We start from the raw sequence: 144,179 nt of genomic DNA, 5'->3' as shown, positions 1-144,179 counted from the left end.
AACCCTTGTTTTTAAATGCCGGGGAAAGAAGTCCGGTTTTAAGTAAATCTGGAATTAAACCTTTTTTGAAAATGTAGACTAGAATTTGATGAATTAAATCAATGAGGTTGTCGCCTGCATATATAAAATTTTCAACAGTTAAGTCAAATGAGTCTGAAGCTTTCCCTATATCTCATTGATTCCAAAGCTTTGTATATTTCACCTTTTTGTTGGTTCTTTACTATCTGAGTTGTTTGTTAATTCGGTAATAATGTCCATCCCATATTTAATTTTATCTTCATTTTTATAGTTAAAGTCTTCATCTCTGGTAGGAACTGCTAAATTGGCGAAATGTTTTCTAAAGCCTTCCATGGTATTGTCTTCATCAGTTAAGATTTCATCATCAACATGCAGGTCTTGAATACAACCACGTAGTGATTTTCTCTGTTTGTTTATGAGCATATGAAATATTTTGGTATCCTTAGTTCTAGTAGTCATTATTTTCTCTTTAAGTTGTGAATTTTTCATTGCTAATTCTGTGCGATAAACCCTTCGAAAATTGTGCTTATTCTCTTTTTTCTTAGATATTGTATTGTGATTGAATGAATCGATGCGATTTTCCGGCTTCATACCATTGTAAATTGGCCGTTTTCATTTCTTTATAAGCTATGGATATCTCCTGGTTCCAGATTTGTAAATTTCCCATCTTTCTTTTTTTCTGCCTCGTTGGTTGACATTTACGTGCACTTTTATCTTTTTAACATTAATGGGCGATGACACAAGTCATGTCAACGGTTAAACTTAACTGTACTTTTCATGTGAATCAAATATGTCAATCAAATAGTGGCGCTTTCTATAACAAAACTTCTCTTATTTTCAGAAAATGAACAAGGATTTGATTTTTTTTTGTAGGATTTGATTTAACGATAGATGCCCATGTGTAAAAATTGTTGCCGTGATACTTTCATCAAGGTTTACATGGTTTAAAGACCAGAGAGCGATTTGTATATTATTGAAGTGCCCCCCCCCCCCTTTCCGCCGGCGAAAATTATTGAGGGGATAGATGCAAAATCTTGTTAGATGTATATATACCGTACTGCCTGCTATAGGACGTGTACGTAGATTTAGAAGAGGTAATAGAAGGAAACATTTTTTGAAACTCATTGTGAAGGTATTCTGCCATTCCCAAAGATGGGCTGTTGATTGCGTAAGATCCAGAGATAAATTTAATTCAGGGTGATATACCGTTAAAAAATGGAGGCAATAAAACGATTTAAAAATCCAGTGACAATTTTTAGGAATATTTATTTTGACACGATAAAAACAAGAATTCACCAATTTATCAATATCGTCCCTTCGTTTATAGACCACGTTATTTCTTTTTCACGGTACATGCATGTAGCTCTCCTCGGGCATTCATTTGCTTCAAGCATTGAGAACCATTTTTAATTTAGGGTTAGGTTTACAAGTTTGGCTAGTGTTAAGGTAAGCCCCCTCCCCCTGTTATATATTGTTGTGTATGCATTTTGTTTAAATTTATTAGGACATTTTGTGGTCATTGATTTCATTGTCAAGTTACTAGGCCAAGGAGGCAGAGCTAGACAGTGAAATAACAACATCTGAGATGGAAGTTAGAGCACTGGTATAAACTCCTCCCATTCTTTGCTTTTCCTATGACAAATGACAAGAGACACATGGCGGGACTGGAGAGTGCAATAGCTAAAAAATCATTCAGTTAACGCACTCTTCTAAAAATAAGTTAACTGACTCGAAGGTCAAAGAGAAAAATTACCAATCATGTTGCAAATATAATTGTATTATTATATATGTCTCTGGTCCAGCAATGCTCTAATCTTTTTCAGGTGCACATGTTTGTCTGTACTCAGAGTGAAATTTGTGGTTCAAATACGGCCATATTTGCTAAAGACAGAGACATATATATATATGCATGTTTCTGGTTAAGATGACGTGACCATAATAATGTCTGCAAATGATGTTCAATCCTACAGTTTGATTACAATCAGTCTAATAATGATTCATTTTACCAAGACTAAATACTATGTTTATAAGAAACATTTAATTGTTCTGTAATCAATGTATTGATGGTATCATTCGTAATTTTAAAAAAAATCGTATTTAATTTATTGATAAAATGGTTCAAAATGTTGTTGTTCTGCTTGTAGATAAGCTTTATCATATTTTAGAAGTTGCTCTAACATGTTATTATGCCTTAAATTTTTGCATGTGTGCTATATTTTATTTGTGCTTAATTTTAGTTGTGCTTAATTTTTAGTTGTGCTTCAGCTTTGGCTTTAGATATGTATTTTAAAAGTGCTTTGCATGTATTTCGATATGACTGTGCTGTTATATATCCTGTCTGCATGTTGTGTTTGTGTTACCTTATATTCGGTAAAAAGCTCTTAAGAGCTTATGTTTGTATTGTTATATGTGAACCGAATCAAAATAAAACTTTCGTATTCGTATTCGTATGATAATCTTCTTTTTTTCATTATCTCCCTTTAGTTTGGGGTATTGATATAGTATCGATATTTGTGTTTTTAGATTAAAATTTTGCCGTAATTTTTATTTTTGAAATAATATGGGTATTAAATTTTATTACTTTCGAGATTATGATATCTAAATGAAAGATTTAATAGAATATTTTTGTAAATAAAAAAATCATTTTATACTTGCACGTTTTATGAAATAATATTAAGATATAGTAATATTTTGACCAGTTGTTCCTTGTTAAGTTTTTGTGATTAGGTATTTTTGAAAATAGCTTGCAGGGATCGCAAGCATTTCTAGGTGAAATTTAAGGTTAAGCCGCAGATAACCATCTCTTCTGAAACTGCCCTACTAACAATAAACCGTACGGGAGGAATTTTCATCATTTTGGAAGTTCGTACGCTGACCTTTAGTTACTTTTAATAAATAATCCAAATTTTATCACTGTTATACAATCTTATGACACAAAAAGATATTCCTTTTGAGAGATTTAGTCTAGCTATACACGTGTCAATAAATGTGGTAAAAACTTGTGGAACTATGTAAACGATGTTCAATTAATATTTTGCAAATGGTCATCTTTGTAATGACAAATGTATTGATAATACTACTTGCAAAGATACAAGCCTCTTTGATGATATTGTAGATTTTGAGGTAATTGAATTCAATCCAATGTTCTCTGATGTACATTGTCGATAACATTTTTCGATTAACAGTGCACCTCCATTGGCACTAAAGACAGAACAAAATAAAAACAAAGGTAATACTTACGTCACTGAATGGAATCCTCAAAAGGCACATGAATTTGAACGAGTGCTCAGGGATGACATTGTAATACCAGACCTATGTCAACCCTGACCACCCGTTCAAATTAAGGTGCCTTTTGAGGATTCCTTTTGATGTAAGTATATTACCTTTGTTTTTATTTTGGTTCGGGGAAAAAAGCAAGACAAACAACTTTAGTGATAATAAACCGTGGTCTAATACTGAATGTAAAGTAAAGCGTAATGTTTTTCACAAAACCAGGGATTATTACACAAAACTCAAAACAACTGCAAATAGTGACTCCATGAATAGGTTAGCAAAGGAGTACAGAAAGTTTTTGAATTCAAGTTTCAAAGCTTATTCTGAGAAATGTTCTAGTGAGGTCTTTATCTAGATCGGACACTAAAGCGTTCTGGAAAACATTACATAAATTTTCCAGAAGACGAAAAGAAAATCCTGATATAGATATAGAAACATTTTATGAATATTTCAAAAATACAAACGCCGGTGACAATGTCGGTGATGATGCTGAGTAGTACATTGATATAAGTGATGTTTGTAATTATCTAATTTGTGATGAAGTCTTGAACGGCGTCATAACTGAACTGGGAGTGAGTGAAGCTATATAACAGTTTTAAAAAATAATAAAGCACCTGGCTTGGAGAAAATACTGAACGAATATTTTAAATATTCGCCTCCTAGTCTATTATCTATTTATTGTAAACTGTTTAATTTCATTTTGAATACAGGTATTAAGCTTGCATGAATTGGACTTCTGGTTTTATTAAATCTATTTTAAAAATATGGGATGCCAAATTGATCCTGCCTAGTAATTATAGAGCAATTACTCTCATCAGATGTCTTGTGGAAACTTTTCACGTCCATTACAGATACTAGACTGCTTATTTTTGCAAACGAACTGAATATTATATATCTGAGAACCAGACTGGATTCCGTAAGGGACAGTCTACACCTAATATTTTTGTATTACACGCACTTATTGAACTTAACTCTTCTTTCGGGAAGAAACTATTTTGTACATTTTGTGGATTTTAGAAAGGCATTCGATACTGTTTGGAAAACTAACGGCCTGATGTATGTACAAAATAATGAAAGAAAAACAAATATGACATACAGCAACAAACGACAACCACTGAATTACAGGCTCCTGACTTGGGACAGGCACATACAGTATTTTGCGGGGTTAAACTAGTTTGAAGGCGCGCCAACCCTCCCCTAACCTTGGACAGTGGTGTAACAGTACAACATAAGAACAAACTATAAAAATCAGTTAAAAAGGGCTTAACTCACCAGATCGATACAGCAGAAATACATCTAACAAAAAACAGAGCAGACGTGGCAGGGTACTTATACATCCCCACAACAAAAAGACACTAAGTACAGACCTGTGAGTACTCGCAGTTACTGACAGCTAGTACAAAGCTATTAATGAATGTAATATATCGGCACATGCATATGTTGACGTAAATTAATGACATGTCAATACAAAACAGAGGGAGATATGTATACGGGATATCAATTTTGATACACATACAACGTATTTTCGATTGAAAAGAGTATTTAGCGATATCTATTTTTCACCTGATCAAAAACTGTTAAAAAAAACACTGCAATCGATATTCACAACAATGAATTAAAAAAACCCTCAGGGTAGCTGTCAAGATCCTGGTGCTTACATTACAATGCTGTAATATAACATGGGTGGCTGTCAAGATCCTGGTGCTTACATTGCAATGGTGTGGTATAAGATGGGTGGCTGTCAAGATCCTGGTGCTTGCATTACATTGTTGTGTTATAAGATGGGTGGCTGTCAAGATCCTGGTGCTTACATTACAATGTTGTGTTATAAGATGGGTGGCTGTCAAGATCCTGGTGCTTATATCACAATGTTGTGGTATAAGATGGGTGGCTGTCAAGATCCCGGTGCTTACATTACAATGTTGTGGTATAAGATGGGTGGCTGTCAAGATCCTGGTGCTTACATTACATTGTTATGGTATAAGATGGGTGACTGTCAAGATCCCAGAACTTACATTACAAAATAATGGTATAAAATGAGTGACAAAATCACTAGATCAAAGATTTTAAAATTTGTTTTTTCTTTTAACTTTTAACATGATTGATATACTTGTTTATTGTTATATTTTAGCTTCTAAGATGATATAATTATATTTTTCAGCAAATGAAGACCTTGCTATTTGTATGAACACAGCTGAGAGATTTATGACCAGAGAGATTATTACACTGACACAGTTGATACCGAAAAAATATCTGAAATAAACACTTCAAATTAACAATGAGTTTATAATAAATATATTTTCTTTATTTGATTTTTAGACTTTAATATATGTCACTGAGTAATGGTAACACATGAAAATCATGAAGATATAGGAAGGTTTTGAACATTGAGCACTTTGTGGTCCTATACGGTTTCGATGTTTATATATATATAGTTTTGCTGTTGTGGTATTTTAATGATATTATATTCCAGATGTATTTGTCAATCCTATGGAAGAGAAACAACAAAAAGTAGAATAACAGAAGAATGAAACATAAAAGTACAAAACGGATAGAAACACACACAAAGTAAATTGGTGGAACAAAAAACACAACACAAATTAAAATAACAGTCTAACAGTCGTGACTATTCACAGTAATCATGTTGACTAAACAACATGGTCACTTTCGACTATTTCAATAAGTCATATGGACTGCAATCAATTGTCAAACTGACAAATGTGCATAGTCAATTGAACAATCCAATTCGTCATAACGAGTATAACATATGGTCATTTTGACTTCCAAACATAGTCATAATTACCACCCTACTCAGTCAAATGTGACTACCCATCTAGTCAAACGACAAAGAGCATAGTCAAAATGATTAAAGTGCATTGTCATCTAGAGGACAGTCAAAATGACCAATTAAATTGGTCAAATTGACTAATTTATGTTTTCAGTGTAATAACAACTGATAAACAAAATTCAAGCAGTATACATTATTGTTTAGGGGCCAGCTGAAGCCCACCTCCGGGTGCAGGATTTTCTCGCTGTGTTGAAGACCCATTGGTGGCCTTGAGCTGTTTTCTGCTCTTTGGTCGGGTTGTTGTCTCTTTGACAATTTTATGTATGGTATTGTAAAAAAAAAAAGGGTCCTTGTGATTATAAAATTTCTGCCAAATGCAAATAAACGGGTTGGTTTACTTAAAACAGAGACATATAATAAATCACCATCGAGTCAAATAGCTTTAATTAGATATCAACAGGCAAAGACTCATTTCTTCTAATAAGTTTATATACACAAAACATTGCTATTTCTGTTTGTTCTACAAGTTTTTTCTTAGTCTCAATAAATGTACCATTATATTTGAAAATTACTCCTAGGTAAGGATATGTATCTATAATATCAAGAGACTTTGAGATGAAGAACAGCAATATTGTAAAAGCCGGCTGTTCCTTTGCTTTTTGTGTTTTTTTGTTGTGCATTTACTAATTTTGTGTCATTGATGGACAACCCATATCCTTTCTTTTCTATCAGAAAACACATTTTAGAAACTTAGTAAATGTCTTAACTTTATTTGCAAGAAAACACATTTTTGCTTTTGTGAACCGATGATACTCAGGCATGATTTATCTGACTATTTACAATTGTATTTGTAATTGTTTATTACAGCCCCAGACAAAACAGAATATTTTAATTCAATTTTCTTTATTTAAGGATCACTGTATTTGTCAATGTTAAAAATATATATAATTATACATTATTTTGTCATTTTCTTATTCTTTTCATTTCATTCTAATTTAATTCAAATACAATAGTGACCAAATCATTGTAATCATTGTAATCATCAAGTTGTACCAAATTTAACTTGATTATTCTGCCTGTAATGGGTGCCTTTAATTGACAATAAAATATTGAACCTGAACTTGATGCTTATTAATAATATCTGTAAAGGATATTCAATCCTACAGTTTTATTACGAGCAGTCTCCAATTAAAATTGATCCATTTTACCAAAACCAAATACTATCTTTTATAAGAAATATTACATTAAAATGAAATTTTTCTTAATATAATATAAGATAAGATAAGAATTTTATTAATCTAATCAAGAACCCATAAAGGGCATCATTTACAACAATATTAAGCACAATATGATTGGAAAAAAGAAAAACTATATCCTAATATAATACTATCATATATTGGACAGGATCAGAGCCTAACACATCATGTGTCTTACATAACATTAACAATAATTGCACAATAATTTTATATATTTTGTATCCACCTGGATCTTATTTCTAAACACTTAATTATATAATTGCCTAGGCACATAAGAGTTGGTAAATGCTCATTTGTGAACAGCCAGAAATATTTTTTATCCTTGGGTAATTCTTTAAAATTATTACAAAAACTGTTTACTTTATCCCATAATAATTTTCTCTGTTCGTTATATAAAGGACAACTTACTGTGAAATGGGTCTCATCTTCAATAGAATTTGATCCATGTAATAGGCAGTGATGACATAGACGCTGACTTCTCTCTATGTATTTTTTACTATACCTATCTTTCTCAATTTTAAGATCATGTGCACTTATTCTCAATTTACATATAGCTCTTCTTATATTAAAATCTTTAATTGATAAATAAGTCTCCTTTACGAAGTCAGTCTTGAGGTTGAAATAATTTTCTAATTTACTATTACCTTGTGATAAGGTATCAGATCTTTTGACCCCCCAAAATGTTTTAAAACTGTTACAAAGTTTACATTTTACAAATTTAATTAATCTATTGAGCTTTGTATTCAAATTTTGTATATCAAGTGATTGAAGGACATATCTCATAGATGAATACCAACAATTAATGTTTCCTGCATCTAAAATTTTATTACAAACATAAGCATCATAAAGTAACCCATCGTCCAATTTGTTAAGCCTGTGTACATATTTTACCATAGATATAATGACAGAAAAATAAAGAGGAAATCTTGCAACCTCTGATAACACTGCCAAATTTGAGGCTTTTTTATTTACACCAAGAATATATTTTAGATACCTGAAATGTGATTTTTCCAAATAATCATTTATGTAAATTAATTCAAATAGATAATCACTTTTTTTCTTGCAAGCAGCAGAGTTAATCTTAAAGGTACCCCAGATTTCACTACAATATAATAAAATTGGTTTTATTGTGTGATCATATAAATGGATTGCAGTATCAATACTTGGATTACAAGCTGACATGGATTTTTGTAGTTTAAATTTTGCCTTTAAGGACTTTTTGAATAGCTCTTCTTTCCCCTGCTGAAAAAGACCACTGGAAGTAAAGACTATCCCTAAATATTTATATCTGTTAACACATTCTATAGCCTCATTATCTAAACAAAGTGATTCCTTCAAAAATTTTCCAGGCTTGTTAAAAATTAAAACTTTTGTTTTGGACAAGTTAACATCTAGACACCAATCAATACAATAAGTTTGCAGGTTATCAAGTCGGGTTTGCAGACCCTGTTTAGTGTTTGATAATATAATAATGTCATCGGCGTACATAAGACAATCAATTCTACGCCCATTGATATATATAATGATTACCTTTTTATTCTACCCCATTATCTCCCTTCAGTTGGAGGTATTAATGTAAAATCCATAATTATGTTATTAAATAATGGATTTGCCGTAAAATTATATTAGAATTAATATTGGTATAAAATACCATTACTTCCGAGATTATAACTTCGAAATAAAAGATTTAATGGAATAGGTTTGCTAATAAATTTTTCATTTTATACTTGCATGTTTTATGAAATAAAATTGGTACAATAACTATTAATAAGCTGATGACACTTGTTAAGTTTTTTGTTTAAGTATTTTTAAATGAGGCTTGTAGAGATCGCAAGCATTGAATTTAAGCCGAAGAAGCCATATCATTTGTGAACACTCAACAAACAATTTCAAACCATACGGATTTAGGAAATTGTCTCATTGTCAATCATACCACATCTCATTGTATTTACCCCACGCAACAAATTTGCGTAGGGTATAAAATTTCAAGTCGACCCGTTCGTCATTCCTATTCTTGTCATCGCAACTCATCTGAAACCAAACAAACAGAATTTTATGAAACTTTGTAGATAATAAGGACATACTAGTACTATGTAGATGTGCATAATTGTAACGTTGGTAGCCTATATATATTAACTAAGAGACAAGCCATGTGTACTGATTAACATACTTTAATATAATGCTAGAGCTTAGTAATCAACACAAATACATAAAGCAATACGACGCGCCCTTATCTGCTATGTCCATCAACACAACACGTGCGTGAACTCTGAACTGTATAAATATTTATGAATGAATGAAAGTTACAATATTACAATAATGACAGGAATTTATGATTCAATTGCCACTTTGAACTTAGAAATTTTTGTCATATTAACATTCAACAGCAAATTTTGTCGGGCGCAACTCCTCTGAAATCACACTATGAAATTTCTTAAAACTTTTGTAGTTAATGAATACTTAATATGTAGATTTGCATATCCACAAGAAATTTTTATCAGTTGACTTTTGTAAGAGTTACACGAGTCTTTGAACTTAGTAATAAATGAGGGTCGTAATGGGGGTACCTTCATGACGAATAACGGTAAACTGAATTCTTGCCAAATGACGTTAACGGTAATTTTTGGTCCATGACGATAAAATGTACACTTTCTTTTAGACGATAAAACAATCGACTGATTTTGACGAATCACGTTAAATTTTGTCCAAAAATAACGGTAACGATAATTATTCGAGACCTCTGACGAATCACAATAAGGCCATGATATTTTGACGAATCACGGTAAAATTTTAACCAATTTGACGCTAACGGTAGCCGAAGATGACCGTTTGACGGTAAAGGGCATTACTACCCTCATAAATCTGGTGTTTTTCTAGTGACAATGTGGGGTAGTACATGTATTGTATGATATAAGTAAAAAATACATTTCCTTCCATGAAATGTATGTGTAACCTCAGTTACGGCTGGGACAATTATACTAGTATAATAGTCCCAGATTACGGACATAATTCAAATCTACGTAATTTTTTACAGCTACCATGTCACAATTTTTATACCGATTTCTTCACTAAACGATAACCTCTGCACGAGATAATCCCAAGTTTTCGATTTAGTTATCGCTTATTAACACCAAAAATTCAGTAACTGCATGTACTCTTAGATCGATACTTTATTTAACATCGTTTTTTTTCAATTACAATTAATTTTGTTTTGCAAAATTTCTGTCCCTATCCAATATATCCTCATTTCCAATGGCAGTTCAAATTTCCCCGACCTTCATCCCGGACGGCCTCAATTACAGGATCTAATTATTGAATTTATTGTTAATTTGTTTTCATCCTGAACATGCATGAAATATTTGCTGCAATTAATACTCTCCTAAAAGCTCCTTCACACTGCACCAAGTGACATGGTCACATAATAAGATCATCTGAAACATGGGTTCGTTTTTAATTCTTTAAAAAATACATTTTATAAAAGAGGCATACGATATGACGTCTCATTTGATGATGTCACCCGTCAGGTAAATGATTGCTCGTGGTAAGTACACATTCGGTAATAAGTTTCACTCAGTGATGTCACACATTTAACTGTGGCATAGGGATCGTCTTCTGGAAATGTTCAGACACTACAAAATGTATTTGCTTTCCAAATTATATAGAAAAGATTTTACACCAAAGTGAAACGAATTATTTTCTAGTGACTTATTTTACAATTTAGAGACAATTCAAGAGACATTTTGAAGAGAACAGTTATTGTGGCTACATGGAAAATGGAAAAACTGTATTAGTTACAAAAAAACATAATCTTTAAATATGGCAAACAATATTCACGCAAGTGCTTTCTTCCTGACCTATAAATAACACATTTATTTTTCACATTTCCAAAAAAAAAAGCCTTGGTAAGATGTAAGGTAAATTTATAATTTACTGCTCCCCTGCCATTTCCCACCATAAAGCAGTCCATGTTTTACAATATAGCAACCCCAAATTAATCAAATAAAAAATGAAGCAGGAGTTGAACAATACCCTGATGCATCAATGGATTGATTATTTGGTGATTAAAGTCCAGTGGCAAATATTATATATTTATATAATGACAACTTTAATGAGCTTTGTAAATGAACTATGCTTTGCACTTTTTGTTTTGGATTTTTAATGTTCTAGTTCATAGACTAACAGTCCATTAGAACACACCACACCCTATTAGGACACATTGTTCTGACTCTAAGCCAACCAGTCTGATCTAACTTCTATATGCTGCATGCTGAGTGGGAAAGCAGCAAACCACAATTTTTAGGGCTTTGGTTTGACAAGGCCTGAGATCAATCCTATACCATTCTGCACTCCTCAAATAATATAGTAGGAAACAAAAAAATGTAATTAGGAATTCAAGATTCTGTGCATGTGCCATTGAATGGAGAAAGTATAAAAGAGTCATTACTTGGTCTGTGAAATTGCAAAAATAATCAAATTCTTCACCTTTTGAAAATAAGGTAAAAAAGTGATAAATTAGAATACAAAACCTGGTAATCTTAGTGCAGAAATATCATTTGTGACGTCAGACACTATAGTGACATCCTAAACATTTCATTACTGATATGTTTGACAAAATTACCGGTACAAATTTTTCGCATAATTTAGGTCATATTAAATATGAGCAACATTCATACCTAGACAGATATTTCACATACAACATCCTTGTAAACATATTTTGTCGCTTTTTAGGAATGCTGTTGCTCATATTTCAACAGAAATATCAGAAAATGATTTTTTTACAAGTTTTTGCTGTTTTACTTTAAATCATAAAGTTTGAAAGCAAACAGCAAACATATATATAAGGCACATATCCTATATGTTATTAATGAATGACTTGTGTCATCTGTTATTTGAAACTCTAAAACAGGTCTTGCCACTTCTTTTCCTTTGAGAAGAGTTGCAGATACAATGTAAAGGCAGACAGACATGAAATATAACAAACAAAAAATCAACAGACATTACCAATCCCCAAATAAAAGAGGTACTTTGAATATCAGCAAAACAAGTGGAAAGTAACTATAAGACTTTATAACAATATCTTTATTATATTGTCAACAATAGCAAAATAAATGATTATAATATATACAATGATGAAGATGAAGAAATGTTTATCATACAATTTTAGTGTTGGGAATCAGCTCAATTCAAATTTTTCTTATGACAGGTTTTTAATTGATTTGCAAATAAAGTAAGAACTTGTTCCTCATGTAATACTGGTGCATGTCAAATATAATATTGAAGGAGAAGTATCCTAACATACAGATATGTAAACGTAGAATACACCAAAAGAGTGGGTATAAGTATAAAATAAATGTGTCATGGGTGTTTTACGGCATTGTTACATTTACAGGGATGGGGAAGAGGTTCCGTGAAAAACGATAATCGTAGAGATATTTTTACCTTTATCCAGTATTGATTGCTGAAATTATAATTGATTAATCTAAAATTTTCAACAATCACTACATTTACTATTATAATCAATGATTGGAACATCATTATGTAACAATATAATTATACATACATATATACATGTATAATTTAAAATAACAATAATAAAAACAGTTAACAATATATTCACTGAAATGTCCTTTATAAAACTAATGTCATCTTTGGTGAAAGTCTAACACTTACATGGTAACAAGGCATATTAGTTGTTTGTTCAAGTTACTTGTAAAATATTTCAGCATTACTGGTATTTAAATTTAATGAAAATGTAAACAAATATTTCTCATTTTCATTTTAAAAAATCAATTTGAAAAGGCTGATAGAAATACATTCAGAACTAAAACAATATAATCATCACTTTTCCAAATGACATAAATCTTATCTTTTTACTATTAATTGAAGGAACAAAAGACAATGCCATTTTATAGAATAGTTCCATATATTTTACTGTTGTAAAGAAAACTTCTATCAATCAATTTCAGGTACCATATCCAAGCTTGATTTGCTTTATTGAATCATTTTTATAAATAACCAAAATTTAAGATTTGATATTCTTGGACTGAAATAATTGTTGTTTTCATAACATTCTTGATAACAGAACATGCTACCATCAAGATTTATACAACCAGAGAGTAAACAAATGACTTTGTACTATTGTTATCTATCGAGTAGGTGCTCTTAGCTGATCTATTTTTGTGTTGGTCCTGCTGGCTGGGAAAGGTGTTGGAGCATTCGAAGCAAGATAAGAAGTTGATGTTGGCATGGTAGGAGAAAAAGCTGAGAAATATTCAGCACAAAACTGTACAACATCATCTGGTTTCCGTAATAACAGAAACTGTAAAAAGTCTGCTAGAATACTTTTAAGTTCTGGATGTGATCTAATATAGGAAGAGTGGTCAGCTTTTAGTTCCTCCTAAAAGATAGAAAAGAAATAATTTGGAAAGAATACTAAAATTAAGAAATATCTGTCTACTAAAAATAACATATAACAACATATATTCACTAAATATATCTAAATACAGTTTTATAATTTGTTGATGAAAATATCTCCAAACTTTATAAAATACAGTTTTTACAAATAGACATACACACATTAAACTTTCAATCAGGTGAATGTCTAATAAGAAATGTAATTTTAAAATTCTGCAATTATATCAACCAGATCAGAGAATAAAATTGATTTTATTAATAAACAGCTTCATACCAAATGTTATCTCAAAAACACTAGGAGGAAACACAATTGTAGTCAACTAACATTTATATGAAATTTTCAATGTGCAAATGACTTTATACTGTTAAATGTAAGAAGATCAACACAAAAAGTAAAAATAAGGTTGAATTAAACTCTACACATCAAATTTTATAATAGTACATTAACTACTAAAGGCATATTATTTTCATCCAATTCATGCAACAGGAGCTGATTTAATGTCCAAACTGTTATAGTGCAAAGTCTCTTGACATCAACCCTGTTACCATACAAAGCAATCTCTATATATACTTTAAATTTAACAGAAAATAACATTTAGAAAGGTCATAATTAAAATGTTTTCAAACTGCAAAAAATTATTCTCTAATTGCCAGATTACATCTACCAGTAGTTCTTTTCAGAGAGCATCCCTTGACATCATGCACATGGAAACCAATTTTAAAACTAGGATTAGAACGTTTCAAAGAATAAATATCTTAAACCATATACCTTTCTATCAAGAAATCTAGAATACAACTGCATGTCTTCCTCCCAGTTCAATGGTTTCTTCTCAAATACTGGCTTTGGTGGTTCTTCATCTACAAATGCAGACATGTACATCCATTGTGTTTTAATCATATTTTTTATATTCTAAATATTGACAACACAATGAATGTAGTCATTTCGGGTTACGACAATCTATGGAAGGCCTATCCAGCAAATATTTCAGACTTTTGTGTTATCACAACCAAAGAGGAACACATAATAGGACAGCTACTTATCTTATGAGGATTTATTACCTCCAAACATACCCCTGTAAACCTCATTTACTTACGACAACAATAATTCAATTGTGAAATGTGGTAACATCTTAGGGCTGTTCATTTATAACATATACATGTATGTTACACAGGAAAGATACTTTAAAATGGGATAACCACCTATAGTGGAAAACATATATGGTACCTAGGAAAGACACTTTAAAATGTGATAACCTCCTATAGAGGAAAACATATATGGTACCTAGGAAAGACACTTTAAAATGGAATAACCACCTCTTGAGGTAAACAAATATGGTACCCAGGAAAGACACTTTAAAATGGGATAACCTCCTATAGTGGAAAACATATATGGTACCCAGGAAAGACACTTTAAAATGGGATAACCACCTATAGTGGAAAACATATATGGTACCTAGGAAAGACACTTTAAAATGGAATAACCACCTCTTGAGGTAAACAAATATGGTACCCAGGAAAGACACTTTAAAATGGGATAACCACCTAAAGAGGAAAACATATATGGTACCAGGAAAGACACTTTAAAATGTGATAACCACCTATAGAGGAAAACATATATGGTACCCAGGAAAGACACTTAAAAATGGGATAACCACCTATAGAGGAAAACATATATGGTACCCAGGAAAGACACTTTAAAATGTGATAACCACCTAAAGAGGAAAACATATACAAAATGTATGGTACCCAGGAATAGAGGTAATTTAAAAATTACACTTACATTTTCATTGTACGAAAAATTATTGACACCTACTTATAGTTGAAATTCCAAAGTGCCTTCCCTGGGTCAAATATATGTTTTTATGCAGCAGCCCTTAACATAATGCCTCTTGTTTCTTACTTCAGCTTCTTCCTGGTCCATCACCTCATGAGTACTCCCTTTAATGCCCAAATCCCCTTTCTCCAAATTTGAACTACCGTAAGTTTAGCATTTTTTACTATCAGAAGCAAATGGGTTTGTTCTTATACAGTGAACACATGTGCTCATGTTCACCACAGTACTTAATAGTACCTAAATCATTATTGGCATAAAAATAAGTTACCTTAACAGTGTTAAGAGTTTAAAGTTCTTTGTATAAAAGCCACAGTAAAGGTTAACATTGACCATTTGAGGCTCAGTCTAAGTGGGCTTAAGATTCCCACCTACCCACCCTTAATGCATGTTTTGTATTCAAAATTGTAATAACTGTAACACATTACATTATCATCAGTTTTAATAAGAGTATTTAAATAGATTTTGATGTTGCATAATGTTTGAATGAATCCTTTTTCTGAATTTTTACATCTCGATATGTTCACATAACATGTATGCTGCAGCAGCTGAGAGTGTGTCATAAAGTGACATTGAGGACCGTTTTTATCTTTGTTACATTCATCTTGGCCAGCTGTTCCTATATATGTGTGATTTGGTATGTGCGGAAGTACTTTATTTGTGTTTATAAGAGCACAAATAAAAAATGATTATTATCTTAGACCCTCGACCTATTACTAAACATCTTTAAAACATTAAATCATTAGCTAATCAAAGAAAATTAAATAATACATTCAATTTGTTTTCAAAAACCAAACATTTTTTCTAGGTAACCCTTAGTTAACATTGAAGGGGAGAGGACCTAAATAAGTTGAAAAACTTGTGTCTAATCCATTTATCCTTTTGAACAATACATATTTTACTTTTATAAATTGTAACTTGGATGGAGAGTTGTCTCATTGGCACTCATACCACATCTTCCTATATCTATATGTTTACACTATTAAATAATTAACATTGAACAGATTGATTTATAGGGTTTTACCTCTCTCTATGAGTTGTGGTACTTTGATTAATTTCATGGTGACTGGTGATCCAACCTGTACTCTACTGGACAAATGCCTGTTTAAAATAGGATAGATAGATGTTTACATATTGATATATTTCACAACTCCTGTTTGTTGTCAAATCAAAATCAGATGTCATATATAGATGTATACTGTGGATTCATCATTATTCTTTGGATGATGGTAACCAATTTTTGTGGGTAGAGGTAAACAGTGAAGAGGTTCTACAAAGAACAAACTTTCTTTAGGTTTGTATGCAGACTTTGGCAAAACCATGTAATAAAATATCCTTGAAACTACAACTTTTCCTCCAGCCATGAATACTGTATCCATAATAATTAATGAATCTACAGAAGTAATATAGGTAAATGTGACACACCTAAGACTTTTGAGTTATTGTAAGTGATGAAGGTCACCAGAATCCTAATGTTCTCAGGGTTAAATCAGGATAAATATGTTCGACAAATACTGGATCTGGACCTGTGTGGCTGTGTATAATTGATTGAAATTTGAAAGTTATAAGACCAGGCCTAAATAATGTCTCTCAGTCAATACAGCACCGTCAGTAATATTCCACCTCAATTTTCTTCAATTTTTTGGTAATGATTAAACCTGCCGCATCAGATTAGCAAATGCGTCATAATAGTCTGAACAAATGCAAAATCAGTCAGAAACTAAATTATCATAATTCATCCCAAAAATAAACTCATGATGATTTAAGAAACGGCAAACAAACTAGATGTATCTGCACAACACATTTATTCTCCCATCTGCAGTAAAACAGATGGTTCAGTGGTGGATTCAGGGAGATGAGCATGAGGGGTATGCTTCCTCCTTCTTATCAGAAAATTAAATTTTTGGCATAAAATCATCCCAAAAATTTGGACAATTACGGAACAAAAGAAAATTTTCCATACTGTGTTTACATTAATCAGCACCAAGTGTCACTCTTTTTCACTATGCCTTCAGAAAATGAGCTGATTATGTTGTTGTGTAATGTTAGATAAGATATCAAGTTTGCACTTTGTTCTATTTGAGAGAATTACAGCTCTTGCTATTCTTCTGTTTTACTGCAGATGGGGGAATCAATGTGTTGTACGAGTAAATCTGGTTATGTTATGATACATGTGGATTTAAGTGGGGGTAAGCTGTAAAAGCAATAAATATTTACATCTGTGAGTCTGTGCTTAGTATAGATATATCGTGAAATTGCCCATAGACTTACCCATCTTGTACAAAATATGACTGCCATGTGGTAGGAAGATCTACAAAAGAGTTGATTGTTCTTTCTACACCATATACCCTGATTTCTGTACCATCAACTGTCTGTGTTCTGTCCTCTAAAGGTTTCTGAAATAAGGAAAAACTTTGTATATAAGTGTTCGAGTTTTTGAGGTAGGTATTGATTCATTTTTTGGATTCAATTGCATTATTGCATATTTATGGATCTCTGCAAGTCAACATGACAGCTCACTTTTTAGTTACGACATGTCAACTGTGGATTTGACTGTATAGCAAATTAAATAAAAGTAAATTAAAAATTGCAAATTTTTAGGTTAAGAATAATAAGGATTAGTTGTTATTTAATAAATTAATTCATGCAGGCCATATATATATTTGTTGGAACTTTTTATCATACAGAGGATAAAACAGAACAGACATACACTTGGAAAACTTATCTTCACTTCAGTTTTATTTGAATCAAAATAATCCATGCAGGCCCTAGATTTGTTGTCATTTTCACATGGTCAGGGTCTTTATATTTGTTTACTTTATCCCTCACTAACTCTTGGGATAAAATTTGAGTATACATGTAAAAGTCCAGGCCATGTGAAAATTTCCTACAAATCTATGGCTTGCATGAATTATTTCTTAATTATCCATTAGTTGTCTATTGATATTTGTCATTGAGTTGCTAGATTTACCATTCTTCAAAATTGCAATAATAAATGCACGCAATAATTTCTGAATTTACCATATTTTTAAAAATTAAAATGCGATATCATTAAATTTAAGTGTGAAAGTTTAAGATATCATACCAATTTTTTTACCCTGTTTCTTAATATAAACTTACATAAGAAGCAGCACATAGATTAGTTTCAGAATCAAATGACAACAATTGTAAATTTTCTGATACTCCTTTCTCAATTAACAGTCTGTGCAGCAGTAAATTTGATCCTTTAAAAAAAAATTACAAATAATTATTGGACAGTTTTTCATTAATGTTTATGGTGTAATATTTTTAGCTTGTATGACAAACTATTCAGAATTTACTGACCATTTACATGGTTAATCTCTGAGCACAATTAACTTGAAGATAATAATGCTCTTGCATTGTTTAATATTTCACCAAATAGTATACATGGGTCAAAGACTCAAACATTCAGGAAGCAATAAGGTTTGTAATTTGAAATGCCATATAAATAGTCCAATTTTTATTGTATATTAAACATTTTTGAAACTTTTATTCACGAATATAAAATAGGATGTTCCAAGCAATTATTTTCTAAGAAAAAGATATTTAATTTTTCATTTGGCCTTACTGTTTGCAAATTTATAACATAAACCAGCTAATAAGTTCTGCTATATATACTGGTGTTGTTGGGTTGCTACAATGTATCTAATTGACATATCTCCTTTTGTTCACAATATAAAGAAGTAATTGTTAAATAAAGAGTGACATTTTATATCATACATCACAGTTATTTTTGCTGGTGTGATACAATTTCATCTTGAATGTTATCAACACTAAAAATAAAAGCTATTTTTAATTTCAAGTCAGTATTAATCAATGTTTAAGTGGCAATGTCAAGTGTCTATTGAAATAAATTGTGATTTACTATTTACAACAAAATATTCTTACCTTCAGAGATAAATCCTTTCATCTGTTCCAATTCTAAAGTCTTTGATGATCGTTGTACATCCTAAATATATTCATACATATTTTTTACAACCATAAATGATCCCATTTAAAAAAAAAACATGCCTAAACAATATGTTTACTGTCTATAAATATCAGCTGTATTTGTACAAGGCTAAGAAACAAGTGAAATGCTAGCTTTTGTTGTCTTTATCAACTTGCAATTATTTGGTGTAATATAATTAATTTATTTTAATTATTTTTGATTAAAAAAATATCAATTTTGTCTAAATCCCCTGTAGAGAGGCACCCACATGTATTATGTTATACATGTATCTACAAAGTGAAATTGACACAATCAGCTGATGATTGATACTTGGGAAAGAATCATACATGTTCACTTTAAAATACATTGCTTCAAGCAAAAAATGATGTATTGATACATAACAATTTTTTGTTAACAATAAGTAACAACAATAAAGCATTTTTCAATCTTGTGCAGTTTTTCCCACCCCTTCAGAACTCTTGGCATCAAAATTTAATATGCAAAAGCATTTATAACCCTCCTTGGTCCTTTATACAAAAAATATTGTTTTTGATACAGAAAAAAGAGAAACTTGCAATCAAATAATTGTTTCACCTAACAGTTTGACATCTGCAGGAGATCTTATTAACTTTTAACAGTAGCTTTCCAGCACATACATCTTCAATAAAACTAAAAAGCAAAAATCTTTCAAAAATGTTTTAGTTAGGCTTTCCCTATAATCTTTTTGAACTGTCTTACTATTGCAACTTACCTCCCCTTGTGTTATAACTCTGTTTACAACATATCCTTCATCTTGTTGCACAATGAATGTTTTTCTATCAAGTGGACAGTTTTCAAGCTAAAATGTACAAAATGTCAGGCATTTTACAATCAAATTGAAACATATGGAAATCTATAAAGTAATTTATAATTTGGTTGTTTTAATATTAAGATGTTGTAAGTTTAATGATATGATGTCACAAATTGGCAATTTTTTGTTTGATTTTATAAAAAATACCACAAAAATGGTTTTCCAACTGCTTTGTTTAGAGGAGACTCTTATCTGACTTTGCTCTTATGATTTATGACATTAAATTAGGAATGGATTAAAGGATAAAAAATTAACAAGGAATTATTTGAATCTGGAATAATTTTGAACTCTGGAAAATTGAAAAGAAATGTACATGTATGATGAAAACTAAGCCATTAATTGAGCCATGCCTACATGGCTAAGGTTCAGATTGCTTTCACTGATATCTCAGTATGAACTAACTCACACATGGCTAAGGTTCAGTTTACTTTCACTAATATTTCTGTATGAACTAACTAACTCCTTTCTTTTCCAGAGTTAATAATTCCTTGTTTATTTGATGTTGATTTGAGACTGTGACATCAGATCAAACTTCAATATGAGAAACAGATGTCATTTACAGTCTGGATGTTGATCTGAGTCTAAAATATATACTTAACTTACACCTTGTAATCTTACCTTAACATATTCATGATGTTGTTGTTCAATTGTTTCTAGATTCTGACCAACATAAGCTGTGATAGATGTACCACATGGAACACCATCAATAGCACCATGACTATTAGCGTGGATGAGGAAACAGTCTTGTGATTTGTATCGAGTAGGTTCTACTGATACTGTAAACTCTCCCAGTTCTTTACCAGTATCTGATGTGGTGGCTAGATTGTCATCAAACATCAGGTATTTATAATCTTCCTCTGGAACTAAGAAAGAATGTAACCATCTTGAATTGACATGTTTATTTTGATGGAATTATATGCATTTCTTCATTTTCAAGGCTATTCCAGAAAACAGTCATGTGACCATTGGAATGCCATTTGAAAAATAGAAGATAATGACACGTAGTCTAGAGATTAATTTTTTATGTGATGTTAACATTCTTGGTTATTCCTGTTATCCTTTTAATGTATAAGTACATGTAGTATACAATGTTTCAAAGTTGGCATAAAATAATGCTCAGTTCCAAAAATAATGTTAGAAATAGGTATAAAATAGTCTGTTTTAAAAATATTGTTTGAACTGTTGGCTGTTTGTTTACTAAATATGTTAAAATGACCAATTTCTATACTGTGTCTTAAGTGTCACAAATGACAAAATATTGTACTCTTAAGACCATAATTTTCTGATGAAACAGGTAATTGATATATGGGATATTTTAATAGTTTTTTTAGCGCCATTTGTGAAATTGTCTTATAAATATGCAAAATACTTTTAACTTAGTCCATTTTCATTATCAATAAACGCTGAAATTTGTTTGTTTGGATCTTAAAGGCTACTAAATTTGTTCATAAGCTTCAGCATGGAGACAGACAGATGGAAACCAATTTTTGCTTTAAGAATTTTATTCCACTGAATAAAAATATTCTTTTGTAGTTTTAAGACATTTAAGTTTTCTTAATGATGATATTGATTGTTCACTGCTAATACCACATGATGATCACATGTACACAATAGTTTTTGTTACTGTATTTTTTTGGATTGCTGTCTATATCTATTGTTATGAATAAAAACAGAAAATAAAACACTTGAGGACAATTGAGATCTCTATTTGGTAGTTACTAATTCTTATTTAAATACTCACTTATACTTTCAAGAAATCTAAGTCCTTCTTCGCTTGCTATTGGTAGTTCTTCTGGAATTTCTGGTTGATTTCCACCAGGTCCAACATTACTTGGTACTTCAGATGAACTCATACTACAAAGTAATCAATAATAAGAGATTGCATTCAAAAACTTCCCTATTCAATTCATGTATTCCTAAATGGAAAAGTCATAGTTTTTCACGTGGGGTGATTAAAAATGTATTTGTAATACAGGCAATTATTAATAACAAATTTAACAGTAATTTTAAATAATTTGTAATTGATATAAATAAGATGATTGAGCATATTTTCAATTGCATGTAATTGAAAGTAATAAATTGCATTGCCATTTTGCCATGTTAATAATTATGGATTACTTTCAATTACATTGAAGTATTTGCTTGGAACTTTAAAACATTACCTGTTTCTCTGATCAATGCACTCTCATAATGATATATGTAAACTGTATTTGTTTATTTCGTTTAGTATGTACTTCTCACATGTACTTTCTATTTCTTTATGTAGACTTAGATTGTAAATAATCATTATTTTAAAGGAAGTAATACCTATAATTGCTTAATATTGCAAAATAATGCAATTGTAATGTAATTAATTACATTTAAAAATCAATGTAACTGAAATGTAATTAAAAATATATTCTTGGAATATGTGGAATATTGGATATGTTGAAACAAACAAAAAATGAAATGTACATATCATACTCATATTTAGTGAGCATGATGAAAAGTGTACCAAGGTTTACCCATCATTGCAGTTAAAATTTTAAAGTCTCATTAGTAAAACAAATCACTTATAGAAAAGTATAAACAATTGCTTGTACTTTACATGTATGCTATCGAGCAAAACAAACAAATAATGTTTCCAAGTAGACGACTGACTAAAACCTAAGACTACTATAGCATGGTAGTCTCAGCTATAACCAAGACTCAATATTTGTTAATGCATTCCACACTCCCAGTCCAATAACCTCCGGTTTCCCCATGTCCGCAAATGTAGCACATCATGTCATCACTTTATTTTTAATGAGTAATGCTCATTGTCATCTGTCACAAGTAACATCTGCTTCATCTTATTAAGTCTTTAAAACTTCACATAAAACCAGTTGACTCATCACCATGATCACAGTAGAAAGAACGGGAAATGATGAACAACTATCGGAAATTGTCAGATACTGAATTATGGTCTATGGGAGGGTGGGGTCTGGGGGTGTAGGGCAGCCAATTCCAAATAGGTCGAACACATAGTATAACATCATAAATGTCAAATGCTTCCTGAGAGTATTATGCCCATACGTGCAAAGAACATTATGCATATATACTGCCAATACAGACGCGAGATGATATCTTTTACCTCTTAAAGTCATTTTTTTAGAACTATGTAACTAGACATATGACAATTGGCATTACATATACAGTGTGTGTTTAGATCGTAAACGGCTTTAGTCCGATTGTGATGAAACTGTGCATGAAGTGCTAATATTATTATAGATAAGGTGAATATTTAAATTTTATTAGATTTTATGATGTGAAATGAAAAGCTCAATGCGCAGAGTACAAATGATTTAAGTTTTTAGACAATATGAACGTTCTATTAGATTTTACGATGTGAAAACAAAGACAATAAGCTCAATGCGCAGAGGAATAATAAAAAAAAAAGAAAAGAAAACAAACTGTTTTTAGTTTTTAGACTCTTAGTCCTTTGTGAATGGACTACCCGTATACTGGACGGTAATAAGACCGATATGAAAGGCGAACTACTTTAGATTTTACTACTGTAAGGTTTTTTTTTGTTGTTTTTTTACCGAGTGCGAACCTGACTGATGTAATTATTTTACAACACTTTTTATGTATGAGCAATTTTACCACGTAAACATATATAATCCCCCTGTATATATGTCCGGTAACTAGCCTATGAATTATAAATGCAACTAAGAGTACATACAACAAGTTATGCGAGCAACTATAAAAGGTATCCGGTCGATCCGGCCCACGTTGATCCGTCCCTACGTCGATCCGGCCCCATAATAAAATATGAATTATAAGCTATATTGACTTTGGAGGATTTTGTGACAAATTTTAACAGTATAAATGGAATTTGTAAAAAGTATCGTTGATGGATGACAACAGGTAAGTGAAGTATTGGAGGGTTAACATCTCATCTAAAGAAAATATTTGTCAAAGGCCATTTTGTTTTACCGTACACCTATTACATTATAATAAAATTCATAAACATTTATCTATCTTTATTTTATTTTCATTCCTTATAAATATATTTTTTTATTGGGCAGGATCGACTTTAAATATGGGCCGGATCGACGTGGGACGGATCGACTTGGGCCGGATCGACGTGGGGCCGGATCGACATGAAAGCCTATAAAACAGTGATCCTGTATATATAGGTGGAGGATAGTATTATTCAAAATATAGTGTACATATATTCGTTCATTTATGGTGGTGGGTTTTGTTCTACATGCCGAACAGATAGTGTAGCGGTGTGGTTGTCCTACAAAAGATGTGAAGATTTGGAAAGAAAGAAAGAAAGAATTATAAAATTATCACTATCAGTGACCGTGTGCTGTTGAAACTAATTTCCTATTCCTACCTTGTAGCTGTTGTTACAGCGCTCATTTTGAATTTCTTAGGTGAAGCGTCAGTCTAACAACAAAACCATACGATCTCTGGAAGGAAAGACTATATAAATTCAATGATTTTTGGCTGAATCTGTCACATTCAATTTGGATGATCACTATGGCAATAGCGACACTAACACCACTTCCGGTTTCATAATTGTTAAAATACAAAATCTATGACGGAGATAGGCAATTCTTAACTGGCCACCCGCTGATTGATACTTCGACACAAACTTTTTTAGATAAGATTGAAACAACAGCAGGGGTCCAGTTTAAGGCAATTCTGGATACAAAATGTCAACAAGCCAAAAAAGGGGAGAACTAGAGAAACAGGTGTCACCGGAATTTTTTATGTTAATATTTCATTTTATTAATCAATAATGTTTAACAGTTTTACTGTTGTGTCTCAATGAGTCGTTAATGATTGTGATGAACAAAATATTTTGCCCTATGACATGTATGTAAGTAAGCTCTTTATAAGCCTCAGATATTGTGTACAGGAGGACATGTAGCACTCGGAAAAGAATAATTGGAGTATTTGCCTACCTAATTCCCGAGCCAGTCCTTACTACTAGAAAATTAACCCTCCCCAAAATATTGTTGCTTGATACACTGCAATAAAACAATTTAAGTATACCTGGGAACAGTATGTCAATATATATGTTCCTGAGTATACACACTCACAGGGAATCAGTTATCACAAGGATTTGTATAGCGAGTCTCACTTGTTAAAGGTTTTTTCCTGTCTATTTGTATAACATTATTAATGTATTTAACGTTGGCATCTATAGAAATATTCATGTCCGCTTTCCTTGTGTGAAATCGTTACTTAAGGTTCATGTGGACCCTTTGGCGTAAATGGCTACGTTTTCACCTCAAAATTTACTCTGTCAGTACAGACAAACCTGTGTATCTGGAAAAGTTTTAAGACATAGCATGCCCTAGATTAATAAACTTAAACTGTATGTTATGTTTTAGAAAATTAAAAACTTAACTGGATTTTGCTGTGCACTTTTTTTTGTCCCTGCATGCTGCAAAAGATGATAAAATTAACAAACAGTTGAGTTTCACTTAATATGGTCCTTCAATTATTACCTATGGGGAAGATCTCAGACCTATTTCCAAACTCTGTTTATTTTGGCACCTACTGTAGGAACGAAAAAAAGTGCACAGCAAAATCCAGTTTTAGTTTTTAAATTTCAAAATCATAAAATGCATTTGAATTTTATTTATTTAGGGCATGCTTTGCTGTAAAACTTTTCCTTCCGTGGCAGAGGGGGCATTAAGTTTTACCCTTGTCTGTCTGTACGTCCGTCGATATGTTTCGAAATTGGTTTCCCTTCTTTAACTTTAGTTTGCCTCAACCAAATATTATGAAACTTATACACACAACACACAGATCAATTTTGAATTTGGGTGGCATCACTTTTGCCTTTCTAGAGTTATGCCCCTTTATAAATAGAAAAATTGCTGAATTTTTCGTTTCCGTTCTGTAACTTTAGTTTGCCTCAACCAAATGTTATGAATCTTATACACAATGCTTATTACCACAAAACACAGATCAAGTTTTAATTTTGGTGGAGTCACTTTTGCTGTTCTAGAGTTATGCCCCTTTACAAAGGGAAACAATTGCTGAATTTTTCGTTTCTATTCTCTAACTTAAGTTTGCTTCAACCAACTGTAATGAAAATTATACACAATGCTTATTACTACAAAACTCAGATCAAGTACGAATTTGGGTAGCGTCACTTTTACCGTTCTTGAGTTATGTCCTTTTATAACATTATATGTGAGCGGCGGCATCATCTGTGTCCCACAGACACATTCCCCATTTATTCCTTTTGGTTTTTCTGATCTCAAACATTTTATAAATTTGACTATTAAAATTACAAATTTTTGTCCTCCAGCATAGCTCATTTAGGTTATTTCAGAAATATTATTTGTGTCAACTTGTGTGCATGAAAGTCATAAATTTAATAAAAGTGCAACATTTTGGGCCCAATTGGAATAAATATGTGAATAAAATGGGACAACAATCCAACAGCACAAAACACCAAATGACATATCCCTGCTTCAAAAATCTTAAAAGCCATAAGAAAAAAAAAATTGTGTTATTTTCCATTTGGCCAACCTGTAACATTTAAATGAACGGTTATCCTTATAATTCAAAACTGTAACCATATTCATTACACATTTGCATTCTGTTGATTCATTATATAAATTTGTTTTAGTGGATTTTGTGGTTAAAGATTAAACACAATTTTTAATGTTCAATGAGAAATAAATTTCCTATAGGCTTGTATGCAAACTTTGGCAAAACATTGAAATCAACTATCCATGAAATACCTAAACAAAATTTCTTTTAACCACGAAAATTAATGAATCTACTGCACCAGAAAATAGATAATTAGATAGAAAGGCTGACAATGGAGGGTAACAATAAACACACTATTATAATTTGAATCTTTTTTCTTTGTTAGATAAATGAAAAAAGAGTTCTGGAACATGAACTTAAACAGATGAAGAAAGGACAAGTAAGGTCTATATTAATAGAGAAAGCATAGTTAAAGCAGATAATTGCACATTTCTACACTGAAACTTTAAAGTGCATGAAATGTGTGTAATTAGACAGATGTCATGCAACTTATATAATGTATTAGAAAGGTTTTATCAATAAATATGAAATAAAAAGATATGAATGACTCAAAAGAGTATTACTACAATAGAAAAAACACTCACATGGCACAAAAGTGGTAAGAGTAGTATTCCCAATGAAGATTTACATGTGCAGAGAGTCCGTGATCTAATTGTATTAGATAACAGGTAGTACAAAATGTCTATCTGATAAAAAAGAAAACAATTCTTTTATTTAAGCATTTGAATAACTCATATAAGCTTATTTTTCTTGATTCAAGCAATCAGTTGAGATACTACATGTACATATCAAAAGTAATAAATGTTTTATGTTTCTTAACATCACAGCAATATAATCTGGTACCTGTTGTCTTTTCAGAGTGCATATAAACAACAAACAAATAGTCATATTTTCTTCAAAGAAGATGTAACAAAAGTATTTTCAGAATGTAAAAGTAAGTTAAAGAATTTTTTTATGGAGTCGGAACATTAACTTAAGCCCTAATTTGGCCCTTAATATGGTTCAAATATATATAGAAGTCATCACACAATATCACAAACCTGCTAACACAATATTAAAATATTACATTAAGTTGGCAAGGTTGTACTCAGAGAAAAGAAGAAAACTTTTACATTCCTTATGTTATCATTGCAACAAGGTGTTAGGGTCTGATTGGGGTTTACAGAATATAGAATAATGACAACAATGAAGAGGTACCTACATTGTGTAGCATGTCTCAAAGCCTTAATAATTTGTATTATATTATTAGAGAGTTTGGATGAACTAATTGAAGAATATAAGCAGTGTGAATTGGAAGAAGGGACAATAGAAGAAGGAAGTGATGCAGATACACTGAACTTTTAAGGAAATTTTTCCAATTGGAACTACCTTTGCTTATAAAGTTGATGCTGGCATCAAATTTATGAAATGTTATTTGTGTGTTGTTAAAAATGTATTTGAATGTAACTTTGTACTTTTTTTCTGAAATAAATAAGAACGTAAAAATTATTTTTGATAAAGGTTATTTAACTGAACTGTGTTAGAGCAAACAACAAATTCCTTTAAATTATTTGTAATTTGCTTAATATTTATTGACTGAGTTGTGAACATACAATTCAAATCCTTTAAAGAACATTCGTCTGGTAGTCTCGAGACCAAATGTCCTAACCCACAATTAATTTTAGTAACAAAACCAAAGGGCCTAAAATGCAGAACTAAAAACAGTCTAAAATGAATTATGACCATAAGCTGCTAACTTACTATTAAAAGTAATGACTTTTTGGTGTATGCCAGCTTTGTTGATTTATGGTTCATAAACTTGACATTAACAATTGGATCAGAATGTAAATCATGCTACTTCTGAAGTTGAATAACGATTTTGCAGCGAAAACACCATCACATTTATTTTGTTGTTTTTATCCTTTTTTCACACTATACAGCGAAGTTTAATTGAAGCTGATTGATTTCTTTTAAAAAAATTGGAATCTGGGGACAATATTTTCTTATCATTAAAACGAAAAATGTTTTATATTTTTAATTGTGTCGATAATTTCTGTGTATCCCTTTGCCACAAAGATTTGCTTGTATCAACCTGAAAAGTTCCCTGCAAGCAAAGACGTATTTGAAATGGCAGTTAAGTTATGTTAAATTTATATATATACTGATATATGTATATAAATAAGAAATAACAAAGAATTACAACGAAAGTTTCACAGTTTTTCATTTCGTAAATGAATACTAATGAAAAAGAAAATTTAGTTTAGAGAGTTGTAGACAGTCCTATCAATAACTTTCAGACTAGTCATGGTGGCATAACATCAACTTGTAGTTATGAATTTTCAAAAGATATCAGTCAGATACCTGCATATAGTTGAAGATGTGGATATCTTCCCAAATATTATTCAACAGTTGCTTTCTTTTGCCTGCAGGTCAAATTAAAGGAGGCATGATGGGTATAGGGGACAACTTGTCAATGGCTAGTGTTGACACTGGAACTTATATTTATAATTATTTCCTTACAAGAGTGCACACTCTGAAATGACTCTCCTGCTTTACTTATCATGATTGAATTTATGATAATAGTGTGTAATATGAAGGTTTTACTATAAGTTTCCAATAAAATTAACATTATAAATGATCAATTTAAATGAGGTCAAGGTCAGATGAACCAACGAGACAACATGTACACCTAACAATCATACCATACACCAAATATAGTTAACCTATTGCTCATGTATCAGAGAAACACACTTAATTATGAGAATTGAACATTGACCAATGAACCATAAAAATGAGGTCAAGGTCAGGTGAACCATGTCAGACATGTTCACCATACCATCACTACACACAATAAATAAAGTTGACCTATTGGTGAAAGTATCTGAGAAACAGACATAACCATGAAAACTTTACATTAACTTATGAACCATGAAAATGAGGTCAAGGTCAGATGAACCCTGCAAGACATGTACACCTTACAATCATTCCATAAACCAAATATCAACCTATTTCCTATAGTATTTGATAAGCACACAAAACCATGAAAATAAAGGTCAACATGTTCTACAATCTGTCAATAGTGTATTTTGACATTGCGCATTTCTCCAACTTAATGATGCCTTTACAATTAATCCATTGGATGTTGGATGTGTACTGATTGATATTTTAGTCTCCAAAGGGTCCAAATTTAAATTTGATTGATTACATCTAAAATTGAAATATTGGGGTTCTTTGATATGCCAAATCTAACTGTGTATTTATATTTTTTTAATTTTGGGCCTAAATTCGAAAATGGTCCACAGAGTGCAAAAGTAAACTTATTTGATTTCAACAAAAATTGATCATTTGGGGTTCTTTGATATGCTGAATCTAAACATGTATTTAGATTTTTGATTTAATGCCCCGTTTTCAAGTTGGTCCAAATCGGGGTCAAAAATTAAACTTTGTTTGATTTCAACAATAAATGGGGAATGTGTCCATGGGACACAGATGATGCCCCCGCTTGCATATCATATAAAGTTATAAAGGGACATAACTGAAAAACAGTAAAAGTGACGCTACCCAAATTTGTACTTGATCTGAGTTTTGTGGTAATAAGTATTGTGTATAAGTCTCATAACATTTGGTTGAGGCTAACTTAAGTTAGAGAACAGAATCGAAAAATTCAGCAATTTTTCCATTTGTAAACAGGCACAACTCTAGAACAGTAAAAGTGACACCACCAAAATTCAAACTTGATCTGTATTTTGTGGTAATTAGCATTGTGTATAAGTTTCATAACATTTGGTTGAGGCAAACTAAAGTTAGAGAACGGAAACGAAAAATTCAGCAATTTTTATGTTTATAAAGGGGCATAACTCAAGAAAGGTACAAGTGATGCCACCCAATTTCATACTTGATCAATAAGCATTGTGTATACGTTTCATAACATTTGGTTGAGTCAAACTAAAGTTCGAAAACGGAAACGAAAAATTCAGCAATTTTTCCATTTGTAAAGGGGCATAACTCTAGAACATTTATAGTGACGCCACCAAAATTCAAACTCGATCGGTGTTTTGTGGTAATAAGCATTGTGTATAAGTTTCATAACATTTGGTTGAGGCAAACTAAAGTTAGAGAACGGAAACCAACTTTGGGACGTACGGTCGTACAGACGGACAAGGGTAAAACTTAATGCCCCCGCCGTAGTGGCTGGGGCATAAAAATTGAATACATGGCGTTCTTTCACATACTGAATCTTACCGCGTATCTAGATTTTGGAATTGGGCTCCATTATATAATTGGTCCACATTGAGGTCCGAACAGTTCAAAATTAAACTTTGATTTCATCAAAAATTGAATTCTCAGGGTTCTTTGAAATGCTGAATCTAACCATGTCTTTAAATTTTGATATTGGACCATAATGGGTAAATGTCCAATTTCAAATTCTTAAGTTCTTAGAAACCTATGCTGTGTCAAATATTTATTCACAATCCAAACTCAAGAGCTTGGATGTTGTGTCCATGCTTGCCCCAACTGTTCATGGTTTAATCTCTGCGGTCATATTAAGCTGCACCCTGTGGAGCATGTTAAAGGGTTTAAACTAGCTGTCAGTAACTGAGTTCTCTCAGATCTGTACTTAGTGTCTTTTTGTTGTTGGGATGTATAAATACCCTGCCATATCTGATCTGTGGCTTTCTTCTTTGTATTGATCTGATGAGTTGAGCCCTTTTCAACTGATTTTTATAGTTTGTTCATATGTCATGCTGTTGCAACACTATCCCAGGTATGGGGAGGGTTGGGCACCCGCAAACAAGTAAAACCATGCCACACTCTGTATGTACCTGACCCATCAGGAGCCTGTAATTCAGTGGTTGAAGTTTATTGCTGAATATCATATTTGTTTTTCGTTTATTGTATTGTACAGATCTCAGGCCACTGGTTTTCTCATTAGAATTATTTTACATTTGTCATTTATGGGCCTTTACAGCTCACTATGGGGTATGAGTTTGCTCAATGTTGACATATTTTTACTTTTACGTCATTTGGTCTCTGGTGGAGAGTTGTCTCATTGGCAATCATACCACATTTTCTTTTTTTGACATGTGCACTTTACAATCTTTCTGTAAATCAAATATAGTTGACCTTTTGCTTATAGTACATGTATCTGACAAATAGACCAAAATCAGAAAAAACAAGCATTCTGTGAGTATTGCATGGCAATACATAGTCCCCTACCAGTTAAAAATTCATTGTAATGGAACAAAATTCTAACTTGATCTATAGCTTGTCATGGTGTAAACTACATAAAATAACAAACAAACCTACCACTAAATTCTTCAAACAATTTACTAAAGAAAAAGAAAAAAATCCAAAATGTAATTTATCATTGATACAATGTCTTTTAAAAAATGAGTTATTTCCCTTTGAACAGAAATCTAGTAATTAATAAGTATTTCATCAAAAAATTAATTCTAGGGAAAGGGCTTCCACTGAACAAGGAGAAAAGCTAAAATCGTGAAAATTGAACTTGACCTGTAACTTGTCATGATAAAACAATACACTAAATATCAAATCAATATCTTCAAGCATGAAGAAAAAAAGTCTGGAAAACTGATTTGCCAGACTGACAGATGGACAGAGTGCAAACCTAAAGTCCCCTTCGACTTCGTCGGTAGGGGACTAATAAAGAGCTGCGCCATGAGTACATAATACGCCCCTCACTTTTTAACGAATAAAGTTCCACAACTCCTCAATGTCATATCAGAAATTTATAACAAACTAAAGGGAGCTTATTTTTTATATACAGTTACCAGTCATCAAAGTTTCATGAAAACTGCTCAAAGCATTTATATAATAAAAACAAGCATTCTGAGAGTATTGCATGACAATACATGGTCCCCTACCAGTTAAAAATTAATTGTACTGGAACAAAATGCTAACTTGATCTATAACTTGTCATGGTGTAAACTATATAACAAATGTTAAGTCAATATCTTCAAGCAAGACAAAAAAAAGCGTGGAAAACTGATCATTTTATAAGTGAATTTTCTAAGTCCAAGGACCATAACTCTGCACAAAATCATCAGACTGGAACAAAATTCGAACTTGATCAGTAACTAGTCATGATAAAACAATGTACCAATTATTAAGTCAATATCTTCAAGCATGACGAAAAAAAGTGCAAAAAACTGAATATTTGAGTGAATTTTCTAAGTCCAAGGACCATAACTCTGCACAAAATTATTAGACCTGAACAAAATTCGAACTTGATCTGTAACTTGTCATGATAAAACAACATACCAAATATCAAATCAATATCTTTAAGCACGAAGAAAAAAAGTGTGGAAAACTGATTTGCCGGATTGACGGATGGACAGACGGTGTGCAAGCCTAAAGTCCCCTTCGACTTCGTCGGTAGGGGACTTATAATTGAATAATTGTCCGAAAACTAGAAAATCCCCTTTTTTATGAATAAAATCATGTAACTCAGAAACTGAAAATCTAAAATTTCTAAAAATCAAAAGTGAACTTATGTCAATAGATATAACAAATTCACCAAAGTTTCATGAAAAATGGTTAAAGCGTTTTTGAGTTATTGTCCGACATACAGACGGACAACAGTATACCATTATATGTCCCGTAAAGGGGCGTATAAAAACAACATTGACCAATGAACCATGAAAATGAGGTCAAGGATAGATGAAACCTGTCAGTTTACGCTGTCCCTGGATTGTAGTCCTGAGGTCCCCCGTTCTGCAACTTTCTTGGCAGGAGCGACAAAACTATATTTTTTTTCAGTGACCCAAAATGTGCATACCATGGCCAATTAGAATGTAGCTATGCCCCTGGCTTATGATAAGAATTTGCCCGAATTACATTCTTACTAAATAGGGAGAATCCAATTATGCTTGAATTGGCATTGCTACTAATAATGATTATCATCTTTGAAATCAAAAATATCATCAGCTGGCATCAAATACTTTATTAAAACTCAATATTCAACCATATGGTTTTAAAAACTTTAAAAACAATGATACTGATCGACAAAATACAACTGTTTATCAATGTGTAATCCAGACACACAGAGTTAATGATGTTTGAATGTACATGTTAAGAATCCATAAATAAATGTTTAAAAAATCCTAAAATGAGTATAATCAATCTTTGCTTTCTGACTCGATGTATGCTATAAGATGAGCTCGTTCTTGTGGTTTCTTCAAACCAGCAAATATCATCTTGGTTCCAGGGATGTATTTCTTTGGGTTTTCCAGGTAGATGAACAATGTGTCTTTTGCCCATGTTATTCCTGAAAAAGATTTTTTAAATTCATGAGCTCATAAAATTTCATTATTTAAAGGATATAAAAGGACAATTGCAATTAGATTATTATTTTAATTGTTCTTTAAGTATAAACATAAGAAGATGTGGTATGATTTCTAATGAAAAGTAAAATAACAAAATTACCGAACTCCAAGGAAAATTCAAAACAGAAAGTCCTTTAGCAAATGGCAAAATCAAAAGCTCAAACATATCAAATGAATGGAAAACAACTGTCATAATGAGACAACTCTCCACAAGAGACATAATGACATAGAAGTTAACAACTATAGGTCACTGTACGGCCTTCACCAATGAGCAAAACCCATACGCCAGTCAGCTATAAAAGGCCCCGAAATGACAAATGTAAAACAATTCAAAAGAGAAAAATAAGGTATTAATTTGCTCTTTGGTCCTTTTGTAAGTTGTTTTATGTGCTTTGTGTCAGTCTGATAATTCAAGACTTTTCAACTGATTTTTAAAGTGTTTTCTTATATTGTGCTGTGTTACACAACTGTCCTAGGTTAAGGGGTTGGTTGAGCACTCATAAACATGTTTAACCCTGCCACATTATGAATGTGCCCTCAAAAGTCAAGTGTTTGGAGTTTTATTTCATTGTTTTGTACATAAATTAGGCTGTTGGTTTTCAGGACTGAATTGTATTACATTTTGTCCTGTCAGGTCTTTTATATGTATGGGTTTGGCTCATTGTTGAAGGCTGTGTGATGACCTATAGTTTTTTTAAAGCAACAGGACTTTGCTTGTTGGATGCATACTCATTTTTATGAGCATATACAGTCTATGTCTACTTTTTTGCTAAATCTTATACTCTCCTGTCTGTGTGCTACATAAACTTTCTTCAAGGAATAATTGCTAATTTGGACAAAGTATCCTAACACAAATTTATTATGAAACTAAAAGTAAGTTATACCAATCCATGTCTGAACCACAACAGGTTTCACAAATTAAGTACCTTTTGATTTGTTGGCATCTGTGTAAGGGAATCCAGGTGCTTGTCCAGTTTTCCTGCCAATCAGACCATGTAAATTTGGTCCAACTTTGTGTTTTCCACCTTTTTCTATTGTATGGCACTGTTTACATTTCTGTACAAAGATTTTCTTTCCCTTTTCTGCATCTCCTGCTGGTATATCTGCCCTGAAAGTGAACAAGTCAAATATCTCAATTATAAAATAACTGGGGAATGTCTCCATCCGACACAGATGATGCCCCTGCTTGCATATAACGTTATATGGGACATAACTCAAGAATGGTGAAAGTGACGCTACCCAAATTCTTACTTGATCTATGTTTTGTGGTAGTTAGCATTGTGTATGATTCATAACATTTGGTTGAGGCAAACTAAAGTTAGAGAATAAAAAACCAACTTCGTGACGTACAAGGGTAAAACTTTATGCCCCCTCCGCTACTGTGCGGGCATATAAAACCACCACAGTACATTAATTCTATGAATAAGACAAATAAGTTCAATTAAGTCTTCTTTATCCAAATATTCCCCAAACACTTCTAATGTTTTAGATAGTACAGATTAAATAACTAAACTTTTAAAAATATGGGCCACAATGTAGAACAATTTACAAATGTATATGTACAAAATGTGCATTCTTTTCAAAAAGAAGTATGGCTTTCTTGATCTGACATGCCATTTTCTTACCTGGTCAAACCTAATATTTTGCTAAAATTTAGTTATGATGTCGGAACTGATATCAGACACAAGCTTGACTTGATGTGCCATGAACTATTAAGTCTTACAAGTTCATCAATTTGATCTTTAACGGGGGAACATGTTGTCATTAATATGAACAATCAACATTAGCTTCATGACACTGACAGCCATCATGATGAAATACAAAATTTATTTCATAAATTGAAACCAGATTTTGGGTATAATACCCATAAATTGGAATTGTACCTATTTATGATGATCTTCCCCAACTTGTTATAGGAGGGTCTGGATGGGGTTTACAAAATAGAGAATAATGGGTAAATATAGTGCTGTTTAAACAGGCAAAAAATATAAAGAATAAGAGAAATATAGGCAAAAAAATAACAAATGGAGAATAATGGAATATAAAGAAACGTAAAGGTGAAAGTAAATAAAGAAAAATGGTCCAAAAGTTAAAGAAAAAGGAAATGAAGGGACCCCTGCCCAGTCCCACTAAATTATAGGCTTGTCCATGTCATGACCATGATGACAGCGATGTTCAATTGAAATTCTATGGAACTTTAGTCACAGTTGTTTATTCATCCTTTAATATGTAAGCGGTAGTGTTTAATATTCCTTGAACAAAGGTAACTTGAGTCACATAAATGACTTCTAATGAACTTGCAATTTTATTTTTTTTTAAATCGCACAACATGTCCTTGAAATGTCATACTTCAAATTAAGTTTTTACAAATATATTGAATGGAAGAACTACTTGTGAGTACACAAATTAGATTCATGAATAATAGCAAGTTTCTGACGGGGTAGATAAACTGTATACTAAATATCGTAATGTTCAAACTTACATTTTCTTTGCTGTTGCTTTCGCCTAGGACTTCTGATTCAATGCCGGTTGTAAAAGGATGACCTTACGTCACAATATCAGCTGAAGGTCATGGGTGATTCCACCATTGAAGAGGGGGATAACTGTTAGAAATCTTTTAAAATTTAGATACTATTTGCCATATAAAGCCAAACTACAACCAAAGAAAATGGTCAAAATATTCTTATGAATTATATTTAAAATTTATATGGATGAGCTATAAAGCAAAATTAAAATCTTTATACATATATAGTGATTGCTATCCCCTACATCTGAAATAGACCAGCACAAAACTTTTCTCTCGCACAAACGAGATATTAAAATTTAACAAAAAAAATGTCTTATTGTTCTTCATGTTTATTTTAAACATAAAATAACAATGATGCTTTTAAAATAGTAAATGGCTATATCGTAATGGATAATATTTGAGTTCAGTTGTAACTTGTTTCGTAACATCTAAATACCGTTTCATAATGTCCGAATACGTAACATGCTATCAACGTATTTTAGCCTGTAGACATTAGTCTTTTATTGTTCAAACACCATAGTTGAAACTTACATTTAAACAAAGGGATCGAACAATTGGTGAATTCTATACAAATCCTTTCCAAAACGAGATGGTAGGCCTGTCAACGTATATTTGTTCCGCCTAACAGAATTCCGCTGGAAACTTTGTTATACTGAAACAATGTCATAATATCTGTTCCTGTTGGAACAAATATTCTATACAATTTATTCCGTTAGGAACATTTACTGTAATATTTATTCCAGTGGAAATAATATTCCAGAATATTGTTTCCATTTGGAACTTATATTATGAAGGTGACATGCCTAATATTAATTACAAATACAAATATTTCATAGGCACCAAGGACGTATATTAGTTATACGTCCTTGTTGGCACTAACTCGTCAAGTTTTAAGACAATAAAAGGTTAGACAAAGGATTTGCATAGTTAGACAAATCTTTGGTTAGACCTATTGCATTTATAATAATATTTACAGACATGATAGAATGCAGTAACATATTAATATGATCAGAAGTTATTACTGGCATTTTGCATATCAGATGTGTTATCAGCCCAAGAGCCGAAGGGTCGAGGGCTGATAATACATCTGATATGAAAAATGACATGTTAGGATCTTTTTATCATATGATTCAACATTGGAGAAAAATAACAGTTTAATATATTGATCATCCTTTTAAGTGGTTCTCAAGTAGAAGTTCAAAAGGTGAAAAGTTTACGGCGGACGACGGACGGCAAATGTAATACATCCGATATGAAATCTTTATATCATATGCCTCAACAGACGAGAAAACAACAGTATAATATATTTTTATATTGACGATAAAAAAAAAAAATCAACAAAACATAATGAACACTGTTTGGAAAAGTCAACATTTGTAAAGTAACTTGCTAAATTATGGTGGAAACTTTGAAAAATGCATTTATTGTATCATTTGTTTTGCATTTTACATGACATATTTTCCTGTTTCCTAATATTTGTTTTGTACTCTACTTTGTTATGCTTTTCACTGAAAACGTACCATTGAGGTGTATTTTCCGGAATTTGCCGAGTACCGCCGGAATGTCATGCGATAACGTTACGGAAAGGCATGCGATAATAGCCGGAAGCAGTTGATAATTTTTTCATATCAGCCCACTAAGCACCATTTAGGAAAATATGGAATTCCCGTAAATTTAATGCTATTACCATACTGTAAAAATTAAAAGTTATTTACTCTAAGTATATGATAAATCATATTATTTAACTATTCCTTATTAGCTCACCTGGTCCAAAGGTTGTAACAGTGGAAGATATTTTATATTATCTGATGTAATATGTAATTAGAGACATATAAGTATTATATGTCTCTGATATGTAATATAACTGTCAGTTCAAAATTTCATCTGGGACTAATACATTTATCTATTAGTCCCATATTTCGTCAGCTTATAATTTCTCATTGCAAATATGATAATCAAATGAACTAAATTTAAGGGCGTACAAGTTGACGTGATGTTCGCATTCACACGCAAACGTCTACACCCTTAAATTAAGTTCATTTGATTATCACATTTGCAATGAGAAGTACATACTGCAAAACTGGAAATTGTTAATTTGGACCTGATAGTGAAAGTAGACTATTTGAAAGGGGGATTTGAGTATATATACATGGGACAAAAGTTTAATGAAATCATAAGAAGCTTCTGTGAGGTCTTCAACACTGAAGTCAATAAAATATCATACATTGAGCAATCCCAAAATGACCTGACACCTCTGGTCTTAACACAGTTCATGCCGCTTAATATCATTATTATCATTCGCACAAGGGAACATGACCAAAATCGTCAATTGATTCCGTTTAGGAGTTATTGCCCTTGAAATATGTTTTTTATTTCAAAATTCGAGCAGGGTTGAATGACTATTTTTTTTTTTAATGTTTACCTTTTTTCTCTCAGAAACTATGAAAGATAAACAGAAAATTTGAATGGCAAAAATGTTCAGCAAAGTAAGAACTACAAATAAGTCAACATTTACGAAATTGTCAATTAAACCCTTATAGGAGTTATTACCCTTGAAAGACAATAATTTTATCTTCTATTTTTTCTTCTTTTTTTTGCAGAAACTATGATAGACGGTGAGAAACTTCAAACAGCAAAAATGATCAGCAAAGTACAATCTGATTAAAATTCAGATCTGTCGAACTCGCTTGCTCCTCATATAAAGGAGGGGATAGGAGGGCTTGTCATCTTATATTTTGATAAGTTTGAGCAAAGGAAGACCTTCTTAACAAGGCAAAAATATTCAGCAAAAGTAAGACCTACTATTAATTCATGATATAACACAATTGTCAAGTCTCTTATATTAAAGAGTTATTTCCCTTAAAAGACGAATTTTAGTTTTTTACAAAATATGTGATAGATAGAGAGAAACTTTAAATGGCATGTTTAAACACGCATTTATATACATTAAACAGCAATTACAGTCATTGATGAAAGATCTACACAAAAATTTCCAGGTGAGCGATTCAGGCTCTTAGGCGTCTTGTATCTTAACACTCTAATATGAAAGAGGAAGAAAGTCTAAGTATAAATGTTGAGCTGTTGTTTACAACTAGAAATATTTTTTCAACAGTGTTAATGTTACGCTGTATTTTAAATATGACATTAATTCTATTTTCTAATAATTCTCTTTTTGAGGCAAATCTATAACATTGTAATAAAACATGTTGTTCATCTACAATTTGCGCATTACTACCGATAGAACAGTACCTTCTTCTCATGGAATATTAAGATGTCTTCCCATTTCAATCATTAAAGAATGTGCACGCCTTTTTCGTATTTTGCATATTGCTGCTCTATCATTCTTTTTGTACAATACCTTTAGTTTTTTTAATCCAGGGGATTGAAAACCTTGTAGCACAAAACATTTTATTTACAAGTGTATTTTCTGATGAAAGTATATGTTCCAAAAATTTATGATTGATCATACAATCGTACTTTTCAGTGGAATTCGACCAAGCTCGGCACGACAAACATCATTAGAAGCCTTGCAATGTACACCAAGTACTTTTTTGATAAATTTATTGTGAAAGTTTTCAAAGGTTTTACAGTCCCTTAATGATAAATAAATACCCCAAATTTCACATCATTACATAATCATAGGTAACATAAAGGTATCAAACATTTTGTATGTTGTCTACATGGGTTATATATTCAGACCAACTGTTTCCTTTATTTTAAATAGGATTTTCTTACCTTTTCCATAAAAGTAATAATAGCTAAATTGAAATAACCATTATATTTTATTACAATACCTAAAGTGGAATAATGAGTAACAGTTTCAAAACAAGATTCATTATAAGTAAATACGTCCCAAAAAGATTTACCATTTGAGCTAAATACAATAACTTTGGACTTAACTGTATTAACTTGTAGTTTCCAACAAGTGCAATAAACATGTAAAGCATGTATGGAGTCGTTTTTATACGACCGCAAAAAAATTTTGCGGTCGTATATTGGTATGACGTTGGCGTGGTCGTCGTCGTCCGAAGACACATTGGTTTTCGCACTATAACTTTAGTTTAAGTGAATGGATCTCTATGAAATTTTACCATAAGGTTCAATACCACAAAAGGAAGGTGGGGATTGATTTTGGGGGTTATGGTACCAACAGTTAAGGAATTAGGGGCCAAAAAGGGGACAAAAATAAGCATTTTTGTAACTTCCAGACATAACTTGTGTGTAAGTGTATGGATCTCTCTGACATTGTACCACAAGGTTCTATTTCACAAAGGGAAAGCTGGAATTGAGTTTGGGGGTAATTGCCCAAAAGGTTCAGGAATAAGGGGCCAAAAGGGGCCAAAAATAAGCATTTTTCTAGTTTCAAGACAATCACTTGTGTTCAAGTGTATGGATCTCTCTGAAATTGTACTGCAAGGTACCATACCACAAAGGGAAGGCTGGGATTGATTTTGGGGGTAATTCCCTCAAAATTTTAGGAATTAGGGGCCAAAAAGGGGCAAAAAAACAAGCATTTTTCTAGTTTCATGACAATAACTTGTGTTAGTGTATGGATCTGTATGAAATTGTACTACAAGGTTCCATATCACAAAGGGAAAGCTGGAATTGAGTTTGGGGGTAATTGCCCAAAAGATTCAGGAATAAGGGGCCAAAAGGGGTAAAAAATAAGCATTTTTCTAGTTTCCAGACAATCACTTGTGTTCAAGTGTATGGATCTCTCTGAAATTGTACTGCAAGGTACCATACCACAAAGGGAAGGCTGGGATTGATTTTGTGGGTAATTCCCTCAAAATTTTAGGAATTAGGGGCCATAAAAGGGCAAAAAAACAAGCATTTTTCTAGTTTCAGGACAATAACTTGTGTGTAAGTGTATGGATCTTTATGAAATTGTACTGCAAGGTTCCATATCACAAAGGGAAGGCTGGGTTTGAGTTTGGGGGTAATTGCCCTAAACGTTTAGGAATTTTGGGCCAAAAAGGGGCAAAAAAAACCCAAGCATTTTTCTAGTTTCCAGACAATAACTTGTGTTCAAGTGTATGGATCTCTCTGAAATTGTACTGCAAGGTACCATACCACAAAGGGAAGGCTGGGATTGAGTTTGGGGGTGATGAATCATAAGGGGGTTCCATAAATTTGGGGGGGGGGATTTTTTTTTTCCTTTTTTTCTTTAAAATTTTTCATTTAAAATTTTTAAGTTCTAAGACCACTCTCATTCTGTGTCAGAAACCTGTGATGTGTCAAATATTTAATTAAAATCCAAATTCAGTGCTGTATCAAGCTTGAATGTTGTGTCCATACTTGCCCCAACTGTTCAGGGTTCGACCTCTGAGGTCGTATCAAGCTGCGCCCCAGCGGAGCATTTTATTAACTTTGAAACAATAAAACAATATCATTTGAAATAGTTGTCTTATAGTAATTAAGATTATAACACAATGTTGACTGCTGTACCCCAATTATTGACATTTTTACCTATTATGTCTGTTTGTTTTGCTCGCACATTGTTGTCAATATGATGGAATATCTATGAGACTGTCTTTCAAGTGAGAGGTTTAACTAGCTATTAAACCAGGTTTAATCCGCCATTTTCTAAACAAGGAAATGTCTGTACCAAGTCAGGCGTTACGATTGCACGAATTTGTCATACGTATGCGCGAGAAAATCCACGTTTGCGCGCGACAAAACGCATTAATTACGTTTGCGCGGATTGATTTAAAAAATATATAAAAAAGAAATCCTTCACTTTTTATAAACAAATTATGATTTTCGAAATTAAACAAATTTAAAAATAAAAAAGAAATGAATTTGAACTGTTGCATCGATGTTGTACTAGCAATTGTTGATGAGTTTACATATCTAGGTGTCTTATTCAGTAGAACAGGAAGTTTTCAAAGGACTGTACAAATAAAGGAAGTCCTTGATTTTTGAAGGATATACTTTCCGTATGGATAATAAGTTGAAAAATGAAGAAATCTTGTTGGAAATGCACAAAGCAATGTGCAAATAATTAATTAGGACTACACGAGAATATCGTAACAAAATAAATGAAAAATAAATATGATAATAAACAACCAACGATATAACTCATTACCCAAAAAAATCCTTAAAATTCGGGTAATTCTCAGGATTAAGTCACAGGTGAAATCTAAGGTAAAGTATAGGTAAATTCGCGCAAACGTAATGCTTGTCATATTCAAATTCGCGCAAATGTAGGTCGTCCAAGTCAGGAATATGTCAGTTGTTTTCCATTCGTTTGATTTTGCCATTTGATAAAAGGACTTCATTTTGAATTTTCTTTGGAGTTCGTTTTTTTTGTTATTTTACATTTTGTATATAGAAGAATAAAAAAGAAAATTCCTCAATAGCACTTTGGATCCGAATTACAACTGCTTAAAGCATTATAGAGTGAGTCCATTGATAAAGTGATTTATATGATTATTGCACTTGTGAGCTACTTGCATCACTTAGCGTCTGTCGTCGTCGCCCGTCTGCGTTGTCGTAAACTTTTTCAAAGATCTTCTCCTCTGAAACTAAGGAACCAATTTCAACCAAACTATAGGTGTATGATCTTTATTGTATCTGGAATAAAGTTTGTGTTTTTTTAAATTCTGGTTAGTCAACACACATGGCCGTCATGGCTAAAATAGAACATAGGGATAAAACCAATCTATATTAAAATATATATCTCTTGATTTCTATACTCATATGAAAAACTTATTACAACGAAATAGCGCATTCTTACTTTAACAATGATGTTGTTTTCTGAGCATGTAAACTTAGATACGACCCGGGTAAACTTATCGATCTTTTAAATACACTTAATATGAAAGGTAACCAATTTAACACTGTACTTGGATCTTTAAATATTGTTTTATCGGTAGAAATATAATTTTGTTATCAATAATCTACAACCCATCTAAATAGTATTGCTATACACATATGTACATTCACGGTCCTACATTCTGTCGATACCTATATTTTGGCATTGCACAAGTTCTTGTGTTTCTCTGACTGTTCAAGTTAAATTGATGTCTTTACGCTTAATCCATTGGATGTTTGATGTGTACTGATTGATATTTCAAACATGTTTAACCCCGCCACATTCTATATGTCTGTCCCAAGTCAGGAGCCTGTAATTCGGTGATTGTTGTTTGTTGCTGTATATCATATTCGTTTATTGATTTGTACATAAATCAGGCCGTTAGTTAGTCTCGTTTGAATTGTTTTACATATCATTTCGGTATGGGTTTTGCTCATTGCTAAAGGCCGTATGGTGACCTATTGTTACTAACTTTTTCGTCAGTTGGTCTCTGATGGAGAGTTGTCTCCTTGCCAATCATATCACATCTTCTTATTTTTTACATTAAACATTCAGAAACACTTACCTTGTTATGATATAGATATAAAGGATGACAGAAAGATAGCTAGCTACATTACGTGGTCTAATAAATTAGAATATTTCACTGGGATGAGGAAGTGTTGTTCTTTTGCATTGTGTTTTGTGCATGTACGAAATTGATGTAATGAACTATTAATACGAATAGTCCTTTCTTTACCATCATTTCGTATATGTTGAGAACATTAAGACAAACAAACCATTGTTTTTCCCCCTCAAAGTAATGTAATTATTAATCATAAGTTCAGTTAATCTTGTTATAAATTATGATCAATTCAAAAGGAAAACATTATTTCTGTTGTATTATAAGCTTAACTTTTATTGTTCACGGTTTTTGGTTAATACTATCTTAATTCCACGTTTGTGTTTTTTTCTTTAATTTCGGTTTTCCCTTCTCACTTGCACTGCAAGGTTGCCGAATTTTCTAACTAGAGGTGTCATGGCTAAGTTCATTGCATACTTAAAAAACTCTCGGTGAATTAGAGAACGGGAAGACAATAATTCAATAGCAGGACATTTCTGAAGATTCGGATAAAATAAAAAAAAATATTTTAAAATAAAATCTATGAACTGTTACGCGTCCACATGCTAGTAAGACTAGGATTCGGAATTAGAGCATGTTTATTTTGTCCAGTGAGTGATTTTCCCCAAGCGCTATTTGAAGACACTACTTTATGTCTATAGGTTTTTTGTTTTGTTGGGTTGCACTCTAAATGACGTGTACCACACATCACTTTATATTTCTTATATTCAAATATGGAAGAGTTTTATTAGCCTCCCATCAAAAGTTGGTCGCATTTGAACAGGCTGGACTCTGCTGTACAACGACTTGGATTGGATATAAGAGTTAATTTCTCAGTTATTGCATGCATGACCTTGTCAAATAACTTGTGCGGATTCATTTATATAGCGATGAAAAAAAGACTCCCAGCAAAAGAAGACCCGGCCAAATGAGACAGTTTCGTTACTTGTATGGTAAAATTTTAATTTCAAAACCTATATGTTGGCGTTTATAGAAAGAAAAGGGGGAACAACAGGCTAATTTTCAATTACTTGCCTTTTGTCATGATCTCATGACAATATCACTATCTTTTCAATTTCAATGGTTTTAACCGTTTGCTGTCCATATAAGTACAGGATATTGTCGAGGAAAAATACGTAATTTTACCAATTTTTATGATAATTCAAATTCGCTTTGAACGAAATAGATATAAGAAGATGTGGTATGAGTGCCAATGAGACAACTCTCCATCCAAGTCACAATTTGTAAAAGTAAACCATTATAGGTCAAAGTACGGCCTTCAACACGGAGCCTTGGCTCACACCGAACAGCAAGCTATAAAGGGCCCCAAAAATGACTAGTGTAAAACCATTCAAACAGGAAAACCAACGGTCTAATCTACATAAAATACGAGAAACCAGAAACACTTATGACCCACATCAACAAACGACAACCACTGAACATCAGGAAATAGTTTATACCGTGATACGTCGGTGTCATCAAAATCTAAAGATGACAGAATGATCTAATGATATGTCCGTTAGCTGAGTATACTCATATATAATCATCCATCTTTAAGTAATTCCAGCTTGCATATATCACTCTAGTACTAAAGTGATAAGTTAGCGCAAGCGTAGGCATATTTTCAAGGCACATAATAAACACAGGAACTACTCTCTTTACCTTATCATATGTATTATAAGGTATTTAAGTAATTTTTTTAGACAAGTGCCTGTGGCTGCAAATGATGACTTAGTCTGTACAATTAGAAACCCCTTTAAATTTTTTTTTCATCTAAACGACCTTTGTAAAACCACTGGATGTTTTACTGAAATAGCTGAAATTCTGTGGAAGCATAAATTCGGAACCCCTCAAGGTCATCCATGTAAAAAGTTCAATCTTATGATGTTTTACAAGATGAGTTAATAAAGGCTCGGAATTTATCTATGTGATTACCAATGGTAAAAAAACAGATTGATTGACGTGTTTAATAACAAAATCATAGAAAATAAGATAGATAACAAGTCCGAAAATTTACGACTTTTGCATACAGGATTATATACAGTTCACCATATGAAAGGAATAAGTTTCTTTGTATTCTTAATGTGTTGCAGATAATCTGGATTTGATCCATATCTTCTCATTGCTGATTTTTCCTGGAGAGGTATGCCACTAAGATTTGTCAGTAAAAAGGTAAGAAAGATAGGAGATACCACAGCCAAATGTTCCCATCCTTTGAGGACGGAGGTCGAGGTTAGATAAAGTCCAGACCACATCATTATCTCCCCAAGGTAATTTGGATACTGCACTATCTTCCACAGTCCTACGTTTATAAACTGACCCTACAAAATGAAATGGTGTTATGAAAACAGGTTTTTACAATTTAACGTATTATTTTTAGTTTTCGGGAATATAAATTTTTATATTATCAGAAGTCCATGACTGTGCAAATAACTACAAGATAATTATTATTGGCAGTAGTATTTAACTTTTAGGTTTTACCTGTTTTAAAATCTCTTGAGTGTTCGTGAAGTTTTATCATGTTTTAATGTAATGTTGTTCTCATGCATAGAAGGTCTATGTATTAATTCATTGTAAATTATATAAAACCAATGTTGCATCATTTTCCCAGTTAATAATTCTCTATCAAGGTAATTCTGACTATATCAATGGTTCTATTGGTCCCATATAGTGTCACCTTAATTTTAATTTTGTAATCAAATCCACATCTAAAAAAACACCATGACCTGTTAACCACGTTAGCTAAAAATAATGCTGAACTAAATATTCCTGCATACAAATGATTGATATGATAAAATATTAAGCCGGACGAACATATGAGAACAAACCCATATTTCTTATCCACATGAATGGCAGGTCAGACATTAAAAATAATCAGCTGACAAAAATGAAACATATCAAACAACTATGCAATGGTTATTACATAACTGACTTTACTATACCTCGTTATCAGGGTTACTTCTGAAGCTAGATTTCTGATAATCGGCGACAGTCTCCAATATGAATCCAGCAACCCATAACCCCCATCCGATATAGTCCTTCTTTGTTAAGGGTTGATCTTCTTTCTTACTGTTCACTAACAATGTTGGTAACAAAGTTAGTAACACCCATACACCTAAAAGCAAAAATATATAATGCTTCGGTAAGTCCAGAAGAATACTTCGGACGCAAAACATGTATCAAGTGTTATTTTTATATTTTATTCGTCAGTATTATTATAAAATACGGATTATTTCAAATATCTGTCCGACGTACTTCTATTTTAAAATACGGAATCGCTCTTTCTCAGTAAAACTATATAGGGTGTACACAGGCACTTGTCTCTGAAAAAAATACCTAGTATATACTTTAATATAACACAAATCTAAATTGAAAACAACGTTCAAACCTATGATTGTGTTGGATAAAAATCGCAATTTTTATACGTGTGCATGCAAAACAAATTTCTTGTTAGAGGGGTCTAAATACAGCACAAACAACAATTTCCAAAAGACCAAAAAAGTGAAAAAGTATATTTTAACAAAACGCATTTGACTAACAGGTCGAACAACAAATGTTCTTAAACCCTGCTGACTGCCATTGGCGATTGCCAAATAAACGGATCACCGATGTAATAAATGGATCTTAATTATAAATTTAATACTAAACAGAAAACAATGAACTTGCGGAAACGATGGTATACCGCAAACAAAAGGTGCAAAGGTTTTTGTACACCATATCCGGATTTCGACAATTAATGTCTCTTCAGTGATGTTAGGAATCGAAACGGTATTTGGAAAGCCATACAATTTACCTCAATTTAGGATAGACTCTTGAATTTTGAGGCAAATATAATACAAGCCCAAACGAAAAAATATAAACAAGTCTAAATTGAAAACAACGATCAAACCTATGATTGCATTGGATAAAAACCGCAATTTTTATACGTGTGCATGCAAAACAAATTTCTTGTTTGAGGGGTCTAAATACAACACAAACAACACTTTAATAGAACACTATATATAAGTCTAAATTGAAAACAACGTTCAAACCTATGATTGCGTTGGATAAAAACCGCAATTTTTATACGTGTGCATGCAAAACAAATTTTCTTGGTAGAGAGGTCTAAATACAGCACAAACAACATTTTCCAAAAGACCAAAAAAGTGAAAAAGTATATTTAAACAAAACGCATTTGACTAACAGGTCAAACAACAAATGTTCTTAAACCCTGCTGAATGCCATTGGCGATTGCCAAATAAACGGATCACAAGTTGTAACAAAATGGATCTTTATTATTAATCTAATACCAAATAGAAAACAATAAACTTGCGGAAAAGATGGTATACCGCAAACATGAGGTGCAAAAATTTGTACACCATAACCGGATTAATATAACACAATATAGGTAAGTTTTTTTCAGAGACTAATGCCTGTGATGGTGTACATATTTTAGAACTCCAAAACAAAAATCCATTTGTTAACTGGTTTAACTAAATTTGGGCACAATGCACAATGTGAGAACTTGACTTGGTATAAATAGTATTCTTGGTAATACATATATCTGGGACTTAACCACTTCTGAACTTGGTTTCTGGACTTTCTTTATTAAAAACTTAAAAGTTGTAAAGAGCAAAACATAAATTGTTTACTATAGGGAACACGCCTCCTGCTTTTTATACATCCCCAGTCATGCGAATCCTCACTCAGCCAAACTTTCACAATCAGGAATAGGGCACACTCGATTGTTTCTATATCAATACGATATTCGTGGAGGTCACAATCGATTGTTCCTATCCATACGATATTCGATATAAACACAGCATGGAATTTTTTTCTCTTAACTAGAATACATTTAACATTGTAAAATAATTGTTTGTGTTACCTTGTACGGTCCAGTAAAACCAAAATACGCGTGGGTTGTCCCTGACTTTATTAAACCGCTTATCCTGTCCTTCTTTTAAAATTCTGGTGAAAAGGAATGTCCCAAGTCTGAAAACAGATTATAAAAAAACATGAATATCTCGTGTAAGAAGTGTAGAAAATATGTGCAAATAGGTTCCTAGCTTGTAGTTAAGTGCCAAAGATGTCGTTAGTTCATGTCTGTCATATTTGTTTTCGTAAATGTTTAAATTAGGCTGTTTAAAAAACATTCATGTCTCGGTCTTCTATTCTGTTTCGTAACTATGTTGGATAGTACCCATATGTTTACTGTTTTAGATAATTTTTTAATTCCTTGAGCAAAGAGTTATGAATATCATTCAGGCAAGTGCACGAAGAATACATTAAAAATGGCGGATATTATGAAAAAAATGCCTTATAACTGAAAAACTCATAATTATGATCGAATTAAAAGGCATGCATATTTCTGTTTCTGTTTCATCCTTATGTACAATCGAAAGATAATATATATAAACTTGAATTACATAATTGGATATTGTAGTTAAGCTAAGTGTATAAGTTACCTTGCCGCCCATGCTAGGACCATGCCAGTTTGTACCTTTTGGCGTGTGAAATATGTCCGATTCCATCTCAAACTTTGTAGTGCAAGCAGGAAAAATGTACTTGAGCCTATAGAATAGCAATAAAAAAGTTACAAATCCTTTGCGATATTAAACTCAGTGGCGTAGCTACCATTGACGCAACGAAGCACTTGCGTGCACAAACAAAATGGCCCCCAAAAAAATCATAATTAAAAAATCATAGCAGTCAAAAAAAGAAAGAGTGCGATTGACTGTCACTTTGTATATATAGGTGTTTCAACTTGTCAGAAAGGTTTCCGTGTTTTCTATCAGTTCAGTTTTGTTGTGCGTTCATCGGTATATACAATTTTTAGACCATCTACTAATTTAAAACGAACTACGAGATCGTCTTGTCAATTCGGAAGAACGTTTTCTTGCCTAGATGCTTCTTCCAAACAATCTGAAAAGTTTGAATCGGGACCATCAAATTCGCATATTTCGCGCCTACGAGTCCGATCTTCAATCAGAAGATCAGTTTTTTCTCAAAATTAAAAGGTGGGTTGCGCGATGGGATATTTATCCATCTAAGAAACCAGACCATCTCTGTGCAACATTGAAGATGACGCCGAAAGAACTTTGCCCAAATATATTCTGTATTCTGCAAATACTTCTCACCATGCCACCCTCAACCTCTACTGCTGAACGCTCTTTCTGCGCTCTGAAACGTGTAAAAACGTATCTGAGATCGACCATGGGACAAGAAAGACTTTCTTCACTTGCACTGCTGCACGTTCATTCTGATTTTGACATTGACACTAAAGAAGTTATTGACACGTTTAACAATACTAGGCAAATGAAAATGTTACTCTCCTAAAGGACCTCGGTTGTTAACAGTCTTACATACGGTCTTACATACGAACGTCACATTCATATATGATCACCAAATTAAAAATTGATTGTTTGAATTGCTTTGTTTTCGTATGTTAACATATATGTCATGAGAGGATCCAGTTCTCTAGCCCTTTCTTTCTTTGAAGCATAATAAATTGGCGAGCATTGCAAAGTTTTTAGAATTTTTTAGTCAGTTTTAGGTCTTTGATTTGATATACTAGTATAGAAAAACACTCAACTGTGCATACTTCACTTCAAAATTAAACATTTTAGATCGAAAAAAGATTCATTTTCTGTAAAAAAGGTCCAAAATTTTTTTTTCGCCTCGCTCCGCTCGGCGAAATTTTTTGGCCTCCCTACGCTCGCCAACTTCTGCGTGCAGATCATTATAAGTCTAGCTACGCCACTGAAACTCATCAATTTTACCAAAAAGATTATAACTTCTCATACATTACAACATAACAACATTATTGGAAATGTATTATCCATACAATATATTAAAGTATTAGATCATATGCGTACAGTCTCGATCATATGAGTCCAAAAAAGTATCAACGTAAATTCAAAAAGAGTAAGTCCACAAAAACTGACAAAATCAAACGTAAGACTTTATCAACCAACGCAACGAATGGAAAACAACTGTCATATTTCTGACTTGGTATAGGCATTTTCCGAAGAAAATGTTGGGTTAAACGTGGTTTTAATATTGGATGAGCAACCAAAACGTACATGATAGGTTAATGTGACAATAATTGGGATCCAGCAGCCAAAACTATATATACATACATCAAAGACATACAACACAGATGACTAAAAAATTCAAACAAGCATACAAATAAAACTATATATATATATATATCAATGATTTACCACTGAACATAGAAAATTCATTAATAGATTTATATGCAGATGATTCTACATTACATAGTAAAGGTAATAATGTACTTCAGTTAACTGCTAACCTTCAAAATGATATTCATGTAATTGAAAACTGGTTTTCGCAAAATTGTATGAAACTAAATGCCAAAAAGTGTAAATCAATGATTATTGGTTCAAAACAGAGGCTTTATTCAACTGGGAACAGTTTAGATATCAAAATTTCAGATGAACAAATAGAGAATGTAGATTGTGAAAAACTTCTCGGTTTATATATCGACAAAAAACTAAATTAGAATGAGCAAATAGATAAAATGTCATGTACAATATCAAATAGAATCAATTTATTACAAAAGATAAGAAAATATTTACCTATGCATATACGTATTATTTATTTTAATGCTTATATTCTGCCATTGTTTGATTATTGTTGCAATATATGGGGAAGTTGCTATGAAAGTGGAATAAATAAACTTAATAAGTTATTAAAGAAATCTGCTAGGGTTATAGTAGAAGCTGACATAAAGACATCATCCAGTTTGTTGTTTAATAGTTTAAACTGGTTAAATGTGGAAAAACGCATTCAATATCAAAAGGCAATACTTGCATTTAAATCGTTAAATGATATGGTTCCTATTTACAAGAAAACTTTCATTTTATTGGTAATCAGAATTATAATTTACGTTCGGCTGATGAAAAACTATTAAATCTTCCCAAACCAAAAACAAACCTTTTAAAGAAAACATTTACATATTCAGGTTCTCAAATATGGAACAGTTTACCAAATGAAATAAAAATGAGTAATACACTTGTATCTTTTAAAACAAATTGTTACAAATTTTTCATCAATTGTGCAAATTAATATGCTTTTTCATTATTATCTAGATACAATTGTATATTGTGTATAATATATCATTATAATATTGTATGTACTTATAGATATGTTATTATTATTTTGAGGACTCTCAGGAAGATTAGTTTTAACTAATGAGATTATCCTCTTGAAATAAAGATAATTTATTTATTTATTTATTTATTTAAAACTCATTTTTAAAAGTTATTGCAGATGATAGTAGATTTGACAAAGACGCCAACAAAAAAGTTTGTGTAGTTGATAGTACCGTGGCCGTCTTGTCACTTTTCACTAGGGGTATAACTGTAACTGTAACTGTGCATTCAAATAAAGAAGTATACTTACTGAAAATTAATACCGAAATATAATAAAGTTTATACGCACATACTACTAATTGTTCATAAAAAATTGGTCTCCCAGGCTCATAAATTCTTTAACATTTCTAATCTATATACAGGGAGTAACTTCTTGAATAAGACGCAAGTCATAAGGAATGCTTAGTTTGCTCTCAGTAACTTATTTTTTCTGTGGATACAACCTTTTATAAAGATGACAAAATATTACAAATACCCCTTCCCAAACACATATCAAGCTATACACTAAATCCATACAACATATTGTAAATAAATTGTTATACAAAACGTGTAGTACCAGAGACATGTATACATGTACTTAAAAGTTTTAGTGACTACCTCGATACATACTATACAAGTATCGGACTTATATATGACTATTGAACCCCTCCCGTATAGCGCCAAAGAAATATCCGTGCAGTTTTAAAAACATTACTTATAAATTAAAATACTAACCAAACTGGTTCTACAAGATGTTTGATTATTGAAATAGAAAAGGGAAATTCGTAATGTAGCGGAATAGAAATTAAAAGAAAAAAATAAATGTAGATCGCGTAGTTATTCAATGCGCACTTGTAAAGGATTATTTTGTATGCTTAAAACTTAAAAACTTTAAAAATCATGACAGTTTTTGTGTTTGCTAAATTTCAGAAAATATAGTAGATCTATTTTGTTTCTTAAATAAAGACGCTTCTATCCATTTGTTATGACATTCTTCGCAGGTGGTATGATTTTAATCAAGTCTTAAATACTTTGTAATATGAGGGTGAACAATATATTTCGTTAAGCTAAATTAAATAGTTCCAAAATAATACCTAGCTATCAGCTGATCTGAATATTGACCCAAATATTGACCTATAAATAAACAGGTTAAACCTTACCTGCTAGGTCGTAGAATTTTTCTGTTTTCAAGGTAGCAGCAACAGCCCAGCATGCCCATTGGATTCCAAAATCAACAGCTGCAGCTTTTACTAAATTGCTTTTTGCCAAATTGCTACCCATCTCGAATATCATAGTCCAAGTTACATAAACAATCTGCTTCCGGGAAAACAAGAGAATGATAAAAGGAAACAGTCACGGTATCGATCAGGAAAAACTACGGCTTAAAATGAGAGAAAAAAAAACAGTAAAAAAGAAAACAGGTAAGTATACAGATTATATGGGCATCAAACTGGTTTAGGATAAATTCCTTATTCGACTTTCCAATTTCAAACCAAGGACTGATATACTAAAATATACGTGCTTGATCAAACCCATTCCTGCATTATTTCACATGATCACTTTTGGTTATGTATAAAGTGACCTCCTTCTTTAAACCGACAGCATTTCCTACGATTGAAAAAAGTTGACATGATAGCATGGACCGGGTGATCAAAATTATATGACAAGTTACAGAGTGATAAAGTAAGTCAAAGAAGGACAGATAAAATTATAATTGGAGCATGAGATTACAGACACGAGACGTTTTACTAAATATAGTCCATTAAAATTCAAGTTACAGAATTTGTATAGTTAGTCTAGTTATAAATCCTTGAGCAGAATCATAAGATCCGCCACTTAAAACACTCAAGTCAGATTTCCTTCTTTCATGAATGAACAGTAAGGGGACGCCCCCTAGATATTCAAGTTATATATGGTTTGCTACTGACCTCATACGGATCCATAGATGGTGAGTAAATTCCATAGGGGATGAGTCCTCACCTTCGCCTACATCACCCTGCTAAGTCGTTCCGTAATTCTCGTATCACTGCTTTGAGACGTGAGCAGGTATGTATCAGCGACATTACAATGTCCGAGAAGTTAAAATGGGGGTTGAGATATAAAAACTTAGTTAAACCCCGCAACATCGTCATGTATCTGTCCGAAGTCAAGAACATCGTCAGTAAAATGCTTTTGTGTTAAATCTTAACTATTTTATTTTGGCGTGTAGTTTGATTGGAGATTATATGCAGAAAATGACAACAAACTTCTGAAGGAAACTCTGTCGGCACTTTCGCTGTTTCAAAACCACTGGCAGCACTTCATCAAATTTTGGGAAAATATTATTTTCTTTTCAAAAATGTATTCAATGAACATCTGATGTTAAATTCATTGGTATGCAAATTAATGTTGTGTCTATGTTTAATTTCAAAATCTGCAGTATTCGATTTTAATAGTTTCTCCTTTACTAAATGAAAGTCTAATTGATATTCCTTTAGCCCTACATATTCAAAAAGATTTATCTATAATATACCAACAAAATATAATGGTTATTTATTTTTTCCACAAATGCAAATACATGTACGCAATTATAATTTCGGATAATAAATCCGCAATTTATGATTTTACCATATTCCTGACTTGGTACAGGCATTTCCTTATGTAGGAAATGGTGGATTACACATGGTTTTATAGCTAGCTAAACCTCTCACTTGTACTGCAATTACAAGATATTTCAAATTAATTTCTGGAATTGGTCCCTAAAATGAAAACTTGACCAAATGATCGAAGAGATTGTAATCTTGGAAGCCATATGAATGCGGTCAACCTAACCTTTTTCATATCATATTTTAACACTGATTACATTATGTGACATATTATCTTATGATATATTTATTTGTATAGCCACATGAATATATGATCAATGTACTCACGTGCTTTGAGACTTCATACAAAATGAAAAGAACAGTTATAATTTATGTGTATTTTAGTTTCTTAATTTGGAACTCAGTGCAAAGTAAAGACTCATGTAAAAAGACATCGTCATGTTCATGTAAATTTTCAAATGGAGCAGCTATTAATCTTATCCAGCTTTCAAATACTGACCAAACACCGAGGTAAGATGTGTTTTGACTAACCCGATCATAGCAAGTCATTGGTATCATTCTTAGGAAAAGACTTATAAACATAATGAAAAGAAAAAAGGCATTTTAATTTTTGGATAACCAGCCTTCTCAGATCATTAATATAATTTAACACAAATATACTAACAGTCATTACAAAAATTAATCTAAAACATGTTTTGGACAGCATTTTGTCTAAATCAAACCACAATGGAAAATCATGACGTTTCTTTGTGTTTATACAGTATCAAACATGGGTATTGTTAACACTAGAAGTGAGTACATGTACTACATTCAATTCTGATAAAAAGCTAATCGAGTGTCGATAATAGTTCTATTTTAATCTAGACATATGACATTTGTTAAAATATGACATAGACATTTTATTTAGTACACTTACAGCACCCAATTGAAACTATTACATTTCAGCCTTAAAAGCCTTACAAAGGAACCTTTTAATTTGATTTTATGAATAAAAATATATATACAATCAGAGACATATATACACATGTGTATATATGTCTCTGATACAATATATGTATATTGTCGGAAAATGTGAAATTTATTTAGCGTTAGAAATCAGACGAAATGCGATGCTCGCCGAGCTTTCCCCCTGTTTTGTAGCGAGTACAACTAAATTTTATATTTTCGACAATGTACATTTATTGTTTTATCCTGCAATTCTTATTACTTATAGGCTTAGCAGGGGCGGATCCAGGATTTTAGGTTAAATTTTTTTGAGGTAAATTATCAAAATATTCTTTATTAAGCTGAGGACAACCCTTGCTTTGAATCCGCCCCTACTTAGTTGTTTAAATCCAAATATTTGTTTCTGATTTCTCAAAGAAATCGACATAGTTTAAACGCAGACCGCGGAGAGGACCCCAAAATGAACTGTCATACAAAAAGAAATATTCACATTACTGTTTGCTTAACATAGAAGTTGAGTAACAGGAGACTTTATTTGCACAAGACTTTAAGTACAAATAATTACATTACATGCATATGTTTCATTATAATACGTTATTTTGATTGGCTAACAGCAATCTCGCGTCATTCTGAAATCAAGCTTCATTTCAAAATGAAATGTAACATTCATAATCACACGAGCATCCACAATAAAGTGCACAGGTAAATAAAACAACACCAGAGGGTGTGTCATAATGTATGTACAACTTCCTACATCAAAGGTCAAGGTCAAAAACTTTGGTTTCAGTTAACAACCCCATGTCCTATGCTAAAGATTGTGTCCGCTCTATATCTTGAGAACCGTTATGATTTCAAAGTTTATACTTGACATGTATATTAACCAACTCCAGAGGGTGTGTAATAATGTATGTACAACTTCTTAGGTCAAAGGCCAAGGTCAAAAACTTTGGTTTCAGTTGACAACCCCATGTCCTATGGTAAAGATCGTGTCCGCTCTATATCTTGAGAACCGTTATGATTTCAAAGTTTATACTTGACATGTATATTAACCCCATGTCCTATGGTAAAGATACAATTTTTTTACCACACGTTATTCACAGCGGGGCTCACAGAGATGGCTCCCATCTCAATGATATCTAGTTTGAACACTAGTTGGTCAATTGTAGGATAAATTTAATATAAAATCAGAAGTCAATAAATACATGAATAATAATAATGATAATAATAAAATACAAATACAAATATTAAAAACAAATTATGAGATTTAACAGACCGTGTATATTTACGCCAAACATATTTTATCCTGGTTTTCGAAATAGAAAATTTAGAATTGCTCATCAGTTTTAAGTTTTCGTATATGTTGAAAAAAAAATAACAATTGAAAATACTAAAGTTTTCTTATATCAATATTAACTGGAAGATTAAACAATCGAATTCGGAGCAGTTATATTTATTTTTATGGCTTGAGATTTCGAAGAGAAGTAAAATGGTTCTTGTTATAGACCAATTCCATTTCTTAACATTGATAAAAAAAATAAAAAAAGAACATTGAAAATTTTCCAGAACATAGTTTTTTTCTATAGAAAATACAAATACAAACAATGCACATTTATACGGCTTTTTCCGTTATTCTTTAAAGAAAGTAAAATTCAAATAAATTCCTCACCTTTATAACATTTTATTTTGTTTCATAAATTGAAACTTACTGTGCTAAACTTCGCATTAACTGCTTTAATTTTTTCAACTAAAAAAATAAGAAGATTCACGAGTACAGCAGTTTGTAAATTTCTCGATAAAAAGAGAAAATGTTACATTACTTTTCGTTCTTCATTATAACCCTGAGGGAGCAGTTTTTGTGCAAGGTGCACATCCCTGTTAATGAAGTCTATATTATGTGAACATGCACAAGCTTAATGTATCAATTGAGTTATGTAAACGCTATACGATAGGAAATATGGTATGTTCCTGCTGGGAATTACCATGGGAAGTTGACAATTGGAAACTTAAGATGAAATCATCACGCTTGACAAAGATTCTAATTTGAAGTTTTTCATCTATGTCAATATCAAGGAAAAGATCAAGATATTAAGCAGAACTTGTAGTTTCGGTAGTATCCGTATTTTCAAGTTCAGTGATATTTGAGATGCAATCACTCACTGAAATAAAGGTTATTGAGTGAATACATGCTGCTTCATATGAGTACAAAAAAACCTAGTCGACCGGAAGGGGTGAACGATTACTACCCATTGAAATGCCGACTGTCTGTTGAAGTATCAATCCAACAAACTTTATGAGCGTGAACCAGGAGGGGTTCACACAATAACTGGAAGGTGTTATTAATAGGTTCATATTTGCCCGCTAGGTTCATTTGTCGGGAAATATGGAATTTAAATAAATCTAATGGTATTATTATACTTTTAATATCATCAGTTATTTACTCTAATTCTATTATCTAGGAAATAATTCTCTACGCTCATTTTAACATGTATAGGGTATGTTTGCCAATATCTTTCTACCTAGCGTAAGGGAGGTGTTAAATGTTGACAAATATAATGCCTACCCTTATTAAAATAAGCATAGAGCATGGCATTATAAAATTATTTCGATTCTAAGTGAAAAATTCAGAACTTTTGAATTTCGAAGCAGACACAATTATTTCCTGCATTTTGCGTTGCAGAATAGCAATTTTCATCCTGTCTTTGGCAAGATTATTTATTTTCAGTTCTTACAAGGCCAGGATATTTATTTTTTAAAATCCTCATGTCCTTCAACCCAACCCCCCAAAAAAATGAAATGGTTGTTCCCTTACAAATTCGCTAAGTCACAAAAAATAAGATTGTTATTTTTTTCAGATTTGAAGACCAACCAGATCCAGATTCAAATGCTGATATGTATTCTTGGAATCCCTGCCAACCTTTCAATGAAGGGGACTGTCAGAGCGTGGCTGTAAGTTTTGAACGCAAAATTGAACTTCTTCAAGGCATGATAGTGCAACTCAACTAACGACAAACGAAATAACCATTGAGAATTCTTTGCATAAATTTCGTGACAACTCATAGTTTTTTTTACCATATCAAATTGGTAAATATATTTTGTCTCACAATAAATCTATATCAAATTTTCACCCTTATACATGCCAATTTTCGACCAATGTTAAACATCTTGTATTGCTATCTTGGCTATGGTACGTTCCGAAAGTCACCTACTACGAAAATAACACTCTGGTTTTCTGAAAATCTTTTTCATAATCGAACTTCATCGTCAGGGAGCAAGCAGACCTGAAGCAAAAATATCTCAAAGTACATCGCTTTTTGACTGATATTTTGTTGAGCATTTTACAGAGCTTTCGATATAACAATGCTTATATTTGTATAATTTAGGTATCCAGTTAAGTGGAGGAATCGTATTTTCTTCTTTCGGTTCTTTGTTTTATATTCACAAAAGGGACTTAAAACAGACTTATGATCGTCAAAGAATTCTTTTTTGTAAGTGTCTGTGGGGTATATTTTTTTATGTGTGCCTGATGAGAAAACAAAAATATTTGTGAAAGAGACAAAACTGGTGTCTAGCAACATTTGAGTCTTTGAGAATAGATGCAGAATGAGTCAATTTAGACCTATTAGACAGTCGAAGGAGGCGGTGGGAAAGGTCTACCTTATAAACAGTCGTAAATACATATAATCGATACTTTACAGAGGATAAAATCAATGTGACTTGATGTTACGTTAGATGGGACATATTCACCCTGCAGTCAGTATCACCTAACCACTCCGAGACATTGTTAGTCAGTCAATGTCATTTTTCTTTGACTCCTATGACGAAGTTACAGTTTTGGGATTTATTTGTTTTCTAATCAACTAAACATGATAATTTCACAGTACAATGAATGGAAAAAAGATTGTGTATCAATTCATGATTCAAAACTGCTTCAAGCACTTGATAAAACAAAAGGTAATGGTACAGAAAGTATGAGGATGTAATGAGCTATATGTCTGTATGTTGTTTGTCATATGCTTTAACTTTTTTCCCCTTCAGTAGTCGGATAATTTATATTCTTGGGAGGTCTTGGAATGATGGCTTTCTCTAAGTTTGCATTTCAGGTAAAAAAATAATTGAGTTTTTGGATTCTTAGTGTAAAGAACAAGTCCGTCTGATATTGGTATTAGTTTTTATAAGTCGCAAAGCAATGATACAGGAAAGGACAATACTATATTCGATATGAATAAAAGGAGAATATGATCATGGGAGAGCATCTTAATGTCACAATCGGTAAAATAACAGACGACTGGTATCAAGAGATCTAAGACCGTGAACACACATCACTAGTGAATTGACACAACAACACATCATATCGGCCAACAAGTTTTTGATGGTGTCCGTAAAACAAATGTAGTGTCGATTCCTGTCGTTCTACCTTATAATTATTGTATAAACGATTTTTTTATTTTCAGGTTTGTAATGTGCATAATAATATACCTAATGCGTCATATTTTCCACTTGGCGATCAGGATTCAGCTGTGTTCAGCACTTCAGGAAAAGTAACTAAATTAACATATATTTACACAGGAACGGGTGGTGCTCAAAGGTAAGCATATTAGTACTAAAAGAAGGGGAAATGTAATATAAATAAATCCTTTAGACATATTATACGCACAGCACAATAGCGGAACACTGAGCATTAATTAACACTAAACTGTTTTTAATAATGCATACAATAAATATAGTGTTGCAACTTAAACATCTACTTTGAGAAAAGACAAATGTATATAACGATCATTATTGTTTTATATTGAGACTGTACAGGGTTTTAAAACTTTCCAACGTGTTGATAAGCATTTTCTTGTCATATAAAAAACTCAGAGTGATAAACGTCAACGAGGCTTCAATCAACAACAATAAGCCTGCAGAGACATCTAGAGGTCAGCATACGGGTTTTGAAAATAAAGTGTCGATACAACATTTCAGTGTCTAAAATTCGTCTTAAAGGCTCAACTGTAGATTGAACAAAATGTTTTTATTAATTCTTATCCTAGATATAAAAATCAACTATAACGAATTCCAGAATTTTTTAAACAGTAATTTAAAGCATTATTTATAGTTCCTGGCCGTGTTTGGACGATTTGACTTTGAAAATATAGTAAAAGACGTGTTATATAGAGTACTGTTTATATTCCTTTATTTTGTTTAGATCAGCTGAAATCACATTGACTTGTGATAAAAATCAAGAAGGTTTTCTTGATGTTAAGGGAGAAATTCCACTAGGAAGCGGTGAATATGTTAGTTTAATATACCATATTAATCTATGTTACATGTATGTTTGGTAATCTAAATACATTTCTTATAAACAAAAGGAGATGTGGGGTATACTTTCGTCCACGTGCACCTGATCGCCAAACTAATACCACAATGTCAAAATCGTCCACGTGCACCTGATCGCCAAACTAATACCACAATGTCAAAATCGTCCACGTGCACCTGATCGCCAAACTAATACCACAATGTCAAAATCGTCCACGTGCAACTGATCGTCAAACTAATACCACAATGTCAAAATCGTCCACGTGCACCTGATCGCCAAACTAATACCACAATGCCAAAATCGTCCACGTGCACCTGATCGCCAAACTAATACCACAATGTCAAAATCGTCCACGTGCACCTGATCGCCAAACTAATACCACAATGTCAAAATCGTCCACGTGCACCTGATCGCCAAACTAATACAACAATGTCAAAATCGTCCACGTGCACCTGATCGCCAAACTAATACCACAATGTCAAAATCGTCCACGTGCACCTGATCGCCAAACTAATACCACAATGCCAAAATCGTCCACGTGCACCTGATCGCCAAACTAATACCACAATGTCAAAATCGTCCACGTGCACCTGATCGCCAAACTAATACCACAATGTCAAAATCGTCCACGTGCACCTGATCGCCAAACTAATACTACAATGCCAAAATCGTCCACGTGCACCTGATCGCCAAACTAATACCACAATGTCAAAATCGTCCACGTGCACCTGATCGCCAAACTAATACCACAATGCCAAAATCGTCCACGTGCACCTGATTGCCAAACTAATACCACAATGCCAAAATCAGTAAAAAGACAAGGGACAATCGTCAAGCTTTAGTCGAATGACAGTCAACACCGCGACATAAAAATTGACTAAAGGACTAACTAAAAATTTAAAGCTTGGGGAATCTCCACAAAAACCTCGGTGAACTCGATGTAAGTGCAAACTAATTTAATAACTTAAGATTATCTCTACATAGCAAACGGATTTTCAAAATAATTCATTGAGTACATTAAACACTATCCTTGAATCAAATATGAACTAGAACAATTCAAATATGCACAGTTGCTAGGTACTTTTGGATTTTAAAAAGTGAACATAATTCTCCATCCTGAAAATATGAGTATAGCGTTTATTTTGTTTTTCATCGTAAGGTGGTACACACCGTCTTGCCCTCTTTAAATTAACCGCGCTTTACATATATGAGATTAAAAAAAAGAACTTTTAACTCATATAAAAATATAATTTTTTAAAGTATTAATCCTATATTTGAAATTTTGTTTGTAGTTTTTTGAGTTGCAGACTAAATATGCATGTGTTGACTTAGGTGGAATATCAATAGGAACAATAATTCTCATAGTGTAAGTATAAGATGATCCTAGTCATAATTATATCAAGAGTGCTAAGGGGGCGACCATTTGATTTTCTGGGGGAGTGGGGCAAGATGATTTTGAAAATACGGAAAATTGATCAAATGTTTAATTACAATTACCGGTCACATTAATAAAATTTACCAAACTTACTTCGATATGACTGAAATGAGAAGCGACAGCAACAATTTAAAGCTCTAAAAGTCAACCCGATCTTGAACAATCGATAATTGTCAGTATAATTTGACAATCCCTACATAGTTCCGATTCAATGAAGCAACGTCAAAGTTCAAACATCAACACTAGTTTCCCCCAAAAAACTAAATACATTAAGATAACCACTGACAATGTGTTTTCAAAATCAACAAACACATGGTTTCCTTTCAACTCATTATTGTTGTAGACAAGTCCTTCTTAAATGTTGAAGTTGAAGTAATTGAGAAACTAAGGTTCCAACTAACTCGGGTAAAGATGACCCAAGTTAGATTTGGTTATTCTCTACATATAGCTCCTCAAGAATTCAAATATCTTATAAATTTATTGCTTTCACATTTTTGGGTAAACACAGAATAGCGCCTATGAACCACCGAAATTATAAAATGTTATTTTTATTTTTTACCCTCTACACTCACTTTGCAATATAAAACGCACGAATTGAGAATTTTAAATCGTTACTAATATTAATTTTGTAATTTTATACTGATAATATTAGCTTGTTTTCAGATTTTTATGTTTTATTGTTACATACCTGATATTAGGAATGACAATTCAAACTTTTGTAAGGAAAGCATCAGGAAAACAAAGAATACCAAATTATTCATTGTGGTCAGCAGTTCCAGGATTAGTTAAGGCAAGTATCATATATAAATATATAGATACCCATGCAAACATACATCTAGCTAGCACACTGTCTTCTAGGATTTGATAATAACTCCCCCTATTATAGGATTAAACACAGATTTGGGGTTTAACGTCGAGACAGATACATGGGTATGGGGTGAAATTTAACTAGCTAAGTCTGCGTTTGGGTGCAGTTTCGCTATCAAATTCTACGTCTCGTTTTTTTCAAAGGTTATATGTAATGATACTTTTATATGAATTTTGGATATTTCAACGTATTTTTCTAGTTTTGTCGATTTATATTCCAACAGACAGTCGGTATTCTAATGGTTAAATGCTTAATAATTATGCATTCTTACTGGCCTATTAAAAAAAAAGTTTGTACTATGAAACAGAATTCACACAGAACCTTCTCAAAGACAAACAAAAAAAGCATCTTGCAAAGTTCTGTAATTTCATTTTCGATATCTTGATGATGTTCTGTCACTCAATAATCCACATTTCAGTGAGTGCTTGCATCTCATAAATGCCAGTGAACTCGAGATAAAGGAGACTCCCGAACTAAAAGATCTGCATCCTTTATTGATACTATTCCTTGATATTGACACAGATAGACGATTTAAAACTAGAATACATGAAAAACGTGATGATTTCAACTTTCCAAATTGTCAGCTTTCCATTTATAAGCAGTAACATACCCTCTGTCCCATCTATGGCGTTTACTAATCTCAATTAAAACGCTACGCTCGATCGTGTATGTTCCCACTTTATGGGCTTTACTACCAGTGTTGTGCTCCTTACACAAAAAACTGTTTCAGCAAAGTTATGAGGTAGAACGACTGAAATCGACACTTACACAAGTTTTCATCATCAATAATTGGTTCACCGAAACTATGTGTCTGTCTCTGAATTCACTGGCGACACGTTTGCCGTCTTATATCCTTAGATAGCAGAATAGCCGTTTTTTCTGTAATCTCACCAATTACTTATTTTGTCCTATTCCCGATTATAACATTTTCCTCAGTGTGGCTTCGCATGGCGGGTGATACATATGTTGATGCACCTGGTATCGGAGTTCATGCGAATTCCTCAGTTTTTGTGTGTTATCTTGAGTTGTATCTTCTTAGTCGATTGATAGATATTTGAACATCTGTAAACTATGGAAGCCGGGAGCGACCAATTTTGCGTTTTCGCGTTGTCGCCTCTGTATTTGCAAAGGTAAAATCGCATAAACGCGAATTCAATTCGCGATTTCGCGTTTTCACTTTTGCGTTTTCGCAATTTTACCAGGATCTCATCAAATTGTTAATCACTATCCAATCATATTGAAGATACGAAATGATTCACAGCAGTGAGCAGTGATTGACTAACGTAAGCGCGAAATGAATTTGATTTCGCGTTTTTGCTTTCGCAATTTCTCGATTTTGCGTTTTTGCCTTTGAAAATGCGCAATTGACCGTATCCGGCTTCCATATTGAACTACTAATGCATAAATTCATGATACAAGTATGATACTATTTTCACTTGTGCATCCAGATGAATTATTGGCGATTGTTTCACTTTACTTGCATGTTTACAAGTAGTAAAATTGTAGACATGTATCCACTGTCAAAAATGTATTTACTTACATTCATTAAAGAAAACCTGATGTTAAAATGTTATATAACCTATTTCCGTCTTTACAGTTTTTCTATATACGCGTTTAAATTTTATATTTCAGGATGGTACAGTGTTTGTTGTCACACGCGGGAAAAGAACGTCATACTCGAACATTTAACGTAGCCAACATCATGATATGCAAACTTTTACATAAGTCATTGTGTCTTTTTTACCTGAATACTAAACAGCTTTTAAAGCTTTACATTTTAATTGTTGATACCAAGTTTCAAAGAGTTGTCATATACAAGAATTCAATAATAAGGTCCGTGGTAGTCCGTCTTATGTTCTTTCTTCTGCATGTGAAAGGTGTTGTGATTGAGTATCTTGTTGAGATCCCCTTTGCTGCAATCTTTGTCATTTATGTCTGGAATTTTTAACTTCAATAAAAAGACTTTTTTTCTCTGATTTGGTGTAATACGATTTGTAAAATATGTTCGTTGTTGTTTTATTTTAATTGAATATGTTACAAGAAGATTGCATCAAGTCCTATTTTTGTCTTTTTACAAACGAGGTTCCTCTCAATGATTTTCTCTCACTTGGTGGTAATATTCCATTGGATGCTTTATGTAGTCTTTACAGTTATCGTTTGGCGGCAAAACGGGAATAATTATTTTTCAGAATTTTTTGTTAATAGTAACGGACAAATTCCGGATTGTTATACTTGTTCAGCACAATGAGTTGGTTTATCAATGGCTTTGAGTACGTACATACAGTTGTGACAAGGACTGATTATAAAATGGAAAAAGTAGTGTTTAAATTCAGTGAAAATTTTTAATTTAATACATATCACCGTGTTAAGCTTTGCCTCTAAAATTCATCTTTCAAGATGACATGCATTTTATAAACACAAGGTAACTTGATTAAACATAGCTTAAAAGTTTATGGAAAATGTTGTGAAACATGGGAATTTTCTTTGATTTTTCATTTTGTGCGTTCCCGTGCAACAGCTTTAATCTTTAAACCGATGTTTTTCCTATGTCTATAATGAGATGAATATCAAGAGTTGCCTCTCGTACTGTACACAATGGATTTGATTATTTCAAGACCGAGTAACTTTCAGTATAGTCTCCCATTAAGAACAGTTTGTGTGGTGGTCCAATTTTTTTGTAAGCTATAATTTCATCGGATAACAGTAAAATAACCGAAAATAAAGTATATTCCACCCAATCATAGAATTACAAAACTGTTTATGCCAAAACAATGACTGAAATACAAAAAAATAGATGATACTTGGCTACACAAGTGTCTTTAATAATATGTATTTTTTCTCTTCAAACTTTTGGTATCGAACGAGAAGCATAACTGATTTTAAGATACCAACCAGATGAATTAAAAATCGGCAACATACATTAAAACTAAACATTTTCAAGCCGCTCCAAACCGATTAAAACACAGTTAAGACGGAGAGATGGTAGGCGGCGGAAGGACGAACGGAATGGCAAGGATAACGACATAATCTATAAATAGGTAGCACATACATTTCTATCTGGTGCGATTTGTCGAATGACGATTGTCCATTGGTTCATCCATAACTGCTAGGAAATTTAATTCAATTATTTGGAATATGTATAATTAGGATGGTAAGGACAATACAAATTTCTTTATAAAGTTAGAGCTTTTTTGTCAGTTTCAATAAAATCTAAATAGATTTGACATAAAACAAAACAATAATCTTCTTTACGAGGAAGACATTTTGTGAAAAGAGTAAGCGTATTGCTGCTCTACACGTATGCCGTACTATATTTGAAGATATCTTAAAGCATCATTATTTCTTAAGTATGTACAAAAACAATGAAGTCTAGATTGCTTGTTTGCTAGATGGACCATGAAATCAGTCTTTACCTTTGTTTACCTCTGTTCTCTTTGCTCCGTTTCTGTTTTTTGTTTTAGCTTTTTAAGGTAACTTTATGTTTAGGGTTCTTATATTTTGGCAAAGGATATCACTGAAAAGGTTTATTCGTCGTAATATTCATTAAATTTGCTATATATAGTATGTTGATAAAGGTTTTGATATGAAAATAATAATCTTACTGTTAGAGATCGAAAGTGTTTCATAGAAGCCTAGGATCAAATAAATACACAAAATTAAAAATGCATTTGTTTCACGTTTTTCATGTCGGGGCCTTTTACATGTATAGCCGACTATAACATATTGGATTTTCCTCATTGTTGAAGTGTTGTGACCTATTAAACATGCTTACACCAGGAGTCAAAGATTTGTCAGTCTTTTGCACATCGAAATTGTAACAAGAATAAGATAAATTATGTTACTGTGTAATGTTCAATTGAAATATTACGTGCATATAAGGACGAGAACATATTGATTGGATATTAAAATTAATCCTGCTTTTCAACAGATCGAACTAGTCCTATTACATATGACCTCAGGCGAAATAAGCCCGTTATTATTTGTTTTCTGGTATATTCTTTTTATTTGTTTTACTATTTTCTGTCCAATGAATTAAAATGTTAGCACGAAAATGTTAAAATATATGACTAGTTTTTGTGTGAGTGCTTGTTCACTAAGTGACTGTCCTAATGTAACACTACACAGACTTATTTTTCTGACAAATCTACTCTTACTCCAAAATCTTGCGAAGAAGCCGAAAATTCCAATTTTCTATTGTAGAAGACAATGAAATAACCATACAGATAAACTTTCAGGATGATATCCCAAGTTTTATAAATTAAATGCCTTCAATTTTGACGGTTAAAGTATCTTTTCTCTGGCAGAGCAACTCCGAGATATTCAAAATCTAAAGGGAGTTCACCCATCCATGTTTGAAGAACATACTTTATTTATTGACGATTAACACACCCCTATCCTTCGATTGAAGACTTTTGTATAGTTTTTATCTTTTATTGTAATATTCTATAAAACTATAACAGTCTGCCAATGTAATGAAAGTAATGTTCTACTGACATAAACAACACATTCTGATGAACACGCCATATGCTGGGGTTTAGCAGGTCTGGCTTCTGTTTATATATCTCGAACTTAATCATCATCTAAAATAAAGACGTACATAAAATATACCAAGTGCTAAGTTAGCATAAAAGGAAGACGACTACATTGAATAAAACATAATGTATTAAATGTTTTTCAAATAATCTAATAACATAATCTTTGAAGAAAAATAGGTTGATATTCATAAAAAAGAATATTGGACTGAAAAACAAAGCAGGTTGCAATGATATTTAATAACAGTAATCATCATCATAATAATTATATCTTTTGTCACGTGTGGGCATTTTTGAGCTTACTATATGGTATGGGTTTTTACTCATTGTCGAAGGCCGTATGACGACAAATAGTCACTTACATCCACGTCCTTTGATCTTGGGTGGACATTTGTCTTATTGGCACTCATACTTCATCTCCATATTTTTAATATAAAAATGTCATTTTGTTTGTTTACAACGTTATAACTTAAATCTATTTTATGGAGTCAATCAATTTTCAATGTACATTTGAGGTTTCCAGTATAGTTTTGAAGATGTTCTGTGATTGTATGTTTTCAATGTACATTTGAGGTTTCCAGTATAGTTTTGAAGGTGTTCTGTGATTGTATGTTTTCAATGTACATTTGAGGTTTCCAGTATAGTTTTGAAGATGTTCTCTGATTGTATGTTTTCAATGTACATTTGAGGTTTCCAGTATAGTTTTGAAGGTGTTCTGTGATTGTATGTTTTTAATGTACATTTGAGGTTTCCAGTATAGTTTTGAAGGTGTTCTGTGATTATATGTTTGTAATTTCTCTGATTATAACGTCCTTTTTCGAGTAACGAATTATATAATGTTCCACATGCCTTCACAAGTTTAAATGCAATTCATTGACAATTCAATGAGCCCATATATCCTTCAAATATATAATATATTATGTATGGTACAAACGGAAGTCAACGAGTATCATTTAAGAAAGTATTGTCGATATAGATTTACAAACTCTTATTCAAATGCAATTTATTTGCTTATATTTCTAAATTACGATATATGCACAGGCACTTGTCGCTGAACAAAAATTACCGATATACTTTAATATAACCCGTACATGTAATTTGTTTTCAGAGACAAGTGCCTGTGGATATATGCTCTGTTATCTGATGATAACAACATAGTTTTTTTTTTATAAAAACAGAACAATATTTCATATTTAAAAAAAGGGAGTTTTATTTAGTGAGGATATAATTCAGACCTTTAATTTTATTCATTTTGTTATGAAGCAAGTAAACGCGTATGGTGGCCTTTTTTTTTTATTACCACTACAATATTAATTTCAAATCAACGTTAGAGATTGCCTTGACTTTGATGCAAAGTATGAGTTGATCGTTTTGATCATTGCTGAAGATTAAGGAGTTATCAAGATGAAGATTTGCCATAAAAACATTTTAAGAGACTATGAAGTGTGTAACCAATAAATTGTTATCATGCTGGACATGCTGCTTACTACTAAATGGATATCACCGTACATTATATGTGAAAAAGTTGATTTTCTGAATACTTACATGTCTTAACCAATTGTGCCCAGAGAGTTTCCAGTTGCGTTGGTGAAGTCCAAAAGGAGCAAGAATCCAAACACTGAAATGAAAAATCGACATGTTAGATGAAAACATTTATTATGGTATTGTTAATGTTTTTTGTTAATATGATCTTGAAACGTGCAGAAAACAGTATTTCAAGGTCAATATTATCAACTTACCCTAGAGATGACAACGAAAAGAAAAAAGATAATGATTATGCATTAATTGATCATTATCTTTGCCAAACCATAACGCATAGCAAAATAATCAAAAAGCTCAAGACGCGTGTTTATAATGTACTTATACAAGTATGCTGACAATTCTAAATTGTAACTACGGTAAGTTATAACAAAAGTAGACTTACAGTAGTTAAGAAGTTTTGCTCCTTGGAGTTGAGCTGTGGCAGCGTTTCCATAGTTGTACAGTCCGGTCTGTTGTCTGTAGGCATTATATTGATTGTGGTAGTAAGCTGGGTATCCTGACTGGTATCCGGATTGGTATCCGTATTGCTGGGCCATGACGAAAGCAACAAGGCATGGGAGCAGGACAAGGATGATGGATTTGTTCATTTTAAAGCTGTAAATATAAAAAGATGTGGTATGATTGCCAATGAGACAACTCTTCACAAGAGACCAAATGACACAGAAATTAAAAACTATAGGTCACCGTACGGCCTTCAACAATGAGCAAAGCCCATACCGCAGTCAGCTATTAAATGCCCCGAAATAACAAATGTAAAACAATTCAAACGAGAAACTAACGGCCTAATTTATGTACAAAATAATGAACGAAAAACAAATATGTTACACAGCAACAAACGACAACCACTGAATTACAGGCTCCTGACTTGGGACAGGCACATACAGAATGTGGCGCCAACCCTCCCCCTAACCTGGGACCTGTAAGTATGAATTAATCAATGCAAAAAGTGAAACAGTAATATGTTCAGCTTATTATCGTTTAAAATGGTATATATTGAAAACTTAACGAGTACTTGCAATATTAACTTTTTTGAAAACAGTTTCATATTAAACAAAGTGTATTAAAACCGTCATATTGTCCGGAACGTATTGATTATAAATATAGAAAACGACCTTACCTTGTGAATCAAAATACAGAATAATCTATTGGAGGAAGGTTGGGTTTAAATATATGTACGACAAATAATCACTGAATTTTGTAATTTGACATCACCGTCTGTAAACTATGCAAGGAACGGTACACCGTCTGTAAACTATGCAAGTAACGGTAATACCGACATAATCAAAGAACAAGTTCCGTTTAAATCGGTGTCACGTTACATGTTGTCCGTCAGCGAGAAATTTATAAAAAAGAAAAAAAAATGAAAATAGTTTAGAAACTTATGAAAACAGAACATTCGATGATTCAAAGTTTTTATAGAGAAATCATATGTTGACCAGAGAAAAAAAAAAATAAATAAGCTTCGTTAGAATGGATTTTGTTTGGTATAACTAATGCCCTTAAAAAAAGCCCTTGAAATTTAGTTGATTACTAGCATCTAATACAGAAATTTAATAAGATCACTTTCAATTAATCCTGGAAAATGTTCTATCATATCTACTTTTAAAATATAAATACTACTTCGATTCTAATAATTTGTTATTTGAATAAAAAATGTTAAGTATGAAATTTATGCGAAATTTGGCGCTTGCTTCTTTTATGTACAAACGGTTTCATTTATTGATCTTTCAACTTATTATATTAGAGCAATTTTAAAAAAGGGGACTATTAAGGTCCTCAGTATAAAAAAACCATTATGGCCAAAACATCAGGAGCATTTAATTCTTGTCATTTCAGAAATTAGTACATCTATATTTTTGTTTCTGTAATGACTTATTATAATAGTTAGTATTATCGTAACATAACTTTTTTACGAGCCTTTGTGACTTTATGGTTTCCTAGATATGAATACCAGTCTTTTTTTTTAGATTTGCGCCAACATTCTACAAGCTTTATGAAAACGGAGTTTTAATATATGTACAGAACGTCTGTGTTACAGATACTCGTAGATATCTACAATTTGTCATAGTCTTTTCTCGTCTTTTTCCCTATTTCATGCACATCATGGAGAACGACGTATACATAAATTCATATATCACGTGATTAGTACAGGTAGTGAACAAAGAAATGTGTAGTCAATTTGTCTTACAGCTTTGTTTTCCGTAGTCCACTGGTATCTATAGACTGTGGACCTAATGAGTTTTGGTAGAATTGAGATAGAAGAGTAAAAACTAAGGAAGTATTCGGATTTTGTAAAAACAGAGGTTTTGAAAAAGCAAAGCAGGAACTTCGTTAAAAGATGTGCATTCAAAAAAACAAAATATTATGTTTCTAATAGTACACTAAAGTTTTATGAGGGAAGTCTATTTCTAACAGGACATCATTACCTTTATACTAGTATCACACAAATTATTTACTGAGACTGGATGTTCAAATTTGTCCTATTTAAGTGTCATAATTTCTACCATATTCGTACTACACATTTTAATTTCAGTTTTGTACTTTTATTGTGTAGTACCATTTATGTACATATTACTTTTTCATTTTAGTATTCGAAACTTACATTATGCAATGTATAATTTCACAATTTTTTTTATCGCACTTACCTTCATTTGTGATGCCTCAAGAAAAAGCCTTTAAACTGAGGAACATACACTTTGTGAAAATCCAAATGAAAACATCTGTCTGTTTGATAATTAGTTGTATTATTTTTAAGAATAGTATTGAAATATGAACAATTGTATTTTCATATTGTATACATGCGAAATTCAAAGTGAAAGTTAATCATGAAGGTATTTTGTCCTCTGTATATTTCTAGTGTGCTTATAAACATTTACTATGTATCAAAATTTCACGGCAAAATCAATGTACGATCAATTCTGTATCGTATGTTTTAAAGTTATACCATACCATAAATGTAAAATGTTTGGACAGAGATGACGGAAAATACCATGGTTTACATTACAACGATCCTTATATAAAGTATTTAAGAAAACAGTGATTTTCAGGTAATGACAAAGCCACGAGAGCTCTGCAAAACCACGTACAAATGAATATATCAGAAATAATGAAAGCAATGAAGGTATTCACAAAATGTTGCTAGTCTTAAGGAAGCGATTTAAATTTGTTTATCATTTTTACTATTCAATTCATGATTATTATATCAATTATAAAAGTAATCAAAGTACTGAACATCGGATGACCGCAAGTTCTTGTGGATGGTCAAAAGCACTTGTCACAGAAAAAAATCACATCTCTATGCCTGAAACTGAAGGTAATGTACAGAGATATTTTTTTTCTATGACAATTTCGTGCGTGGATGATGAATAAATGACGGGAAATTCAACCTCACCGTAATAACTATTATTTTGTAGTGATACAAATAAGTATACACTGGTTTGTTGTTATATATTATATTAATATAACAGTTACATCATACATCTATATATAATTTTCATCCATTTGTATATCATTCTATTCTACTATTCTAATAATAGTGCAGTGCAAGTACATGCTGGACACTCTTCTGTAAAAATTCGATTTTTCTAAAAGATTGGATATGAGTAGGCATTCATATTTTCCAACAAAAAAACAATCTTCCATGCAGAGTTACCGGTCCTTGCCGGATTGTCGCAAAACGTTCTTGAGATATTCTTCCGCATGCTTCAACACAATTTTTCGGTACGTGTGCATAGATATTATCAATGATTTTTTACTTATATATATATATATATCTAACGACAAAACATTTTCATATTATTAATTTATGTTCTAAACAAAAATATTTTTATCAGTATTCATTGAAGAGATATATTTATAACAAACGATAAGGAATGTTATTTTGCACTCGTTAATATCCGCGTATTTATCATGTTTATAGATCAGTTAAAAACCCAAAACGAATGTTACGCAATGGAAATCTAGGCGATAGCAATACATCGGAATGCCCTCAGTCATGGTCATCGCGATGTAAAAATTGACATATTCAACCAGAGACATATAATATATGTCTCTGATTCAACTGATGCCCTCGAGGTGTACTTCGTCTATATATTGGTTACTTTGTGTGAAGATTTATATATATATATATCAACAGGAATTAAATAAAAAGGAAATTGACAGACATTAAATTTGAAAGGAAAATTCTTTGAAATAGCTTATATTTAATGTTGAAGAATATATACTAAATTCGAAATTTTCATTCAATGCAACCCAGTGCAAATCCGCAAATACTTAGTTTCAGATTTGGTTTATCATTCAGCTCTAGGCCGGTAAGATTTTAACAATTGTGTTTAATGAATTTTGGTTATTCATCAACATATGTAAGGTGCCTCTTGAAGAAAACACGCAAAAGAATACATTTTACTAACTTTTATTTATTTTTTCATTAATTATAGTTAAAAAAAGACACGCTTTTAGCCTGGGCACATAATTCAACCCATATATAATGACCTGTACTGATTTTATATGAAACCTTATATTGTTAGCAAAATTTAAATTTGTTCAGCAAATTACTGAAATTGCTAATTCTCCCATTATCAAAGGGTATGGTCAATGAAAAAGAACTAATCATTGTGAAAACTGAAAAAAGAAACAGCCATGTACTGAATAAATAAAATTAGCCATGCCTAGGATATAAACTTGCGTTATCCACATAAACTCTTCTTCTTATCTCACCTGACCCAAAGGGCTAGTGTGAGCGTTTGCCATCACAGGGCGTCTGCTGTCCGTCGTCCGATAAATTGTACAAAATATGTTCCACTTAAACTACTTGGCCAGATAGAAACAAAATTTGGATACAGTCATCCTAATGACATTTAGTGTAAACAATATGTCCGTTGATCCCACCTGCCAACCAACATGGCTGCCAAGGCTATCAGATATGTTCTTATTGCATGGTACCGATTTTTAGCAAAAATACCAGATGAGCAATACCGGGTCCTTGTAGTCTCTAGTAATATGTCGCAAATATGTCTCCCCATTTCCTTCATCATATTTTTGTAACTTGTGTAATAAACCAGTTGAAGATAGACATTCTCAAGTCTGGCAAGTGAAATATTCAAAATAAAGAAAGAGTGGTAAATCTTGACGAAATGTCAAATGACGCGTTTTTCCTAAATGACCCAATTCAACCGGGGCATTCACAAAACGAAAATTGGATATACGATGGCTGATCAAAGTGGGTTATTATGCATTCTATAAAACTTTTATTATTCCATTAGTTCGAGCTTAAAAGCTGTTTTTTAAGGGGGAGTTGAGTGCTGAAAATTGAGTGTACTGCAGAGGTCAATTCAGCCGATTGCACTGTATTAATGCGTACTATGTAATACTAGAGGAAAAACCTCAAATTGAAAGAGATATAGTTTAGATTGTGCAGGTTGTTCATGCATTATCAAATGCGTTTATTTACAATTGCTAGGCGTATAGGACAAATATTCATACTAGTACTTAGTTGAAAATAAGTATCAGAGGTGTTTTACCGTTATTTATCCTGAAAACTACACCAATCCAGATCCTTTTGTATTTCGTATAATTCTCGGGGTGGGGAAAGAGGCAAGTCGATCCATTTGTGGAAGGTGTGAGCAGCTGAGACATCCAGTAACCCACCATGTTCGTATATTTTGAGTATCAATGAAATACCCCATTATATATATTTTGAATATCAATAATATACCCCATCATATATATATTTTATAACAAATATATATATTTATAATTATCTTGATTTTGCTATTTCACGCAGGGATGATGGGGTAAATAGGTTCGAGAAATGTCCGATCCATTTTCGACATGGTTTTAATCGAATCTGTGAAAAAAATCGACGTCTGATTACTTACATATACTTACATTTAATCAGCAACCTTGCATATATTTCATCATAATTTCTCGAATTAAAAAAAAAATCGACGTCTGATTACTTACATATACTTACATTTAATCAGAACATTGCATATATTTCACCATAATTTCTCGAATTAAACAATTATAGCCTTTGTATGATGTTGATACGAGGTTATATCGACCTAAGAGAAGCATATTGACTGAGGACAAAGTCCGAGGTCGATATAACATCGCATTGACCTCAACCAAAGGCTACAATTGTTATATTATTAATCAACAACTATTGCAAGAATAATGTAAAATTGGGGATTTCTACAATATATTTTTAGTAACATGCTGTATGTCCTGTGCAAAAAGCTGTTTTTGACTTACGAAAAGCTAAACACTAATGTTTTGGCGTGCAAACTAAGTAAATACAAATGTACATGTGATCAAGTTTTAGCGAATCACAATTCCTTAAAAATATTCGATTAATAATATTATCATATATCGTAAACATAAAAAGTAGTGATAAACTATTCCAGCGACTCGTTCCTATTACACACTACATAGTTATTTAATCGATAATAACTATCAATTAACAAATTCGTATGATAATGTTGTCTCCCTTTTTCATCTATCCAGTTTTACAAATAATAAAGTATAGCAGGAAAATTGAATTTCCATGGTATAATTTTTCAAAAGGTCTTTTGAAAATCGCGTTCGGTGGTTGTTTGAATCATAAGAATATTTTATATACTGGTAAATTCATTCAAACTAAAATCAAGAAAAAATAAAGAATGACTCAGCTGTATTCTAAATATCTTGCACGAGTGACCTTTTGGTATAATAAATATACACACGATATCATTCATTCACATTTTTATTATGGTATTTATAAACATATAGTGTACAAATTGTTAACATAAACTACTGCACATCGGTTTTGACACATTAAATATTCAGTAAAACAATTGTTCTTTACACTTGCGAAAACACAAAATTGGAACCGGGAAACGTCGTATTTTCCGGATATGCAGGTCGAGCTGGCAACTGAAGTTATTCTCAAGTAACATCTAAGCTTAAGCTGAATATGTAGTGATCATGATCTGAAATAAAAATGTTAATGAAAGTCAAACAATGTTTGAGTCCTCCGTATCTGAAAAAGTGGAAAAAATAGTGTACATGTTTTATGTTTTAACAAAACTATTACCCTTCCGTCCCCTAAAATCGGCCATTACCCAAAATCGGTCACATATTAGAATCACGCTTTCACTGGATATTTGTTGTCAATAATGCCATTTCGTTGTATTTCATTTTGCTTGTTGATAAATATAAATGAGATTTTAGCAGTAAAGTATGAATACTTAAATTTTGTGTGAAAATTGTGTTCTAACTTACTTTTGACAGTCAATTGTTTCACGATCAAAAACACTGATGAACAACAATATATACAATTTTCAACTAGAACGTGATTGAAAAAAAATCATTCTCTTGGACTGCAAGTACATCACATGATTATTTTCCTGTTGACCGGTTTAAGGTTAAGAGTTTCGGGTGCCATTGCAAAACACAAATGAACGAAAAAGCTCAACTTGTCGATATTTCACTGGGAAAATTAATGAAGTTTCCGTAGTTTATTGCTTTTTTGGTGTCTTAAAGAAACTATCTGCTAGTCACAGCTTGATGAATGTGCTCCTTATAAGCACAAGAATTCCGAAAATGCTTTATATGATCTATTTATGGATGAAAGTAAAACCCCAAAGAAGATGTATATAATGAAAAAGAAGAAACCGAAGATCTCATCTTGTTCTTATTCTTTGATTTTACCATTATTGAGAAGGAGATGTTGTTAAGGTGCAATGAGACACTGGTTTGGGACAGGCATTCAAACAGGCTTATAACATGTTACTTTAACTATTCTTCCCTTAGTTTATTTATTTTGTATTTACATTGTATCATAGATCAAATTTATTTGTTCAGTGTATGTTCACTGTGTTAATATGTCTTTTGATTGAGTTAAGCCATTTCAATTGATATCTTATAGTGTGTCTTTCTATGTTGTGATGTTACACTATTGTTTCAGATAAGGGTGAAGGTTTGGTACCATTAAAACGTTTAAACCCGCTGCAATTGTTTGCACCTGTTCTAAGTCAGAAATCTGATGTACAGTAGTTGTCGTTTGTTGATGTGGTTCATAAGTGTTTCTCGTTTCTCTTTTTATATATAGATTAGACCGTTGGTTTTCCCGTTTGAATGGTTTTACACTACTAATTTTTGGGGCCCTTTATAGCTTGCTGTTCGGTGTGAGCCAAGGCTCCGTGTTGAAGACCGTACTTTGACCTATAATGGTTTACTTTTATACATTTTGACTTGGATGGAGAGTTGTCTCATTGGCACTCATACCACATCTTCTTATATCTATTGGTCATAGTATTATAGACTTCGAGCTTGGAACGGGCATTAAACCACTGCAATACAGACAGCTAGTTTCGGATAGGTAGTCACTGAAACACATGTTCTGGTAGACTGACTATTACGGTCTATTAAATATGATGACCATATGAAGGTTAAATATTTGTTTAACTATGTTTACTTACATATTTTAACCTAAGTTGTTCAAAGAATTTCCTGTAGCGTTAGTGAGGTCCAGGAGAAGCAAGAATCCGAACACTAAAACAGATTATATAGTATTTGATGTTGTTGTTTTAACAAACTATAATAATATATATTAATATTGAATATATAAACCTATACTATCAATCTTTAGTTATCAAACGATTTTTATGTATACAAATACCATTGAGAATACAATGGGGGGAACACTAAAAAAATATATAATATTTGATGTTGTTGTTTTAACAAACTATAATAATATATATAAATATTGAATATATAAGTCTATACTATCAATCTTTAGTTATCAAACGATTTTTATGTATACAAATACAATTGAGAATACAATGTTCTTAAAATTATTTTTGTTATGAAACAAATTGACAGAAAGAGAGCATGTTTATGATAACTGAAGGAGACGTACTTCTATGGTAATTAACGTATTTTTGTTTAAAAAAATAGACTTACAATAGTTAAGAAGTTTTGCTCCTTGGAGTTGAGCTGTGGCAGCGTTTCCATAGTTGTACAGTCCGGTCTGTTGTCTGTAGGCATTATATTGATTGTGGTAGTAAGCTGGGTATCCTGATTGGTATCCGGATTGGTATCCGTATTGCTGGGCCATGACGAAAGCAACAAGGCATGGGAGCAGGACAAGGAGGATAGACTTGTTCATTTTGATGGTATTTGGTGACTATAATTTAAGAAATACTGTTTACGCTGAAATTAGGACCAATTTATGATTATGACAACATAATATGTGATGAAAAAGTTGTTCTTGTGAAAATAAAGTTTTGCTTGAACCCTTAAATAGTAACACAATGTAACAAAATCGAAAGAAAAACAAATAATTAAAAAAAACAAATAAATAAATTAGCAACGACCAAAAAACTGTGTTCGACATACAAACTCCTGTTTGCACCTAATATCTATTTTTTTTTATATCATTGCAAGGAATTTTTATTTGTAACGATTATGGTAGCCTACAATAAACCTTGAAAATAAGATTCCATAAAAAAATATATAAAAAAATGGGATATTTATAATAAAAAAATGTCCTAAATGATGATTCCGATAGACGTTTTATATTTTCAGTAAGAAGTTTTGCAACCTTAAAAAGAAGGCATTCAAAAATTTGGAGAATATTGTTTTTACTTAGTACCGTTGTGAATTTTATATGACGCACACATGAAATATTTTGTTTGATACGGATGGGACATAATTTAGTTTTAAGACTCACCTGAGATATCTGATTGAGAGTGATCTGTTGGAAATAATTCTGAGTGTCTTTATATACTATCAAGCATTAAAATTTTGCAAGTTTACATCATGTACACAGGAAACACATACATGTATTATATAGATCGACAGTATATGTAAGTCCATGTAATATATACATGTAGTTGTGCTCTAGACAAGGAACTGATACTGAAAACACGTAAATTTTATATTTATTATTAACTGTTATAGATTTAGCAAGTATTAGATTAAATTCAGTCGATGTGTAAAAGTGAATTATCTTAATAGAAGAGGGTCAAACAGGACATTTTTCAAGCAAACACAACATTTATTCAAACGTTTGATTTTCTAGCATTTAGGAAAATATAACAAATATTTACTTGATTACAGCCACTCGAAGCCATCCATTACAATCACATAAACAATTTGAAGGTTCTCGCAAAAAAAAAAAATTGCGAACTGTCTTTGATGAGCATATACCCTATATATAAATTAAAATACGATGCATTTGGAAAGTCTTGAATAATTCTCGTCTTGACAGGCGATTCCTTCCATGTGCTCTCAGCATGTGACAGGATATTTTTGTGGATATTTAAAACGAGTGAAGAGAATATTTTCTGCAAGCATATTGCATAAAATTCATAAATCGGGTTTCGAATAGCCAGTTTTAAGTCCTCTTGTATCTATAGACATTAGACCTAATGATTTTTGGTAGAATTGAGAAAGAAAAAGAAAAAACTAAAGAAGTCTTTGGATTTTGTAAAAACAAAGTTTTGACAAAGCAAAGCAGTAACTTAATGAAAAGATTGTCAGTTCCAACAAGTGCATTATTTTATAATAAATATTGTGTTTCAAATATTACACCAAAGTTTTATAAAGGAAGCCTATTTCTAACAGGACATAATTACTTTTTTGTCACACAAATTTACTGAGACCGGATGTTAAAAATTGTCCTATTTTATTACAACAGTTTTTACCATATTTCTACAACACATTTTAATTTCAGTTTTGTAATTTATCGTGTAGTTCCATTTATGTACCTTTTTTTTGCAATACGCACCAGTTTAGCACTTTAAAATAATTGCATATTCAATGGAATTTCTATTCAGATTATGGTATTATATAAAACTACAAGAATAGTACTACGTTATGAAGCACAAGACAGCCACCTCAAATTTGTAGTACAAATCAAGTATTGTAAAATAATGGTACTACACAGTTCAGTTGTATTTTTTAGGTACATTTTCCGCTCTTTTATATTTTTAGTATTAAAAAATTACAATAGGCAATGTAAGATTTCACTGAATTTTTTTCGTATTTTACCCTCATATTTTGATGACTAACGGAAAAGCCTTTAAACTAAAGAACACTATGCAAAAAACCGTATGATAATATCTCTTTCAGTTTTTTTTTTTATTCTTTGATTTTTTTTTTCGGAAAAGTATTGGAATATGAATTTTTGTATTTTCATATTGTATATATATGCGAAACCTAAAGTGAAAAATATATCAAAAAGTAAACCATGAAGGTAACTATATTTGTCTCTGTATATTTTTAGTGTGCTGATTGAGTTTTTCTCCCCGATGGTCTCAGCAGCCCAGTAGTCAGCAATCTGTGTTGACGTAAATTATCATTGATCAGGTCATAATGATAAATTAACTGTTAACAAAACTATGAATTTTTCGAAATAATTAGAATTCTCTACCCCAGGAATAGACTACCTTAGCTGTATTTGACAAAACTTTTAGAAATTTTGGGTCCTCAATGCTCTTCAACTTCGTACTTTATTTGGCCCTTTTAACTTTTTTGATTCAAGTGTCACTAATGAGTCTTTTGTAGACAAAACGCGCGTCTGGCGTACAAAATTTCAATCCTAGTATCTATGTTGAGTTTATTTATAAACACTGGGTCGATGCCACTGCTGGTAGAGTTTTTCTCCCCGTGTTTATCAATGGCTCAGTAGTCAGCATTTCTGTGCTGACATGAATTATCACTGATATGGTCATATTTATAAATCAACTGTTTACAAAACTATGAATTTTTCGAAATTAAAAGGATTTTCTGCCCCAGGAATAGATTACCTTAGCTGCATTGGGCAAAACGTTTAGAAATTTTGGGTCCTCACTGCTCTTCAACTTCGTACTTTATTTAGCCTTTTTAAATTTTTTGATTCGAACGTTAACTGATGAGTCTTTTGTAGACAAAACGCGCGTCTGGCGTACAGAATTTCAATCCTGGTATCTTTGATAAGTTTTTTTTATAAACATTGACTTTGTATCAATATTTCAAGGCAAAATCAATATATTGTGTGCCATTAAAGTTATACCTTACAATACATGTAAAATGTTTGAACAGAGATGACGGAAAATAACATGGTTTCTACATTAGGAAATGTCTGTACCAAGTCAAAAATATGACAGTTGTTTTTTATTCGTTTGATATGTTTGAGCTTTTGATTTTGCCATTTTATAAAGGACCTTTCGTTTTGAATTTCTTTGGAGTTCAGTATTTTTGTTATTTTACTTTTTACTTTAAAACTAACGATTTGCAGCTAATGACAAATCCATGAAAGCAAAACCACATACAAATTGAATATATCAAAAAAATATGAAAGCAATGAAGGTATTCACAATTTAACTTATCCTTAGTATATCAAATATAAAAGTAAAATTGACATATTCAACAGATGCCCTCGAGCTGTACTTCGTCTATATATTGGTTACTTTGTGAAGATTTACATGTATTTATCAACAGGAATTAAATAAAAGCAGGAAATTTACGAAATTGAATTTAAAAACAAATATTTTTTCAAGCAACTTGAATTTAATGTTCAAGAATAAAATACCATATTAAAAATTTTCATAAAATGTAACCCTGTTCAAATCCGCAAATACTTAGATTTAGATTGGTTTTAATGTTCAACTCGAGGCTGGTAAGAGTTTGAAAATTACATTTATTCAGAAAATTTATCATAAAACAATACATAAAACACTTGAGAAAAATATCTAGGATTCAGAAACAAGCAAAGTTGCTTTTACTGATATTTTCAGATTATTGGTTATTTATCAGTATATTTATGGCGCCTATTGAGAAGAAAACACGCAATAGAATAGATTTTACTAACTTTTGCCTAGGATACAAACTTGCGTGATTCACACGCAATATTCCACTTAGCTCACCTGGCCATCTGAGCTTTTTTTTGGCATCACTGGTCGTCCGCAGTCCGTTAACTCTCACAAAAAAAAACATTTCCCTCTTAAATCACTTCAGCCAGATAGAAACCAAACTTGGCTACAATCATCCTTAGAATATTAAGTTTCAAAAATATGTCCGGTCATCCCACCTGCAAACCAACATGGCTGCCAAGGCTAAATTAGAAATTATGCGTAAAACGCGAGTATTATTGTCTATTATCTTGTAAACTGTTACATATAAGAAAATCTGTTAGGACTTACTGTCTATTTTATTATATCAAAACTGTAAGACAGCTTTTTTACATCTTTTACAGCTTTGAATGTACCTTCGGTATCTTTCGCCTCTCTCTTTAGGAGTTGTTGTCTTTAAAGGACAATTTTTCACCAATTTTGTGATTACCATTAAAACTAGAATTACAGATAAAGTGAAACTGTAAATAGCAAAATGATAAGCGGGACGAGATCTACAAATCAGTCAACTTGATCGAAATTGTCAGTCGACTTGTAAGAGTAATTGCCCTTAAATGACGAATTTTTATTCATTTTAGTGTTTTATGCGGAAACTAGAGTAGACAAGAAGAAACTATAAACAGCAAAAATAAAAACCAGGACAAATCTACAAATAAGTCAACGTTGCATTTAGGAGTTATTGCCCTTGGAAAACGAATTTTACCCATTTTTGTGTTTTAAGGAACTATAGTAGATAGTAGATAGTAGATAGAGATAGACTGTAAAAAGCATCTGCTGGACAAGTCAAATGGCTGAAATCGATATTCGACTCCTTTTGGGACTTATCGCCCTTTAAAAACGACTTCCAATCTATGTTTTTTTGTTTTTTCAAAGAAATTATTTTCTATAGTAGACCGTGCGAGACCCTAATGGGTAGTCAAGGTCACTAGCAGGACAATATCTGCTCAGAAGTCAACATGACCGAAATCGTCAGGAGCTATAACTCTTGAACGATGAATTTTACCCACCTTTTTTTTATTTTTGCAAAAAACAATCAGAAATATTCTTATTGCATGGTACCGATTCTTAGCCAAAATTCCAGGTGAGCGATACCAAATCCTTGGAACCTCTAGTTTTTATAAGTAGCGAATATGTCTCCCCATTTCATTCGTTATAATTATTCTGGTTAGCTTACCTGCGTAATTAACCAGTTGAGGACAAGTCAAAATGGGAGTATCCTCAACCTCTGGCAAGTTTAAAGAATTTTCAAAACGAGAAATGGTAAATATTGACAAAAGATCGCAAATACGAGATCTTCTAAATTGAAATCATGAATTTAATGGAATAATTTGACAAAAGCAATCTTTCACAAATATAATGTACCATGACGAGTTTTTCCCCAAATGACCAATGTCACCCGCAGCATTCATAAAACGAAAATTTGATATACGATAGCTGACCAAAGTTGTTTCTTATGCATTTCACTAGTTCGAGCTTAAAAGCTGTGATTTTTAGGTGATGTTGAGAGTTGAAAACTGAGTGTACTGCCGAGGTCAATTCAGTCGTTTGAACTGTATTAATGAGTAACATATAATACTAGAGGAAAAACTCGTTCCTCAAACTGAAAGAGATATAGTTTAGAGTGTACAGGTTCGTGCATTATCAAATGTGTTTATTTACAAATGCTTGACGTTAAAAATATTCATACTAGGTACTTAGTTGAAAAGACATATCAGTTGTGTTTTATCGTTGTTTTTTCTGCAAACTTACCCATCTAGTACCTTTTGCATTTCGTATAATCCACGGGAATGGAGGGGCATGACGATCCTTTTGTGGTAGGGGTGGGCAGCTGAGACATTCATTAACCCATGTTTAAATTTCAAATATGAAAAGTATACCTTATCATATATATTTTAGAACAAAAATATAATATAATATAACAAATATATAAGTGCCTAAGAATGTAACTTTAACACACTAATGAGTGTTATAAAATTAGTTGTTATATTTTATATTATTCACGCAATATTTTGCTAAACAAATTAGCTTCATCAGGCGCGTGCAGCCATCCAGGTAAAAGTTAGAGGCTATATATATATATAGCTATCTTGATTACGCTTTTTCACGGAGAGATAAATAGATTTGAGAAATATGTAATACATTTTTGACAGCGGGTTTAATCAAATCTGTGAAAAAAATCAACGTCTGATAACTTTCATATACTTATGATTTATTCACCAACCTTGCATATATTTCATCATAGCATATATTTCATCATAATTTTTCGACCTTATCATTTGTCATAAACCTGAAAAATACTGATGACCTATTTTAGGGGTTCGTCCCTACCACACATTTCTAGTAAGCGCCCCTCTAATTGTAATCGATGATAACGGACAACTAACAAATTCGTAAGATTTTCGATACCTAATGTTATAATTAATGTTGAAAATCGCATTCGTTGGTTTATATACTGGTAAATTCATTCAAATTAAAATTAAGAAAAAATACAAATATGACTCAGCTGTAATCTTAAATACCTTGCGCGAGTTACATATATATACACACACGAAGTCTTTAATACATATTTTTATTTTAGTATTTATGAAAATAAATTGTACAAGATGTAAACATAAACTACTGCACATCGGTTTTGACACACTAAATATTCAATAAAACTATTGTTCTTCACACTTGCGAAAACACAAAATTAGAACCGGGTATCGTCGTATTTTCCGGATATGCAGGTCGAGCTGTCAACTGAAGTTATCCTCAAGTAACATCTACGCTTAAGCTGAATATGTATGGATCATCATCTGAAATAAAAACATTGATGAAGTTAAAACAATGCGTGATAGAAAAACAACATATGGGTCCTATCTGAAGACGATGAAAAATTGTGTATTATGTTGGAACAAAATTATTGTCCCTCCGTCCCCTAAAATCGATCATTCCTAAAAATCGGTCACCTATTAGAATCACGCTTTCACTGGATATTTCTTTGTCGATAATGCAATCTAGTCGTATTTCCCGGTACAGAAACAGAAGTCTTCTTTTCGATTGGCTTGTAGATAAATATTAAGGAGATTTAAGCAGTCAAGTATAAGTTCTTATTTGTTTGTAAAAATGTGATTTTGTTAGTTCCTTTTTAACTTACTTTTGAGAGCCAATTATTTCACGATAAAAAATACTGATGAACAACAATATAGATACAATTTCCAAATAAAACGTGGTCGGAAAAAAATCATTCTCTTGGACGACAAGTGCGTCACGTGGTCATTTTCCTGTTGACCGGTTTAAGGCTAAGTGTTTCGGGTGCCATTGCAAGACACAATTTCAAAGGAATGAAAAAGCGCAACGTGTCGATATTTCACTGTGAAAATTAAAGAAATTTCCGTGGTTTATTTCTTTTTGGGTGTCTTAAAGAAATTATCTGATAATCACGGCGGTGAATGTACTTACAATCACAAGAATTCCGAAAAAGCTTTATGTGACCGATTTATGAATAAGAGTAAAACCCCAAAGAAGATGTATATAATGAAAAAGAAGAAACCGAAGAAGAAGATGGTGTATACTTAGTAATTGCCAATAAGACAACTCTCCACCAGTGACCAAATGACGTAGAAGGTAACAACTATAGGTCATCGTACGGCCTTCAACAATGAGCAAAACCCATACCGCATAGTAAACTTTAAAAGGCCCCGAAATGACAAATATAAAACAATACAAAGTTATTTTAAGTTATGATTTTACAATTAATGAAAAGGAGATGTGTTTCAGGTACAAATGAGCCACTGATTTGGGACAGCCATTCAAACAGTGGCTTGGGAAAAGTATTACAGACTTCGAGCTTGGAACGGACATTAAACCACTGCAATACAGACACCTGGTTTCGGACAGGTTGTTAGTCACTGGAACATACATGTACTAGTAGACTGAACTTTAGCGTCTATTAAATATGAAGACACTATGAAAGGTAAATACTTGTTGAATTATGTTTACTTACAGATTTTAACCTAAGTTGTTCAATGAATTTCCTGTGGCGTTTGTGAAGTCCAGGAGAAGCAAGAATCCGAACACTGAAAAACAGATTATATACTATTTGATCATTGAATATAAATAATAATATATAACTATTGAATAAATAAGCCTTATACTACGGTACTAATCATTTGTTATCAGATTATTTAAGTATACAAAATTGAGAATACAATGTACTTCAATTGATTTTTTTGTAATGAAACAAAGTACGTTCACGAAGGGTTAAATTGGCCCTAAGAATTTGATGTTCTTTTGATTAGGCCAAAATACTACAAATTTCACATAGAAATAGTTGTGAAGCTATTAATCAATAAATGAAGTTTCCGTGGTTTATTTCTTTTTGGTTGTCTTAAAGAAATTATCTGATAATCACGGCGGTGAATGTGCTCCTTACAATCACAAGAATTCCGAAAAGCTTTATGTGACCGATTTATGAATAAGAGTAAAACCCCAAAGAATATGTATATAATGAAAAAGAAGAAACAAAAGAAGAAGATGTGGTATAATTGCCAATGAGACAATTCTCCACCAGAGACCAAATGACATAGAAGTTAACAACTATAGGTCATCGTACGGCCTTCAACAATGAGCAAAACCCATACCGCATAGTAATCTTTAAAAGGCCCCGAAATGACAAATGTAAAACAATTCAAAGTTATTTTAAGTTTTGATTTTACAATTAATCTATGATATTGGATCAATACAAAATAACTTCTTTTTGGCACATCACATTAAAAATGACGAAGAAATGACCCCTCAAGTATGCATTATTTGTGTTGTAGCGTCAGATTTGGTCGAATTTTCAATAATTTTTAACAGATTTTAACATAATTTATTTTGGCCGCCCCCCCTGATCCAGAAAGTTTTTGTGTCTAGGGATTCAATATTATCATTGGTAACTTTTGGCTACAGAACATTTTGGACCCTAGGTTGCGGCCAAGGGTTTCCTCAAGCTTATAGGTCTGAAAAATACACAAAATCATCGATTTTTTACAATATATCCAGATGTGCTGACTTTGAAGCATAGAATGCACTCAAATGAAGAGATTTCTTTAACCTAGTAGTAAGGCTTTTTGAAATAGATCCATTTAAGAACCAAATTATGGCCACTTTGATATTTCATAACAAAATTGAATTTCAAGGCCATATTTGTCCTAAAGATAACATAGAAAGAGAGAATGTTTTTGATAACTAAAGGAGATGCACGTTTTTTTTTACGAAAGTAGACTTACAGTAATTAAGAAGTTTTGCTCCTTGGAGTTGGGCTGTGGCAGCGTTTCCATAGTTGTACAGTCCGGTCTGTTGTCTGTAGGCATTATATTGATTCTGGTAGTAAGCTGGGTATCCTGATTGGTATCCAGATTGGTATCCGTATTGCTGGGCCATGACGAAAGCAACAAGGCATGGGAGCAGGACAAGGATGACGGATTTGTTCATTTTGATGGTATTTGGTTACTATAATTTAAGAAATATTTTTAACACTGGAATTTGACCAATTAATGTGAAGGTCAATTACGGTTGGTTTTAAACGACTTGTTTTGTCAAAATATCTATAAAATTTATATGACAATATAATGTGTGTTGAGAAAGTGATTCTTGCGAAAAAAGTTTTGTTTGAACCCTCAAATAATAACACAATGTAACAAAACTGAAATAAATAAACAAACAATCAACAACCAAAGAAATCTGTGTGTTCTCATACATACTTTTTTTCGCACTAAGTATATCAATGTTTTGTACTATTTTAAAGAATCTTTATTGTTAAGGATTTTGTTAGCCTACAACAATCCCTTAAAATAAAGATTCCTTGAAAATAATATAAAATCATTTGAGATTTCTTACAATAATAACAAAATGCTGTAAATGATGCTTCCGATAGACGTCATAATATTATCAGTAAGAAGTTTTGAAACCATAGAAAAAAGTCAAGTAAAAATTTGAAAAATTATGTTTACCTTAATATCGCTGTGAATTTTATATTAAACATAGATGAAATATTTTGTTTGATACGGATGGAACATAATGTAGCTATAAGACTCACCTGAGATATCTGATTGAGAGTTATCTGTTGGAAACAATTCTGAGTGTCTTTATATACTACCAAGCATTAAAATTTTGCAAGCTTACATCATATACATATAGGAAACACATACATGTATTATATAGATCGACAGTATATGTAAGTCCATGTAATATATACATGTACATGTAGTTGTTCACTAGACACGGAACTGGTTCTGTAAACACGTTTATTATTGACGGGTTAAGATTCCTCCGTGGGAATCAGTTCCAGATTTTCCTACCCACTGTTACAAACATTTTATGTATTGCTCCTCGGGATTCGGATCCCTCCTCGTTTTCGGATCAGGATACACGTTATGTAAAGAAACAAGTTGCTTTCTTTTAAAAAAGAAAAGCAATACGTGAACCCGAGCCCGCTGACTGGTCACCAAAAAATTGTTGTTGATTTTTTTTTGGGTTTTGATTTGAAATAATGACTGGGAATAGAATAAGGTAATGATGAGGTTAAAACATCTTTTTTGGAAATATGTAATTGCGTTTAGCACAAGTTAATTGAAAGAAAAATGTTGGATTTTAGTTGTGAATAGAAAAGTGTATATATACAGCTACTATTTGAATTTACCTTTTAAGGTTTGACTATTTTATTTATTACTTTGGTGTGTACATCATTTTTTTCTAAATCCAATTGCAAATCCCAGTTTCTGAAAAGGGATGTCTAATGCAAATTGCAAAAACCAATCGCAATATAAATTTAAGCACTCAGTTTGCTTCATAATATGGATGCATTTTATTTTATCTATTATATCTTCATATTTTGTTTCCTGGATGCCTTCAATTATTCTTATACTCGTTGTTGAAGCTGTCTGTACTCATGGTAGATGTTGTATAGATAAATTTAAAGTCCAATTTCCCTGTGAAGTAAAACCCTGTGGCATTCAACTTATAAGATGGTTTCGTATATTTTTATTGAGAGTAACACACCAGCTTCATTAGGACCTCTTATATACTGACATTTTTTTTGGTCTCATAAAACATCTCATATTTTAAGGATTTCTTGAAGTTGCTTAAATCAATCCAAATATTCTACAGGAAAATTTGGTTTTGAAGAATATTTCATTTTCAGAAGTCTTATGAATACCTGAACATAATCTCAAAAGATACCAAATTATATAAAAAGATATGTAGATATATAAAGATAACAGGATTAAATTGTTGTACGCCAGACGCGAGTTTAGTCTACAAAAGACTCATCAGTGACGTTCGAATAAAAAAAGTTAAAAAGGCCAAATAAAGTACGAAGTTGAAAGTCATTGTGGACACCAAATTTCGAAACAAAGGTTTTGTCGAATACATCTAAGGTAATCTATTCCTGGCGTAGAAAATCCTTATCAGTTCAAAAATGTCAAAGTTTATAAAAGGACAAGTCACTCAAAATAGAAAAGAAAAGATAAACAGCTAGAGGTCAGAATACCTTAAGTAATGATGACCATGCTTTAAAGTCACATGACAAGCTCTTACTGCCGTGTCCTGAATTTAGATAAGAAATGCGAAAATTCACATTCGCGAGTGAAATTAATATTTATGCATACACGTGGTTTTCTTGTGCAAGAAATAGTAAATAGAAAGCATACGCACTGATACTCTCGATAAGAATACGCACTTGCGTCATCACATATATTATTCTAGGTTCAAAACTAATGTTTAATAGTTGAATTCGGATGCAAAAATACCTATCTCAAGTGTTTTGACTCAGGATTCATTGCCCTTTAATCCGGAATTTGGGTGAACGTAAACCGATAGTGTGTCGTGTAAACAGGGTGATATGTATCAAGACGTGTGTAGGATAGCTGGTCAACACAATGAATACAATTTTCAAAATCGTACCATATTGCAAAGATTTAGATGCTATAAGGTTGAACTATATAAAACAAAAAAAGACAAAAAAACATACATTTTTGCTAATGAATCTTTTCCGAAAATTAAGAATATAATACCAATAAACACAAAGTATTTACTGCTGGACATTTTATTTATCAAATCAATCTCTTCTTAAAGTCTTACTTTTCACTTTATGAATATATTGCCGTACACAATTTAAGCAGAGACTTATAAAACCATAGTAATTAAATTTTTTTATGATTATTGTAAAAAATTAATTACAATTTTTGTGAGATGCAAGGGTTTAAAAACCTTGAGAATTGAAACCATGCACGTATTTTTTTCATTCACTACCTTTTAAAATTTAGATACTAACTTATGTGTATGCATCCCTGCTCATTGGTGCTCATATGTTGCATACAATTTTCATAAATGAATTCACTGTTCAAACCGGCGGGACATAATACACGTATAATTTTAATTATATTCTATTGAAGATAAATTTATATATGTTTTGTTATAAGGCAAATAGGTTCCAATATATAAATGATTTTTGACTGCAATTTAGTCTTTATTTTTTATTTTCCGATCTACAAATGAACTTTGATTGTTGAAATATACAATGTCACGTGGTAGCCTATTCATAGAGGGACCGTATCAAAGACATAGATAACTACCTGTATAAATGATCAAAAAATTTTGAGAGGTTCCGAGAATCTTGTTTCCGAAGATGTCCGAATGGCCAATAGAAGCTACCGAAACTCACCAATATAAAGGCGTGAATCCATCACGCAAAAATTAATATCATCTAATTACAACCAATCGAAATCAGTACAATTACATTAAAAATTTGAAGATTCTCGAAAAAGAAATGCGAACTGTCTTTGATGAAACGGACAACATATCCCCTTTGTATAAATTAGATATCGTGTGACAGGGGAACACATCTAAAAATGATTTAAAACAATTTTATAATTAAAATATGTAATATTATGAATACTTATTATAAAAGACGATGTAACCACTTGGGGCCTTTAATAGCATAGTATGCGGTATGGGTTTTGCTCATTGTTGAAGGCCGTATGGTGACCTAAAATTGCATCATAACTTCTATGTCATTTTGTGTCTGGTAGAGAGTTGTCTCATTGGCATTCATGACACAACTCTTTGTTTTTTTTTATATAGGTCTCATGACAAACATTACAAGTAATAAACGAATTCAACATCGAACAAGGTTTGCGCTTAATAATCTCTTAGCATTTTTTAGAATTGTAGATATCAATTATTACGCAAAATGTCCGAAATACTAAAGTGTAAAATATAATATTTTCAAAGTGTGTGATACAATGTAGTTTTTCACTCCATTTCATGAGCGAATGCGTATCATTATAGCTTACGTTGGTCTCATTGGCTGGTCTCTCATATCGATAAATCCGAAGATCAGAAATAAGGCATTTTCTAAAAACGAAATAATCTAATAGAGGACTGGTATTGATTTTACTAACTTGTCTAGTATTATCTTAACTCTACAATGACTTTTCTAGAATTTTCGTACATGGTTTCTTTTATCAGGGTATTTTTTTTTTCTCTTTTCCCCTTAAAATTTCTAAACGTTCTGGTGAGGAAAAAAGCGGAAGCATTGTGGAAGTAGGAATCATGACACGTGTAAAAGGTCATAATTTGATTGAAAATATACTATATGTATAGGTATAGTCTGTTTGAGTTCTAAAGGTCTTCAGAAATAAATGATCAAAAATCCGATATTTTAAAAAATGTGTTTCTTTTGCAATGTATATTTATCCATATAGTATAGTAATGTTAAATTTTTATCAACAAGGTAAGGGGAAGGGTTTGTAGCTCGTCAACAGGGTTAACACCGCCAGTTTGTGTATGTGCCCATCCCAAGTCTGGAGCATGTCATTCAGTTGTTATCGTTGGTTATTGTCTGTAACGCTGTTTTTCGTGAATAGCTTTATCATAAATCAGGACATGATTTTCCTTGTTTAAATTGTTTTACATTTTGAAATGTAATGTTTTACATTTTGAAATGTAAGAGCTGAGCTCTGGGATATAAAATCAGCTGCCAAATATGAAAAGTGAATTGTAAAAATTTATCAGACTTCGGTTTGTGTCATTTAAAGTTTATATCAAACATATCGTGACAGTATTCTGTTGATATTTTCATTCCTTGTAATTATTGTATATATCATCAATTGTGATACATATAGATTAGATTTTATCACTGTATCGAGTGTGATACGATATTTATCCACTCAAGACCGTTAAATTTTCAAATATAAAACGCGAGGCTCGCCGAACGTTTTAAATATTTAAAATTTAACTGTCGAGAGTGGATAAATATCGTATTGCACAAGATTTGGGTGGAATCTGTTTCTCTAATGATTTTTAAACGATATGCATACAAACTCAATCCTTCTTTTCAAATGATCTGCAGAAAGATATATTCTTTCTATGTGCCATCATCAGGCATGGCAGCCTTTTTTCATGACGCCACAATAGGAAATTCAGAGGAAAATTTGACGTACTAATCGAATGATTAACCAATGAAGAACTGAGATCAAACGAACCACACGTTGATCAAATAAAAATTAATCAACTGGTCAGGAAAAGGATAAATCGTGTAAGAATTACAGAAATTTGTTTATACTCGATTAAATATCATTTAAGGTATAGAACCACTAATTCAGGCCCGGTCGGAAAGAACATACAAGAAAGTAGTACATATTTTAAACAAAATAGTTCCTACGCATAGCTGTATCTTTGTCAATAGTGGGAATATTTGGGTAGTTTTAGTATCAAATGAAAGCTTGGGGACTTGGGATCACTGTAGAACCCTTGTTGAAAGTTTTATTTGAATAATAAAGAAGTATATGAAATTTTAATAGGAGGGCTCATTTGGCCTGTTGTTCAGATCAGAAGTTCCTGTTTTTGTACTATCAAACTTCCGGGAACCAGTACGCTCTAATATGCAATTAAAGGTATGTTGATTTTTTCAGCACAAGTCAGCATAAGGTATACAGTTTTGACATGAAATAACTGCCACTTTATTTGAACTTAAGACAAAGTAGCCATTTATGCTTGAAATTGCAGAATTTAACATAGAAAGCAATGGGGCAATGGATTAGTGGTTTTATACCTAAAGATTTTAGATAAACACACCAGAATAAAACAGCCTTTAAACAGTGACATTGACAAATCCAACCAATGGTCCCTAAGTGTAACTATACTAACTATACTTGGTGACTATGTTGAACGTATCTTTCCAATCGAACTTGAGATACAGATACAGTTAAGTCTGCCTCATATCTTGACTTACATCTAGAAATTGACAATGAGGTCGGTTGACAACAAAACTTTGCGACAAAAGAGATGATTTCAGCTTCCCATGCAGTTTGGAACTTTCCATTTCTACGTAGCAACATTCCAGCAGCGCCTGCATATGGAGTATATTTCTCCCAGTTGGTACGATATTCTAGGGCTTGTATTTCCTATCATGATTTACTTGATAGATGGTTGCTGCTCACAAGGAAGCTGTTAAACCAAGTGTTCCAAGTGGTGAAGTTGAAATCATCCCTTTGTAAGTTTTACGGACGCCATGACGAGTTGGTTGACCATTATGGAATATCCGTTTCACAGATGATTGCGGATATGTTCCTAATGCCGTAACTGCAATCCCGTCCCCCTTTTCCCGAATGTGACCTACCGAATTAGACTTATTACCGGGTTTGTACTAACATGAGCAACACAACGGGTGCCACATGTGGAGCAGGATCTGCTTACCCTTCCGGAGCACCTGAGATCTACCCCCCGTTTTTGGTGGGGTTCGTGTTGCTCAGTCTTTAGTTTTATATGTTGTGTTTAGTGTACTATTGTTTGTCTGTTGGTCTTTTTCATGGCGTTGTCAGTTTATTTTCGACTTATGAGTTTGAATGTTCCTCTGGTATCTTTCGCCTCTCTTATACGTACTTCGTTTATGTTGGTTACTTTATGAATTATTACCTTTCTTATTCATTATTGAAAACTAAAGATTAATCTCTTTTGGGGATATTTTGTATTTTTCAAAGTCTGACAGGGATGATTATCCCTTTTCTCTTTGTTTTTAGACAAAAGACCATTACAGGTACTTACAAGTTAGGTATACGACCTCGTTGGTCTTGTTGGATCCTGCTAGCACCTAGTGCAGTTGGTAGGTTCGATTCCCGGTTGGGTCAAAATTGAAACAAACATACTGAACTCCAAGGAAAATTCAAAACTGAAAGTCCTTTATCAAATGGCAAAATCAAAAACTCAAGCACATCCAACGAATGGAAACTATCATATTCCTGACTTGGTACAGGCATTTCCTTATGTAGAAAGTGATTGATTAAACCTGGTTTTATAGCTAGCTAAACCTCTCACTTGTATGACAATCGCATAGAAATCCATTATATTGACAACAATGTGTGAGCAAAACAAACAGACATAATAGGTAAAAATGTCAAAATTAAGACTTTAAAAATGGTATTTGCTGTTTCTCTGCTAAGCATGCATCAATTAAGAGAAAGACCGAAAACTGGGAGTCTCGTAGTCAGAATAATGTGTCCCGGTGGGCTGCTACCTCGCGTAATATTGGCTCAGTGTGTTGGTTTTATTATAAAGCAGATTTCATATTCATTAAGTGTTCTCTACCAGATGTGTATGTAATGTTTTCCACTGGACGTTTAACACCAATTCAACATTATCATCATTATCCTTAACAGGTTAAAATATTGTTAGTAGCATAATGTTAATCTTTATTTTGTATGTAGTTATTTGTTGAGCCATAACACTAAGAACCCAAACCAAATTCAAACAGAGGAGTAAAGCTTCAAGCAAATTTCCCATGCTTTGACCCAGGACGTATATTGGAAATCACGAAAGAAGACCAACGAATAAGACACCTTTCTGTTGCTAAAAATGTCTATGATGATAAAAAGTTTGATCAAATTCCAGATAACTGAAAAAGCTTTTGTCTTCAAAATGTCAGAATATTAGATTTAATCAACCTTAGATTACTATAAAAAATAATGAGATGTGGTATGATTGTCAATGAGACAACTATCCACCAAAGTTCAAATGAAGTGAATGTAAGCAATTATAGGCAACCGTGCGGCCTTCAACAATGAAAACACCCCATACCGTATAGTCGGCTTTAAAAGGTCCTGGCATGAAAAATATGAGACAATTCAATTGAGAAAAATAACGACCAAATTTACAACAAAACAATTTACGAAAAACAAATATGACAGACATGAACTAACTACAACCGCTGAACTACAGACTCCTGACTTTGGACAGGCACATAAAGAATGTGACGGGCTTAAACATGTTTGTGAGCGTTCAATCATCCCCCAACCTGAGACAGTGGTAAGTGTTGATTTGGAACAAGCCTAAACAAATAAAAATTGTAGTGAAACTCATATCATAGGAATGCTTTGAAAGAACTTATCCATAAAATAAGACAAGTAGAAAAATCTATCTGTTAATTGAATTCAAAATCAAGAAAATCAAGAAGATTTTGAAAACTTCAAAATGTACTAAGCTATAATTCAATGAGTGGCAAATAAACAGAACTGTAGATAGTCAGATATTGTTATTGGATTGCCTGTTTACCTTCGTTCATTAGACAATTCGATCAGACCGTAGGGAAAGAATATAATAGTAATATTAATTCTGAGTTTACAGCAATGGGTGTGTCCTTCTGTCTACTGCCCTGTCTTGTGTAACTTAATCAACATTTGTCCTTTGAAGTATTCTCATCTATTTTTTTTTTTCATGTAGATTTGACTTCATGAATATGAGATGCTCAATTATGCTGATTTTAGCACACCTCAATGAATTGCATTTGTTGGTTCCACTTGGTTTAATAAAGGTACATCTGAGTTTATTTCTTAGAGGGTTTAAAAGGTGGGATAATCCAAATACAGATCCATGTTTTGAAGGTCAGTACCTAGACAAAAGTATGTAACTATGACCTACATTTTATACTTCACTGAATTGTTTAGTTTGACATTTGAGTTCATATCTGAGATCGTGTAAAATTGTATGTAATTGTGCATAGTATGTGCATCTTTGATAGAAAGTACATGTATCATGTATATGTATGCATTTAGGCAAAAGTTTATCACTGTAACATACATTTTATACTTCGCTTACATTGTTTAAGATTGAAGTTAAAGTTTAAATCTAGGCAACTAAAAATTGTTGAATCTTCTAAATTTGAAACAGATATATTTTGATTACAATGTATAATCAGCAGTCTACGTTTCATGTTTTTGTCTACTAAATTCTTTGATATTTTGTTTTCCTAGAATCTTTTATAGGATACTATATTTCATTGGTTAAGCTCATTGTTGAAGACTATATAGGACCTGTAGCTGTTCACATCTACTAGTATATTGTCTATAAAACCATTAGAATATTTTAAACGTTGTCAACGGTTAATCGATTACGTGATAAACCGTAGGAGGGGCCTTATATATATATATATATATATATTTCACAGTGAATATATCATTTTACAAACAAATTAAAATAAAAAAGATGAATTAAGTCAAGGAATTATTTTAAAATGCACAAATGTAATGCTGACAAATTGACAAAAGTAAAATTTAATAGACATGATATCAGTAATATGTATTTTATTTTAAAAGCTACATTTTACATGATTACAAAACTACTATACATCTGTTTTGACACATTAAATATTCTTTAAGACTAGTGCATGTTCTCTAAGTTTGATTAACAGCAAAACTGTCGCTAAGGAGCGTCATATTTCTAGGTCTTCGTGTCAAGCTTCGAGTAATATTAAATCATAAGCTGAAAAATGTATGGATCATCATCTAAAATAAAAACAAAAAATAAGTTTAACAGATGCTTTTTAGTCATAAGTATTGTAAAATGATGAACGTATTGTGTATTATGTTGAAACAAAATTTGTTTTGGTCAAATGTGGAAAAGAGTCGAGATTTAAGACGATTCCTACGATGACAAGGAAGAACCTAACACTTTTTCTCACTGTGTTTTGAAATTAATTTAAAAAAGGAGATGTGGTATTGGTGCAAATGACACACGAGTTTGGGACATGCATTTAACCACTGGTCTTAAGACGACTGATTTTTGACAGACATTAAAGCACTGGACTACCTACTTCTAGTTCAAGACAGGCAAATAGACTACTAAATCTGATTTGGTACAAACATTTATCCATTTGACTACATACACTTGGTTCTAGACAGATATCTAACCACCGAAGTACGAACATTTGATTTTGCACAGGCTTTTAACAACTGGATTTGGATAAGCTAATAACCACTGGACTACAGTTGGTTAGGGATAGGCAATCAACAACTCGAATAGTGACTTCTGTTCTGGAACAAGCAACTAACCACTGGATTACACCTGGTTTGGAACAAGCAACTAACCACTGGATTACACCTGGTTTGGAACAAGCAACTAACCGCTGGATTACACCTGGTTTGGAACAGGCATTTAACAATTCGAATCGCACTCGTGGTTAAGGAACGACATTCAATCACTGGACTACGAATACATGGTTTTTAACAAACACTTAACAACTTGAATATAGACACCTGACTGTGGAAAGACATTTCAATCATATATTGTGATTAAACATGTTTAAATATGATATGCTTTTCAAAATTGTAAGGACTGTTTAGTTACTATGCGATGAAGTACTGACATTAACTAACTCTGATCTGCAAGTTTTAATCTTGCAGATACACTGTATTTTAGCTTAAAATGAACGCAAACTAATTACTACAAATGAATAGAAGAATATTTGATGTAAATGTCAGCTAGACAGTCCAGAACACATAGAATTAAAATGCTTTAGAGAGCAACATGCAGTCTTCAACCAAAGTAATACCTTTCTGATATGTCAAGACTTTAAACGTCTTGAATCCAAAAAAGTCAATACATCTTACAAAAACTCTCATAGAAATATAAAAAACTAATTTTCCACATAAACAAAAACCATTCTGATTTGACATAAGACAATGACCGACGAAGTGCTGACATAGGACCTAGACATGCAAATTTGTCAGAATTTACCTAGTTATATTTAGATCTTAATCCTCCCCCTTCATTTGTTATAAACAGACTAACAAAAGGACAATGACCGACGAAGTGCTGACATAGGACCTAGACATGCAAATTTGGCAGAATTTACCTAGTTATATTTAGATCTTAATCCTCCCCCTTCATTTGTTATAAACAGACTAACAAAATGACAATGACCGACGAAGTGCTGACATAGGACCTAGACATGCAAATTTGGCAGAATTTACCTAGTTATATTTAGATCTTAATCCTCCCCCTTCATTTGTTATAAACAGACTAACAAAAGGACAATGACCGACGAAGTGCTGACATAGGACCTAGACATGCAAATTTGGCAGAATTTACCTAGTTATATTTAGATCTTAATCCTCCCCCTTCATTTGTTATAAACAGACTAACAAAATGACAATGACCGACGAAGTGCTGACATAGGACCTAGACATGCAAATTTGGCAGAATTTACCTAGTTATATTTAGATCTTAATCCTCCCCCTTCATTTGTTATAAACAGACTAACAAAATGACATCAAATAATTTAAGGAAAAAATCAGTTTGGGAAAGCTTTTCAATCTGAAATGATGGTATAATAGATATATATATATATATATATATATATATATATAACAAATAAACACAGTCATGTACAAAAAAGTAACTAAAAACAATATACTACCGTATCAAAGAATCTTAAAGTACTTAAACTGCTAATTTGAGACCATAGGTCGTCATATATTAAGTCGTTTACTGTAATTTACAGAAGATTCCATACAACAACGTTATAAAGGAAGAAACGATCATGTACAATGCCGAGAACAAACTGTACAGAATTTGAATGCAGAAAACAACAGAAACTTTTCGGTATTGCTTCAAACAAAAAAATAGTAATTAGATTTTTATTCCAAAACGCACCAGTCGCTGTCATTGACAACCAACAACACAAGTATAATCTTTATCAAAAGTCTTTAACATCAAAGAAAAAGATTTGAAATACAATTTCTAAACCTTTCAAATGATAATATCGTAAAAAGTTGGATTGAACTACCATTTTTATCATATTGTGCCATTTGGTTCATATTTTTTAAGCAAAATTGTTTTACATTAATCAGTTCTACACACGGTTATATCTCATATTTATTTGTTAATACGTGAAAAAAAAAAAACATGTACCCTAAGGTGGATTTTAAAAAGACTTAATGAATGTTAGACATTTCTACAATCAAATATACTTACAAATTCTAACCCAAGTTGTTCAATGAATTTCCTGTGGCGTTTGTAAGGTCAAGGAGAAGCAAGAATCCGAACACTGAAATAAGTATAATATGTCATACGATTATTGTTTAATTCAATATATCATGAACAATAAATATTGGAAATATTAGCTCTATATGAGTACCTATTAAAATTTATAAAATGGTTTTGCAGTGTACAAATTTTTTCGTATATGATGTACTAAAATTCAAACTTTTAGCCGGAAAAAAGATAATACAAAGAAATCGGATTTGTGAGATTTATAATTGAGGGAGATATATCTTAATGGTGCACTTTTTTGTTATACAAAAGTAGACTTACAGTAGTTAAGAAGTTTGGCTCCTTTGAGTTGAGCTGTGGCAGCGTTTCCATAGTTGTACAGTCCGGTCTGTTGTCTGTAGGCATTATATTGATTGTGGTAGTAAGCTGGGTATCCTGATTGGTATCCGGATTGGTATCCGTATTGCTGGGCCACGACGAAAGCAACAAGGCATGGGAGCAGGACAAGGATGATGGATTTGTTCATTTTGATGGTATTTGATGACTACAATTAAGAAATATAATTAACACTGGAATCTGACCAATTAACGCGAAGGCCAATTGCGGTTGGTTTTAAACGACTTGTTTTGTCAAAATATCTATGATCGATCCCTATACAATAAAACAAAGTACTGAACAATTCCCCCGAAAAACAAAAGTTACAAAAAAAAGAAAGAAAAAAAAGCAAAACAAAAAGCAAATTCACCTCCTAAATAAACAAAATAATTAAATAAAAAGCTATCAAACAAAAATAAAAAGTGAAAAAAAAATAAAACCTAGATGATAATTTTTGTTTTTCTGTCAATTATTACTTTCAGTATTTTTTTCTGTTAATCATGTGATCTCGGGGTTTGTTTTCATAAAGGAAAACATCATATCATATCTGTCGTATTAAAGATATTCTAATATATATAAATAGTGAAAAATTGTTATAAATTCCATGAAAACATATTGCAAATGGCAAGTAAAAATTGGTAAAATGGTTTTTCACAATGTCGTTATTTGTGTAAGTTTAAAAACAAATGAAATCGTTTGTTAGATATGAATTAAGCATAATTCAGCTATAAGACTCACCTTGAGATATCTGATTGAGAGTTATCTGTACGAAATAATTCTAAAGGTCTTTATATACTGTCAAGCAAAATTTTGCAAGTTTACATCATATACATAGGAACCACATACATGTATAATATAAATCGACAGTTTATGTAAGTCTATGTAATACGTCAATTTAGTTGTACACCAGACCAGGAACTTTTCTGTAAGGATATATGCTATTATAAACTGTTATATTAAATATAACGTAGTCTGAGATTATCAATTCGAAGATAGAAACATAAACATATAAAGGATATAAGTAAATATAAATATAATATGAAGTGGTACTATTGGCATTAAGACAAATATCAACTTAAAGACAAAGGGACAAAGATGTTTATATCTACTGGTCACTTCATACGCATTTGAAATATAAGCAAAACTATAACATCCAGTAAGATATTAAAGACTCCGGATGACAAAATACAAGCTTACCGATTTAATTAGATGATCAATAAACAAACTGTATTTAAATCTATACAACATATAAGTATACCATATTATCAAATAATTCTATAATAACTTATTTTTTATACAGTTCCTTTTTTATGCGTATTTTTGATACTCTTTTTTGTCTTTTCTTACATATTTTAATTTTATTAAGTGTGTGTACACACCTATTCTTAAATATTTTACTCTATTCAGGGTGCGTACACCCCAGAAGGGATGACAACTTAAGTTAATTATGATTTTGTACTCAAGTCTTATTTTCCACTTATATTTTCGAAATCGCCTATTAAATTTTAAGCGCTACTATATGCATAATTGCGATTAATTGTTATCATCTATTGTCAATAGGATTTACCGTCTCCTTTTATATATTTAACACTGAAACGTGTCATTCCCCTCGAACCGTATCCAATTCCCCAAATCGTGTCCTGTCGTCGTCATTTTATTCCCAAACGTGCCTAAATGGCGTGGGATGTGTACTGAATGATACTTTAGTCTTAGAAAACATAATTAATTTATTAGTTGTAAATGGCTTTGAATTATCTTTCAGTATCTGCGAGTTCTCTTAAATTGGTGCTTTGTGTCTTTTGTTTTTATAATATTGGTTTATTTGTGCTTCGTATCGATTTATTGAGATAAGCAATTTGAAACTGATTTTACAGTTTCTTCTTATGTTGTGATGTAACACCACTGTCCTAGGCAGGTAAGGGGAGGGTTGGGCGATCACAAACATATGTTAAACCCAGCCACATTCTTTATGTGCCTGTCCCAAGTCACGAGCCTGTAATTCAGTGGTTGTCGTTGGTTCATGTCTGTCATACTGTTATTTGTTTTTCGTAATTTGTATTGTATAAACTAAGCCGTTAGTTTTCTCGTTAGAATTATTTCACATTTTCCATGTCGGGGCCTTTGAAAGCTGCCTATACGGTATTAGTGTTTCTCATGGTTGAATGCCGTACGATGACATATAAATGCTGTTATCTTTGGGATTTGAACTCTGGTGGATAGGTGTCTCATTAGAAATCATACCACATCTCATTTTTTATATTGGAAGCTTAAACGTGTCCTTTCATTTACGCCCCAATCGTCTCCATTTTTGGAAACGCCCAAACGTGTCCATCTTAGACTACGAAAGACAATTCCGTTATTATGGCAATAGGTTGGAAACATATCCTGACAAGTAGATTTAATGAAAAAAGACTTTTTAGGGATTGTTTTCGTCAATAAATTTGTGATAATTTGCGAAAGTATTAAAATTTGATTTTGATTTTATGAAAGCTCAACAAGGTTGTTGCTTTGTTCATTTTACTTTGCTTTTTAAGTGAAGTGTAAAAGTTTGAGATGATTAAAATGTCACTGATGAGGTAGAAGTTATTAATAAATTAACTCCAAAAGGAGTTGACGAGGTGCATCAACAAGTTGGACATCTTCTGATAAACGTGTATAATTGCCACATTTAGGAGAGGGATTAACATACTGATCCGAAAATGAATAAAACTCTGTAAAATCACTTTTTATTATGCTACTCTTTCTATTATCTCATATCCTGTTATACCATCCTTCACTGCGTACGATATTACACGTCTTGAGCATTCTCTATCCGAATTACCACTGCTTCCCTACAGTATAATAGCTTCCGCTGAACATGGCGATTATCTTATAAATGACAGGATTTGTGCAATAGTCAACTGTATCAACTTTATTATGATTGTGGATGTGTTCGTTCAAACATTTGTTCTACCAAATCTTTCTATTTGATTCATTGAAGCATTTTTAAAGTATTCCGTGATTCCAAAATTGATAAATCCATTATTAGGTTAGCTTCCCTGAAGTTCCAAGTTATTACAAAAACATGGATATGAAGAGAAAGATATCATTAAAAAGGATAAACTATACTAGAGCAAATACGAATCTTTGCGTAAAAAAAAACTGTTTTGAATTACAAAGTTTTAAGTTATGATGTGTAAGTAATACTTTCAAAGTTATCCGGTGGTACTTGTCGACAAGACGGATTTTTTTTGCATGATTCTTGAGCGCATGCTCATTGTTTGAATTTTCGTGCGTACGAATTTATTTTGAGTTTGTGGAATAAAGTGTAAACATTTCTTTAATCTGCAATAAACCAGAAACATGTTTCTCTTTTAATGAGATTAATCTTATCGTACAGCTACGAACACATGAACATCACAGTCACTATGCTCACAGAGGTCTGGGGTCTAATGTTGCACAGAACTTTGAGTACGTGCAATTGAGACATAACTAAACAATATTCAGTCTTTGTGGTGATGTTTTCGTTGCTATGGTTACATTGAGTATCGATTCCTATTAATGAAGTACTCTGTGATTAGACATAATCCAGACACCTACTCTCTCGAAGTAAAAAAAAAAAGGCGCTTCCGGGAGCAAATTCAACTGAAATTGAATTCTTGTGAATTCAAAAAATCTTTTCCTCACAACAAAATAATCGTTGGAAAGAATGCAAAATGCTCTTTAATTGTTATTACGGCAGTAATGTGGCATTACAATGTATCCTAACGACACGATAACGTGTGTACATGCACGAACGAAGGTTTTAAAAGAGGAATTAAAACGGTCAACAATAAAAATAAAACTTGAAATCAATGATTTTAACTACACAAACTAATATTTTTCTAAAAAGATGACAGTTGGCATATGTATAGAATTTAGCAAAAAAAAAAAAAAAAAAAGTACAAACGTTTGGTATTGCTAAATCAAATAAGTTAATTTGATTTATAACTGGAATGGCAGCTCATGCAGATGTGACTCATGCATATCTTACGTAATATCATTTTAAAATCTAATTTATGCTGTTGGTGCTTTGTTTGGTAATCTATGTGTTCCACTTTAGATAATTATCTATGTCTAAGTCTATGACAAATATAGGAGATTTTTTAAGCGCATAAACTCCATGTTATTGAAGCAATCACAATGTGTGATTTTGATAAAAAACAAACTTTATTTATTTCGAAAGATGTCACTGTAGAAGACCAGAACAACGACTTTACTCAAGAAATCTTAAATGATGGAACGAAACCCTCATGTAATCAAAACTTCAAAATTGTACAACATATGTAAAAACGTGATAAATTTAAGGAGTCTTTATAATTTTTTTCTGTAATATTTGCTTATAAATGAAAATTCAATTGTGAAGAATTTGAAGATTTTGATGAAAACTTTTAACCTACCGAATTAGACTTATCACCGGGTTTGTACTTACATAAGCAACATGACGGGTGCCACATGTGGAGCAGGATCTGCTGACCCTTCAAGAGCACTTGAGATCACCCCAGTTTTTGGTGGAGTTCGTGTTGCTCAGTCTTTAGTTTTCTATGTTGTATTTGGTATACTGTTGTTTGTCTTTTGTTCTTTTTTTTTTGTCATGGCATTGTCATTTTTTTTTCGACTTATGAGTTTGAATGTCACTTTGGTATCATACGCCTCTAGATAAAATCATTATTTAGTTTATATAGACAAAATTATATTTGATGACTCAAGTCTGTTTTAATGTTAACAGTAGTCAGTATGCTGACAATGAATGTCATTGATGCAGTCATTTCCTGGAATCAATATGAGAATATTGCATGAGAAACGGCGAATTTATGAAAAATATGTTATACGTCATGTCAGTAGTGAAGCACTGACCACTCAGCTGGTGATATCCTCGGGAACTAGTAGTCCACTGGCAGCGATATAGACCCAGTGTTAGAACAGTACTGAAGCACTGACCACTCAGCTGGTGATATCCTCGGGAACTAGTAGTTCACTGGCAGCGATATAGACCCAGTGTTAGAACAGTACTGAAGCACCGACCACTCAGCTGGTGATATCCTCGGGAACTAGTAGTTCACTGGCAGCGATATAGACCCAGTGTTAGAACAGTACTGAAGCACTGACCACTCAGCTGGTGATATCCTCGGGAACTAGTAGTCCACTGGTATAGACCCAGTGTTAGAACAGTACTGAAGCACTGACCACTCAGCTGGTGATATCGGGAACTAGTAGTCCACTGGCAGCGATATAGACCCAGTGTTAGAACAGTACTGAAGCACTGACCAGTCAGCTGGTGATATCCTCGGGAACTAGTAGTTCACTGGCAGCGATATATACCAAGTGTTAGAACAGTACTGAAGCACTGACCACTCAGCTGGTGATATCCTCGGGAACTAGTAGTCCACTGGTATAGACCCAGTGACAGTGTTAGAACAGTACTGAAGCACTTACCACTCAGCTGGTGATATCCTCGGGAACTAGTAGTCCACTGGCAGCGATATAGACCCAGTGTTAGAACAGTACTGAAGCACTGACCACTCAGCTGGTGATATCCTCGGGAACTAGTAGTTCACTGGCAGCGATATAGACCCAGTGTTAGAACAGTACTGAAGCAGTGACCACTCAGCTGGTGATATCCTCGGGAACTAGTAGTCCACTGGTATAGACCCAGTGACAGTGTTAGAACAGTACTGAAGCACTGACCACTCAGCTGGTGATATCCTCGGGAACTAGTAGTCCACTGGCAGCGATATAGACCCATTGTTAGAACAGTACTGAAGCACTGACCACTCAGCTGGTGATATCCTCGGGAACTAGTAGTCCACTGGCAGCGATATAGACCCAGTGTTAGAAAATGAAAATAACACTATTTATTACATTGGTTGCGAGGAACTACCATGAATTCCTACCGATAATTTCACATGTGAAATAAATTTGTAATTTCACACCTCTGTCGTCATACAACAATTGATGTGATCAAGACATTGTCGATGATGTTGCATCAAAACAAATATGTTTATTTCCATTAAAAGTCCATTACCAATGCAGTAAAAAATAACTAATCGAAAAATTGATAATCGAAAAATATTCAACTCGTGACCGAAGAACTCGTGTGATACGCGCATTCGTAAATTGATATGTTGTTCGGTAACTTGTTGAACATTTTTTATAGAGATATAAGAAGATGTGGTATGAGTGCCAATGAGACAACTCTCCATCCAAGTCAAAATTTATTAAAGTAAACCATTATAGGTCACAGTACGGTCTTCAACACGGAGCCTTGGCTCACACCGAACAGTAAGCTATAAAGGGCCCCAAAAATTACTAGTGTAAAACCATTCAAACGGGAAACCAACGGTCTAATCTATATAAAAAACGAGAAACGAGAAACACTTATGAACTACATCAACAAACGACAACTACTGAACATCAGATTCCTGACTTAGGACAGGTGCAAACAAATGCAGCGGGTTTAAACGTTTTAATGGTACCAAACCTTCACCCTTTTTCTGAAACAATAGTGTAACATCACAACATAGAAAGACACACTATAAAATATCAACTGAAATAGCTTAACTCAATCAAAGGACATATTAACACCAGTGAACAAACACTGTACAAATAAATTTGACCTATGATACAATGTAAATACAAAATAAATAAACTAAGGGAAGAACAATAAAAGTGACATGTTATATCGGTATGAAATGTTAAACAATTTAAGAAAAACAATATGCTCGAACAAAAATATCAGCCATTTGCAATAACTTTAAACACAGGTAAATTAAAAAAATATTGTTGTTAGGTATACGTGTACAGTTCCAATAGAGAAAGGAAATATTTTTACAAAATAAATAATTTTGATGTTGATGGTACGAAGTGAAAATTTATAGTAATACCAAACACTTATCAAAGCTGGTATATAGACCAGATATAACCCTGAATAACATTAAATAACAAAAAAACATTACAATTAGTATCAACAGGTCAAATAAACAAGAAAGTACGATATGAGAGTACTCGCAGTTACTGACTGCTAGTTAAAAGCTAAAACAGTTAATAATAAAAAATCATGCACCAGAGACTTAAATCAACTGAAACACATCCCAGGGATTTAGTATTTTAACGTCATGGACAGTCAAAGAAGACATGACTAGTGCAATGCCAAAAATAAATGTATCGACAGACAGTAGGATAGTTAGGAGTTTAACCTCTTTATAGATCAAAATGAACGTGGGTGTGTTTTTATACATCCCGTTTGAAAAGAATACAAATTTAGTTATGTTTTAATTTGCTGATGACAAAATCGATATTAGTGCCAATGTAAACTATATTCAAAGATCTAATTACAACATTGGTAAGATAACCTTTACTAATAAGTTTGTTTAAAGGTTCGATGAGTTTACACGGATCACATAGTGATTTCCGCGCTTTAAGTACAATATTACCGTAAAATTTAGGATGTGAAATACCGTTTTTAATCAGTTTTCTACAGTTGCAGCCAAATTTACTAATCAAATCTTTGTATCTATGAAAGAACTTAGCAAAAGTTTTATGTAATTTATGGTAACGAAATCCCTGACTTAGTAATTTACCAGTGATGCATTGATTACGTTCGTTAAAATCTATGACAGCACTACACACACTGGCAGAACGAACGAGTTGGGATATATAAACACCGCATGATGGAGCCAAAGGAACATCGCCGTCTAAAAAAGGAAAATTAACAATAGGGAATGAAAAATCGTCTCTTTTGTCGTAAATTTTCGTATGGAGTTTTCCTTTAGAGATTGAAATGTCCAAATCCAGAAAAGGACAACTACTGCTGTTTATGTTAGATTAAGTTAAAGTAAGTTCTATTGGGTAAATTTCGGTATTATATTTAGAGAACTCTGGATTATTTAACAAAAAATATCATCTAGATAACGGAAGGTATCGTTGAATGTATCAACCAAATGTAACAATGACGTGTCTTTACTGAGTTTGGTCATAAACTGAGATTCATAGCAATACAGGAATAAATCTGCTATTAAAGGGACGCAGTTAATGCCCATAGGAATACCTACTACTTGTCGATACACTTAATCGCCGAAACGTACATATATGTTGTCCAGGAGAAAATCTAAAGCTTCAATCATATCTTCACATTCCCAGTAAGTGTATCTAGCATACTTTCCTTTTTCGTTACAGAAAAGGGCTTTAAACGAGTTACAGCAAATAAATTTGTTATGAGATTTTTCAAAAGACCATTTAATTAAATATGAAAAACTTTTTCTTGATAAGATTGTGTGGAAGTGTAGTATAGAGAGTAGAAAAATCATAACTGTCAACAGAATTAAAAGGACCATCAAAATAAAATTGAGAATGGAAATGGGGAATGTGTCAAAGAGACAACAACCCGACCATAGAACAGACAACAGCAGAAGGTCACCAACAGGTCTTCAATGCAGCGAGAAATTCCCGCACCCGGAGGCGTCCTTCAGCTGGCCCCTAAACAAATATATATACTAGTTCAGTGATAATGAACGCCATACTAAACTCCAAATTGTACACAAGAAACTAAAATTAAAAATAATACAAGACTAACAAAGGCTAGAGGCTCCTGACTTGGGACAGGCGCAAAAATGCGGCGGGGTTAAACATGTTTATGAGATCTCAACCCTCCCCCTATACCTCTAGCCAATGTAGAAAAGTAAACGCATAACAATACGCACATTAAAATTCAGTTCAAGAGAAGTCCGAGTCTGATGTCAGAAGATGTAAAAGCATGTATTTCATCTAAAACCTCTAAAGAATTTTTGACACTCCAAAAATAATTAATACCATTATTTTCATAAGCTTTATTACAAAAGTTAATAACAAGTTCTTTGATAGTAGTAAGGGGGGTAGTTAGAAGCACTGATAGATTGGTAGTAGAACACTTACTAGATGCGGAGATGAAACAGAATTTAAATGGTTTTTTGTGCAATTTAGGTAACCAGCACATAGTAGGGACTTTCAAATGTTCGGAAGAGGCTTTAAGCTGGGTAGTGGCAGTGATATGCTTGTTTACAATTTGACTCTCTGTGGAGCGTACGGACCTGAATGTAGATGAATTTGTAATTTCGTTTTGGAGAAATGCGTCACACCACCACTACATTATTTGCTGCTTTGTCTGCCGTTACGAACACAAACCGCTTTGCGAGTACTTGTGAGTTTATTTTTTATTCTGGAAATGGGAATATCATGGACCCTATTACTAATTTCAGAATTGTTTTCAAAATGAGATATACGAATATTAACAGTATTCATAATTTTATTCAAATAACTGTCTAGAGATTTTTTATCAGATTTTTCACGTTTACACCAACTTTTACGGTAGACAGACAGAGCATCTTTAATGACCTGACGACACTGTTTCCAATCTATTTTAGATGGAGGACGATATTTCGGTCCTTTCTTAAGAAAAGTTATGACCTCACGGTCTTCGACGATGTTGAGGTCTCCTATAAGGACATGACCATAGGGAACATATCTAAAACTAGATGTTTCACAATCTCAAGTGGAAGGAACATTATTTTCTATATTGACGTCTGATGTAACTGACGTATAATTAAAAATCAAACTTCTGCTGGTTTTTTTTTTATAAGAATACGAAATAATAGGTGTTTCTATATTATCAAAATATGGAGGTATTTGGCTTTGGATGGTAGAGTCATTGAATATACTAGATAAGTTAATAAAATCAATACCTCTATTTATATATTTTAATTTAAGAAAATGCCGTTTATGATTTTCAGGTTTATCGATACTAGGAAATAGCCTATGATGACAAAAGGCTGTAATAATACGGGTGTATTCATACATTGGACTAAAAAAAGAAATTGTATCACACTCCAGAAAAATAGCATATAATTTACTTATTGGTATCTGACCCAGTTTGCATAATACTTGATGTCTGCCATTATTTTTTATTATAGATAACAGATCAGCAAGTGTATAATTTATACGATGTTCAATACGTTGATTACGGTTTTTGCGTTTACCATGAGACCTTTTATTTCTAAGTCGTTTATCGACAATATTAATGACATCGATTGAAGTGTTAGTTATGTTCCCCTGTCCTAATATTTTGTCATGAAGACCGAGATGATAAGCTGTTTGAAGTCTTTTTATCCAAAATATTTCGCGAACTTCACGTGATTTTTCAAATTGCTTGCGTGATTCTCCTGGATGTTTCTGAACGGTTTCAAGTGGTTGGAATTTAATAAATTTGTGATTATGCTTATGTAAATGTTGATATATCAAATTTTAGATTTTTTTAGGTCTACGAAAGCGGTAAAGGTGTTCTTGATTTCTTTTGTAATACGCTCTTCCCGTCTGTCCCACATATTGAATACCACACTTAGGTTGGGTTCAAGTTACAACATATATAAGATTTTGAGTTTTTCAAGTAATGTCACAGGAAAAGGAGAGCGAAAAAGCTCTCCCGTTCACTGTTGACCGTACAGTATTTTGTGAAGTTAATCTAAAACAGGTTAGTCACTTTTTGGCATTGCACGGGAAAATTTGTGGATATCCACGCGCATTTTTGTTAAACAATAAATACGTTTGTTTAAGCACGTGGATATCCTAGAAGATTCTTTCCATTACGTAAAATCATGAAAATTAAATAGGGGTATAGGAAAAATAAAAAAGACCGGAGGTTGTAACAATGAATAAGGATCACAATTACGGAATAGGAAATAATAGGCAAAGCAGTAAAAGAAATCTTACAAAAACTGTTATAAAAGGCCCGACGTAAAGACTTAAGAAAACCATAGCAGGGAGCAATAATAAAAATAGCAGTGGATGAGTATTTATACATCCAAACACCATAATATATAATTGACAATTAAGAACAAAGATATAATAAACATGTGAAAGCTCTCTCACAGATCAAATATTAATATATATATAGATATATATAAGTACGTCTGAACCAGTGACAACTCTATGATAGATTTCATCCATCGGATCACCAGTGATGGTGATACAAGGCTGAAAATACATTCTGTATATATAATTCGTCTAAATAACAGCCTAACAATGTTAGATATATATATATATATATTCAAATATTATATATATTAATATTTGAATTCTTGGATAAGTCATTCCTTGAATAATAAAGGTTTGTCTGAAGTCCTTTTCTGGATTTACTTTCACCAGACGCTAAAACCCAAAAAATTGAAAGCCATTTTGAAGTTTTCAACTTTGTTTAACCGTTTTGATTCGAGCTTGTGTAGACAAAATGCGCGTCTGGTGTAATAAAATTATAAGCCTGGTATCTTTGATAATTTTTTTTTAAAAACAAGAAACTTTATTATATGTTACAAGCATATTAAATTCCAGTTATAAAATCTGGGGACATCACTAAGCTGATAATCTTGAGTAAGCTCAAATCAGTTTTTTAGAACGTGTATTTAGAGTTAAGACATCTAGTACTTTAATTACATGATAAACTGTGTGATCGAGATAGGTAGGTACCCTTTGTGTATAATAGAGACTTACTATATACACCGATAACCAAAATAAATAAAAAACTTCCTGCTAAAAATGATACAAAGTCATATTGCATTGCTTTGTAAGGTATTAAAACTAAACGGTCCCAAGAGCCTGTAGTCGCTCACCTTGTTTACAGTAGAGAAGAATAAAACGGAATTTACACATGTGAGACAATTTCAAACTGATTTGAAAAAAAAGTGAACATTTGGCAAATGTCAACCAAACTTTGTAGTACTTGTCATTTCAAGTCTTGTCACAACTCTTAGTTTTTAATCAAGTTTTTAGGTGTTTGCATCTTCGTTGGCAGGCATGGTCATTGGGCAGAATTAAAAAAAAAAACTACATCAGGACTATTCCAGAAGACTTTTATGATAATTGGCCTAGTAGTTTAAGACAATAACATTTTAAGTGATTTTTTGCTGAATTATGAATAGTTAGTAACAGTGGCCATTATCGAGAAAAATATCATTACTGGAATGCTAAAATTGCCAAATGACAACACGCTGAAACAGTGATCGATAATTGAATTATAACGATATGTCACAACCCTACGTTTGTATCAGTTATATTTTTGTGTTTATAGGCGACATAGTTCTGAAAGAGGACATCACCAACAAGTGGTTTAAATCGGCCATATTGTTTCGGAGGAGGAGATTTTTAAAAGATGTTTTGGACATTTTCTCTTTTTTTCAGTATTGGTGGCCATTTTGAGAATATTATAATTAATTGAATGCCAAAATTACCACACTTCAACTTTAATGGTATGACACAACCCTATATTTGTATCAGTTCTATTTTTAGTAACGGCGACCATTTTGGATGGAGGGTAAATATCGGATATAGATTGGTAAGGGGACTATCAAATGATCATACATTTCAAGGTTGGTGTCATTGGCCCAGTGGTTTTAGAGTAGAAAATAAAAATGTAAAATATCAAGGTCCTATGTAAAACTATGTAAAGTAGAGTCAGTCATCTTGATTTTTTTTATCAGCATAAAAAAACAACACAAATTTCGTTGAGACCATGATCTGATCATTCAGGCATTATATCACTACAATTTGTTTTACAGTTCCTAATTAAGATAATTAAATAGGGGTATAGGAAAAATAAAAAAGACCGGAGGTTGTAACAATGAATAAGGATCACAATTACGGAATAGGAAATAATAGGCAAAGCAGTAAAAGAAATCTTACAAAAACTGTTATAAAAGGCCCGACGTAAAGACTTTTAAAGTATTACAACACTGACATATAACAAACACAGGGCAAAAACAGAGATTGTAAGAAATCTAAGTAAAACCATAGCAGGGAGCAATAATAAAAATAGCAGGCGTGGATGAGTATTTATACATCCAAACACCATAATATATAATTGACGATTAAGAACAAAGATATAATAAACATGTGAAAGCTCTCTCACAGATCAAATATTAATATATATATAGATATATATATAAGTACGTCTGAACCAGTGACAACTCTATGATAGATTTCATCCATCGGATCACCAGTGATGGTGATATAAGGCTGAAAATACATTCTGTATATATAATCCGTCTAAATAACAGCCTAACAATGTTAGATATCTGTATATATATATATATTCAAATATTAATATATATATATATATCTATATATATATTAATATATGAATTCTTGGATAAGTCATTCCTTGAATAATAAAGGTTTGTCTGAAGTCCTTTTCTGGATTTACTTTCACTAGAAGCTAAAACCCAAAAAAATTGAAAGCCATTTTGAAGTTTTCAACTTTGTTTTAGATTTGGCTTACCGTTTTGATTCGAGCTTGTGTAGACAAAATGTTCGTCTGGTGTAATAAAATTATAAGCCTGGTATCTTTGATGACTTTTTTTTTAAAAACAAGAAACTTTATTATATGTATCAAGTATATTAAATTCAAGTTATAAAATCTGGGGACATCACTAAGCTGATAATCTTGAGAAAGCTCATATCAGTTTTTTTTAGAACGTGTATTTCGAGTTAAGACATCTAGTACTTTAATTACATGATAAACTGTGTGATCGAGTTAGGTAGGTACCCTTTATATATAATAGAGACTTACTACTAGTATATACACCGATAACCAAAGTAAATAAAAACGTTCCTGCTAAAAAAAAATGTTTGAAAGAGCATTTGTTTATCATCATGGTGAAAAAAAACCTGGGCTTTTGAATTTCGAAACATATTAGATCGTTATGGTTGTCAAAATGTCCAATGATAACAAACTCATATTGCATTGTTTTGCAAGGTATTAAAACCAGAGGGTCCCAAGTGCCTGTAGTCGCTCTACTTGCTTACAGTAGATAAGAATAAAACGGAATTTACACATGTGAGACAATTTCAAACTGATTTGAAAAAAAAGTGAAAATTTGGCAAATGTCAACCAAACTTAGTACTTGTCATTTCAAGTCTTGTCACAACTCTTAGTTTTAATCAAGTTTTTAGGTGTTTGCATATTCGTTGGCAGGCATGGTCATTGGACAGAATTAAAAAAAATAAACTACATCAGGACTTTTCCAGAAGAGTTTTATGATAATTGGCCCAGTAGTTTAAGACAATAACATTTTAAGTGATTTTTTGCTGAATTATGAATAGTTAGTAACAGTGGCCATTATCGAGAAAAATATCATTACTGGAATGCTAAAATTGCCAAATGACAACACGCTGATACAGTGATCGATAATTAAATTATAACGATATGTCACAACCCTACGTTTGTATCAGTTATATTTTTGTGTTTATAGGCGACATAGTTCTGAAAGAGGACATCACCAACAAGTGGTTTAAATCGGCCATATTGTTTCGGAGGAGGAGATTTTTAAAAGATGTTTTGGACATTTTCTCTTTTTTTCAGTATTGGTGGCCATTTTGAGAATATTATAATTAATTGAATGCCAAAATTACCACACTTCAACTTTAATGGTATGACACAACCCTATATTTGTATCAGTTCTATTTTTAGTAACGGCGACCATTTTGGATGGAGGGTAAATATCGGATATAGATTGGTAAGGGGACTATCAAATGATCATACATTTCAAGGTTGGTGTCATTGGCCCAGTGGTTTTAGAGTAGAAAATAAAAATGTAAAATATCAAGGTCCTATGTAAAACTATGTAAAGTAGAGTCAGTCATCTTGATTTTTTTTATCAGCATAAAAAACAACACAAATTTCGTTGAGACCATGATCTGATCATTCAGGCATTATATCACTACAATTTGTTTTACAGTTCCTGAGAAGAAGCTATTTGTTTGGATTTCCTCTAGGATCATATGTTTAAATATGTAGTGGTAGCCATCTGGGATTTTGGATTGTCATCGAAAACACCAACTCATAATTTGGCCCTAAAAATCTGAAAAAAAAATTTAACTGCGATAATGTTGTGAAAATTTGCTGAAAACATTCTTTAAATGTCCCAGTGTTTCAGCTAACGAGATAATCACCAATTGCGTCATTAGTGATATATTTGTGACATCATAAATGTAGATGAATTTCAATAAAACATGATTTTGTACATTATTTGCTAAAACTTATGACAGTCATCTGAAAAATTAACAGTAGCGCCAACCCTCGCCCACAAATAGCTTTGCTGAAATATTCTATGAATATACCAATTTTCTTTTCTTTTCAACAAAAATATCGATGGGCACACGGCTCCACATATGAAATTATACAAAAAGGTCGAAAAAGGTGACAAATGTCTAGGAAGGAGGACTAAAATGAAATGTATCTATATTTCAAGGTAATTTATGTTTATTATAACGCACAATAAAGCAGATCTACAATTTTCTTCTTAAACCTTCACAAATAATACATTTATTGATACATTCACATTAGATTTACTCCAACAATTGAAGTTTAAGAAACACACCTTAACAGAGCCGTTTATTGGGGTAACTGGCTATCCTACTTTGTTATCTGATCATGCAGACACAATATCAATTCAATCTAGTCATACAGTGAACAGATAACTTGTTTGTATGTACTTGTCAGGGTCTGTGTACTGTGGTGGTAGCCATCTAAGATATCCGATTAACATAACAACTATAAACTTGGCAGAGCTTGATGGCCATCTTGGATTCCAATTAGAAGCAGAATTACATCCTTATAGAGGACCATCTAGGAAATATATCTGCAAATTACAATTTCACTTGGTCTTGTGGTTTCTGACTGGAATATTTTTTTTTAAATTTCAGCCCCTTAAATACATTATTTTGCTTGATAGTTATGTTGAATATTTGAGCAGATATTACTGCCCAATTTGGTTTAGTGGTTTCGGAGAAAAAACAAATATAAAAAATTAACAGACGCGACAAAGTGATGGCAAAAGCTCACAACGGGTTTTAGCCAGGTGAGCTTAAAAAAGAAGGAAGTTGTATGAGTGAAATACCCTTTTTTTCAAAGTCTCTACAGATCGAGCCATTTTGTAGGTATATACGACTCCAACTCTTATACAGTCCTGTTACTTATATAGTCCATATGTAAACAACAGTTCAATATCTAGTGACATGCATGTACCTGGCTATGGTAACGTAAGTACTGTTGAAAACTTTTTTTTAAACAATTCGTCAATTGTAAGAAAAAGAAATCTATCAAACCAAGTTCCTTATTATACAGAAAATCCAAATAGTGAAATAAAAAGGCTTAAACATATGACAACCCCAGAACCCAAGGGACAACTCGGAAAAGACTTGAACATTTACTTCTACAGCTATCGTCAAATTTATGTAACGTCAGTGAAAAATTAGAACGTAGAATTGATGAACTTGAAAATAACTTTGAACAAAGGATCACAGATAAATTGACTGACAAGATTTCCAATTTAATACATACCAAAATACAAAAAGAACTGAACAATGTACGTACTGAGGTTAAAACAGATATGAATAATATGCAAGACAAAATTAACTCATTAGAGAAGACCGTGCGTGAGAACACTGGTGTTATAGAAAGAAATGAGAGCACATGCAAAAATAAATTGGTGATTAAAAACTTGAAATATGATGAAAGTGAAAAAGACAGTAATCAGGTAACAATAAATAAAATCCATGAATTATTTAAAGACGGATTAGCCCTTGCAAATATTCAAGTTGAATCAGTGACGAGAAAAGAGTCAAAAGGTCAATACCCAGGTGTCGTGATCTGTGAAATCAAAAGTGCCGAAGATAAAACACGCATTTTTAAGAAAGAGAATAAACTAAAAGACAACCGAAATTACTCTAATGTCTATATTGAGAACGACAAATCAGTAGAAACAAGGAACCTCCAAGCTAGTCTAAGGACAGTCCTGAAGGAAATAGGAAAAGGAAAAGATTACAAAATTGTCGATAACCGCCTTATTAAGAAACTATAGGACGTTTTGCGGCTTGGAGTGTGGAACACGCGCAGATGGTCTATACGAGAAAATGATAATTCTAACTTTCGTAAACTTGTACTTAAATACTCGAATTGTGATGTTTTAGCACTGACGGAAACGTTTCTTCGAGAACATGAATCATTGGAGCTGCCCGGTTATAAGTTTGACGGAAATAATAGGAAACGAATCCACAAGAATGCGGTAAGAGGATCAGGCGGTGTTGGAGTTTTGATAAAAAGGGAAATAGTAGACTCCTACTCTTGTGAAATTATAAACTCAGATTTTGAAGGCATTCTTTGGATTAAATTAAACGCGACGGATACAGATTTCTGCGTATATGTTGCCGTTTGTTATTTGCCGCCAGCAGGCTCAAGTCGAGTAATTGAACCAGATCTATTATTTCAAAACCTGTTGGAGGGAGTATATAGTTATCAAAATAAGGGAAATATTGTGATTTGCGGAGATTTTAACTCGCGTGTTGGTAGAAACTTGGATTATATAGAAGGTGTAGATAACGTAAAACCGCGTAACGTAGTAGATTTTAGCGAAAATCACTCGGGAGATGTTTTTATTGTCGAGACTGTGACTTTTGTCGCAGAAAACTCGACATAGGGATAGTGATCCGGCGGCGGCGGCGGCGGCGTTAGCTAACTTCTTAAAAGCTTTATATTTTAGAAGGTGGAAGATCTGGATGCTTCATACTTTGTATATGGATGCCTCATGTTACGAAGTTTCCGTCAGTTACATGTCCAATGTCCTTGACCTCATTTTCATGGTTCAGTGACTACTTGAAAAAAAAGTTCAGATTTTTTGTAATGTTAAATTCTCTCTTATTATAAGTAATAGGATAACTATATTTGGTATGTGCGTACCTTGCAAGGTCCTCATGCCCGTCAGACAGTTTTCACTTGACCTCGACCTTTTTTCATGGATCAGTGAACAAGGTTAAGTTTTGGTGGTCAAGTCCATATCTCAGATACTATAAGCAATAGGTCTAGTATATTCGGTGTATGGAAGGACTGTAAGGTGTACATGTCCAACTGGCAGGTGTCATCTGACCTTGACCTCATTTTCATGGTTCAGTGGTTATAGTTAAGTTTTTGTGTTTTGGTCTGTTTTTCTTATACTGTATGCAATAGGTCTACTATATTTGGTGTATAGAATGATTGTAAGGTGTACATGTCTAGCTGGCAGGTGTCATCTGACCTTGACCTCATTTTCATGGTTCTGTGGTCAAAGTTAAGTTTTTGAGTTTTGGTCTTTTTTTCTAATACTATATGCAATAGTTCAACTATATTTGGTGTATGGAAATATTTTATGATCTATATGTCAGTCACGCAGGTTTCATTTGACCTTGACCTCATTTTCAAGGTTCATTGCTCAGTGTTAAGTTTTTGTGTTTTGGTCTGTTTTTCTTAAACTATAAGCAATAGGTCAACTATATTTGTTGTATGGAAGAATTGTTAGCTGTACATGCCTGCCTAGCATGGTTCATCTGACCTTGACCTCATTTTCATGGTTCATTGGTCAATGTTTAGTTTACTTGGTTAATGTTAAGTTTATGTGACAGTTGTAATAAAGCTTTATATTTAGGACTATCAACACAATATCAATGATTAGTAAAGAAGGCGAGACATTTCAGCGTGTGCACTCTTGTTAACTTTCTTTGCGATACCAATATATCAATGTTGAATGGACGATTTGATGACCGTGAATTTACATATGGGAAATCGGTTGTAGACTATATGTGTGTACCATATGAAGATTTAGACAATATTTTAGATTTTAAAATTATTCCGATGTCAAAGATAATAAGCGACTGTAACTATGTACCAGACAGGATTCCGGATCACTCGTTGTTGTGTTGCGATATAAGACAACCGAAATTTGAACAAAACATATATTCCACTCATGATAGTGCCGATAAACGAAAAAGATACAAACTAAATTCAATGCCTGATGAATTTTTAAGTAACAATGAAATTCTCGATGTAGTAAATTCAACAATACTACAAATAGAAAACTCGATTCGTATATCGGGAAATATACAACATGCGTATGATGCATTCACGACACTGATTCATAAGGAGATGGAAAATAAAATTCCCGTGTCAAACGGATATAGTAAAAGAAAGAAATCATTGTACAAGCCGTACTGGAATGACACTTTGAACTGTCAATGGGAAAAAGTTTGTGCAGCGGAGAAAAGCTGGCTGAAAAGTAGTATCTCTAATTCAAGGAAGCGCACATTGAAAGAACAATTCTGTACAGAACGTAAAACGTTTGACCGTTTAAACAGAAAGTATAAACGTAAACATCAATCAAACGAAAGACAGAAAATGGAAGATAAACTCTATGCATCAAATCAGAGGGACTTTTGGCGATCTATCGTTAAAATTGGCATTCAAAACGAAAGAACTAAGTGTATACCATCAGCGGTTGTAAACGAAGATGGAACTATTGACACAAATAAAAATAATGTATTTAACCGTTGGAGAGATGATTTCAAAAACTTATTCACAGAGGATACTAACTTCGCAATTCCCGATGAACAGGAAAATGTGCATGAACAACGTGATATTTCTGCGTTAAACGAATCAATAACTCGAGAGGAAGTAACCCTTGCGATCATAAGTGCAAAAATAGAAAGGCCACGGGAATAGTCGATATTCCGGCCGAGGTTCTGAAAAACGACTCAGCAGCAGAATTGCTGTATATTATTATCAGTGGATGTTTTGATCTAGGATTAGTACCATCGGAGTGGAATAGAAGCATCATTAACCCTATATTAAAACCAAATTAAGATGATGACAGGAATCCATTGAACTATAGAGGAATAACGTTGATATCGGTTCCGTGTAAAATTTATTGCATCATACTGAATGCACGTCTCACAAAATGGTTAGAAGATAACAACTTCTTATGTGAAGAACAAAACGGTTTTCGGAAAGGTCGAAGTTGCGAAGAACACATTCATTCACTCTACCAGACTTTGAACGACAGGAAAATTTCTCGGAAATCAACTTTTGCATGCTTCATTGATATGAAAAAAGCATTCGACACTGTCAATCTAACATTATTATGGTATAAGTTGCGAAAAATTGGAATACGTGGAAAGTTTCTTAGTGCTGTACAATCCCTATATGATAACGTCGAATGTACCGTTTGCGTGAATGACGATTTGACACCATGGTTTGATGTGACGAGTGGCGTAAAACAGGGATGTATTTTGTCACCATCTTTATTTTCGATATACATTAACGACCTCGCGGAGCGTATTAACGCCTTAAATTGTGGAGTACCAATAGACGATTGCCAGATGAGTATATTGCTGTACGCAGATGACATCGTATTACTTGCGCCGAATATACCCTGTTTACAGAACATGCTTGATATTGTAACGGAATGGTGTGAAGCCTGGAAATTGTCGATAAACGATAATAAGACGAAGATAGTTCACTTCCGACCACCTTTTTTAGACATTTCACAAAGTACGTTTACATGTGGTGGACATACTTTACTTTTTACCGACTCATACAAATACCTTGGTGTATGGTTGGATGAACACTTAACATTCCAGAAAAATGCCAAAGAACTATCTAAAGCCGCCAGCCGTGCTCTTGGTGCATTATGTGGAAAAGTAATAACAGCTGGAGGTATGACCCATTCCGTATTTACTAAGTTATACAACACAATGGTAGAACCAGTTCTTCTATACGGAAGTGGTGTTTGGGGATATAAGGACTACAGTTGCATCTCATCCGTTCAAACTCGAGCATGTAAATTCTTTCTGAATGTTAGAAAACACACTTCAAACCTATCTACAAGAGGTGACATGGGTTGGACATCATGCAAAATTAAGCTGCAGAAATCGTGTCTTCGGCTATTGTGCAAACTTCACAGACTTGAAAACAATCGACTCCCAAGTAAAATTTGGCGTTGGGCGGCTCGACGACTAAAAGGTTGGACTTTCGAAGTAAACAAACTTGTGACTAAACTTGATGTATGTGGACTTATAAGTGACACATCTTTATCCACAAAATACGTTATGAAAATAATTAATGAAAAGCTAGAACAATTGGACAATCATCAATGGTGTGAAGACATTTTCAACGACCGTGGTACATTAAACGGAAACAAACTCCGTACATACAGACTATACAAACAAACTGTAAACGTTGAGTCATATGTAAAAATGAACATTCCACTTAACCAAAGGAGATATATAGCTATGTTTCGAGCCGGCTCGTTACCTCTGGCCTTGGAGACGGTCGCTACTCCAGGCCGCAAGTTCCAATTGAAGATAGACTTTGTATATATTGCGATCTCGGACATGTAGAGACTGAAAAACATTTTCTGATGGAGTGCCCTTTATATGCAGACATAAGATATGATTTATTTTGTGAATGTAATTATTTAATTGAGAATTTTGATACAATGCATATGGACGATAAGTTTATATTTATAATGAGATCCGAGCAAATTCAGAAATGTCTATGTAAAATTTTACAGAAATGTTTTATGAGAAGGAAATTATTTACATTTGATTGAAGATATGCAATGTTTTATTTTGATAGCCTAGTTTTTGACTAAGTTCTAAGTTTTAAACATTAAGCATATTTGTTTTTTCAAATCTTTAAAATAAGGCATTTTTAGTCATTGAGATTTATTTTTTTTATTATATTTATTTCTATTTTAGAAGACAACTGATAACTTTTTTTTAAATAAGAACTCTAATAAGTGTATTTTATATAATTAATAATAACATTTTATATTTGATTGTTTTTTGAAAGCGATTTTAGAAAAAATAATTTATTAGATTTTAAATTCTAGAAATATTTTACAAATTAACATGCAGTTTATTGTATATATGTACATGTATGTTTTTAAAGTGTCTCATAAGTCAACTGTTTGGCTGGGCATTGATTGAATTTTAAAGATATTACTTAAATTCATTTGTATATATGTACTGTATCAATCAATGTGTGACACTCAAATAAAATATATTTATCTTATCTTATCTTATAGTATAAACCCCTACATTTGTAAATATATAAATTATCAAAAAACCGAACCGGTAGATTTTTATTGAATTGGAAGAGAATACAGATTTTTTATGATAAACATCTTATTGATAATTTAATAAATATTTCGACATATTAAGAAAGAAACATAAACCTTTTATTAGAAAGAAACCCCGATTGCCATAATTTCAAACAATAATTGTCTGTTCATAACATCAATAAGTAGCTAATGAGATTTTTTAACTCATATTTCATTATAGTTATCTATTGATTTCTATGTTCTATAATCTACCTGTAACGGTAACAACACCTATATTTGCTACTATTGTATATTATACATACATCATTCAGGAACATGCTTTTAGCTGTATTAATTTTAAATAAAAAACTATTTTTACCAATAATTATATATTGTTTCCATAAAAATAAGAATATACTAACTGGAAATGCATTTATCCGATCATAATGTGTTGTAATATTCATATAAGATTGAAATCATGTAGTTTTGTGCAGCTAGAATTTTGTTCAAAATGTGTACAAATATATGATACAATTGGGAAATATAAAAGGCATAATTTGTTTGTTACGAGATATGGTACATGTATGATTGCCAATGAGACAATTATCCAATAGAGGCCAAGGGAAGATGATGCATGTTTGTTTGTTTGTTCTAAATTGCTTAAGGTACAAAATTCTGTCAATGATATTACTATGACCTTTCTATATTATAGATAAATAAATGTTTAACACAGGCGCTTGCAACCAACTTCGAATGACAAGAAATGCTTTTTCTAGAATACATCCATCACATACGCCGGTGACATAATGTTTAAACAGCATAGTACAAAACGTTTATAAGCATCCAAACACTTCAAGAGCTCAAAACTAAAAATAAACATGATTTATAAGAGCCAAATATCTATTTAGTACCAATTGCCCCTAGCATGATCAAATTCACCCTTTATGATGTACACACTCATTCAGGACCACCGTTAGATATATAGACGTTATTTTAAGAAATTATGCAATATGTGTACAAAAGATACAGAAGATACCAAAGGGAAAATAAAATCAAAGTACTGAAGTACTGAACATCGGATGACCGCAAATTCTGGTGGATCACAACCAATTGCCTGAGAAAAAAAAAATCATATCTCTTTACCTGAAAGTTCAGTTAAGGTACATAGATATATTTTTTTCTGAGACAAGTTCGTGTGTGGATGATGAATAAATGACAGGGAATTCAACCTCACCGTAATAACTATTACATTGTAGTGATATAATCATTTGTTATCAGTATACTCTGGTTTGTTGTTATATAGATCTATTATATTAATACATGTATGTGTATAGCAGTTATATATATAGCAGTTATATATATAGCAGATCATCTTAATAACTCTACAGGCAAATTTTCATCCATCTGTATATCATTCTATTCTACTATTCTAATGATAGTGCAGATCCTATTTCGACTCTTCAAAATTCAAGAGTCAATCCTAAATTGAGGTAAATTATATGGCCTTCCAAATACCGTTTCGATTCCTAACATCACTGAAGAGACATTAATTGTCGAAATCCGGATATGGTGTACAAATTTTTGCACCTCATGTTTGCGGTATACCATCTTTTCCGCAAGTTTATTGTTTTCTGTTTGGTAATAAATTAATAATAAGATCTATTTTGTTACATCTTGTGATCCGTTTATTTGGCAATCGCCAATGGCAGTCAGCAGGGTTTAAGAACATCAGTTGTTCGACCTGCTAGTCAAATGCGTTTTGTTAAAATATACTTTTTCAATCATTTGGCCTTTTGGAAAATGTTGTTTGTGCTGTGTTTAGACCCCTCTACCAAGAAATTTGTTTTGCATGCACACGTATAAAAATTGCGGTTTTTATCCAACGCAATCATAGGTTTGAACGTTGTTTTCAATTTAGACTTGTAAATATTATATCAATTGTCGAAATCCGGATATGGTGTACAAATTTTTGCACCTCATGTTTGCGGTATACCATCTTCTCCGCAAGTTTATTGTTTTCTGTTTGGTATTAAATTAATAATTAAGATCCATGTTACATCTCGTGATCAATTTATTTGGCAATCGTCAATGGCAGTCAGCAGGGTTTAAGAACATCAGTTGTTCGACCTGTTAGTCAAATGCGATTTGTTATAATATACTTTTCAGTTTTTTGGTCTTTTGGAAAATGTTGTTTGTGCTGTATTTAGAACCCTCTACCAAGAAATTTGTTTAACATGCACACGTATAAAAAATGCGGTTTTTATCCAACGCAATCATAGGTTTGAACGTTGTTTTCAATTTAGACTTGTTTATATATGTATACAATGTATATATATTCAATTTAGACATATACGTCTAAAATGTTTACAACACCGAACCATAATGATAGCAAAACATTTATGAAGCAATAAATACAAGACTCAATATTTCTTTAACAATTTTTAAACTTATATCTTATTTATTTATTGTGTACAGTATCGTTTTCCATAACGATCTGATACCTTGTAAGAATGATCGTTGACTATTATCTGGACGTTCTGTGTGTGATACTTGATCTTCAGTGAGTATCAGAAGAAACATTTATCTTTTCCTATAGTAAGTTTTGAAGTCAACCTGTCAACGTTTGTTCTGTCCTTTGACTTTGTCAACATGTTTCCAGTGTCTACCTTGTCATACTGACTTATTCATATCCATTAAACATATAAAAAGAAAAAATGTGCAGAGAAATAATAACCCTCTCTGGTTACAAAACATTTTCTCCTTGGAGTGGTTGTGAATTTGTTTGTTGGTTATTTTACGACGACAGGTGCCTGTTGCATCCTAATTGCACTATTTGGCTGTTAACGAATATCATAATAGAGTTAACCTTCAGGTACAATTGGGATCAGTTTTAACTGCACTTAAAATATGCCCTTGCACATTTAGAACCGGGACTGGCAGAAGCTGTTCTACCCAAGAACAAGTTTAACTTACTAGAACAATTTTGGACAGTTCCAGCTTAGAACAGATTATGTCAGGTAGAACGGTGTAAAATAGTTCTATGACAGATTATTCGGACAGTTTTGAAGAGAGGTTGGAACTGATCCAACCTGTAGCTCACATAGGTAAGATTACAATTAAATCAATGTTGTGCTTCATTACAAGACACGTTTGATAACAATTGTAACGAGAGAGTCTCGGAGACGATTATACCAAAATATTGTTACCTGTCACAAGATCAGGGGCCATGTCAACAACGTTGTCTTAGGACTACAACATGTCTTAGGATAGTCCTATGTCAGGTTAACGAAAGTCTCTTGAGATAAGATATGTCATCAATTTTGTCCTAAAGTTAGGATAGCTAAAAGAATGTCCATAGATGGTCTTAGGATAGTCCTAAAACTTGGGAGGTTTTAAGTCAAAATTAAAATTTCAAAACGAAATGAAATTCTTCTTTATTGAATGAATTCAGCCAGCAGAGTTTGTTGTTTTCGAAAAAAATGAACTTGAAATAAAAAAAAAACTCCATTTCTTACTCATGCTGATCTAATGAATATATATTCATGTATACAGGTAATGTATGTAAACGAGTGGACCAAAAGTCAAATCTTTTATACACATTAATGACAGCACGATTATAAACTCTAATGTATCGACCTCTATCCTGTGTGATAGGCATTAGGTTTTTTTCGCGGCACATTCTTTATTTTTGATAAAAAAAAAATTCAATAACATTCAGGAACACTTTTCTTAAAAACCTAATATTGTATTGTTTATTCCTAATTTTCAATGGAAGCAAACTATTTTTCACCTTCTGAAACATTTTTTTTCGTAAACCCCCACTACAGATGAATGGCCGGTACCTAAACAAATCTCAACAGTGTGTTCCTTATCCAAAATTATTTTTATTTTTACAGAGGATGACCTTGAGGTCACTCCGATGTATTGCTATCGCCTAAATTTCCATTATGCAAATTAGTTTTGGGATTTCAACCGATCTATAAAAATTATAGATCCGCGGTCATTACAAGGGAAAAAAGTGCATTTTTATACCTGCGATTCCGTTCTCCGTTCGTATGATGTTTCATCAAAAAATGGAATCATTTCAGTTGTTGATTGAGTACTGAAAATTTGACTGAATTATCTCCTTATTAAATACGGTTTTATATGTTTAATAGGTGTTAGAAGAAAGAGGTCAGGTGCTCATGTTCATTCATAAAATTATCGTTCATTCATGAATTTATCGTAAAATCAAAATCACTACACAGGTCACACAGGTTGTATACGTCGTGTCAAAAGATTACCTGTATAGTATCTAAAAATTATAGACAAACTTAACTGATTCCCCTTACTGTAGTGTGTGATAACATTTTGTGAGGGAATTCGATGTTTGCTATACCACTGTTCATTTCAACGCACTTTATGACGATACCACTTTATCAATATGAATGAAATTTTTTTGCAGTGTTTTAAGAAATAATTTTACTTTAAAATCGCGTATCATTTGTGAACTATTAAATGTTTTACAAGGACGAATTTTCTGTATAAAGTCAATAATTGTGTGAACTTTTGAAGCCCAAACTTTTTATAGCCTTAAATACGCTAATGAAAGATCCGAAAACTATACCCATACAGAACGACATGTTTTTGAAATTGTAGCAAAACTTTTGGTTGACAAATTTTAATTCGTTATTGCATAAATATTAACTTGAAATATCTGTCATTTTCTCCCTACCCAGTTTACCTCTATTACTCATTATGATGTGGACTTGACATTGTTATTGAATCTTATGCAATTTGATTGGATTAAGTTATAATTTATTAGATTACCTTCAAACTGTTCATGCTTTTTCGTACGAGTATATTGATTAAATCAGAGCGTGCATGAATGTGTACAGAAAATTAAGTGACCTGCAAACTGGACACTGGACCAGTCCATATTACGTTTTATCAATGAATAGATTTTTTTTTTATTTCCCAAATTACAGGGCCCATAAAGGGCATAAAATCAGATACAATTGATTTACATAATTGGTAACAACAACAATAATAGCGGCATATAAATAGATATTTAGTATATAAGCATTGGTCAGAATCAGATGAACGAAACTTAAGGTATGAAAGGTAACAATTGCCACTTTTTATCTTTTCACATAATTTTCCACATACACATTAGATAAATTATTTTTGATAGCTTATTGCGGAGAAAAAAGAGAAAGTTTACTGTATTACGTTCTATTCAGTTAAATACGCCATTTTTCGAAGATAAATGCAGAAAAACATTTATGAACGGCTACGCCAGGTAAAATTGTTGTTTATCCTAAAAAAAAATACAATTTTGAGTTTCATTAGAATATTATAATAATAATAAATCCCAAATTTATGTAGTCATTAGATAAAGTCCTTATATGTCCGATCTGCCTATTTTTGGACATCAAAAGACAATACGATCGTTTTAAGGTCAATTTCGTCTACCTCACACAATCTTGTTAGGCACTATAATGAAATGGACCTGGAATTTATTTCACATGTTTCCTGAAAATTGATAAATATCAAAGCAACATAGAGCTGTTTGTTCTAGTTCGTATAATGACAATTTAATGTCATGTTTGTTTGTGATGACCCCCCTTTTCGGGATTGCATCAGAATTATAGTTATCTCGTATCGCTGAGGATGACACATGTCAACTGAGCAATTATGTTTGGGACTTAGTTTTAAGAAATGATGTCAAAGTAACATTATGAAAATATTTTTAGTAAGCTGAAATATATATTTATTTTTTACATGTTTATGTCTTGTAAGATATTTTATTTCTGTCCCGTTTTTCAACATTTGCGTCTGGAAAAATGAAATGTTTTAACTGAATGGTTAATTTAAATTAATTATGAAAATGGTTAAATTTAAATTAATTATGAAAATGGTTAAAATTAAATCAATAAAGGAAATTATTGCCCAGTTACAAACACTACCTGGGGATAATCCATAATGATTTTTTTTTTCAGTTATATGTTTCAGCACATGTATAATTAACCCCAACTTTAGCCTGGTAAACTTGTTGTCTCCTTGTAAAATATAAAACATATTTAAAATGATTTCCTGCTAAAGTCTTATATTGATATAAAGTTAAAACCGTCTTGCTTCTCACTAGTCAACACTCCTGTCCTGTCAGGTTTAATTCTTATATATATATGGATGAAAAATAAAAGTCCACAAAACATTAACATGGCAGCAATTGCTTTTACAGCCTTTAAGACTTTGATTTTTTTTTACAGAAGAGTGTCCACCATGCACTTGCATTACACTATAATAATAGTAGAATAGTATGATATACAAATAGATGAAAATTATATATACATGCAACCGTAATATTAATATAATATATAACAACAAACCAGTGTATTCTCTGGTTTGTTGTTATATATTAGAATAGTATGATATACAAATAGATGAAAATTATATATACATGCAACCGTAATATTAATATAATATATAACAACAAACCAGTGTATTCTCTGGAACTATTATTATATTAGTATAATAGTCTAAGGTATACTGATTTGTATCACTACAATATAATAGTTATTACGGTGAGGTTGAATTTCCTGTCATTTATTCATCATCCAAGCACGAACTTGTATAAGAAAAAAAAATCTCTGTAAATTAACCTCAGTTTCAGGTATAGAAATGTGATCTGTTTCTGTGACATGTGCTTTTGACCATCCACAAGAACCTGCGGTCATCCGATGTTCAGTACTTCAGTACTTTGATTTGTTTTGTTATCAACAGTTATAATAATTATTTATCGTATTGTTATTCTTAGAACAGTTTATTTTGTGTTAGCACAGAATTAATATGATACTCCCCTCTTAAACATGTATACTTTAAAATATTGTCTCTCTCTCTCTTTCTCTCTCTCATTCATTTATTAGAATAAAATGATCATACGATGGTGATAGGACGATCCTAGGTAGTAAATTCCTAAGACAGCCGTGTTTTAAAGCCTTAGAAATAACTCTGTAATGTTCTAAGACCGTCCTATATCAAGTGCCAATACTCCGTTGCCATGGCCCCAGAATGACAATAAAACTAAAAGCAATTATATTTTTTTTTCAAAACTTTATTAAAATATAACTTTCACCAACATTTTTGAATTCTTTTTAAAATTAAATATCAGATTGGTCAAATGCTCAATATATCCATCTTTTCTATTACTTCTCAATTTGCATTAACTTTCTGTGTTGTAGATCCGAAACGGTATGTATAAAGATCAAATTCTTCCATTTACAGCAAATCTATAAAAAAAAAGAACAAAAATAAATCATCATGTCTTGTCATAAACATTTATAGCATGCAGCTTCACAGCACATTTCCATAAACTTATGATAAATATCCTATACTACGGTCCGATTCAGTATCAGTTATTGCTGCTTATGGTTTAATTTAAAGATTTATGAAAAACTGAACATATTAACATAAAAGTCTGGACGATACAGTAATTCTATCTATATATTTAATCATACACAGTAGATTACAGGTAATGAATAATTAGAACGCTAAGAAATGTAATATAATAGCCATTTCCAGAATGTTATATATCTCAAGGATATTCATTGTGGTGGATATTACTGGATGGACGTTATTTGAAAGTTTATGACCTTTGTTCAGAATAGATGCTTTGGGTATGATGCTTTTCAAAAAATTAAATTGTGTAGCAGAAAAGGTAAAATTTACACAATTCATATGCAGGAAGTGATACCTCTTTTGACAATTAACTTCAGACCTAGAGACTCCATATTAACTATGTTTTTATATACTTACAGAGCTTAACCGAGTGTTTTCAGTGAGTTTCCGGTGGCGTTGGTGACATCCAAAAGGAGCAAGAAGCCGAACACTGTAAGAAGACAAATTAAATGTATGATACATGTCCTAACAACGTATCGTTAAGTAGACAATTAATAATTCTTATTCGCATAAAAATCCTGCAAACAGTCCCGTCTTTAATATCTATATATACTGTATTGTGACCGTATACAAAATTTCATCCATGTTTATCATATCTATAAAATGTTCAAATTATGACAGAAGAACTTTAAAATCTATGATTTATTGATAAGTTCTGTTCTACAGTTGAAAAAATGGTAATAGTCTTAGAATATTTCACAAATTTATAAAAATCAACCGATAAAAACCACACGATGACCTTTAGATATCTTATTTTGTTTTTGAGTGTTAATGATTTAGAATGTTTAATCCAATGGAACATGTTGTGTGAAAACTCATGTATTAACGCGTCCAAGAACACGAGCAACAAATCGTCGGATATGTGAATATGTTAAGTGTTGTAGGCTTAATCTTTGACCTTGTCGAACAAGTTTTTCAGTGGAAATTCAAATTATCCATCACTTCTCCCACCCCTCCATTTCAGATCCTATGAATTATTTAATTGCGAACTATTTCTCGTCATGCAAACAATATTTTCCATTGGACAGAACACATTATTTTCTTATCTTCACACGAAAACATATTTTTTTCTCCTAATAAATAAATTAACTCATAAATCGAATCATATTTATTAATAAAGCATTGTTTTATCTGGTTTGTATATAACACTTTATAATTGATTTAGTTTGTTATAATTATTTAAGTTAAACTTTCCGCAGGTCACATGGCTGCTACCGGGATCTCAAGAAACTAAGGTATGCTTAATGAATAAACTACTGACGAGTAAAATACATAGGTAACTGTTTTGACAGTGAAATGGTTTTCCGAGATATCTGTTTCTCAAAATAGCTAAAATCAAACTGACCAAGGGATAGTCCTAACATTATTCAAGATCTTTCCTATCGTCACGTTATGGGTAAATATTCAAGAAAATAAGACCTTATAGGAGCAAAGTTTAAAATTAGTACTAAAAAGTGATATATCTGGATGAATAATACACGCTATTTGGTTCTAAGGAGAAGAAAGTTTGATGTCGTGAACACAAATGTTTGAAACATGAGAGGAAAGCGTGTAACCAGTATTATTTTATTATTTTGGCATGCTTACAGTAGTTGAGAAGTCTGGCTCCTTTGAGTTGAGCTGTGGCAGCGTTTCCATAGTTGTACAGTCCGGTCTGTTGTCTGTAGGCATTATATTGATTAGAGTAGTAAGCTGGATATCCTGATTGGTATCCGGATTGGTATCCGTATTGCTGGGCCATGACGAAAGCAACAAGGCATGGGAGCAGGACAAGGATGATAGACTTGTTCATTTTGACGATTTTGATACTTTGTTCTGGCTAAATATGACACAAAAAGGTAAAATTCATAATTGAATATATTCATATTTACAGATATGAGCCAGTCTATGCAAAAAGGTACTAAAACGAAAAATTAACGGAATTCTAAAAATCGTGCATATTTATTGATAGCAGACTTATGTTCTCCTAGATAGCAGCGAGGATAAGGATCTAACTTGTAAGCAGAAATCAGTGCAATTTAATGGGGTTAACTACTGGAATTCCGTATAAAGACTGTTGACTTATATTACATTTAACAACTTAACTTGGCTAAAATCACAAGATGATATCATTTTTGCATTTCTCCGTACGTTTAACTGGCGTATGCGTGTCTTTATGCATATGTAAAGCTGATGAGCATTGTTGACATTGTTTCTCTCTGTAGGGTCATAAATGGTTTAAATTCGTGTCAGTATAGCATTGTTCCGTACAATAAAAAGCAATCAGAAATTTCGATTTCTTTTTCCGTTTAAATGACTCATTCGGAACAGAATTGACCATATTATGAATGTTTATAGTAAATATACATTAAAAAAGGATGACTTGGAAGTTCTCGTGACGCATAAATTGTGAATAAAATATAAAATCCATAATTATGTAACTTATTAAACAGCAAATCTATGAACTTACCCGTGAGATTCCTTCTGAGAATGATCTACTTTGGTATAGCGTATCAGTCGGTTTTATAGCATTAAAATGTTAGACTTTTGCAATTATGCATAACCTATCCGGAAAAGATGTGTTTTGTATGTTATTATTTGACAGTAGATCCGGTTAGGTATATACGATCGGGTTATATAAAGTTGCAATATTATGTTATAATATGTCAGTATTGATAACTAAAAAAACAGGAAGTACATATATATACTGGTCACATGCAGTTGGTGTAAATTTTAGTTTGGAACGTTTAAACATTAAAATTTTAAAATGAAATATCAACACAAAATCAACTTAACAGTTTTTTGTTTTCATTGTACGAACATTTTAAAAGTTAAAAAATTTGGGGTTTGGAATGATTATAGTTATATTATTATAGTACATAATTTAAGATGCGAATTGATAAAACTGTAGAGGAGTTGACGTAAAAGATCACAATTAAAATGAAAGTTTCTAAATTAATCACTATTTGTAAAGGTTTATTTTAATTTATAGAAGCTTCAAAGTCCCTACTTCGAAATAGAACGGAAAATTCAGAATACTCAATGAGACACTAAAATGTTCACTTCAAAATATATAAAAATTATATTTTAAAGAAAAGTGAAATGAATGCATTTTTAAATAGATGATAACAAATAGCGTGATTAATTACTATCACAACTCAAAATGATAAATAAAAAATAAGACTGTACAAGAAAATTTAAACAAAGATTGAACATAGGAGTTTGATGAATATAAAAATAAGGAGATGTGGTAAGATTGCCAATGAGACACATATCCACCAAAGTTCAAATGAGGAGGATGTAAGCAATTATAGGCAACCGTTCGGCCTTCATCAATGAGAAAAACCCATACCGTATAGTCGGCTATAAGAGGCCCGACATGAAAAATGTGAAACAATTAAATAGAGAAAACTAATGTTTTATTTAGTTTCCTGAAGCCATCTAATCTGGTACTTTTATACTGTTAGTATGATAGTCCCAGATCTAATAGACTATAGAAATATTGAGATTAGATAGGATATCATTTTGTATCATAAACCTGATGATAATTACTATCAGTACACCAACTGTCGACTTAAGGGGCATATACACACCATAACTAATTTGATTTTTCTTTCTTGTAAAAGATAACCCCTTTAACATAAAAAAAATATTGAACACCTCGAGGAATTAAACGTTCCTCAAATACTTATAATCTGTAAGGTTGGAGTAAAATGTAAAAAGAACTGTTTCTGAAATTACAAAAAAAATATGTGTTTGTGTCTTAGAAATCATTCATGTGTGAAGTCAATTTAATAAACCAATAAATAGTTGTACGAATGTAGGAAAATTGCACAATACAGCATGTTCGATAATTTGATGTTTTTTTTCGATTCAATATTTCAACAATACATGATCATGTTTCACCCTTAGGCTTCACGTGTATTGAATTGAATTGAATTGAATTGTATAACTGTTAGAATTGTGTTTAAATTATCTGATTAAAAAGACCTGTCATATATATCTAATTTGATTAAAAAGACTTGTCATGTATGTTTGGCAAGGTTTATTAATGTAACCGTTGTCAGTTCTTCAACATTTGATTGGTTGTTTGATTGATGGTTGCTAACGTTCAGTGGCAAATATTCATGCATGTTCAGGACGAGAACAAATTAACACCAAATACAATAGATAGGTCCTGTAATAGAGGCCGTCCGGGATGAAGGTCGGGGAAATTTGAACTGCCACTGGAAAATGAGGCTATATTGGATAGGGACAGAAATTTTGCCTTGCAACAGGCTACCTACGGATCCCTCAAAGTGTTGTTGCAATGGTTCTTAACGTGCAGAGAGCGTGGCGCTCTCTCTACACGAAGCATATGATTAAAACGTCCCCATTCTGACCAGACGTGGCTGCGTACTTGCACATCCCGCATGTAGCCAAACGGACGCCCCACTTGGCAAGGGTTATACTGCGGGTTGGAAGGAGACCAAGAGTGTCCATATTTCAATTCCTCATTCACCCTTGGGGGTCAAACATTTGAAAAATCAAATTGACGTTTTTTCAACAATTGCCAACAATAAATAGGCTTGGTGTTTGTTTGCCGCTTAAAACTGTTGTTTTGGGGAGATATAGTGCAACCTGCACATGTTGAATAAATAATTGCAAAATAAGTGTTCAACTTTTTGTACCATTTATTTGATTTTTGCTTTATGTTCCAAAAGACGCCAGACCTTTGGACCAAAATTATTATCAATCCCATAACTAAAGAAAACATGGCAGATCCGCGTGGAAAATTTAAAGTGGTGTTACTCATAATGTCTTTCAAAACTATATGAAAGTTTGGTGCTCCCAATTGTTGAATATGGAGCTGGTTTTTTCTGGTTGCTAAACTTTGTCTTTCATTAATCCCATACATATTAAGGTTTGCAGATATTTGTGCGCATTGCATTTGCGCCAATTTTTGAAAAATGCAGTATTTCATTTACGCCAAAAATAAATACGGTTTTTGCTCCAATTTACAGGTAAAATTTAATGGAAACGTTTTAACATAAGTTGTATCCTGAATACAATGCTCAAATAAGAAATGTAGATTACCCCCTCCCCTTTATAGGGAAAATAAGTGATTTCATACTAATTTCTCATACAAAACCGAGAGCCACTTACAGGTCTTCAATTGTATCTAGTGTTCACATGTTTGAGGTGACAAAATGGACATACTTCATTCGGAGACAAATAGATGAGAAAATACATCCGTAATTTTAAGAACTTACATTTAGGATAACTAATTTATTGAAAAACGGAGACAAATCGTACAGATGTACCCCAAAAAGTTGCAAAACCAGAATCACAAAAGATTAGGACAGCAAAACCATTATAAAAACACTGAATGATGCAATCAACCACCGTTTAAGACCAGCAAAAATTAAAATCTCGGCATTTAAAAAGCTATGTTGTAACCTTATTATTAAAAGTCTCTTTTCAATATAGATCTATTATTCATGCTATTATCCTGTATTATTGGCGCAATTGAAATGTATTATTTTGGCGCAAATAAAATATGAAAAATGAAATGCCATTTAGCGCAAAAGCAAAACACCGGATTTTTCGTTGAGTTGGTAAATATACTCCAAATGCTGCAATTGCAGAGGATATGGGTGTAAATCTATCTTTCAGAATAATTGCTATGTTTAATTCGACTTTGGTGCAGTTTGTACAGTATGAGTTTTAATCGGTTAAAAAGAAAAGTTTTCATATGAGTAGATACTAAGAGTTGAAAACACAAGTGTATAAAGAAAATTGTATGTAAAAAAAACATTTTCTGAGTACGATGTAAAATATTTGTGTAACAATACAGAATATATATTGATAATACCTCAGTTGTTAATATAATTATGTCAAAAATGTTTAGTAAATATGTTGATCAGTGACAATGCCAGTCAGAGAGAGCTAGATCTGGTAAAGGTGGCAAAGCACTATACAGTCAGAGAGAACTATATCTGGTAAAGGTGGCTATGCACTATACAGTCAGAGAGAACTATATCTGGTAAAGGTGGCTATGCACTATACAGTCAGAGAGAGCTATATCTGGTAAAGGTGGCAATGCCTTATACAGTCAGAGAGAGCTATATCTGGTAAAGGTGGCAATGCACTATACAGTCAGAGAGAACTATATCTGGTAAAGGTGGCAATGCACTATACAGTCAGAGAGAGCTACATGTATATATGGTAAAGGTGGCAATGCACTATACAGTCAGAGAGAACTATATCTGGTAAAGGTGGCAATGCACTATACAGTCAGAGAGAACTATATATCTGGTAAAGGTGGCAATGCACTATACAGTCAGAGAGAACTATATCTGGTAAAGATGGCAATGCACTATACAGTTAGAGAGAACTATATCTGGTAAAGGTGGCAATGCACTATACAGTCAGAGAGAACTATATCTGGTAAAGGTGGCAATGCCTTATACAGTCAGAGAGAGCTATATCTGGTAAAGGTGGCAATGCACTATACAGTCAGAGAGAACTATATATCTGGTAAAGGTGGCAATGCACTATACAGTCAGAGAGAACTATATCTGGTAAAGGTGGCAATGCACTATACAGTCAGAGAGAACTATATATCTGGTAAAGGTGGCAATGCACTATGCAGTCAGAGAAAACTATATCTGGTAAAGGTGGCAATGCACTATACAGTCAGAGAGAACTATATCTGGTAAAGGTGGCATAAACATGGAAGTTCAATGTACAATTTATTTAAGAACAGTTTTGAAACTCAAATATGTAGCAAAATTTCAATGCCATCTACATGTTTGTCATTCTGTACGACCACTAATGATTGATAATATAATAAAAAAAAATTCTAATATTGACTTATTCGGACAGATCATTTGTTTGAATTACAATACTCGAAGACATTAATTTATACTAGATTCACTGTAACTCCTATAATTACAGGTAAATTTCATTAATCCTTATTGTATATTAATCTTGATTTTAGGAAACATTTATTTGATGAAGCAAAACATTTTATAGTGATTTTATGTCTGTTAATGATAAACAGAAATTACTGTTTTTATTCACAGATAGAAAAACAGGTCAATCACGTTCCTCTAACAAGAAAGTATCTACCTGTATACAACAATATCAAACGGTGGAGAAACGTGAACACACGTCGGAAAAACACGAAAACCGTTATTCCAAAGTATTTCTGTAATGCTTGTATTCAAAATGAATAAATGAAAGAAAGGACAGATACATATTGTCTGGTCACATCAATTATAAGGCAGTGGCTATTTTGACGGCTCCGGCATATAGCGATTAGTATAAGTTTGTCTATTTTGCCGGTCTAAATTCAGATTTTCAGTATATTAAAAAAAAAAAAGAAATATAGAAACATACACTTTAATAAGAAATCACAAAAAAAAATATGTCCTCTTCAAATAATGTATACATAAGGAAACATGCATATTAAAATTGATAGTCTAAATAAAGGGGCATTAGCTGTCAAATTCATGTTCACTGATTTGACTCAAATTCTCATATTTGATTTATAACATACTTAAACGTATATCCAAATTATAAAAAGTCTAAAATAAACAATTTACAATGCATGGACTCGATAATATGTATCAGTATTTAATGTGTATTTTAGTCTAGACGCCATCTAATTAACCATCGATGTGACCTCCGAAGACTGCCGACGGTCATTTAACCCGATATAAACATAAATATAGATATAAATAGATAGCGAACTCGTGCGATTGGATTTTTCTAGGTCTGTTTGATTTCATATTATAGGTTAAAGTATATGTTAATCATCGTTTTTACCTGTATAAGAATGAGTTTTTGTGGATCGAATCAGTCAAGCAAATAGTTTACCCTTGTTTCACTTTCAATGTTGACATTCTTTTCCTTTAAATAACTGAACACGCCTAATTCATGCGTAACCCATCTCCAGCTAAGGGGTTAAATTCACTTGCAAGTGAATAATCCATCAGCGATGTTTCTTAGCTTATTTTGACAAAACTGAACTATTTTAAAGGAAAGCACAGACTGACAGATTCTGAAGTCCAATAGTCGTATTATGTTTTAAGTAGTGTGCAACTGTCCTTCAAATCTAGGTTTTTGCTTAAAGACTTGTTGATCAGCATTAATCATACAGTTATGGTAAAAATATTTAATCTTATATGTTTTGGGATTTGTTGATTATATTGTAGCGTTATATGCTGTTCCTCTTGACATTGAGCTATATAAATTCCGTTGCGAAATTATTTTTGCGGTGCAGGGTTGACTGGAAAATACGATGCAGCGTTGTCTGGAAAAGTGAATGCAAATCTGATAAATATTACAGTATGATAAAATATATTGCAAAAGTATACTTGCAAGGAACTACAGCATGTAGAACTGTATTTAAAATTATTTAAGTAACTTTTATACTTTTGGAGATACTTAGTAGATATAAGAAGATTTGTAACCGAAATTAAATATTTTGTGGAAAGAAGTACAAATATATTTTGAAACCTGTCCAGCAAATCTCATTTAAAAGGACAAGTTCTTTCCACTAAAATTTCCGTTTTATTGATATATTATTTGTTTTGCTGTAACAAATCATAAAACATCATTCTATTGTGTTTCTGTAGTATATTATTATAGCCTTTGTATGAGGTTGATACGAGGATATATCGACCCGAAAGAAGTATATTGACTAAGGACAAAGTCCGAGGTCGATATTTCCTTGTATCGACTTCATACAAAGGCTCCATTTTTATATTATTATTGTCGATAAGCCAGAAATAGGGCACACATTTACATGTTACCCCGAGAAAACATTGTCAACCGCGGCGAAGCCAAGGTTGACAATGTTTTTTCTAGGGGTACCAATCTGTTCTATCACCCTCTCAGCTATGTGTTATTTAATTTATCATACTGAATGTCCTATCATTATTGTCTTTTACAGATGAATTTTATTTAAAAGTATTTTCTATGACGTCACGTACATAACAACGTTATTAGAAAAATCAACAGAAGTGAAGCAAGATGTTTTATTTTTTTTATTTTGACAGTCAAATAATAGAATCTGAGCCAAAACGTAGAACTTAAGCATTGTCTTAAATAACTTGATGTAAATTCAATTCATTGTCCTTTAAATTATCGATTTTTGATTTGTCTTGACGAGAGGGTGACATTAAAAAAAATTGTAAATTAACACCCTCGTATCAGCCAATCAAATTATGGCATTTTAACGTGACGTATAATAAAACTACACATTCCCTTCTGAATGTCGGAACTTCCTTGTGCGACGTTACGCGTGTTTAATGTAAATAACGTTTTGAAAGTTGATTTTTTAAATAGCGATAGTATAGTCTTTTTTGTGATCAAAATTATTTCAGACATTAAAAAAACAGAAAAAACTAGTTATCAACTTTTGATCGGTACTGTTTATCAATGTTTATAGATATAAGAAGATATGGTATGAGTGCCAATGAGACAATTCTCCAAATTACAAGTCACAATTTGTAAAAGTAAAACCATTATAGGTCAAAGTACGGCCTTCAACACGGAGCCTTGGCTTACACCGAACAGCAAGCTATAAAGGGCCCCCAAAATGACTAGTGTAAAACCATACAAACAGGAAAACCAACGGCCTAATCTATATAAAAAACGAGAAACGAGAAACACTTCTGTCGAGTTTAGTTATTACAACAAGCGGATAATATTTTATATTCAGGAAGTAAAAATAGGATAGGCAGTGGAATAAAACATTCATTTCCCTTGGCTTGATATATCAAAAGTCAACAATTGTTTTATTATATGAATTTTTATCCTTCTCCAATTTTCTAGTATTTGCTCGAGATACTTTTAAAACTGCTTCTTGTTGTTATACTAAATATATCATTGCTTTTGCAGTTGTTCACTTTAATAAGTTGAAATAAACAATAAAGTTTACAAAAAAAAAAACCAAAAAAAAACCACCGAAAACAAGGAGAGAAAAAAATTAAACTGCAACTCTACAAATGTTCTCAAAAAAATATTCAGGTAGAAATTAACAATTTGAATTTGAAGTAGTATATATATTAATTCTGAAACCAGTATTCTTTTAAGACGTCATAGATATGTTATCAACGTCAGTAACAATGCGTATACTGTCAGTGACTGCTTAAAGCCCACGTCTATACGGTCATTGCTTAGTGACCGCTCAAATAGCACTAGCTTGCAAAATAATGCAATAACTCTGTGGTATATAAACAGAATGTAATGAACTTGTAGAATAAAAATAGAACTGATGATTTCATTCTGAATATGAGACTTCCAAAACATATCATGATTATCATTGTGTTACACAAAGCAATATAATATCAAATCCTGGTATATAGAACTATTAGTATCTACATATACCTGTCTATCTACTACAGTGGTGACGATGAACGACCGTTAGACAATTATCGATCCATGTTGCCAAGGTAACACTTTGAGCATGAAACCAGACTATAGAGTCAGATGTGATATGTTTTTCGTAAAGTAAGTATCTTTTTTCTCTAACTTAGATTTTTTCTTATCAATATTATAAATTTGTGCGTGCTATAGATAAAGAATTTTTAAAGTCCATCTCGATTTTGAAAGGAGGAATTGATTATGTAAATTAAAAATGAAATAAAGATATTTTCTTTTCCGAAAATCTTCTACAATTTACCTAATAATAGTTCTTTACCAAAAAGGTTATTCTTTGAATACAAGAAAAAGAAAGTATATATTTGCAACCTACATGACTTTACACTACAAACCAGTAAAAGTCTGAAATGGCCTATATCTGTACTCGACTGTACTGATTTTTACTCGACCAGTCTGAATTGGTCTGAATTTTACTTGACATTACTCGACCCCAGTCTTAACCATACTCGACCGTACTGAATTGTACTTGACCCTTATCTTTGCCATTGAAAATAGTCTGATCTATTACTCGACCAGTCTGAAACAGTCTTAACCAATTCTCGACCTGTACTTGGCCAATTTTTTCAGTCTAAACCATACTCGACCAAAGGTCTGAACAATACTCGAACAGTCTGAACCATACTTGACCAAAAAACCTATACTTTTTTTTAATTTTAGCTGTTAAAATTAATTTCTTTTTTCTGACATGACAACAGCCACAATAAAATAAAGGTATATATAAAAACATATTTTTACATCCTTACATGATTCTCAGATTTATCAAATAGAGATAGTTAAATTATCTTATATAACAATTTAATTATATTAATTTTAAAGTTTTAGAGTTTTGTTAAAAATAAGATTTTCTTTTAACTAAAAACCACACCTTTACTGAGGGTAATAAAACCTTATTAAGGTGCTTCTTGTTTGGCATGTGTTTTTTTTTTTTTTTTTTAAACTTAATTTTCCTAAATTCCTAAAGAAAAACTATATAGGTTTCATGGTTACATACAATAGTTATATAATTATCTTTTTAATGAGGTAACAACAGCCAAAAAATCACTGAAATTGTTTAACCTTATATTAGAAATATATCTATTCTTATTATAATTTGGGATATATTATATATAATATATATCAAAAAGAGATAAAAAAAATTAAAGAAATAGATAAAATTTTTCTTCTGATTAGTGGTAAAGTATAAAGTAATACCTCCTGCTTGGGGTAAACTCTTTAAAAAGATCACACCTGGTCAGAGAGTATTTATTTCTAATTAACATTCATTAAAAATTGCAACATCCTGTAAACATGGTAAAACTTAAATCGCAAGGCCTTTTGAATTCACTAGATAAGTAATACACGAGTTTAAGGAAAAAAGGGCTTTCTTTTTACCTGTAAAACACACATATACTGAGGTAAATAAACCTTATTAAAGTGCTTCTTGTATGCCATGTCTTTAATTTTGACAAAAGTTATTTAAATTTTATTGAAATAAATTTTTTCTGCAACTTTGGAACACATTTCCTTTTTTAAATGGTTATCAAGGATTGCTATGGAAGTTCTATTATCATGATTATATTAAATTCTTGGTTTTACAAAACAAAGGTGTGATTTTTAAAATTTATTAAGTTGCTTTATATACTATTTTATATATATTTTAATAAAAAAAAATGTTCACTGCATTATTAACTAAACTCAACTGACACCATAAATCTATAAAAGGCTTAAGTAAATGGTGAAAATTGTCCAGTAACCATAAAATATATCTGAAACATTCAAAAAAATTTGAATAACATTGAAAATATTAGTCACAATTCAGTTTTGAGATTATTTGATCAGCTTGTTTTATTTTTATTTTAAAGGTGATATATATATATGTAAGTGTTGATAAATATGGTGTTGAATTTATATTATGTTCATTGTGAAATTTTGGTTTCAATGCCATATTGAATAAATTTTAAATTTCAAATTGTTGTTCAAATTTCTAGCTAGGGGAAATAGCTGTTAAAAACAGTTCCTAAATTGATGAAATACAATAGATAGATACAAAAATTAGGTCTAGGTTGGTTAATACTTAGTCAAGTATGGTTCAGACTAGGTCGAGTATGGTTCAGACTAGGTCGAGCATGGTTCAGACTAGGTCGAGCATGGTTCAGACGAAAATAAAATGGTTAAGTACTGGTCGAGTAAAGGTCGAGTACAAGTTCAGACTGTTAAGTATGGTTCAGACTACAGTCGAGTATTATCAAGTAAATTTCAGACCAATTCAGACTGGTCGAGTAAAAATCAGTACAATCGAGTACAAATATAGGCCATTTCAGACTTTTACTGGTTTGTAGTGTTACAAAAGAACAGCCGCCCCCTTTTTTATTATCTTGGCTGTTCCTGAAAGGTCTTGAACAATGAGCAAAAAAAACCAAGGAAGATCATGCACCCTAACAACCAACATATATAGGTATAATATTAACGATCAAAGATGCTCTTAGTCATTCAATAGCCGATGATGAACATTAGTGTCTTATCTTTTAATGAATAACACATGCATACACATGGTGTCTCCAGATATTTCTGTGAAAATCTCATGGAATATTAAAATTGAATCGGAACATTGAAAACAATTTTACTGCATAAATGATTTTAATTTTAAAGCGATTACTTAAAGGACCAATAACAGAAACCTTCATAAATACAAGTAATCATGATCTGAAACTCTGATAAGGGAGGCGAAAGATATCAAAGGGATATTCAAACTCATAAGTTGAAAACAAACTGTGGTTTATTTTTATCAATAGTACCGCTTAAGTCGACGTTAGGGGCCGTCTTGACCTTTGTTGTAGGGTATGCATGATTCGTTCATTGTTGAAGACCCTACAACAACTGTCAAGATGAGGAACAGGCACAAAAGCCCTGTTCATTGATAATTCTTTATTTTTTGTATTGTGTGCGATTTTGTCCCATGTACATTTACTCCACATCCTTTTATTTTCTATATATTGACAATGCTATGGCAAAAAGAAAAACCATGAAAAGACAAACAGTACACAAAACAAACCAAACCAGAGAAAACTGAAGACTGAGCAACAAGAACCACACACAAAAACCGTGGTGATCTCAGCTGCTCCGGAAGGGTAGATAGATCCTGCTCCACATGTGGCACCAGTCGTGTTGCTCATTTAAGTACATATCCGTGATAATAAATTGATTGATTGTTTGATTAGTGTTTAGTGGCAAATATTTTTTCCATATTCAAATGGAAGTACAAATTGACCTTTAATATATCAATTAGAGAGGCTCTACAAAATGGACCGACATGAATAAATAGCTGGAAATTTTACTGCCCTTGGAAAAAGGATATGTTAGGTAAGGGCATATATATTTTGATTTGAAAATTGAAATAAGTAGATGTTTTTACCTGGGGAACATCTAATATTATTATATCTAGTGGAGTATTTTGTAGTTTTCATTTTTAGAAGACTGTTCAAACATGTAGGATCAATATTATTTAAGATCTTAAAAGTTTCTAGAGCCATAGTCCTGATTCTGCGCACCAGAATAGTTGACACTTTAGCCTTATCCACAAGTTGTAAATACCTGGTGTTGTAGTCATCATACACAAACCGGAGTTCTCTTTCTTGCACGTTCTCTTTTTTTTTGTGGGTATTTTTTCAGTGCAAAAATGCCAAGCCAAAGGACTAAAATTAAAATATCTCATAATAAAAGTATGAAAAGTAGTGAGTTTATTTAATTTGGAAAGAAAAGGTCCTAAACGTTTCAAAATATAAATCTGATGAGATGCCGTTCTACACAAATTACTATGTAAATCAAAATTTAACTGGTAGTCAATGTCTATGCTCAACACTTTTACCACAGTTTCGCAAGATAAATCAGAATTTTGAATATGTATTGATGAGCTCTTCTCGAAAGTCTTTTTGCCAACTGCTAACAGCTGGAAATTGTCAGGATTGGCTTGCACTTTATTGAATTTAAACCAGTCAATCAATATTTTGGATGGATTCATCTTCTAGTGCAGATATTAGCTTGTCAAAATCAGGACTACAGAACGATAATGTGTTGTCATCCGCGTAGTTACACAATGTGCTCTGCTTTTTAAAATAAAAGATATCGTTTATAAAAACGTTAAACAAAAGAGATTCAAGAATAGAACCCTGTGGCACAATTTTCTATATGTCAGCACAACTACTTTGTATGTTGCCAACTATTATTTGTTGTTTTCTATTTGATAAATATGAATTTATAAGGAACACTGAATGAGAAGAAAGACCATAAAAGGACAATTTTTCAAGTAAAATTTCATGAGGTAAGCA

At 32.3% G+C, this 144,179-nt stretch overlaps 4 protein-coding genes and 5 long non-coding RNA genes across 11 annotated transcripts; 1 reads left to right on the top strand and 8 right to left on the bottom strand.

Moving 5' to 3' along the window:
- Positions 1–12,398: 12,398 nt before the first annotated feature.
- Positions 12,399–24,905, bottom strand: LOC127730483 (ciliogenesis-associated TTC17-interacting protein-like). The gene is made up of 10 exons (XM_052238911.1): positions 24,746–24,905; positions 22,124–22,236; positions 21,001–21,245; positions 20,284–20,370; positions 19,490–19,550; positions 18,701–18,804; positions 17,852–17,976; positions 16,605–16,681; positions 14,519–14,607; positions 12,399–13,732 (listed from the first exon to the last, which is right to left on the bottom strand). Exons 1-10 carry the CDS (start codon positions 24,769–24,771, stop codon positions 13,481–13,483), a joined length of 1,179 nt encoding a protein of 392 aa, XP_052094871.1. The 5' UTR covers positions 24,772–24,905; the 3' UTR covers positions 12,399–13,480.
- Positions 24,906–33,855: 8,950 nt separating this feature from the next.
- On the bottom strand, positions 33,856–37,808 carry LOC127727732 (cytochrome c-like). The gene is made up of 4 exons (XM_052234846.1): positions 37,803–37,808; positions 36,736–36,758; positions 35,180–35,361; positions 33,856–34,195 (listed from the first exon to the last, which is right to left on the bottom strand). The coding sequence occupies exons 1-4, from the start codon at positions 37,806–37,808 to the stop codon at positions 34,047–34,049; spliced, it is 360 nt and encodes a 119-aa protein (XP_052090806.1). The 3' UTR covers positions 33,856–34,046.
- Positions 37,809–46,144: 8,336 nt separating this feature from the next.
- On the bottom strand, positions 46,145–53,688 carry LOC127730488 (uncharacterized). The gene is made up of 5 exons (XM_052238917.1): positions 53,491–53,688; positions 49,640–49,745; positions 49,060–49,166; positions 47,138–47,310; positions 46,145–46,516 (listed from the first exon to the last, which is right to left on the bottom strand). The coding sequence occupies exons 1-5, from the start codon at positions 53,621–53,623 to the stop codon at positions 46,241–46,243; spliced, it is 795 nt and encodes a 264-aa protein (XP_052094877.1). The 5' UTR covers positions 53,624–53,688; the 3' UTR covers positions 46,145–46,240.
- A 1,576-nt stretch (positions 53,689–55,264) lies between these two features.
- On the top strand, positions 55,265–65,434 carry LOC127727731 (uncharacterized). The gene is made up of 7 exons (XM_052234844.1): positions 55,265–55,425; positions 58,713–58,806; positions 60,312–60,445; positions 61,049–61,136; positions 62,452–62,525; positions 63,258–63,384; positions 65,095–65,434. Exons 1-7 carry the CDS (start codon positions 55,265–55,267, stop codon positions 65,149–65,151), a joined length of 735 nt encoding a protein of 244 aa, XP_052090804.1. The 3' UTR covers positions 65,152–65,434.
- LOC127730512 (uncharacterized) lies at positions 61,237–61,823 on the bottom strand. The gene is made up of 3 exons (XR_007995137.1): positions 61,612–61,823; positions 61,428–61,565; positions 61,237–61,335 (listed from the first exon to the last, which is right to left on the bottom strand). It is a non-coding gene; the product is annotated as an uncharacterized LOC127730512 (long non-coding RNA).
- Positions 65,435–67,883: 2,449 nt separating the features above from the next.
- LOC127730503 (uncharacterized) lies at positions 67,884–70,126 on the bottom strand. The gene is made up of 3 exons (XR_007995127.1): positions 69,919–70,126; positions 69,540–69,612; positions 67,884–68,042 (listed from the first exon to the last, which is right to left on the bottom strand). It is a non-coding gene; the product is annotated as an uncharacterized LOC127730503 (long non-coding RNA).
- Positions 70,127–76,262: 6,136 nt separating this feature from the next.
- Positions 76,263–88,489, bottom strand: LOC127730502 (uncharacterized). 3 transcript variants are annotated; one of them, XR_007995126.1, is made up of 4 exons: positions 88,473–88,489; positions 78,480–78,702; positions 77,996–78,068; positions 76,263–76,504 (listed from the first exon to the last, which is right to left on the bottom strand). It is a non-coding gene; the product is annotated as an uncharacterized LOC127730502 (long non-coding RNA). The 3 variants fall into 3 exon arrangements; XR_007995125.1 differs by lacking the exon at positions 88,473–88,489 and adding an exon at positions 79,249–79,301; XR_007995124.1 differs by lacking the exon at positions 88,473–88,489 and adding an exon at positions 79,249–79,263 and having other exon boundaries at positions 78,480–78,728.
- Positions 88,490–97,220: 8,731 nt separating this feature from the next.
- Positions 97,221–99,036, bottom strand: LOC127730510 (uncharacterized). The gene is made up of 3 exons (XR_007995134.1): positions 98,888–99,036; positions 97,844–98,415; positions 97,221–97,807 (listed from the first exon to the last, which is right to left on the bottom strand). It is a non-coding gene; the product is annotated as an uncharacterized LOC127730510 (long non-coding RNA).
- A 30,061-nt stretch (positions 99,037–129,097) lies between these two features.
- Positions 129,098–132,009, bottom strand: LOC127730501 (uncharacterized). The gene is made up of 4 exons (XR_007995123.1): positions 131,912–132,009; positions 131,050–131,281; positions 129,820–129,892; positions 129,098–129,293 (listed from the first exon to the last, which is right to left on the bottom strand). It is a non-coding gene; the product is annotated as an uncharacterized LOC127730501 (long non-coding RNA).
- Positions 132,010–144,179: the final 12,170 nt, after the last annotated feature.

Source organism: Mytilus californianus, unplaced genomic scaffold, assembly GCF_021869535.1.
Source record: "Mytilus californianus isolate M0D057914Y unplaced genomic scaffold, xbMytCali1.0.p SCAF_2, whole genome shotgun sequence".
Taxonomy (NCBI): Eukaryota; Metazoa; Mollusca; class Bivalvia; order Mytilida; family Mytilidae; genus Mytilus; species Mytilus californianus.
Note: the sequence above shows the minus strand (reverse complement) of the source record. Positions and strands in the feature narration are given on the sequence as shown.

What these genes read in the sequence shown, in the direction of transcription:
- LOC127730483 (XM_052238911.1), bottom strand. Translation starts at nt 24,771, where the DNA reads ATGAGCGCTGTAACAACAGCTACAAG. An exon ending in GAAAGGATTTATCTCTGAAG is followed by an intron (nt 18,805 to 19,489) that starts GTAAGAATATTT and finishes TTTTTTTTAAAG; the next exon opens with GATCAAATTTACTGCTGCAC. An exon ending in CTAGATTTCTTGATAGAAAG is followed by an intron (nt 13,733 to 14,518) that starts GTATATGGTTTA and finishes TCTATCTTTTAG; the next exon opens with GAGGAACTAAAAGCTGACCA.
- LOC127727732 (XM_052234846.1), bottom strand. An exon ending in AAAGCAACAGCAAAGAAAAT is followed by an intron (nt 35,362 to 36,735) that starts GTAAGTTTGAAC and finishes GTTCACTTTCAG; the next exon opens with GGCAGATATACCAGCAGGAG. An exon ending in AGATGCCAACAAATCAAAAG is followed by an intron (nt 34,196 to 35,179) that starts GTACTTAATTTG and finishes AATCTTTTTCAG; the next exon opens with GAATAACATGGGCAAAAGAC.
- LOC127730488 (XM_052238917.1), bottom strand. Translation starts at nt 53,623, where the DNA reads ATGATATTCGAGATGGGTAGCAATTTGGCAAAAAGCAATTTAGTAAAA. An exon ending in GTCCTAGCATGGGCGGCAAG is followed by an intron (nt 49,167 to 49,639) that starts GTAACTTATACA and finishes ATCTGTTTTCAG; the next exon opens with ACTTGGGACATTCCTTTTCA. An exon ending in GTTTTACTGGACCGTACAAG is followed by an intron (nt 47,311 to 49,059) that starts GTAACACAAACA and finishes TTTTGCTTTTAG; the next exon opens with GTGTATGGGTGTTACTAACT.
- LOC127727731 (XM_052234844.1), top strand. Translation starts at nt 55,265, where the DNA reads ATGAAAAGAACAGTTATAATTTATGTGTATTTTAGTTTCTTAATTTGG. An exon ending in AATACTGACCAAACACCGAG is followed by an intron (nt 55,426 to 58,712) that starts GTAAGATGTGTT and finishes TATTTTTTTCAG; the next exon opens with ATTTGAAGACCAACCAGATC. An exon ending in CACTAGGAAGCGGTGAATAT is followed by an intron (nt 61,137 to 62,451) that starts GTTAGTTTAATA and finishes TTTTGTTTGTAG; the next exon opens with TTTTTTGAGTTGCAGACTAA.